This window comes from Anser brachyrhynchus, assembly GCF_964034855.1.
Source record: "Anser brachyrhynchus genome assembly, chromosome: 4".
Classification (NCBI taxonomy): Eukaryota; Metazoa; Chordata; class Aves; order Anseriformes; family Anatidae; genus Anser; species Anser brachyrhynchus.
In genome coordinates this window covers 32,652,330-32,779,307 of record NC_137698.1, presented here as the reverse complement: position 1 = coordinate 32,779,307, position 126,978 = coordinate 32,652,330, and the positions used below count along the sequence as shown (strand labels likewise).

At 39.6% G+C, this 126,978-nt stretch overlaps 1 protein-coding gene across 1 annotated transcript; it reads right to left on the bottom strand.

The window, feature by feature from the left end:
* Positions 1–17,547: 17,547 nt before the first annotated feature.
* DCHS2 (dachsous cadherin-related 2) lies at positions 17,548–125,321 on the bottom strand (the record flags this gene model as incomplete). Its single annotated transcript, XM_080590920.1, has 21 exons — positions 17,548–18,218; positions 18,867–21,018; positions 22,032–22,170; positions 24,804–25,090; positions 26,609–26,739; positions 29,545–29,696; positions 31,204–31,415; positions 33,840–33,950; positions 39,993–40,847; positions 42,076–42,285; positions 42,530–42,664; positions 46,740–46,979; positions 47,635–48,475; positions 49,488–49,645; positions 55,716–55,815; positions 56,613–56,800; positions 58,156–59,175; positions 60,146–60,382; positions 74,417–74,648; positions 84,663–84,854; positions 123,477–125,321. The coding sequence occupies 21 exons, from the start codon at positions 125,319–125,321 to the stop codon at positions 18,062–18,064; spliced, it is 9,594 nt and encodes a 3,197-aa protein (XP_080447046.1). The 3' UTR covers positions 17,548–18,061.
* Positions 125,322–126,978: the final 1,657 nt, after the last annotated feature.

Below are 126,978 nucleotides of genomic sequence, written 5' to 3'. Positions count from 1 at the left end.
CGTGTCACAGCAGATGCCAGACCCACAATGGATCATACCGTGCTGGTTTTGGTACTCTTATCCCAGGCATCTGCTGCTGGCCACAGCTGGGGCAGGACGTGGGATGGTTCCTATGATCTTCTCCACCATCCTAGGGAGCTGTGGGTATGCTGAGCCTTCCTGCAGCTGTCTCCAGAATGAGCTGTTACACTCTGGGAAGAGACTGCCAAGGCATTCGAGCTGTGCCCTTGGGAGCAGATGCCCTTTGCTCTTTCTTCTGGTGGTATACGTTCCTCTGCTCCAGTACTGTCACAGATCAAGTCTGTGCTAGATGTGCACGTGGGTGCAAAGAACAGGACAGCCTCTGGAAAGCTAGATACTACGACAATCCCTCCACTCTGGGACTATTGATGAATGTTTATGCTCATAGCACTGACTGTTCATTAGCAGAAGTTGTCATTTTTTCATCTGAGATCACTTAGCTGAAGTGTTTTGCCAGTAAATTTCTGGCACCCCTCCTTGTGAGGAATGCCAGACACAGCAAACAGCTCACTGCTTGCTGCATCTACATTTTTAAATAATTGACAGTTCCATTTTGTTAATTTTTACAGAGACATTGATGTATCTGGCAGTTCCTTGAGAGATACCTCTGTGCTCAAACTGCAGCCACATCTGAAAAAACAGCAGACTGGAGATGCAGTATTTTTATTTCTTTTTCCTCGTCAAGCTAAATACCATCAGTCTCAAATGCCAAATATTGGACTCTACCATCTCTTTTATCTCTATACATAATAAAAATGAAATATATTCCCAAAGATGATGTTTTAATTGTGAAATAACCTGTTGCATTTTAAAGTACCATTTTAATTTCCTCTCTCTTTTCCCAAACTCTTCATAGACCACCAATCTAACTTTGGGATTTCTAATGCTGTCCATCACCAAAAAAAATCTAAGCACCCTTTGTTTAAGTTACTAAATCCATTGGGACCTTTCTACAAGCTCTGTCTTGTTTCTTTTTGAGGAAAACCCGATTGAGAAGAGCTGGGGCAAGACAGCAACTGGAAAGGGAGTAGCAGCAATTGATGGGAAGTTCAGAGACAAGTTTTTTGAACAGCAGTTCTGAAGGCAAGAACAATGGAGGTTTTGCTTTTTCCCAAAGAGAGCCACTATTCCTGCTTGCCTTTTCTCTTCTGGGTTTTTGTGTCCTAGCCAGGCCCTTTCAACTGAGCTGTTACACAGTGCAGTTGTGCTTGAAAATCATCACTGTCACGGCTGCTGTGGTGGCTAAGAGACTGAAATTCAACCTCCTAATGTAGCTGGGACTTGATTCTTCAATGTCAGGGAAGACCTGGCATCCAAAGCTAGGAGCCAGCTGAAGGACTTGAACAGAGGCCCAACATGCTTGCTACATGGAGAAGGCACTTTTGGAAACTAGACCACTTGGATTAAACTGCCTAACTTCATTATTCTGGGGAAAAGGAGGGGAAACTTCAGCCTTATACTCTTTAGTTTATTATCATATCTAAGGCCTTTCTCAGATTTTTGATCAGATGGAATGGATATACTCAAGAGGGAATATCATTCTTTGGTGGGGTCTTTCCATAATTTTACATAACAGATTAATGATTTTACTTGGCTTGTTTATAATGTTCTGTTGACTAGAGAATGGTGACATTTTTTTGGAAGAAATGCTTTTCCTCTGAAAAATGCTTATTTAAGTCCACCAAAATTCTCTGTATTTTGGCTGATATTTTTTGGCCAAAAACCTTCAAGCATTTCAGAAGAGTTTAAATGTTTTGATTTTTCATTAAAATGAACTGCTTTGATTCCTGCTATACTCAGGACTTTTTAAAAATAATAACAATAATAAAAAAGCTCTTATTCAGCTCTCAAATTCATTTTTGGTGGTGTTGATATTTTTACAAATAGTCAATTCACTGAGCCTTCTCCACCCCTTCCTCTAATTTTGGGGGGTTGTCTATCAAAATCAAAAGCTTATTGTCTTAGCATCTCTACCATTCAGAGAGTCGGGAAGAATTATTTGTCCTGTTTACTGCAATTTAGAAATGCCTTTTTAGTGGGACGTGCAGCTACAAGGCACCAAAATATTCTAATCCAGTTGATTCACAAGAAGAGAGTTCAAAGACAAAGTGGTAATGCTCAAAACAGGGAGCTCATGATCACTGCATGGACACTGTGCTCCAAAGACGGGTGGACAAGTTCCTAGGTTTTCCTTGAGTTGGGTCTATTTTTACCTGCATGAGACTGTTTGCATGTCTAGAGCTTCTTTATCTCATTAGATGTCTCACACCTGAAGTTCTTCACAATGCCAGCTTGGCTATACTTCTCATGTCAGCAGAGGCAGCTTCTCACTTGTGAAATGGGGTCATGCTATTGCTTACTACTAGTGATTCCATATTTTAAATTCTGCAGTTCCCTTGGAGGTAAAGGCCCTGATCAGCAGTTTACAGAGTCAGGCTCATTCTCATAAAACTTTCTTTATCTGACCTTATCTCAGTGGCACAACTTCAGCAAAAGGAAATGACTGTAACATTGCAATGCTTAAATGAGCATCATTTAACAATGGTATTATCACTTTCATGGCTCACCTCTAAGCCCAACCCATATTCAACATGCTCTTGAACAATGAGGGACAGAAAAGGACAGAATTTTTGCCAAGTACAGACACAAAAATGTCCCCACACCATATCCTATCTCCTTGATTACAGGTGCAAGGCTGAAGGCTCAAGTCACCTTTCTAGCCAGAGCACTGTACAGGGAGCTTGAGTTCATCTGTTAGCTACCATGATCGGCTCTTTCTCTGCATCACTCAGTGCTGTGACAAATGTGGCCACCATTGTGCCAAGACAGAATGCCACACTGCAGCAGAAAGTATCTCACTGAACCCCTTTCTCCAAAACGTATCCCTTGACTACTTGTCTTTCCTTGGTCTTTGAGTTAACTGCAACTTAAGGTTTCAAAACATTAATAAAAGATAGGAAACTACTTTCATTCAAGATTGATCCTGTTCATTTCATTGACTAGGTCATGAAGATTTTGCATTCTTATGTCAAAACTAAAATATGGGGTGGTGGCAGGGGAGTATAATACCTTTCAGGGTCCAAGAACCTCACATAAGTACAGCAAACATTAGCAGGTAAATTCACAGCCTCAAAGTTCTATCAAATTAAATTGGTAAATTCTCTTTTCCCTCACCTTAACAAAATTCTGTGTCAGCCTTTGTGAACTGGCATTATGCAGCTTACTACTATTTAATTCCCTCTCGATTCACACCTCAGCCTTCCCAGTATTTTGTTCGGTCAGGCCAACAAGCCCACAGTGATGATGCCAGCTGTCTCCATTTCAACATTGACTTAATATTTACATTTATATGAGTCACCTAGGACACTTATTTGTCATTGAGGACATAAAAACCACCCACATTTAAAGGGCAGCCCTTTCTCAGTGCTTTCAAAACTCTTGAAATCTAATTACTGAGACCTGTGGCTTAACCTACTTAATTTGTTAGCAGCCAGCATTTTGCTATCAGCTAGGATAAAAGCATCACCTACTTGCCACTTCTATCTGTCAGCTCCAGTATTTTCCTGACATTAACTTCAGCGCTAAGTCTCTGCTTAGCTTCATCCACTGTGGCTGACCTGGCGGGATTAACGGCTCGGAGTAATTCAACACTGCAGCCAGACAGAAACCCAAAAAGCAGCCCCCAGCTCCTCGTCTTCACACAGCCACAGGAAGGCAAGACCCTTCTCCAACTGTCCTCTGCAGGAGCAACAAGCTCAGCACGTCTACCTCCAGAGCATGGTGCTAAAAGCACCTGGGATATTTGCAACGAACAGCAGGGAGGGCTAAGCCTGTGCTTCCTCCATGAAACTCAGGACAAAGAAGCCAAAATTCAATCTTCTCACAAGAATTTTCTCCTCACCCTGCTTTTGTTTTGTTCACCCAAGTTTGAAGGTACTGGATAAAAGGTTCGTCTAATCCGGCAACGCAAGTTTTTCCAGAACAGGCTTCCAAGCTCCAGCCATTTACGGCTAAAGGATTTCCTTAGCCAGAATCAGTGTCTTCCTATTAAGAGTCCTGGGTGGACTTCGTGCACAAATATGCACAGGAAGTTTTTAAACTTTTAAAACACAAAACACAGGCATACATAGGTATGCTTTTCTTATTTTTCCCTCCTGTAGACACACATTTAGTTAGAGGAAATTACCTATCATTGATAAGCAAAATGATCATTAGAGCAGCTTCTCAATAGGACCCAAATGGTTACATACACAAAATGAATACAATTAAAAGCCTATTTTTCTCACAGCCACAGTTTTTGGAAACATTCATTGTTCAGCTTGGAGTTTTCCATGCCTACAGAGATATTTTTTTTCTTATCCCCCTAAAGTTGAAGCAAAATCTCTGCAACCATTTTCAGGTTATGGGAGAGTGATTCTGACCAAACTTTTTCCAGAAGAGCTACAGTAAAAACAGATGAAGTTTAAAACTTGGCCATAACTGAGTAATCAATGAAAATTAGTGCTCTTGCATGCTTTGAAAGGAACTGGCTTTAGTTTAGCAAAGTTGTGGCTTTTCAAAAAACATTGTTCCATGTTCTCATGGCTAAGATGTTGTCTACAGGTAGATGTACTACAGGGGTCACTGAGTGCATGTACTGATTTCAAAAAAAGATAGTTATTTTACTGCAGAACTTGTTACTCAGTGAACTTAACAAATGGAGGAATAATTCCCTTTTTGGGGTATGATGTTTGAAATTTTACCTCTGCTTTTTGGAGTATTTCCTTCAAAGGTGGCCACATCTGATCATTTTCAAAACTCAGTTGTGCTTGAAACAATATAAGAAACTGTGTAAGAATGTCCAGCAAAGCAATAATCCAGACAAAAACCAGCCTCAGCTTCACCCTGTGACATTTCCTGAGAGTTCTCCTGAAATATTTCCTTATACCTAGGTACCACTCATTTGCACATCTTCATTTTCTTTACATGAATAAATGCTTCCTACAGTGTCTGAAAGGCTTCACTTCTGGCATTAATCTTAAGGAAGGTCTTACAAAGCATATTCCACCAAGTCAATAGATAGCTCTTTAAAATAAGATTCCTCTTCTGGGATTCATTTCCTTGGACAGCTAATTATACCAGCAACTTTTTTTTTTCCTTTTTCTTTTTGTCAGGTTTTTATAAAGGACTAAAGAAAGATAAAACCATTCTGACTCATCTGAAAATTGCTATGGTCATTTATTTCCTATTTTTAAAGTCTTTATAGCATTTAGGCAACACATGAAAGATTACTACCTTGAATTTCTGCACTGCATGGAAATTCTGTTATACAGCCAGCAACACTAAAATTCCAAAAGTTATTTATATGATTAACAATTATTGTACCAGCTTCCTCCCAGCCCCTCAAGCTCATCTGTTCTTCTAGTTTAATACACTTACCTATTTTGTCCTTCACCAAAGCTCACAATGCCATGTTTCGAGCCCTTTGAGAAAATAAAGTGTATAAAAAAGGTTTGCCAGGTAACATCACACAGAAGATTATGCAAGAACATAATGCTAGAATTGCTTTTAATACTAAAAAAGCTATCATGGATGGCCTCAGGCAGGGTTGAGTACGAAGAAAAGAATCTTTCTTAAATTCTGTGAAATCTTAGGTTTCAACTGTTTTACAGGCTAGAATCCTTTGGCAAAGATGCAGCTATAATTGAATAAAACCTGTTAATATAAATCCAGAAAGAGACAACCCATGACAATTCCTATTTCTCTCAGAATTCAGTACTAATTTCACTATTAATTTTAGCAGCATTCCAGACTCAAGTACAATAAGCATCTGGTACAAAATGAGCAACTTGTGTACTTTCCCAAACATCCCAAAGACATTTTGATGTTGGGTTCATCAACCTCTAATTACTAGTGTAGGAAGGACTGGAATACTCTGAAGCACCTCAGCATCGCCAAGCAAGAACCAAATCAGACCTGAGAGAAAAGCCAGCTTTGAAATCCTTTGGCAATGTAACATAGCTGTTTGTGTTGGAAACCCGAAGTTACCTTTGCTTTTATGGACAACGAATCCCACTCAATGAGTTATTAATTTATGTCACTTGCCACAGAAAGATTTTAATCCCCTGTTAAATGGTTTTACAGTAACCGGGTAGGACTGTGAGTAGCAAGATACAGAATAAGGAATTTATCCTCAGAGACTGTCTCATTTTAAAGGGTTGCCTTTGATCCCACAAAGACTGAGCTGCAGCTTTAAAGTCAGTCCTAGCAGTGGGTGGATCACTTCAGGAACTGACTGGAGAACAAAGCACATTCCAAACACAGAAGCTGTAGGAACTGGCTTCAAACTCCAAGCTACAATTCAGGGACTTCACCAAAAAAATAAACCTGACTCTTGTGCCAAGCCATATGACAACCACAGAATTTGGGCTAGCATTCAACTCACTTCCTTTTTTATCTGTTTGTCCAGCCTCCAGCTTTCCCCTTTAAGATCACCAGGTTTGTTCTTCGGCAGTCACTGTCAAACAAAGAGTTATTCCTTGAATCATATTCTGTTTTGCCTGTACCTTGTGAAAATGGCAGGAACTATTTAACATTTATGAGAATGCAACAGAGAAAAGATTCTGGCCTTCTGCTCCTTAGGGCAGCTTAAATACTGGTGATGCTTTTACAATGTTGAAATTCTTGAGGAATCGGAAGACAAAAAAGTGAGAAAAGCATTCAAAGTGCCTATAATAAAAGAAAGGGAAGGAAATAAAAGAAGTTAAAGATTTATTTTTCCTTTGGTGAAAGCCAGCAGGGAATTCTTGAAATTCTTTAATCTGTACTGAGCTACGTCTTCTAGATCTAAATGTGAAACTGTACAGGATTAAAATGTTTGCTTCCAGATGCATTTCAACCACTGGCAATTTCTGCTCCCATGGAAAGTCTTCCTCGTGTTCCTCAGCATCTTCTACAGTGTCTTTATTAAAAGTTGTTTCTGACCCATAAATTTAGCTTCTGATTAGTGGGGTTAGTGAAAATCATAAAGCTATAGATTTCTTGCAAAGGAAAGCATAAACTGAAGTAATTTTCACGTTGTGAGCAATCTTCTACGTATCTAAGAGAACAATCCTGAGAGAATTCTCACTGAAGCCCTGGGGATAAATAGATTCAACTGAATTATTCCCAGATGGCTAAATTGCAGTTTCGTATTTGCAGATATTGAAGAAAGGAAAACTGTACAGGTGCTGCCAAGAAGCTGAAAAGATGTTAGAGATAAGAAAAAGAGTGGGACTCCTCTTTCCTGTGCCCCATCACAGAAACAGGCACCTGGGTTGAAAGCCATTTGAGGAAGGGAACTGTTTGTGTTGTGTTTGTATTGCAGCACTGCCCAGGAGGAAAATCTGTAGGAAAAAACAGCTAATTAAATCACCAACAAACTATTCAAAACAACAAGTAAGCCACTAGGGAAAGTTCTCAGGGAGGAGATACTACTGTTATGTTTGGAGTGTTTCTGCCAAAATTTCCACAAATTTGCCATAGAAAACCATCCACATTTTAGATTAAAAATGGATACAGAATGTCCGAAGACCTGACTCAGCCTTTGAGCCACAGATCACACTTTGCAGACTTCCAGCAAGGAACTCGGGATCCAGATGGTACTTTCATTTGTGCAGGATTTACATGACTCAGATCCCAGTCAAGCAAGATGCCATTTTCCCCAGAATACCAAGTTTCCAGCTTAAATTCTCTGGACCAAAACATTAGGCTTTTTCTTTAACCTTGTTTTCCTTTCACTTGTGTCTGTCTTTCTCCTTGAAGACTACTTTCCCTGCCTTTTCCTTTCCATAAAGCCCAGCTCTAGCAGTTTTTCTCTGTCGGTATGTACTCAGCTGAGAGAAATAACGTCGCATGGAGGACTACCCATTCGCAGAAAGTCAAGCCTCATTGGAGATGGCACTGGTTTTCTATAGAGCCTGGGTTGGCAGCAAGATTTCTTTGCTGGGCTAGTGCACTGGCAGACAAAATGAAACGGTATTTTATCTTGTTCCTCTGGTTGCCTACCCTGCATTTTGCACTGTTAATCCTTTCTCACTGCATTAATTTAAAATTATCTTACCTCCTCAATGGTTTCTAACAGCCACCTTAAAAAATGTCCCAGACAAGGAAAGTGTGCTTTTCTCTCCACAAATAAACTATGAATCTCCCCTTTGGAATTACTCTGCCCCAAATAAAAGCTACCTGTAAGCTTAATGACCCTCCCAGGTTGCAAACAAGAGATTTAAATCTATTAAAAAGCCAGGAAACTCTTACTACTTAGGATATAGGATAAAACATCTCTCTGTGGCTCTAAGGATAAAACATCTCCCTGTGGCTATCATGAGACATTCCCCCTTTAAATACTGCGTCAAAAATTCTGCAGATCATTTTAGAGGCTTCTAAATACATTATTTATAAATTCCTTTGCTCTCCCAGAATTCTTTATAGTTGGAATTGTAGCATTAATGAAGTTTGGCTCTACAGACAGAGACAAAAATAGAAACAATAAAACTTTAAAACTTACTAAAATATTTTGTGAATAAGCTGCTGTAAAATATCAGGCATCTACAGAGAAAACTGTGGTGTGAAATACTCTAAAGGTCTTAGAGTATTGTTGCTTATTGATGACAACCTCCAAAACTCACTCATAGTATCTTCACTCAGAAATAGTGCATCTTTCCAAATACACTCTGCTAAACATTTTCAGACCACATTCTGAAGTGTTACTGTTTATACAAACCCCAAATACATACCTTATCTCTTTTGATATCTCTAAAATGGAGAAGATTTCAGTAATAAAATATTTAAGAGAAAAGTATGCTCTCAGTCCTCTGATTACCACTCCCCAATCTGTGTTCAGTTCCCAAAACAATTCTGGCAGGAAGAGATATGGGGTGGGGGAACAGAGGTGGTGGAAACAGAAGATGTAGAGTCATGCAATTGGAAGCTTAATAAAATGCCTTTGAATTATCATGAATTATTTGTTAAATGCGATAATCCCTATCACATTTCAAAATACTGGGATGAAAATTCAAGCAAAATATTTTAAAATATTTGATTCTCTGGGCAAATTTTGAAACTTCTCTATTGATCCAAAATTCACATCAAGAAATGGCAGTTCTACACAGCCTAATGTAAACAGAGGTCTGAGTTATGGTGCCTTTAAGAATACTTAAGTCTGTGCCAATACTCACCATCTAGGATGCTATTATCTCAGCACATTCCCTTTTATAACTGTATTCATGTTTTATATAACTTTTTTGAATGACAGTATTTTCTTTCTCCGTGCAAAGCAAGGTAAATGCTTTCTTCAAATACAATTATGTGAGACATTAGCTATTTAAATATTAAACATATCTTTCTGGTTTGTACAACTGAAGATACATGAAGAACCTCTGACATTGTTTAGGGATAATAAGCATTAGCCAGTTCATTAATAAGTGAGAAGAATGCTAATACTACTGAGGTCAGAGAACATATATGAAGATGAATACAGATGAATTAACAGCCAGGATATTTTATATTCAAGAAACAAATTGGAACTGCTTGCGAATACTTCAGGTCTATAAATTGTTGTTGTAATAATTTTTGGTATTATAAGAATGTTAGAATAACAACTACATTCACTTCAAGATGCTGAAAAAATAGGTTCAGATGATAGCCACAAAAATTACTAAGAGAGAAAATGACTCATGACGTGAGAGTAGAAAAAGTCAATATTTTTAGGAGGTTAAAAAAAATAGATTTGCTTCACAGTGAGCAATCATACCAGAAGTTCAGGTGTGCCTTAATCCAGAGCAGAAAAAAGTATTATAAGAAATAATAGCTGGAAGATGAAGTTTGACAAATTCAAATATGAAAATAATCCAAATTTCCTCCAATAAAATAATCAAGCTCTATTCCAGACGGTTTTTGTTTCCACCATTACTTCTAATGGGAAACATTGAACAACCCAGAAAATCTATCTGCTAGGATCTCCACTAGTCACCTCATTCCCGTGCTGTTCTTCTGTGGTATTCCACTTGAGCTAATATATTTCCAATAAGTTAGCTGGAGCAAAGCATGCAGTAGCACAAAGCATGCAAATGTATTTTTAGTTACAGACCAATTTCTTCCTTTTATCTGAATGGTTATTTTTAAATCTAAACAAAACTAACCTGTGATCATAGATGCAAGCTTGTTTTCTACAGTCAAGTCTTCCATAATTTTCTAATAACTTATCTGAATAAAAATTAATGTAGATAATCTTTTGTCAGTGATGCTGTTTATTAACTATGTGAAGAAACATGTTAACTATAAAACAAATGAACACCTCGGTCCTGGTATGATTTGTAATATCTGTTCAACAGCCACGTATATGTTATTACAGAGAAGCATACCACAATAATTATGGAAAATCCTGTATCGACAATATGCCTGTGCCTAAGCCAACTTCAGTATCTACAGCAGACTCCATAACCAACCAAATACAAGGGAAATAATTCAACTAATTTCTTCCAATGTAACAGTAATCCAAAGCAGCTTTATTTTTGTGTCCCTTCCCATTTCTTTACAGTCTACTACATTAGCAATCATTAGCGACGTACAGTACTATCTCATCACCTTTTGCCTTTAGTTCTGCTCTTCCTGATTAAAACATATTTTTTGATACCTGTGTTGCAATTGTAATTATTATATTTGATTTCACATCCTGCAGAAGTAATTGAAGTTTCGCTGTTCTGCAAGGCATCTCTAGAAAACATACAAGAACCTCAGCTGTAGCTGACTAACCTCATCCAATACCATACCTGATCTTTCATCGCTCATTGTATCATCTACCTGATCACTGTCGATGATGGCAATATTTCTTTCTTACTATAACAGAATTCACAAATAACTTAAGACCAGAAGGGACCTCTTGAGGTCTGTAGTTCAACCTCATGCTCAGAGCAGTGTCAGCTTTAAAGTTTGATCAATTTGATCAGGGGCCTCATTCAGTTTTGTTAAGCTCCAAATCTGTTCCTACTCCCTTTGCTTCTGTGACTCCTTTCTCCCTTATCTCTTCCCCACTCACTTTCTGTGTAATAGAACCAGACTTGAGAAATTGTGTGTCTCTTCCCTTACCTTCTCTGCACTGTCTTCCCCTATCCTTATCCTCCTTCTGGATGGGCTGGCAAAACTCTGCTGGAGATCACCAAAGATGCTACGTCTTCATGCCACAGCCTGCCATCACCATCCTTCATGAACTCCAGCAGACAGTTTCTTTTGTTATGAAATCATAGGTGGAGGAAGCAAGCTTTTTTTATTCCTCAGTGGGCATTTCTCCTGTTGGGTCTTCAACACGTAATTCTGTTCCTGGCAGGCAGCACACTACTCTGTCTTCTGGATCAGTTGAGCTGACTGGCACTCAGTTCTTAACAGAGAGTGCTCTTTAAGACAGATCTGCTCAGTGTCCATACTTATCTTTGCTTTTCCTTATCCCATCTTCTCTTCTCTGCTATAGACTTTCACATATTACACTTTTTGCTCATTGTTGAGACTCACAAAAACTCTGCTTAGGAGTTACACCACAGTAGTCAAGTGTAGACGCGTTCCAGAAACATGCAATTCAGCAGTCACTGGAAGGATTTTGCTCATATCATTTATAATGAATTTGTCTCTTAGGAAGAAGACCCTGAAATTTCTCCTTTCATTATGTATTTGAGGCAGCTTTTCAGTAACTTTGAAAGCTCAGCAGGTCATGGATTTGAAGGTATTCTACCAGTCCCTACTGTTGCCAAGAAGCATGACTGATTTTACTATGGGACACAATACCAGGCACTTTTGTTTATACATGTGAGCATTATCATTGCTACGAAATGAAAGAGCTGTAATGCAGGACTACTAGCCCTAACACTAGGCACCCAGAGCACTACACCTAGCAGTCTTGACTACCACAAGACCTGCTTAAGCTCTTAGTATCTCAAGCAGGTGGGCAAACTGGACATGCCTTTAATTCAGCCTAATGTTTTAAAATCCAGTTATCAATATGTCCTCCTTACATCACCATTTAAACTTTACACTACTTGCAGTAATTACATTTCCTTGTTTCTTTTTGTTTGTATGGTATAAATTAAGTAGTGATATTCGAGTCATAAAAACCTCATTAAACCCCATCCAAAAACTATTGGTAAGAGGAGGCTTTGTGTTACTAAAACCTCATATATATCTAATTATAATGATGGAACAGACCACATTGTTTTAATAGGAAACTTTCACATCTTGGTTTCACACCTTAACTGATTAGGGTCAAAATCCCCAATTTTCAGTTATTAAAACTGAGTTACAAGAAACATATGGGGGATGAAATTGTACACATTGGAACATTTTAGCTAGACATGGAAAAATTCTGGAGGAAAACTGGGCGAGTTCAAACATATCATTGATCAAGTACAGTACACAATATCCAGCAATGAAGATATATGTATTTTTCTACCATTCTGCTGCCAGAGCAGAGTAGGCTGCTGAAACCTTTCCTCGACTTCCATCCAGTGAATATGTGGTCAACCAATGGCACACCATGTTCCAGTAGTATGACAGAAGCCAAAACTCAGAGCACAAAACCATACAACCGTGCAGTTAAGCTTAAAAACAAAACAGAAAAAAACATGCACGTCTCAAAACAAACTAACAAAAACCAACCACCACACAACAACCCATTCAAGAAACACCAAGCCTTTTCCTGCTACCGTGATGTTAGCAGTTGTTAGTGTCATTTTGAAGCCTAATTCTACCCAGAACTTGACCTCAGGTAATGTGCTTACAGTATAAAGATGAGTAGCGAAATCACTATACAAAGGCATGGTTATTCTGTGCGTTCAATAAAAGCACTAACAAATGAGGCAGCAGACCATAGTTTACACAGAAGTAGAATGATGAAGCGGTGGGGTGACCTTTTCCTTACAGACCTTCTCAGGCTTCTCTAAAAGGCACTCCAAAATAAGCATATAAAGCAAGACTCGCATCAATCACCATGTAGCAAAGAGGAACCTCCCCTCCGAACCTCCCCCCACCCCATGCTGGTTCTACTCTCTTTTCCAGGCTCTTGATTTCCCTTCTTTTAATGCTTCTTCCTGCTGGTTTACAGCCCTGCACACTAGGGAGCCAGCTCTCTGCTGCCAGTGACTCTTGTTACAGTACCAGGAAGGCACACATGTTGTCCATTTCTTCCAGGTGCATATTTTATCTAAGCCCCACTGAAATCTGTGGAAGAAGTCTTGGGGTGTTGGATCACAACCCAGTATTTTCAAGTCTTTTGAAATTAAATGAACCCTACAGTTTGTTAAAAGGGAGATGCTGGAAATGTGTCCACACCCAGATACGCAGGACTTGAAGCAGGAATTTCTGAGGTCAACACAAGCAGGCTTGACTTGCTACTCACTTTGTTTGGATATGGAACCAATAATGCCATTTTAGAAACTCTCTTGAATTCCCCACCTGAAAGTTTTCAACCAAATGCAGTGGGCGTACATAGGGAACAGAAAGGTATTCCTCCAAGTTGGGCTGATGAGTGGGCATCATCTAGCTCCATCCATTCTCAAACATGTCAGCTCAATGCACTATGCACAATTCAACTTCCATTTTCTGAGACTGCTGACAGCTTTTCACAAGCAGTTTACATGCAGTTTTAGGGCAGGCAACTCAGAGTGTGTTAAATACTCTAAGCTTCAAAACAGTGTTTAATATAAGATTATTTTCCAGTGGATAAGGTGACATGGACAGGGCTGATATTCTTAAACATAGTTTGTAGTGCTGCAATCCATTGTTTTGAACTACATATTCAAGATATTTTTCTAGTTGTAGTGAGATTTTCAACTAAAGTTTTGAGTATCACAGTGGATAATTTCAGTCCTTTAACGTGACATCTGCATTTTCAGGCATTTGGTTTGGCATCTATTGCTTCATCAGGCACAGGACTCATTTGGGTCAGTCAAATGCACAGTAATGGGGCAGAAACTTTGATTCTTGTGACTCTGATTAGCAAGGATTTGGTACTTTCTACATTGCTGAGGTAGCACATCCGTATCAAGAAACAGAACCATTTCACAATTTCAGACTACCCTAATACCTCTCGGTATTCCTTATAGAAGGTCTTCTGTTTCATACTTTGTACAAGAAAAGCTTTTTTTTTTTTATAAGTAATAGTTCTAGCTGCAACGTAAAGTGCAAGCCTAAAAGAGAAGGTTTTATATGCTCAATTTTCCTTTCTGTAAGGCCCCTTCTTTTGCTTAGGCAACCACATTTTTTCCACTGTTTTAAAAATGTTGTGCGTATATACAGTGGAATTTTCAAAGCCACCACGAGGATTTGGATGCCAGACTGCAGTTCAGTTTAATGAGACCTGAACATCCAAATCCGTACTCAGATTGAATATATATTAGACTTTGCATACGTGATGGTGAACAGCTAGCAGAACGAGCAGCTATGCAAGACTCAAAAGTATACTCAATTTGATATTGCAACACCTTAGTTGTTCCAACCAGATCATCATCAGCAAACTAAGCCACACAATGCCATAGTCAGTTGGTTTTGTTGTGCCAGATACTAGGAGCAAGAAGCTGCAAAGCCATTTCATTTGCAAAGTAAGCCAAATTCTAAATATAAACCTACCATTACAGTATTTTCCATTACAGTCACAAGTGTGTCCCATTCTAATTAGCGTTTTTACAGGATTTGAGGGAACACCACCCTCTATGCACAGCAAACTTGTGCCAGTTCCCTCCCCGCAAGGATTCCCCATGTCCTTCCTCTACCCCAGGGGCTGGTTTTCAAGGAACAATGAAGTTAGGACATATTGGGAGCTCTGACCAAGGAGAATGTTTAATTACAACACCCCTGCACACTGCTGCCTATGATGGCCACCTAAATCACCAATTGGCCTTTGCCTCCATGGGCTGTAAATTTATAAAGCCATACAGACACAACTGTCTGTCTGGTGTTAGCTGATGTTCTAGCAATTTATTTTATTTTTTTTTTGTAAGGACAGCACATTTTTGTCTTACAGGTCTCCCAAGAAAGGTTTTGCATATATTCATACTAACTGTGAGGAAGAAAGGCTAGGGAAAATTCTTCAGGAAGCTACATGTTAAAGAAAAGTTAAAGAAAAGCAAAGAGAATCAATAGCAACCAATCATAAATAATAGTAGGAATGAGCAGTGCAATAGACTTGGCAAAAGACTTGGTTCATTTTTATCAGAACTTTTTTTTTTTTCTAAGTCTAGACCTGGTTTAGGACCAATTCCTGTCTTCAGTTGAAGATAAACTACAGACTAAATATGGACTTATGTAAGTAACCAGTGTTTTTCTCATATCATTTTAGAAAATAGGTATATATATTTTTATAATCTTTAAATGATGAATTCCCAAAAACTATGAAAGTTTTTCCTCTTTGCACAGGAATCTGCTTGAATGTCAATTTAATGATTACTACTGGTAGATGGAATTTTGATATCCATTTGGTAGTGATTTACACCAGTGTTTTCAAGGCTGCCAACAAGAAATCCAGAAGGCAGGCAGCCAAAATTCCAGAAGAGACAACTGTCTTTTATTTTATAGCTTATGCATTTTGAGCTTAATATGATTTTCCACTAACAAGTTCTGTACCTTCTCCAAAGTGTTAAAACTGGTGTGCAGAATTGCAAGTAACACAGCCTGTTCAATTCAAGCTAATATTAAACTCATGGTAAATTATAGATGTTACACTGTTTACTTAGGGGAAAAAACAGTAAGGTTAGAAGAACTATGCATGATTTATTGCAAACATTTGTTTCAATAGCCACTTCTTTAAGCTTGACAGTATACAAAACAACAATATGTTACCTAAGTGTTGTTTCCTGTTTGATGTAGAATGAGCTAATACACAAAAAGGAAAAAATTCTTGTAGCATTTAAGAGGAGCACAAAGTATGTCTTGGTTATTTCATGTGCTTGAGAAATAGGATGTGAGTCACAATCCTTTCAGAGAGGCATCAAAACCAAAATATATCTGAAGGAGCAAAAAGAACAGAAACAAGATTTGCTCTTTTTCAGGCAGAATTACAGCAGGCCCATGTTAGCAAGTGTGGTAAGGTCCAAATCTTTGTTAAAAGTATGACTGCATGCCTGAAAATCTATAGCACTAATATTATTCTATTTGCAACAGCAATATTTGTGAAGAAAAAGCTATTAAACCATTAATCTATGATCTATACTTGAAACAACACCCTAGATACCACTTCATATTCATCATTGTGAAACATAGTTTTGCTTTTTGAAGCATTTGATCTTCCACCGATCACCCACTGCAAAGACGATCCCTCTATGAGGATAGCATGTGCTTGTTGCTCCTACTAAGAGCAACAACAGCTGCCACTTGACCGTGGCTGCCTGAAACTAAAATGATAGCAGCTAGGATGCTGACTATACAGAAAAAGCAGTTCTCTGTGTCTTGTTTGCCTCCTGAAACTACAAACACACAGAGCTGAACATCACAAAGAATACCTCTCATTTAATCAGAAATGACTTTACAGTCAAGACATATGTCAAAACCAAACAAGCTGTAGATGGCGCAATTTTAACGGGTGGAAAACAAGTTTTGTGGATAACCTTTAGCCTTTATAATAGAAAAATCTGCTAAGTTTTAAAATAGTGTTTTATTATTTGAGCTATGAAATTATTATGTGTTGATGTCATGGCATCGCATTACAGTTGCTTTTTATGTACACAGATTTCTCACTGAAATGTCATTCAAAAATTAGTATTTTCCATTCAGTTGCAAAAATAACTACTGCATCAATAAGCAGCCAAAACAAGTTACTTTGAAAGCTCATGAATTAATCTTGAAACTTTGGTAACTGCACATGCAGTCTATATCGACATAAAAATGCAAAAACACATTTTGCCTTCTTCAGATATAGGTCCAAAGAAGTTTATCCCACAACCCTGGGGCAGCCAATCTAATGACCCAATTCATACTGAAACAATGGACTTGAACTGATGCTCTATATCCAGATATGAACTGGGAATGGCTCCTCCTCTTTTCTTCCCTCTTCCTGGTACAGGTTTTCATCCAATTATAAAACTTTTATTCCTCTTCTTTTTTAGTAAGATTTCTCGACCCTGATGAATCCCTAATGAACACATGTAATGAACACATGCCAGCTTTAAAAGAAACACTCTTGCATAGCAGCATGGATCTCATTGCAAGTTTGTACCATGCAGGTGCAGCCTTAGAAACAGGATCTTATTTGAAGGTAGGTTATGAACCCACAGGCTGTAAACCAGCAAGGATCATGACATGTATGACTGAGGCATTACACATGATACTAATCCCACATGATCATTCAATCTAACAGCACTGTATGCATTTCCTTTTAGCTGTTACAACCTATACAATATACACCCTCTGTACATATCCAACTTGGAATAGATTCCCAGGCACTAATTGCTCTTACCTATAGCTCAGTTTTAATATACATGATGCAAAAGAACCATCAACGACTTTTAAATATACACAGAAGAGAAACCAGAGTTACTCAAGATTTTCTGTGTTTTATTGATCTGATACAATATACAAGCATACACAGCAGTATAGGCATGTGTACATGTCTGAATATACGTACATAGATGAAATGCAATATGTATGATACATACAACAAACAAGGCCAGGTATCTGGTCTTGCAGAGATGTGCCCAGCACAGGACCAAAGAGCAGGGTGGAGGCATACGAGCCCTTCACAACCGTAACACTGTCCTATCCTACAGCTGCCTGGGGACCGGGATCCTTCTGTCCTATTGACAGAAAGACAATAGATATTTATTACTCTAGGAATAAAGAGGAAAGTTACTTTTATCTTACCATTGGTTATTATGTTTTCCAGTGGACCCTATGAGTGATCTGTTATTATGCAGATAAATCATGACTTTTTGGCCAAAACTGCCATACTTGCACATCCCTATAGTACCCTCTCCTGAAGCAACCACAGCGGCAGTCAGAATCTACCAGCATGCTAATACAGGTTTTCCACAGTAAACAGGTACTACCATTAATTTGTTATTGACACATTATGAGAAAAAAAAACAACAAAAAAACCTGTAAACTCGATCAAGTTGGATATCAGGCACCTGTCTGTCTGATTTACATGGAAAACCACACTTGCTGGGAGCTGCAAAAGGAGAAACTTCATGGACTCACAGCATACCCTACAAAGAATAAGGTTTGTTAGAAAGCTTGTGGCTATGTTAATATATTAACATTTTCAGCTCTTGAAAACAGAAAGAATACTGGTGATACAGTTCCAACAGGCGTATTTTGCTTGTTAAACAAAAACATTTCAAGCCATACATTTTTCCACAGACTACCGTCATTTAATAACCTAGACCTGAATTTCTTCCTCTGTTGCAAGTTCATGGCTTGGACAAATAAGACACGTTCCTATCATTCTCCCATTAGACATTACTGGAGAAGCAGTAGGTGTCTGCATGGTAAGTAAAGATAGAGAGGGAGAAAAACTGGGGGTCATAGCTGGTGAAGGGTATCCAGAATTTTGGATAAATGGAGAACGAGGGTATTTTTTAAATACTTGCACTGATATTGTATTTGGCATTCGAGGGGGCACTGTCCTTATGCCAGGTTGAGCTATTGACGTTATCAAGGGAGGAGGAAAATTAGAAGATTTCTTTTCCTTAGGGAAGCTATGAATGTGTACACTTTCATCCTTCAGTTTTGCAATATCATTAAACACTGAGGCAAGAGGTTGAAATCTGGGTTGCCAGATGAGCACATTATCCCAGTTGTAACCAACTCTAAGATCCTCATCAGAGGTGCCACGAGTTACAAGCGAATCATACCCAGAGTCCTGCCTATCCGATATCAAGGCATATTCTCTTGTGAGGTCTGCCATTATGTCCTTCTCTTTTATTCCAATTTTCTTTAGTGTCTGGGACAACATTGTGTTCTTTGTATAGGCAACATCACAGGCTTCTTCTCCACCTTCACCTTGAATGGCCTGCATGCTCTCCATACTTCGTGTGGTAGCCACATCATTTTCACCAGACTGCCAGGAGAACTGGTCAGACTCTCTTGGGATTCCCGAATCTGGTACCCGTGAGCCTTGCTCACTCAACACAGAGCCGGCCCTCTTTCTACAAGGATGTTCATTGATCCTTTTGATTTCCTCATCCTCCGCTGTTTCTCCTTCAGCAGAACTGCGGCCACTGGAGTCTGAATGCCTGCAGGGGACACCACCATCCTTCCTCTCTTCGATTCCTGCCAAGCTCAGCCATTCTGCTATGGCACCCATGGGAAGCATACTGCTCTCAGTACTTTGGATTTTCTGGCAGTCCTCATCTTCTCTGGCCAAATTGAAATCAGAAGCCGAGGAGGATACTGCTTCTTTTTCCACACCAGAGTTCATTGTATCTTTCTGCTTATGTCTCAGAATCAGTGCAATAAGGCTGATAGAAAGCAGCAGGAACACTATCAAGGAAACAGAAAGGCTAAAGGTCAGGCTGTATGCTGACACGATGGGATAACTCTCAGGAGAATTAGAAACATTCACAAAAACAGTGCATACAGTGAACTTTGATTCCATTTTTGGGCTCTGTGCTTTTATCAACAATTCCAGGCTGTCATCATTCCATTTGCTGCCATTTTTCTTTCTATGAACACTTTCAGTCAAATATATATTACCACTGGTTTGATTTACAGAAAAGAATGGAGAAGTTTTTAGCAGTGAGTAATGAACAACTCCATCTAGTCCACCATCATTATCTGACGCTGTCACTTGGCCAAGCAACTGGCCTGCTTCGTTTTTCTCAGGGAGATTGAAGAAATACCGATCTTGTGCAAACACTGGGTCAAATTCATCCTTTCCCTCAATATCTACCTGAACTGTAACTGTGGCCAGTGAGTCACCTTTGTCTTTTGCTTGGATTATGAGACAGTACCTATTCTGACGTTCAAAGTCAAACATTTGCTTTGTATGAATATCTCCTGTCAAAGCGTCAATGAAAAACATATCATGGTCTCTAGGAACTTCACGTTGAGCCAAACATGAAGACTGGATGGAGTAGGTAAGATGTCCGTAAGAGCCTTTATCAAAATCCAGTGCATTAATAGAGCACACAAAAGAAAAAGTAGGCAAGTTTTCACTGACAATACAGTTCATGCTGGGAAACAAAAACAGTGGGGCATAATCATTGTCATCTAGGACACTAATATGGACAACAGAAAAAGCCACATTTTTTACATCAGCTCCTCCATCTGTGGCTTGGACAAGTAAAGTGAATTTCATGGTATCCTCATAATCCAGAGTTTTTATCAAATCCACTGATCCAGTTTTCCCATCCAAGGAAAAATACTGTTTGTCATTTCCAGAGATTATAGCGTAAGTGATCTCTGCATTAGTGCCCACATCACGGTCATTTGCTGAAACTTCAGTGACATGACTATGTACAGAGGTGCTTTCTTTAACATGAATATGGTACTCTGGGCTGCTGAATACTGGAGGATTATCATTGACATCCAGTACAGTTATTAGCACGGTAGCAGTGGAATTCAAGGAGGGCATTCCATGATCAGAGGCAAGGAGGATCAAACGATGAGAAGCAGCAGTTTCCCTGTCAAGAATATTGCTCAAAACAAGATTGCCAACGAGTTTGTAGGATGTTTCTGACTCCATGACACTTGTTTCCACAGTGAATAGATTCTCAGCATCACCATCAATAATAGAGTATTCCATGTATGTATTTTCATGTGTCCAGTCATAGTCAACTGCTGAAAACACGAGGACACTTTCTCCAACTGAGGCATTCTCTCTCACACTGAGATTGTACAATGCCCTTGTGAACTGAGGGGCATGGTTATTTACATCTTCTATGTGTACCTCTACGGAGGTGACTGCACTCAGGGCAGGATTGCCACCATCCATGGCAGCTATCAGAAGCTGAATACTGGTATTGTTTTTCAGCTGTGACATTGGTTTGGTAGTGTACACTGAACCTGAAAATAAAATAGACATAATAAAAACCCACACTCATTAAGACATGTAAATGTTATTACAAAAGCTGAATCTTATCAGTCATGTCTAAAAATGACATGGTTGTAATGTAATGGTTGCACACCCCAAAGTAATTCTACGAAATCACAGCTAATGCTCTAAGCCAAGGCCTACCCACAATGATGCAGTATCAAATACACATACTGCATATAGACTACCAAAAATGTATCTTCCTTATAGCAGGCTGAACATGTAAACTGTAGAAAACAAGAGGCAAAATAAAACATTCAAAAAATTCATCTCACAAATGCCTGGGAACAGAAAGTGACATGCACTTGCTCACTGAACAACAGTTACACATCGTTTTCACAGTATCTGATGATCTCTGAAGCTGACATTATCAAAAGTAATACATACACATGCATACTGAGACACACACACACCCACAATTTGCTACCTCCCAGAGTGTTACAGACTTCGGTCAGAAAAATCAGTAAATCTCTTCACTATTAAAGAAAATTATGTACTTTGGAAAGTGTGTTCTCAATTTAGATAACTTTTAAAATCCATTTAGGATTATTGAATAACAAGTACTGTAAAGTAGAAATCTTAAAAACATACAGCCCAAAATGTAGAAAAACTCCATTATGATATGTTCATCTTATTCTGAAAAATAGTAGATATGAACTTAAATTTAATGCAGCCTAATATGTGATCTGAAATGTCATGAGACAAAACAAAACATATATCAACATTTTATTAAACTACATCAAGGAAATAGCACCTATGAAATGCTGTAAGTAGATATCTTGTGCATGGTTCAGGGACAAATAGAACCCTGGTCTTTGATAATATCAGTTCTACAGAGATAATGGCAGATTTAGCCAAAATATATGGTGGACTTCAGTCATCAATGATTTCCAGAATTGATCACTGGAAATAGGTGAGGAATGGAATAAGACTTTTCAGTTTACAGTGAATAAGCTGAAATAATAAACTATGCTTACAGACTCACCATTCTTATGATCAATAGAAAATCCCTCAGAGGAGGAGAGGATTTTGTAGGAAATCATTCCATTATGCTGTGAATCCCTATCCACAGCAGAGATAGTCAGAACAGTGGCACCCACTGAAATGAGTTCTGGAAAGCTCACCTGGCACGTAAAGTAAAATGACAGTTTTGATAAAACTTAATGAAATATTTTGAACTTAAAAAGATACATTTCCCTTCATTTGATCTGGTTAGGGGAAAAAAAAACCCACACAAATACAATTCCCAACTTTGTAAAGTTTCACCTACCCATTTCCTTCAGGGACAAAACGAAGAGCTGTGATATTGAAAATATTGCATACAATATAGCCAAAATTTATAGTAAGATTTAAATAGTAGTAAAATCCATCTAGTTCAGGTTTAGTTATGAAAAATTCAATGAATTGCTGAATTTCTCTTCAGTAATACACTAATGGAAGGAATACTTCACAGCACTCTCCCTGGCACTCTCCCTGGCTTTCTCACAGGCTTTTCTCCCTGCTTTCAGAAATATCTTGATTTCTACAGATACAATACAGTTTGCAGTGCCAGTCTGGGGAATCTAAAACAAACAAACAAAAAACCAAAAATAAACAAAACCCCCACAACTCCTAAACCCTGAAAATTCCAGCACTAGAGCCTGAATAATCACCAGATTACTCCTGTAATTTAATTTGAAAAAACATTTTTTTGTTTTCTTCACTTAATCTGGAAAGCCAAGCCAGTCCTTGCTCTTCTTAAGAGCTTCCATTATCTTTAAAGGACAGTAAAAGGGTAAAAATTACAGGACTGTGAATAGGGAATTATACATATCGTTGTCTAAAAAGAAGCAGTGTACCATACTGTCCAGGCAACATATCAAAACATCAGGACTGTGGAGAGAGTTCAGCTGTTTATGTTAGCATAGTCAATAGAACTGTACTGATTTACATCAGTTCATAACCCTGCCTGTAAGGTCTGCTTCTATCTACAAAAAATTCCTAGCACCTGCACAAGCAAGTACTTGCCTAAACTATTCGTCAAAATCAGACACACACGAGTGTTGAGAAAAACTTAAGGCCAGATCTAGAAATCATTTGAGCATTAAAAGTGTATTTTTTTCTGGGATCTTGACTTAAAAGTCTAAGTGGGTGATTTACACAAAGCCTGACAACTCAGATGCCTGAAAGTTTCACAGGTGCCTAGAGCCTGACCCACAGTTATCTGAGCAGCTAAACTGCTTCCCCCACACATGCTCAGAGGTTGAAATTTCTCTACTAAGCCAAATGTTTAAACTTATTTCTTAAAGCTGTCTGAGATTTACAAATGAAGCATTACTAAATCAAAGTCTTCTGTGGTGCCTCATATATTTGGCTCTGAGCACACCCTGCACACAAAAAGCACCAAGTCAAGCAAAGAGCTCAGTCCACGGGCCCGCAGAACAGCTGAGGCCTGCAGGCACCACAGGAAGCAGCCATCTTGTCCAAGCCCTGCTCAGAGCAGGGTCACCTAATGCACATAGCTCAGGAGCACATATGCTTGTGGTTTTGGATAACTCCAAGGATGGAGACTCCACAGCCTCTCTGGGCAACCTATGCCAGTGTTCAATCACTGTTAGAACAAAAAGTTATTCCTGAAGTTTAAAAGGAATTTCCTGTATTTCAGTTTGTGCCCATTGCCTCTTGCCCTGTCACTGGGCACCATGAAGAACTGTCTGGCTTTTCTTTACTCCCCCCACCAGGTTAGGATACATTGGTAAGATACCTCCTGAGCATCTTTCTTGCCAGACTGAACAATCCACGCTCTAGGCTCTCTTGGGCAAGCCCCACAGCCTAGCCACACATGAATGAGGCCTAAAGAGAGGACTGCTTTGGCAGCCTCATCTCCCCTGCAGCTCCAGACTGTCTCTCTCCTGTCTGTAACCCTCATCGAAGCCCCACAGCCTTCGTCTCCCATGAAGAAGTCAGGCCTATTATTTAATTAAAAACCTTTATGTGGATTCCGATTCTGTGTGCTTATTGGCATGGCGCACCGGGCACGAACCCACGGACAACATCTTGGTGGCCTGTGGCTCCTAAAACAGCTTTGGTTCAAAACATGTCAGACAACTTGTCTTCTACAATTGTCTAGTAGTTCAAAAGCTGAGCTGTGCCTTCAGTCTAGTAGGAGCTGTTCGGGAGGTCAAAACCGATACACCCCCACTGCCTAGAAGAGTGCCATGGCTATAAAGCAGGGCTACATGTTACAAACATACATGTTTAACCTACCACAGGGACATTTACTACACCTCTGAAGAGCTGCATAACTGGAAGAGCTGCATAACTGGAAATGAAGAAATGCATGCCATAGTAATTGGGCCAAAATAAACGTACCAACTTGTTTACCATTCTGTCAGAAGGAACAATCAGTCCTGAACAATGGACACTGCTCCCCAAACTGGTTTTGGATTATATCCAGTAAGTGTGTGATGAATGCATAGTGTAAGGAGTACAGCTAGCATTCACACCACTTTTCTTCTGAAGCCAGAATATACAAACACGAAAACAGAACAAGTCTTCCAGTCCTTTCAGCAGAATTCTTAGGAAAGGGCAGGGGTTTCCTAGAAGAGCATTTTGCACGATCTGCTGTTTCTGTTCTCAGTAATAGTTTGCAGAGACCTCCCTTCTTAGTGGTGATCAAATACATTTTTAACACACAAATGTGAACAAGCCCTCCCACTACTTATCCTCATATAGAGAAGGACATCACACATTTGTTGTTTGTTTCCCACTTCCCCACCTGATATGAATCCTGAGTAAACACTGGTGGGTTATCATTGATGTCCAAAACAAGGACTGTGAGTTCTGTTTCTGTTTGATGGACAGAATCTGAAACTATGATTTCCAGCTTATACACAGCAGTTTCTTCAAAATCTAATGGTTCCACCACTGTGACTACACCGGTGTGTTGATCGATAGCAAATTTCATTCCAGAACTATTGTCATCAGTAAAGCCAAACTGAAGTGCTGGGTTGGAGTCCGCATCAGTTGCTGACACTTGAGTCACTGTAAAACCAGGAAGGACATCTGAAACAATAATTTTTGGAGTAAGTAAGTCATAGCTAAAGATGATATTACAATTTCTGAGGATTTTGCCAATTTTCTAATACTACATCTTAGGCATATGTAATCTTTCTGCCTTAGATTTTTTTTTGTCTTATGGCTTCATGTTTTAGAATAAAAGCAAGATCCAGAAATAATACAGAAACAAGTAGCAGATTTCTTCACATGCTTCTGCTTCTTCCCAGTTTTAGTCTGGGTTTTCTTTAGGCTTTCACAGATGCAGTATACTGATAACTGCTTCTTCACCAGCAACAGGAACTTCCATGTTTTTCCACATGGCAACATGTGGAAATGTGATATATGTTTAGCTGACATGAATTTACTGAACGGTGTCACAAAATTCCACAGGAATATTTAACTGAGGCATTAACTGAGTCTCCTGGTCTTTCTAGAATCAACAACCGCAGTTATGATAGCTTTTCCACGGGAGGAAGAGGCCACTAGAGAAATATCCAGCCAGAGCCACATGGCACAAAACCTTAAGGGCTCAATATATATTTCTAGGAGATTTAGAAATTGTATACAGACAGCTTTTGTCATGTGTCAAATTGACAGTACCACAGATTCCAAATTGAATCCGACTATCAGTGATAATCTAATCAAGCCTGGAGCTAACAGAAACTAAACCATTTCCCATTTGCACACCTGGAGCATTAAGCCTCAAACATGTTGTGCCATGCCCTCAGGCAAATGTTCTTAAACTGAATAAAAAATAAATAAATAAATAGCCAGTACTTTACAGCTGCTGTGCATCCATGGCTCCTGTTCTTGTCATTACCAGTGGGAGCTAAATTTAGAAAAAGCTAAAAAAAAATCACTGGAAAGACAGCCTTGATACATTCTGTTAACAAGAGGATTGGACTAAGTCTTTATAAACATGCTGCTGCTTATCTTAATGCATCACATATATGATGTCTGTAATTGAAACTGCTGGGCTTAGGACTTAAGATATGCAAGTGCTGAGCTAATGTCACACAACATACCAGATGGGATGAGAACCCTGGAGGTCTGGGCCCTTTTCTTCGTGTTCATCAACTAGATCAAGCTACATAGCACTTTAAAGTTTCATTCAAATTTACAGAAAGAATTTCTTTCATCACAATGAACTTCAGAATGTCTAATTTCTAGCAATGCTGGTTTTAACACCAAGTATTGTTATTGCAGAAAAGAAGAAATTGAAGACATCTGAACAATATGACATTGGAGTCCAAAAGGAACAGATTACAGATGTATTTCTGTAGAGTTTGTTTTTCTTTCTGAATTGCCTATGATTTTATTCCAAACTGTTCTTAAATACAATGTCTACAGAGTAAGAACAATGCCTCTGAGAACAAAAGCAGATCACATTTTACTTTGATATTTCAGTATTAATATGATCCATTATCCTTTTGACTATAATCTTACGGTTAAACAACTCACTGAAAGTACTGTCGTGGTCTGACAAATCCTGATCTTATCACCTAGCTGTACCATGACACTTACTTTCTGGGACCTCCACTTCCCCCAGTGGTTGGACAATCGGAGCATTGTCATTAACATCTACCACTTGTATCCTCACAATACTTGTAGCAGAAAGTCTAGGGTTTCCTTTATCAGCAGCTTGTACAACCAACCTACAATTAAAGGAAGCAGCAATTGTCACCATCTGTCAAAATTCACAGAATTATTCACCAATGATATAAACAGGGAAAAAAACAGGTTAGCTCTTTCAGCTCCTTGTTGCTCAATGTAAACTCCATCTTTCTTTCCATAAGGGTGACTGTCTGCAGTTTTATGATTTGTCTCTTGTATGAACGATGTCCAAAAGACTCTAGGTGGCAAAAATATACTGAAAACAATGACAAAAGGATGCATTTATTTCACGCAATTTCATATGAAATGCAGGTAGTTAAAAAAGCTAGCAAGACTCTTGCAAATAAGACATTTCTCCAGAAAGCAACTCAGAGCAGGAATAAATTGTAAGTATTGAATTGTCCTTTGGAGGAACCTGACTGTCCTCATTGATTACGGAGAGACAACAGAAACAAGAAAATCAGGTGTTATGAAAACTTCCAAAGTAATACTCAGACAATGTCTGTGGAGATATAGAATAACCCCCCCATTATATTATTAAGCGATAAAATGAAACTACTGAATACAGACACCATTTCTCGAAGTTCCCACTGGTTTTAGTGGGACCAGAATCTCATAGTCAGATTAAGAGAGCTTGCCTTTAGGCATCCATGTTAGGCCTGCATAAGGATCAGTAGTGAACTGTCAACAACGTTTTGATTTCCACAAACAACATAGCAAAGAAAACAATAAGCAAGGATAAACACAGATAGAAGGATGTTTACTCTGTGGGAACCAGCTTCTAAACAATAGAGAGAAAACTGTTACTGTAAGCAAAAAATTCTTTCTTCACTCTTCCCCACAATTATGAATTATCCAGAATGAAATTTAAAATTAAATCTAACTCAGCAGGTGCTCTAAAAAAAGAGATGATTGAAAACAGATAACATCAAGCTACAAGAAAGAATTTACATGTCAGGACCCAGCATATCTATTAAATGTTTTGGGTACTAACAATTTTTATGTGTGTCATGCTTCCTGGGTCTCCTTACAGATCTCCTGAAAGTTTAATTTCTCCCTCTAAGTCAAAATTGCTGTTCAAAGTGTCATGGAGATACCAACTTCTAAAGGTTCACATGACAGTACAGAAAACCAAGGCTGTAACTCAAGCTGTGGATTGCACTTCCACTCCTGAACCACATAAACTCTGCTCTGGGTGCCCCTGTGGTTTCTGACACTGAGAGAACACAACTTGAATTGCCGACTAGTATTCAGTCAGTGACCATGTATAATTCCATACATAAAGTGTATTTTTTCTAGAATGAATATTGGGAAGGTACATATGGAAATATTTTACTAAAAATAATCACTTTCTAAGGTTTCAGGAAAAAACTCCCATAAAAATATCTCAGCCAAGGCATTAAAATTAAGGTTCTGTCAACACTTTCATTACAATCCCTCTTACAAGAGGCTTAGAACTTCTGGGGATGAAAATGTTCAATTTAGATAAAATAAACAACTCCTTGCAAATTGGAAAGAACCAATGGTGTCATTTTGAAATTAAACAGCATAACACTTTTAAAAGCTTCTTTTGCTATTCACTTTTCACCTAGCAACACGATTAAAAAAGTATTAATAAAGAGAAGGGATATGAAGCTTCAGACTCCTTGAACAAATTGTCTATTTAAATTGCTAGAATTCCAACATAAATACTGAAATAAGTCAGGCTTCCAATTAAAGATAGATATCAGAATTGTTAGACTTACATGTTCAATGCTTCACTAACAGCAAACATCCTTCCTTGAAGGATTTATTACAGGCATTCTTTAAAGTACTACTCGTAAATAAAATGTATTATGCTATTTAAGTGACTAAAAATCAGGACTGATGTTTCTGATTCAGTGAAAAACTGAAAAAGAAACTCCAAATGAAGTACTCTGCATATTAAGTTAACACAAAGCATTCCCTTTAGGAGACTATTATCTTACACTGATATTTAAAAAAAATCATATTCTGTTCATCTTTTTAATGTGGTTTTCTAAAAGTTATTCTGGTTCATAAGAACTGTGATTGGATGATTAAAAATTTGAGGCCCTGGAGGATCAGAAACTTGCAAATACTTTAACTGATGCCCCAGCCATATGGGAAAAAAAAGTAATTTCCACTAACACATATAAAGCAACCTAATTTTTGTAGAGATTGCAGTATATAAAAAGGGTATATTTATGAATCAGGATGCTCTTACTTTCTCTCAAGGCATGATTTGTTTTCTTTCTAAATTCAAGTATGGCACGACTGATAAAGAAAAATTGTCACATCCACTTGATTGTATTTACTCACACTTTCTTGGAAAACAGGAAAAAACTAATATTGAGCACAAGACAACTTATAGATGGAAACAAATTACAGAAGAATCTTTATCTGATTATACAGGAAGTTTGAAATATATTCTATTTTAAATCAAAAAACAGAACATGTCCCTGCTTTTTGGATTTGGTTTGAGTGCTTTCCCTCTGCCTTTATGTATAAAAAAAAATGGTTCCAGAAAAGGAATGGCTGTGTAGTTCTTAATGAACTGAAAACCAGGAACTGTCATCATTCCTCTAGTGAATCATCATGCTCACTTATATCAGTAAGTGTTGCAATTGATTGAATAAAACTATTTTCCTTCTTAACTTTGAGAAATACCCAAGAATCCATGGTACAAATGGCCAGTTTTAGGGCTGTTTTCAATGCTGCCTGGCTTGCACCCAGGCTCTGTGGCTAATGGATATCAACTGAAAACTGTAAAACACATACCATGAGCAATCTCATGCTGAAGTGAACAAAAAGAAGAATAAGGTTTTATAAGATCCCTGCATACAAACCTGTAAGATGAAGTGTTTTCACGATTTAGGATTGTGTTAGTTGCTAAAATCCCTCTTGCTGAATCAATTAGAAATGTTGCATTTTCGTTACCAGATAAAATTGAGTATTCGGTTTCTCCATTCAGCCCACTGTCAAGGTCAGTTGCAAATATCTGTTTAGGAGGAAACCTGAGGCTTAATTCAAAATGGCAGAACATTATTTCAGCAAGAAAAAAATATACTACAGTTATCTATTTCTGCTTACTTTCCTCATGACAGCACAGATTTAAGCAAATAATCATATTGGCCCTCAACACAAGTGTCATGTGAGGTCATGAAATCTGCTCATGAATTGAGATAGTATGCACATAAATTCTTTGCCCACACAATTTGAAATTCAACTACATAAAGCATTAGAGGTGAATGTAATCATTTTTACACTGTTTACATTACTATAATGTTTCTGTTAGAATCCTATCTCTGTTTAGTGCCTAAAAATGAACTTTCTCACTAGTCCAGGACTACCCTTTAAAGCATTACTGCTATACAGATAAAGGGTAAAAGGAATTATTAAAGTTTTCAAACCTTTCATTGGATGGTTCATTAATTACTTTTTAAAATAAAAACCAGCAGCGTAAATGTTGCTATAAAAGCAATATTGTTAATAACATTCAACAGCAGCGCACAGGTTCCTCAAAGATTTTTCTGACTCTCTTCAACGAGTTGTCTTTGTATTTTTCTGGTTGTTGAACAAGCATTATAATGAGTACAGGATCCAAACCATGGCAGAGGCAACCAGTCAGACGGAATAAAGGAAACATAGTAGAATGTATCATGTCATAAAATTTTGACTACACATCTGGGTTGACTGCCTTTTGATTCTTCTCCATTGCTGGACATATGTTTCTCTAAATACAACGTCCATCAGTTTCTAATCGCTTTGCCTGTGAGGCATTTGTAGCTTTCCATTTATTTATTCTCTAGAGGAGGAATATCTTTAGTACCTAACATGACCCTCACTGTGACCTGACTTGCAATGCAAGAACATGTACTGAGGAAATTATGTGTTCTTCTAGTCCATCTGATGTCTTCTTTTGCTCTAACGTGGCCAGCTGGAAACACTTTCAGAGAATGGATCCATTCAGGGGAAGAAGTGTTTGCACATTTAAATTGAGACAAGCTGCTCTTTAAGCATCAGATTTTAAATTGAACACTTGGATTTGACTCCACTCCTAGTCTGATGGGTTGAAAGTATTCTTTTTATTGCTACAGCCCTTTCACAGTAGATGCATTAATGCAGGACCCAGCCTACATTGCAACCAGAACCATAGCTTTGAATAATTCTTTTCAACTACTTGAAGAGATAAACAGAATATTAAAAAAAAGAAGAATTTTAAGTCCAGCTGCACAACTAGTACAAATATAAAGAAAGATTTTTAAATAATATAAATGAGATATTTCTCCTTCAACTTGATAAAACTGGAAGACCTGAAGCATGGTGTAGACTAAATCATTGAATATTTTAGATATGCAAGCAAAGTAGTAGCTACACCAAGAACCCCACTCTTGATTTTTGAAAGATGATAGTGGTCCAAAACAGACTAAGACTGCATTCGTGACCAAATTAACCAAACTTGTATCTTCGCAGGCTGAGTTCTGTAGTTACAAACATTTACTTACCTGTATGATGACTGTTTTAGCAGTTTGGCCTTCCCATACCGATGCTTTGTAACAGCTTTGCTCAAATTTCGGTAAGTTGTCATTCACATCCTGTATCAAAATAGTCACTCCACAGAGCGCTGAATCCAAACTATTTTCAGCCAAAACTGAAAGATGTATTTTATTCTTAACTTCATAATCAAGAAACTTTGGCTCTTTTACTGTGATTGTACCTGTTTATGAGAGAAAGAGATGACATGCATAGTTAGGAAAGAACACCAACAAAAGCAGTTACGAAACCTATAATGTATGTGGTCTCCTTTGCTGGACACACCACAGAAGTTCAGCAAGCTTCCCACTGTGTCCTCCCTATACCTGACATCATCTTCTAAGTGCAAGTTATTGGATAAATCTCAGCTAAGTTCTTACTGATCAACCACTGTGTTGGCAATTTCCTAAAGCAAAAGAAATCAACTTGTAGAGGGGTTAGAGAGGAAGAAAGTGGCTGTGTGATGTGGGTTCCTTGACATGTGACAATGGACCAGCTGTGTCTCAAGAGACTCCTGGCTCTCATCTGCAGCGTAGCTACATCTAATGCTCCATTTATATACAAACAGGGCAATAGCTGTATCTGACAAATAGGCAAAGCACTTAGATTCCTTCTGATGCAGTGAGTTTCCCCACCAACTGTTATTCTGTCAAAAATAATCAGTGACTGAGACAACAGACAGAACTAGACATCTCCACGTTACATCTGAAATTTCCTTGGAAATCTGTCGTCATCATTTCAACGTTCTAATATAGTGATATATTAAAATTCTTCATTAGCATCAAACATAGCCCATTTGTATGTCAGTTTCCTTAGATTTCAAATTGAGTTTTGCATTAATTTTTCAGTAATGATGCCATAAATATCTATATTCCAAAATTGTGATAGCGTAAGGCCCCAACTACCGTGTCTTTCTAAGCTAGTACTTCTTATTTTGTTTTCTAAGACAAGCGGCAATGATTAATTGTTGTTTATGGATCTCTCCAGTGATCAAGAGTTGTGTTTTGAACGTAAAGGTGGCAGGTAGTCTATATCCAGCACAATACTTAAAAATTATCACATTCTGTATACAGAAAAAAAAAAGTACAGTGGCAGAAGGAATACATTTCAAGAAGGCAGAGAGTAACTGAAAGATCCTTGGGTAGCAACATGGAGCAAAGAATCAAGTTTGAGAAACATCACCTATGAGGACAATGTGAAAGAACCAGAGCTTCATTCTAGAGAAGTGCACACAGAGAAGAAACAGGGTAACACTCTTCAAATACATTAAAGACAAAGGCAAAAACTCTTTATATCTATTGCTATTAGGTTAAGAAGTAATGAGTTGAAATTCTTTCAGCAGACATTTGGGTAAATTTGAATAAAAACTTTCCAGCTGCAAAGACTTGTAGAGACTACCAAGTTTGCAGAATTACTATCGCTGGAGGTTGTTAAGAACATGACAGACTAATGCCTGTTAGATTTAGGCACAGTTGGTTCCCTTTCTGTGGCAGGGGACAGATTAGTTTACATCCTTGGGTCACTTCTAACTATAGTTTATGTGATTCAACAATATAATAAATTCCCCTAATAAGGGGAAAGTTTCTAGATAGTATAGTGGATGTCTGGTAACAGCAAACAATTCTGGAGATTTTTTTATTTTTTTTTTTCCAAAGCAGGGTTAATTAACATCAGTGCTTGAAAACTGAAGAGGAGCAGACCTCTATCTGTTATGAACACCTAAGTTACAGAGGGCATCAATACAACTCCAAATACTTCTGCTTTATAAAGAATGGGTAGAGAGCCACTGGTGTCAAAATTAGTATTGAGGAAAGAACTGCTCTTAAAAGTATGGAAAGGCAGCACTTCAATATTTTCTAAGAAATGGGAAAAAGGTTTTATTACATTTACACCAACTATTTCAATACTCAACTACAATGGCTCAAAAGTCTCAAAGGAAGATTTGCGACATCCTGGGCTACACAAATCCCACTGGTGTTTGTGAAGAAAGTGCTTATGAGACTTAAAACATTGTGTAACCATTTTGCAACTTGGCTGATAAAAAAAAAAACAAAACAAAAAAATAGTAGCATCTCTTTTTTCTTTTTTTGGCATTCGATATTTTTGGGCAGTTGATATTGGAGAAGATTCACTTCCTCAGGGATAAACTTGCCTGTGACTATGACAGTCATTCAGCTTAACACTTCTAGCTTTATTTCAGTGAAATGAGAAGGACTTGGAAATCAAGCATATGCACTTCTAAGTGCCTCTCATCTGAACAAAACAAAATCGTTTTAAACTGTCCATCTGCAGCAAACATTAGCAGCTCTGCAGGAGTTCACTGCTTGGTGCCTGGTGACAGCAGAATAATCAGAGATGAAAGCCACCAGGAAGTCAGAGAGAATGGCATTTGTTAAGAGTACAACCTATCTACGCTACTTCTGAGGAAAACTGCTTATACTGTCTACGGCCAGCCCAAATAGACTACGGCTGTTCAAAAGGCAGCTCTCTTGCTGCTCATATTCAGAAGGAACTGAAGCAAACGGAGAAGTTACGCTCTCTTACACACCAGGGAAGAGACCACACTCTTTAACCTAGACAGACACTTGAGAAAAACAACCAAGTTTACCTGTAATTGGGTGTATGGAGAATACGCTTTCCTCATCACCAAGGATACTGTATTTTATGCTTTCTCCTGTAAATTTGTGTTCATAAGCTTCTACAGTTAGAAGTGATGTACCTATGGAAACAAGACATTTTCATAATGTCCACTTGATAAAGTTTTATTGCACTTTTATATTACTTTGAGTGATAGCAGATGCACAGCCAAACACACGTGAACTAGCCTAGCTGCTTATTATCGATTTGAAATAGTAGACAAGAAAAACAAATCCTCAACGACCTTTCACTGTAATGCAACTTCATAGGCAAGGCACTATCTATCCCTCCTTGCCCAGTAAATTACCTGTCTGATTGTGACTTCATCACCCGCCTAATGAAAGTATAAGTTTTTAACTTCTGTTGATTGCAAACTCCCAAGCACCACCAAAATTACCTCTTAACTGAAGTTACATTTGGAAAAGAAAAAATGATATTATTTTTTCTTTCTAGTGGTGATAACATTGATTGAGTTGAAGGCCAAAATAGACATTGAATATTAAACTCCCTTTCTGAGGTTGTCTGAGAAAGTGTCTTTTTATTTGTGTGGTCTTCTTATTCGGGTTATGCTACCTTTGGTCATTACAATCTAACCTTTTCATGAATTCTGTCAAGGAAAATAGTCCTTCTTGTAGCATGCATAAGAATGCGTGTTACTTCTAAATCACTACAAAGAGGTCCTCTATTTTTCCTTCATTTATCTAAGTTCAATTTGAATTTTTGAGAAATACTTGAAATATTCTTAAAAATTTTAAGTAGTCATTTTCTGACAGATGGAATGAAAAACTGAATGTGTCAAAGACAGATGAGTTGAGCATTATCTGAATTCAGTGAAAAAAAGTAATGATTTAATACAGAATATAAAAGATGTGAAATAAAAATCCTATTTGAAATAGGATTAGAGAAAAAAATTTGAAACTGAATACATTATCCTAATCAGTCATGTTAAACAGAATTGTAGCAAGTTTTATTTAAAAAAATTATCAATATTCTCAAATAACTGTTCTTTTCAAGAGTTATGAAATCTTTTAGCACATATGGTAATTGATTTTTAACCAATTTTAATTGTTTAAATTAATTTTAATTGATTCCATCCAGCTGTGATGGAATGAGGTTACCATACATCCTGAACTCTTCCAAACAGCATTACAGTCAGCTAGCTATTTTATTACATTACAAAGGGCATGCTGTTCACATTCAATTTTGGAAGGAAGGGCTTTATCTTTAGTGTAAATGTGAGAGGAAGTTTTGTTCTTGGTACTGTTACTTATTCATTTTATTTTATTTTAGTACAGTTAGCCACTAATTTTTAAAAACAGGAAATCTTGTTTTATATGCTTTGTAATTTTCTCCTAAAATCTGCCAATTAAAAACACAAACACTCTGATTGTGACAGATACAGTTTTCTGCACTAGTGAATATATTTATTATAAGGGTTCTGGAAATAAGATCTACCCATCCAACAGACGGATACGAAGATTGTGCAGTTGCTTTTAGGATCTAAAATGGGGAACTTCTGGATGATAGTAGGTTGAATGTTCATTGCTGGGCAACTTTGATTTACAATAGAAGACAGCAAAAGGGCAATCATTTATAGCATCCTCCTACCAGAGCTAAAGATAAGAAAAAAAACTCAAGGTCCAGACTGTTTATATTTATCTTCCAACACTGTCAGCAATCCTTCTGTACTTTTTGACTGCTGGCTTTAGAAGAAAACCTACCACAAATACAGCAAGCAGCAGTATTTCCATTTGAATCCGTTTTTCAGGGATTAAGTTAATAAAATGTTGCTCTGGGTCCTCAAATCCTAATACTTTAAGTTTTATATTTTCATGTGATGAAAATTGTTTAAACCTTATTTATTTATTTTTGGCAAAGAACATGTTTCCTTTGTTTCTGATAAATTTCACGGAAAATGACTCCTTTAAACAGCATTTTTTTTTACAGCTCATTGTGAAAAAAATACGACCAAGCTCTGATATCTCTACTGTGACACAAATAAATCCTATACAGATAAATATTAAAAGACAGCACCCATCCAGTAGCTTACAACATCAAGCATACGTGACTCAAACATTGCTCAAGCGGAGGTCACAGCATGTCGCACTGAAGCTTCAGCCCCTACAGCATTCCAAATCACAGTGACTTGTAGCTGCCGAGATGTTGCATGCCAAAATATTGCCTTCACCTGTGGTTCCTCACAGTCCTTTTCCCCCCCTGGAGCTGAAGTTCAGCAGACCCCTTCTTGAGCCATTTCACTGTGCCAAGCTGGTAGAAAATTAACACAGGAGAAAGGGAGCTTTCTGGCTGTAAAGCACAGTGAAATGTCACGGTGAGGATCAGGTCAGCACTGAAGCCAGTATAAGGAAGGATGGAGATGAGGATCACAGCTGACGATAGTCAGATGCTCTTGAAACACTACACAATCAACTTCTAAATTAGTTAAGAATATTAAAGGTGTAAGAAGAGCAGTTTAAAATGTTTATGCTTCGTTTTTCAGTTAAATCACAGACATACTGCTTTTGAAAGTATCTCAAACTGCTTTAAAATATCATGCGTACCAACTTTTGCTTTATGCCTGCAGACTTGAAACTGAAGTAGGGGAGCTTGGGCACTATTTGCCTACCTGGCAAAAAAAGCTCATAACAATGTTTGTTGTATTCTGTGTTCGGACATACAATGCACACCAGAACTGAGCTACCATATAATCTATACAATTCTTTTTCTTCTGTCTTCTGCAGTCAGCCTTGCAGTCGTTTTCTCCTCCTTTATCATCTAACTCTGATTCATCCTTGTCCTTATTTCTTGAGATCTCTTAATTGCTAATGAAAGAAAAAGCTAACTGAGCACAAAGAGATGACTCGCAGAATAAGAGGCTACATATTTTATATCTGTTAGAAAAAAATGATTCTGCAAATGCAGAGGAGTCAACAAGGTTTTTTGCTGAATCTGTCTTCAAGGAAGTGCTATGCATATAATCATTCAACTGAAAGCCTGGTGAATAATAAGGGTTTCTCTGGGTACCCTCTGAAGAATGCAGAGACCTAATTAAGTATTGACTGGCTTCTAAATGCAGTTTATAATATTTAAAGACATTAAATATTCATTATTAAAGAAAAATAGAAGAATAGGGTTTTCTGAAGATCATTAAACTTGGAGGTCATACACTTTAAGTAAAGAAAATCTGACCATAAGAGCCAGTTCCTGAGGTACTTATCTAAAAGACAATTTTAGACTAAATTCAAACTATGGACCCTTGGCTTTGACTTTCATTGTTTATATTGTTTTGAGTTTTGATTCTTTTAAAAATAAACTTAGAGCTTTCCCACTCTATTAGTTAAGGCAGAAATAAAATGAGGAGGAAAAGCCACATTTATTAATACCAGGTCTACAAATAATCAGTATGTAATGTAAATCTCCCTTGGACTGAATACACTGCTGCTATTCATACTTGAAGGGGTCCCAGATCACATATATCCTGTAAGCTAACTTCTATGGGAGTTTTAATTATAATCATGCCTTTTTTCCTGAGAAGTGAAGTATTTGATATGCACTTATACTTATATAAATAAGAAAATACTATAAGCAGAGCAAAACAAAGATTAATATTTGGTAAAATCTTTCATACTCTTAAAAGAATTTGATCTTCTTTATAAATAGCCTTTTATTAAAAATACAAACTAAAATTTTGGGATGAAACCCTCTAGCTTACCCTGAAGCTTTGTGAGATTTCTTTTAATCAAAACAACTTAAATCAAATCTGATTTATGTTTTCTATAGATTGAGTGGGAGAACATCTGACTATGGCATTCTGTTACCACAGTTCCTTGGGGTATTTCCATGATTTCAGGCTGGATTGTCTAGCCTGACCCATAAATGTATCCACACTTAGGAAAATTTAGGATCAGATTAGTTTATCAATTGCTGCAAAGTTCTCATTTTCATTTTCTTTCTTTTAACTTGTTTCCTAACAAAACCTATCTTTGCTCTTATTATCTTTTCCTGAACAGAAAGAAATTTAGATCTTTCCTGATACAATGCAGGATTAGTGCAAATTAATCCAATCTGTTATGAAAAGGCCGATGCCAGGATCTTCATCTTACTCTCCATGGAAGAGTGAGAATTAAGTTCCTGTGACACATTCTAAAAATATAAGCTTGCTGCATCAACAGATAGACAAACTTCAGAGTTCAGGGCTTCCCTCTCCTTTGCAGAGCAACACGCAATTAATTACTGTACAGTGCTGATTCTAATAAAACAGGGTGTATCTGTGACTCACAGTCAGAAAAAAACATGTTTAGGCCACCCAAAATTACTTGCAAAGCCTGGTCAAATTCATGGAATAAAAAACATATTTTAAATGTCAAGACAAATGTACTTAGGAATTTATACATTTTTTGTATTTGAAATAGAAGCCATAAATGAAGCACTGGTTTCACACACAAAAGAATAATAATAATAATAAACTTTTATCCTGTGGATTCAGTACTTAGAGTGCTCAGAATAGAGTAAGGGAAATGGAAATACTCCTCTACCCGAGGAGACCTGAATCTATACCTTTCTTATTTCCAGAGGGTGTTGTAACCACCATTCTACTGCATTCTCTTCTATTTCCTGTAGGAAGTCTTCCACTTTTTCCAAAATCATGCATGTTTTTTGACAGACAGTGAGAAAACAAGATGGATGCTCTAGTCTGGTGGCTTGGTCACAGTTCACAACTTTTTTGTGAAATGTTTTGCTTTCAGGCTATTTTATCTACGGTCAAAAAAAGTCACTTAATCTAAAGTGTTTTTTCACAATATTGCATATTTTTGGCCTGTTAACTGAAACATTATTAATACTCACAGCATTATCTTAATTTTAAAATACGCTGCTGAAAATTTGGCTTGTAGTCTCAGTGAGGTACATAGGAAGAAATGTCTAAGCAATCCTAGCAGTAGTTTCTGCCACAGCCATCTTCACCCTCAGTTCTCTATTCTGTTTGTAATTATCCATGTATATTGATTGGTTTTCCAAAATTAATAGCACATTTCGTCTTTACTGATTCCTAATCAAATATATAGGCTGTTATTCAAGATCTAAGAATTCACTAGTCTCACAATACCCTTGGGATATAGAGGAATATTGCTCTCATTTTACAGAGGGAAATTTGAACTATAAAGAGAATAAATGACTTGTTCAAGGTGAACCTTGTGAGGCAGCTTTTGAATCAAGAATGTAGTCCAGGTCAGACCTCTAAATACGTCTGGTCAATTGTACAGTGGTATTTGTGGGTGGAAAAAAAAGTGAAAGGCACTCCTTTCTGCCCCTCATTATGATGAACCCATCCCCTGAAGCCTGAAAAAGTACTTACCATATCTAATCAGCAGGATGCACAACTACAAATACCCTCTAAATGATAAAAAATTAAAGCAGTAATTCTCATCATTACAATGAACAAAAAATAAATCTGTAAGCACCTTGTGATTTAAGCTGTTTATCTATTGGTAGCAGGCTCTACCTAGAGATGTATTGTAGAAGTCTGAATGTTGATGTACTACAGTTTCCGAACTTCTTCCCCCTTCACCTCACCCTACCCCCTTATTCTCTTTCTGGAAAGTCCAAAACTTAAGTAAGGTTTTACAGTCTCTCTGAAAGCTATTACAGTTCATTAAGGGTTTTGCAAAAGTAACAAAAATAAAAATAAAAACTTGTGTTGCAACTGGTACATACCACTCATCTCATCTGAACCTTAGTGTGTTGACAAGTGAAACAAGGAGTAAGCACTGTCCACCCATCATTAAAGTCATTTTGCTAAAGGAGTTAACCCACTGATGTTCAGTGCTTCGCAGACTGAGGGGCTGGGAACACACCATCTCTGGTACGGGAGTTTTCTGCTTAATGTGAGCAACACCACTGTACACGAGCAGCAAACCCGTGTGCCAGACAATGCCTCCAACTAACAGATTATGATCCTTTAGCTGGTACGCTGGCAAAGGGCAGAGGGGTATTTGCTCCATCAAGCTTAACTTTTCCCCGTTGCTGCACAGGAAGGACATTTCCCTACACTGTTTGTTAAAATTACCATCCCAAATGGAAAGGATCCCAGCAGCTGCAAGAACACAGATGGGGATTTGATACCTACCTGCTGCACTGTTCTCAGGCACACTTGCTTCATACAAGTTACGACTGAACGAAATCTGCTCCTCTTGTCCCTCCGTAAAGATAATGACCATGGCCGTGGCTGTTCGAGGTGAGCTACCTTGATCCGAAGCCATCACAAGCAGCTGAGCACTGAAGTCTTCGGAAGCCAAGGGCTGCTGAAGAACGATGGCACCCGTCATTGCGTCAATCTGAAATACAGTTTCTGGCACCAAGCTAAAGACAACAGCTCCATTTGGCCCCAGATCCACGTCCTCTGCTCTCACAGTGGCTACCGTCTCGTTGACAGCAGTTTCAGCAGGCATGAAGACCCTGATAGGGTTCTGCAGAAACACCGGGTCATTGTCATTGACATCGTCAACATGCACCACAACGCTGACAGTGGCACTTCTCGGCCAGTGAGCGCTACAGTCACTTGCCACAGCCCTGAACGTGTACTGGGATTTGGTCTCCCGGTCCAGTGCCTTTGTGGTAACTATGGAACCTGTTACGCTGTCAATGGCAAATGCTCCAAAGGTGTCGTCGATAAGCCGGTACATAACTTCACCGTTCAGGCCATCATCTTCGTCAGAAGCAAAAAGGTCAAGGACGGCTGAGCCTTCCTCTAGGTCTTCTCTCACAGAGACGTGATACTGGTTCTTTGCAAACAGAGGGCTGTGGTCATTTTCATCCAGGACTGTTACATACAACAGTGCAGTGGAGCTTCTCGAGGGCCTGCCTAGGTCATGGCACTCAATTACAAGGGTGAAATTGCTGATATCCTCTCTGTCTAAGGTACGAGTGACCAACAGTTTTCCTGAAGTATTATTTAGTGTGAAGTATTCTCCATCGTTTCCACCTTTCAAACACACAAAATCAAATGATGACAAACAATTGCTTTTGAAAAAGAATCCCTTGTGAATACCACATTAATTGCAATAACACAATCCAATTGCCAGTGCAGCTGTTGTGCTCATGTGTCTTTCACATATTTTATTCCTCTTATAAGAATTAAAACCTGCATTTCATTTAAATCAGTGGGTGGCAATGACAGTAAATACAGAATATCATATCAATTTACAGAGTGGCTATTTTGCCAGATGCATGTCTTTTTTCCTAAAGCAGCACACCTTATAAAATCTCCTGCAACTATGCTGCTGCACAAAGTGACCTCTTCCCAACCTTAGTTACAAACTCCAGAAACCTATAAAGCATTGCTGACGATTGTAATTACATGTTCCTTGCTCTCTTCTACAAACCTGTCTCTTGGAAGTGAAGAATTGTGCAAGATCTTGATTTGCGGGGGAAGGTAAATATGAAGAAGTTGACAGAAGAAAAGTTAGCATTTTTAGTAACAGTGAATGGCATACATACTTTATAACACGTAGAAAGACCATTAAAGGTAATTAAAGATCATTAAAGATCATGAAATGAAAACCAAGAAAACACAAAGGAATTCTTAACTGCTTCTTCAAAGAAAAATTTGTTGGCTGTTACCACAGTAGCTATGTGCCTACTTTTTCAGCTATTGCTGAGAGCCACAAACCAAAGTAAGCGCAGTGTGCTTGTATTTCTGCACAAATTTTACCGGAGGCTTTGAACAGCTGTGGAGCTTACATTGGCATAGTGGACATGTGGAGAGTCTGGCAACATGAAAATTAAGTATAACTTTAATTGGTGAGTGAAAGAAGCTCTCAAGAAACAAAATTTATATAAATATATAAAATAAATAATAAAATAATAAAATTCAGTTAGTTCTTGTACTTACTTGCAAGGGTATATTTACATTCAATACTTCCACAACTATTACAACAGGGACAAAACTATGCTTTTGTGATAAATGCCTCCTTCCAGCATTTGATTGTTTTTGTTCTTCTGTTCTGTACTATTTCAAATCCAGAAAACAGACTGAAAGTGTGCTTGAAAAGGGCTTATTAATGCTGACAAAGGAGTGAAAGATTTTTTTTTTTCCTCTCTACATAAAAGAAGGATGTGGACAAGGCAGGAGGTAGTCTAAAACCTGGATACTGCTGTTTATATGCTTCCCGATTTATACTAACTAACAAAAATGATAGGGTATAACTTACCAATTATTTGGTATCTTAGAGCTCCGTTATTGCCTGCATCCATATCTACAGCCCCAGCAACGTAGACTACTGAAGGCTGTTGATTCTCCGGAATATGAATCTCAGAAACAGGGAAGAGAAACTTGGGAGAGCAGTCATTTTCATCCAGCACTTTGCAGATAACTGTCACTGTGCTTGATAGTGAGGGAGTTCCACCATCTCGAACCAAAACTAAGGTTAAAAAACAGAAAGCAAATTTTGTACAGAGGGTAGGTGCAACAAGGGATACTCTTTAGCAATATCAGAGCACTAGAGTTATTTGTGTTATGCAAAGTGCACATACTCTCCTGCTCCTCAAAATACTACCACTTCCATCTAATCCAGATGGCAAGAAGTGAAGGTAATGATGACGGCAACACCAATTCCATTCTCACCTCCCATTTTACAAGCAGTCCCAGGTATTTCACACTGTTACCTTTAATGCTGAAAAACTCCTGGGTTTCCCTGTTCAGTGATACAGCTGTTGTGAGTTCTCCATTCTCTGAGTTCATCCTAAATTTTTCAGATCCAGTTCCTGGCAAGATTTCATACTGAAGCAAGGAATTTCGTCCTTAAAAGCAGAATAGAAGTGTTAGTAAAACTCAGCCACTCTCCTTACATGCTCTCTTTATTTTCCCCCCACGTTCTGGGAAATGGATTATGGATGAAATTATTATTTTTAATGCAATGATTAACTGCTTCTTCATTAGCATAAGAGATTAAAATTTAAAATTGGATCTTCAAAATGCTTGTCCAGCTGCTGCATTGTACCTAATGTGTTGCCTGCCACTCAAAGTGACCCCAGCAGCATTTCTCAGCATCCAGGGCAAGTCTCCAAGCAAGCTCACATATTGTTGTGGTGTAATACAGCACTAGCTTAGATCGTGGAATCTGTGCATCTGTCTTGTGCTCTCCCTGAGGTAATTAATTATTTCTCAACAGGACGTCAGGCAGTGCACCAGGCTTGTCTGGCAGCTCTGTTTCTCCAGTTTCCTCACTCAGAGCCAATACAAGCATCTCTATAAAGTATGATACAGAATAGCATAAACATCCAGAGAAAGCATCTGCTTCTTGGCGTGCCCACAAGTTGTAAACATTTGTAATATTGAGCAGGCAGGTGCCTAAGTCCAATCAGGATTCATAGGGTAGGCATTTCCTAGTTGTCTTCAACACAAAAGCCAACTTGGTGGACATTCCCACAGCACGTCTCAGGCCTTTTAGACTGTTCATGCTCGTAGCCAACCTCTGAAATCATACTGCTTGCCTTTGTGAAGTCTTGTAGAATTTCCAAAAGGGAAGATTAAAGATTTTCCCTCCCTCAATGTTTTTCTGAATGCCATCTCCAATCTGTTCCTAATTGCACCTACCATTTGTATACAGTACACAAATATTATTCTTCCTGTCCTTCTCTAGGAAATACTAGGCTAAAACTGTACAGGCTTTTACAACTCCTTCTTCCAAAGCTGCCTGAGTTGAACAAGAAATGGGATTCCATATTGCTATGAGTTATGGTTATTTTATAATTTATTTCATATTTCATGTAGTTTCAACACCCATCAGAGGAAAATACAATGTAATCTCAATTACAAGATCGCTAATGAGTTTAATCCTACATTACAATTAAAAGGCAGCAACCACACATCTTGTACAACTGTGCTCATTCATTTACACATTTTTCTGTTTCATGCAAATACTTTTTTTTGTTTTTGTTTGTTTGTTTTTTCCACACAATAAACAATCTTTTGGTCACACAGAGACAGTTAGTGCACCCGGAAAACTAAAGTACTCCTGGTAATACTATAACTGCTATTCCGAGTTAACACTGCATCCTTGATGTCAGCTACAGCAGCAGAAAATAGGATGGTCTGCAGTGGAGTTGATGGAGAAACACCAAAGTGAGACAAGAAACAGATTCTACAGTTTTGATGCCCATGACTGCCTTTGTTTGCCTTTGAATAGCTTTGCTAAGTAGTTGACAATGCTACTGAAATTTGATTGAAGGAATTATTACGTAAGCAACGTATTCATGAAAATACAAAAAAAATGAGTTACAGAAATCCTTCCAGCTCTCTGGAAGAAAGGAGGAAAATCATGGCTGTAGGGACAACGAAGAAGAGTATCTTGAAAACTTGATATTACCAACAGTCTATCAACTCTCAACTACCTTTAAAAAGATATTTGCAACTTTCTCTGCATTTATCCATCCTTAATTACCAACATGCTACAGACAGAAAAAAATGCATGCCTGTATACTGCCAAGAGAGGAGGGTGATGACTCTATGCGTTCACGCGCCATGGGCTTGACATAGCAGCTGACACATCTGCACTTAATCCAACCTCCCGGTTAACTGGTTACTAGTCACATTTTGGGGGGCTGACATTATAAACTGGAATGACCAATTGAAGACGTGTGTTTACTCTCATCACACAGCTAGATGTTGGCCTTGGGGCAAGTAGAGAGCTCCCACACTGTGTAGAAGACTTATATAAGATGAGGAAGGGCAGGGTTGCAGTAAGTACAGCTAGAGATAGGAGTCAGTGGAACAAGAATTTTCATGGATATCTATGTGGGGAAAAAAAAAATCTGTACAGGCAAAAATTTTAGCAGTGATTTCCACAAAAGACCTTTTGAAGTGGCAGTGACCTTAAAGCTTGGGTCAAACACAAAGTAGATGACAGCTGCTTGCTCTTTCCTTCACAGATAATACATAAAGTAGAGAAACAAATGAAACCAAACGGTTGATGATGGCTGCAATTGTCAGTAAAAATCATTCCATCATTCCTCCCCGTGGTCAGTCAGGGAACATATGAGGTGAAAGAAACAATACAGGAAGGAAAGTCCTCTTCTGAGACTGGAAATATTACTGAGATTTGAATTGCAATTTAAAGAGCAAATAAAAATGATGTTTAAAATGTGATAAAAAAAGAAAAAAAGAACACCATGAGAGCAGTTGTCTTACTCAAAAATTATGTCCCAAAAGGATAAGAAAAGTTAGTTATGTTATATTTGTATGGCGCCTATATAAATCTTTTCTTACATTACAAGCACCATTTTCAGTATTTGGAACAATACTGCAACATACATATGAGATTGGGCCAAATCATGAAAATGTGAGAAAAAGACAACATAACGACTCTGATTACTGGAAAAATTATAAACTAAAATATAATTAATAACAACAAAAATAAACACACACACACACACACCTCCAACAACAACAACAAAAAACAAACAAAACAGGAAGGATCCATTAGCTCCAACACTGCTCCAGCCTCAAGTATCTGTTCCATCATGTGCACACTGGCCGGCCACATGCCACCTGGTAGACCTGGAGCGCCCTTCCTCTCCACCCTGCCAAGCCAGTCGCGCTCCCTCCTACTAATGGCTCCCAAAATTTCCCTTCTGTTGTATTTCCCACAAAAGGTGGGATAAAATAATATAAGGGATGGAGAAAGGAGACAGAGGAATTCAAGCAAATTCCCATTCTTTTTCTATATTATCTAGCAATTTTTAACATCAAATTCAGCCTTTGTTTTTATAGAGTGATGCGCAAAGGAAAGAAAGTACATGGAAGAGTGAGGGAGACAGAGGCAGACGGTAATGCTGCTCAACTGGCATGAAGATGTTCATATACAGGGCTACCCACTCCTTCCGAATTTCCAAATACTTTACATAGTTGTGGAGAAATAGCTCTCCCATACAGCATCTCTGCTGAGCTGTGCATCTCACATCAGCCTTTCATAATCAGTATGTGCTCTACTTTAAAATGGTAAATCTTACTGGGAGACGAAAGATGATTTTGCTCAAGAGTTTTATTTTTTGGATAGCACAATCTTAAACCATTCTCAAGATGTGCAGAAAGCAAACTCATGGTAAAGAGAAAGTCATTCACAAAGCTGAGACAAGTTTTAGGACAATTGCAGCAATATCCACAAGTTTAATTCTTTTCTCATATTTTATTTTACTACAAATCAAACTCTGGGCAACTGCTTCAGGTTACACCAACTGCATATGCTGTGCTTGGTATTCCTGAAGGTATGATTATCTCCAGCACACAGACCACCTGTAGCATCACATGCATTTCAGATATTCCGAAAGAACAGGTAGTTGAAGAACTGGATGGAGTTTTTTATTTGCCCAGCAAAGACTCTCTCACATTTCACCATTTTCTGTGAGCTTATGAACCACCCTTTTTACTCATCCATTTCGTGTATGTTTGAAAAGCAGTGCATTAATATTTTTAGGTATGTAAAATCGTATTTGAAATCCAGAGTGGTTTCCAAAATTCCTTCACAGCTCAGCTACCTGGAAAATCTTGGATGACAGTGCCCCTCTCTGGTCAGAAGAGATTAGTGCATATTTACTGGTTCTCTTACAAAACCAGGACCCTATCTCATAACTTTTAAAACTATGCAAAACTGATGGAGAGAAACAAAATGTTCAAATATTAACTCTAATGGAGATGAACATTGTTTTCTGACTTATAAACAGAATACTCCGACTGTTTTCACATGAAATCTAGAGCATGCCGAGCTATCCACATCACCCAAGCACTCAGTTTATATTTAATATACTAATCAGGCAGCAAGATTTGATCAGTCCACAGTGTTCACAATGAAATGTATAGCAAAGGGACTGAAATTACCTGCGTCTCTATCCATAGCTTCTACCTTTACGACCAGCTCCCCTGGATCCTGGTTTTCACGAACTGCAGTCTCATAAAGTTGCTGCAGAAATATTGGTCTCTCGTCATTCACATCAAGAACAACGATGGTCAGAACTTGAGTTGCAGAGAGAGCTGGGCTGCCATCATCAATAGCCATGACCATCAGACTGTAGCGCTCCTGAACCTCACGGTCCAGAAGCTGGGCTGTACTTAGGAATCCTGTTATAAAGAAAGGAATCATTAAAGAAGTGCTCTGCTCCAGGTTAGGATGCTAGTTGTTCCAGCACTCACGGCTTCAGTGTAGCAGCGCAGGGCACTCTGTGCCACTGTTGCAAGGCTTCCAGACTTTGGAGAAGATCATTCCTTTTGGAGTCACCCAGAAATACTCATTTTGACATCAGGGAAAATTGGGATTCATGGAAATTGAAGTGAAGTTGAAGCTAAGAGATTTATTTTTATTTAACTTTTGGCTTAAAGTTTTTACTTAGCTTTATTTTCTTTTTGCACATTAGCTCTACAATTAGCAGCTCTACATATAGCATCTACATATATTAATGTAGCTGCGTATACATGCTTTAAGTATGCATTGTGTAAAAATCTGAGTGAAGTATTTCATTGCACACACTTTTTTCCCTGCTTCCCTCAGTGCCCTACTGGAAGGCATTTCAGTACATCTGCACAACACAGTCACAGTGCCATGCATAAATTTCTGAGCTGAGTCTCACTGAGTATGCATACTGAAAGTAGCACCACCATGCTCATCACCTGGGGTAGAGTACCACAGTAATGTGGTATTTCAGTATTGCACTGTATATACTCCCAAATATGACCCTGAGAAGCACATCGTACAGACTGTAGACAGAAGTTACAGTACCTGTGATTTTATCCAATATAAACGATTTGTTTTCATTGCCTGAAACGATGTGATATGTAACTTGTCCATTTCTTCCCTCGTCAGGATCCTTTGCATTTATGCGGTGCACAAGAAAACCCACCTCCGCATCCTCCACGACATAGGAAAGAGATGAAGACATGAAACTGGGAGTGTTGTCATTGATATCTAGAATAACAATTTTTGCAGTCAGGGAATCAAGCCTGCGATCAGCCACGTTTATTGTCTGGTCTGTGGCAGACACTGTAAGGATCACAGACTGAGTGATCTCCCTGTCCAGTGGAAATGCTGTGACCAAGGTGCCATACGAAGGGTGAATAAGAAATGGATTTTCAGCCACGCTACTCATTTCCACAGAATACTGTATTTTGCTGTTCAGAAAACTGCCATCTCCATCTTTTGCATTGAATGTGTAAACCAGAGTCCCAACAGGTACATTTTCCTCTATGCCAATCACTATGAAGTCATCTTGGAAACATGGGGAATGGTCATTCCGATCTTCTACATCAATATTGAGGAACACGGTGTTATTCTGTGGAGGATTATTATTGTAATCCTTTACAAGAACTTGTAAAAGGAAGTGTGAAGCTGTTTCATAGTCAAGTTCCTTGGAAAGAAAAAGGTCTCCCGTCAAACTATCTAATTCGAAATGAACATCATCAACATCTTCAGCGATACTAAAATACAATTTCCTGTTAGTTGCCAGATGATTACCAGGCAGCTTTACAGAAGTCAATATTTGTGCAGGTTTAAAGTTCTCAGGTATGACCAAGTGCTTGAAATCTTGAGAGAAGACAGGCCTCCCTGGGGGAAGTGGGATTACCTATAACAAAAGCACAAAGACTGCCATATTTTCCCATTGTTATTAGAAGTAGTGTAATGAAAATTATTTTCTTGACAGTTTAATCATTTATCGTTTGTGACTATGTAATTATACTAACTATGCCTGAAAGCCAGAAAACAAACTTGACATGCTCTAGCAGAGTTCAAACGGCCCTTGGCCAGTCACTCCATAATTCTCTCTTTCATTCCCATATGAAAAAAAATAAGGGACAAGATAGTCTGTCGTCATCTGATTTGCAGGCATCCAAAGACAGGAGCCTCCAACACTGGTACCTCTGCCCCTGCTCCAGAGCACTTCAGCTGCCTTTCTCCCTGGGACAGCAGCTCAGCACTCACACAGATGGATTGGACAAGGAAGCACGGGGTACTATGCTATACATTTTGCCAAACACGCACAGAGCAGGTGACACTCAACCTGTGACAGAGGAGCGTGCAGAGGGCCGTGGCCAGGCAGACCTCCTGCATGCAGGAAGAGCACAGGCTGCATTTCACACTCCTGTGCAGAGCAGCCCACTGTGAATCAGCACAAGCGAATGAGCTGTCCTTGCACAGAGAGAGAATTCAGAAAAGATATTAATATAGCTGAGAAACAACATCTACTCCAACAGGTGTTTTAGCTTCTATCTGTCCCACTTCCAATCCCTCCTGAAATCTGCTTTTCATTCTGCCTACCCGGATATTTACCTTCTCTTTTCCAGTGTTCATAAAGACCCCCTACTAAAGCACAATCATGATCTATTTGCAGGACAACCCATAATATTGTGTCTTCAAAACAAATCAAAATGAATTTGGCCTCTGATTTCCTCACTTAACAGAAAAGCAGTTAGACTAAGGAAAATTGAGACAATACACTTATTTCCAGATTTTTCCTTTCTTCAATTTAGTTCCCTAAAGTCTTCCCAGACTGCTTTTTTTATTTTTTATTTTGTTATTATTTTAAAGGAACGAAGTATGCAGCATAGTTTTTCTACTGGCACAATACAAACAAGTACCTGTATGGAAACAGCAGTGTGTCCTTGAAGGGAAGGCATTCCCTGATCCCTGGCAGTGACTGTCATCCTGTAGTTTGATCTCGCAGTATATGACAGAAACTGGGTCGTTCTCAGCTCCCCAGTGACAGCATCAATCTGGAAGTATCCTGCACCCTCTTCTATAGGGGAAAAAATGGGTATCAGTTATTACAGATCTCTTCAGCTTGCCAAGTGCCTCCATGGCACTGAACATGATAATTTAATTAACGAGTAAGAAGGAGCAGGGCACAAAGGAAAGGGAACTGCTGCAGCCATTTGAATTTGAATTTAATTTGAATAATAATTATTATAACCTGCTTACTCTAAATTTAAAAATTCAGAGAGAGAAACACCGTGGAATACAAAAGCAACTGCTCACTTTTGTACTGATGTTGCTCACATTAATGGTGTGTGCATCAGGAGTGCAGCAGACAGCCCAGGACTGCCACTCCTGTTTCCAACCTAAGTTGGCAATCAGGGCCAGAGAAAGTCTTTTTCTCTGAAGTGGCATGAAGAGTCAGTTAGGTGGTGCTGAATACACAGCTGGCTCACATCCCTGGTGGACTACGAGTCAGCAAAGAGACCCCTCTACCCCTAAAACAAAGCAATCACGGTGATGCAGCCTGCCCTGCCTCTGCTCTGAACAGGGAGACATCTGGGGGTGACTAGCATCTTACACTGATTTCTTCCAAAGCAATGTGAATATTGGAAATTGCATTTTCATCCATCACCAAGAACTGGCTTCACGCTAATAACTGGCAAGTTCTAATTAAAATTACTACCAGTAGCATCATATAACATTTATTTCAGTTTCAAAGAAAAAATCTACCACAGAAGAGTAAATAGGTCTTTGCAATTTCTCCTCCACTTTCAGGGAGCACAATAGAAATCACTCTCCAGTTTTTAGTAAAATTGGAAAATATCTAGTATTTGATGTACATTACCAGAAACCGAGAAAATCAAAATTTGTCCTAACCACTTCTCTCTTAAAATAGTACACAAACAATTTTGCTACATCAATTTTTAATAAGGTGTGCTGGTGGGTTAAACAAAGTCATGTAGCGTAACAGCTGCTATTCTAATAAGCAACTGTGGTAAAAATAAATTCAATGCAGATGTAGTACAGAAGACATCCATAAAAAACCTGTATTTCCATAGGCACCTAAGCGAGCATGAAGCTGTTTATATTCTCCAAATCTGCACATGAAAATTAGTTAGCTGCCCATATAAGTGTTCATTCATATACCCAATAACATTGTCTCTAACTGCAAAATACTTGCACCTGTAGAATTTGAACAAACACTGAGCTTGCTAGTTAGAAAACAGAGTTTTGACAATCTACAAATAATTTTTTCTAACATTGTTCTGTTATTTTTGACTGACTATAGGTTTTTAATGCTCCACGAGTCCCTTCTGGGTTGACTCTCACAGTCTGGAACAAAATGAGGAAATTGCCAACAAAAGGAAGCAATATGTAGTGACAATTACATTGAATGATACAGTCTCACATTCTGCATTGCAATAGTTTCAAAATATTAATGCTGCCACATTACTGTTTTCATAAATTGCTTTTGGTTACTTTTCAGTTTTAGGTCCCAACAGTACATCTACATACACAGATATGCTATTTTGTCCAATATAGTATTTCATGACACAAAACCCCAGCTAAGAAAAACAGCAAAAGAGATATGAAAAAAAGAACACGATGTGAATTGCATGCAAATATTTTCAACATTTTGCTAAAATTGACATTTAAAATAATTGATAGTGAGAGCTAACACGAAAAACAAAACAGTAAACAAAAGTGCATGAAAACCATTCCCTTCTTTTTTCTATCAAAACAGATCTGTAGTTACAAAATTGAGCCAAAAAAGAATACCAGTAAACAAGAAATACTGCATATAACTGCAGTCTGAGACAGAAGCTACAAGGATTCACCATTGCTCCAGCAGTAACTGAGGATCGTCAGTATCTCTACCATAAACACCAATACCCATTTTTTTATTTGAAGTAACAGAGCATATAGTTAAGGTCAACTGAAACAGGCATCATTCAGAGCTTCAGGAGGGCTGACGCTTATCTCACAGGAGAAAGGAATTTACATTTCTGAATAACATAAAAGAACTGGTCAGAAAAGAAACTACCGTAGTGTTACTCATTAGAGACTATCATTCTCCTAAAATCCAAAAATTGCTTGAAACCATCAATTTAGCACATTTTGCTGGAGACTTCAGTAACAAGACAGTCTGCTCACGTTGGAAAGTGACTGTATAACCAGAGCCCTTCAGAACCTCTATTATGGAATTGTTTCTTATTTTCATATTTTTACTTGGTACTGCACTATTAAGACATTCAAAGCTGAAATGTCTCGGTTTTATTTTGCTAATATTTTTATCAGTCTATTTTTTATTTTCCTCATGGACGATTTCAAAGTAGAGCTATTTGATTCTAAATAAAATTATCAAGAAAAAAAATCTTGCCATGCAACGGATTTCCCTTCATCTACAAACAGCTTAAACAGCCTTTTATGCTATATTCTGATGCTAAACCATTTTATTCAATTTCTGAATTTCAAAAGCCTACTTAAACAGCCAATCTTGTTTTGCCACTGATTTAACAGATGACACATGCTAAGAGAACAGACAGATCACTTTTAAATACTTTTGCCCAAGATAACAGAGAGCAAGTGGATGTAAGTCCTTGCTTGCTCACTTTCTAAATACATTCCAAATACTCCACATTATTTTTTGGGGAGCTCAAAGCAATGAAAAAGATGGTTTTAAGTTTTATGCTCAAAGAGTTGTTTCTCTAAAAGCTCATGCTCCCTGCGCTTCCAGAAACATTTGCCCAACTTTCATCTCTGTAAGTCACCTGAATTAGGCAACTGCTCCTTTTATCATACATCCTAAGGGCTTCCCTTTATGCATAAAGAAAAAAAGAAGTATGAGACAAATGGATCAGAAAAGAGATAGAAAAGAGCAGACAAACCATGGAACAGAAAAATATGTCAGCGACTAGACTCCAATGCCACCACAATTTCTTCTTGTGCTTTTAACTCTACTCTAACCTGCCAATAAACCAATACGCTGTTTCACTCAGGTTTTCTAACTCTTCATTGCCTGACCTGTCCACCAGGCTTTCATTCACTTGAGTTCTCCAAAGACCAGGCACTTATTCAACTCTGTGCTCTCAAACACAACCACAGAATCCGCAAATTTGGACAAAAATATTGCAATGCAATGTGTGGCTGCGAACTTCGGGAGAACATTCAAGCCTTCCAGGAGGACTGGCACTCAGGCAAAATGGCCCAAAAAGCAGACAGAAAGCAGCATGAGATTTTTCCCCCAAAATAGCAACCTCAGTATGCAGTCACATACATTTTTGCCTGATTTCCCAAAGAAACGTATTTTACATATTCTTTAAAATACTTGGTGCCTTGGCCATCTCATTGTCCTTTGAGATAAAATTAAAATTGTTTTTCTTAATAGAAAAGAGGTAAGCAGTGCCATGGCTCTGAAATAGTTTGAACACTGTGTGGCTGCTGCAGAAATGTAGCCCTCCACCAGGCTAGGAATGCTCCCTACATGGTGCTTACACAACACCCTGGAGTGAATCTCAAATATTGGCTTTTCACTTGTCTACAGACGTACATTCAACACTTGCCAGTTTGTGTCTTAGCAGTGCAAACTAGTCTTCTCACAGCACTCTAGTGGTCAAGTTTTAACGTATTTGCAGAATAGGTCCAAAGGCAATCGTAAGAGCCTCTACTTTGCCTGTGCTACTCTTAGCACACAAGCAATCATTTATGATGCACTATAAATACAGGCTCGTTTCTGGTATAAAGGCTATAATATAATCTATTGACAGTCATAAAGGCGACCATAAGGGATAACAAACATAGCTGGGATTTACTTCCTTCTGAATTAGGTAATTAGTGATACTACAAAAGTGAGGGGTATGACCATATGATCATGTATTTCCAGACATGTGAACGTGTAGGGATGATTTGTTTTCATTATCTTGGAAAAGGGAAGTGCATTTTGAAGGAAACACACTCTGAAAGCTGATTCCTCCCAACATTTTTATTTCTTTATTTTTTACTTTACAGATTTTTGCTTGTATAATTTGCTGACATTTGTTACTAGCCCGCCTGCATAGCTTAATCTATTGTTTCTATTTTTATCTGTTGTTACATTTCTTTAGGGTATTTCTTTTTCTCCAGTCCTCCAATTAACCCGATAACTGTGTTTAGTAAATATGGCTTTAAATCAAATCATATTTCTTCCTCAAATTTTAGCACTGAACAGTGTCTCCAAACTAGAAAATACTATTTTAAATATAAACCAGGCAAGAACTTCACCATGAAACAAAAGAGCAGATGTTCAAGGCTGTAAGCCAACCAAAAACAATGACAAAAATTAGTATCAGAGAAGCTCAGCTGTTTCTGGATCTGTTTATCAGAAAGATATCTAGTTCCAAGACTTAGAGAGCTATTTTAGTATTGTTTTTTGTTGTTGTTTATTTTTGCTGCTGTTTTTATCCTTTTGTCCTTGCTAGAGACAGCATTTACAAGACCAGTCGTATTTTGTGTTGCTAGTCATTTTTATATTTTGAATTCTTTCTCACAGAGGGGACTTGCTGGCTCTACAGAGAAGCCATAAGAAAATCCAGTGTGCTGTTTGAAGGAAGGGATACAGTGAGATTTGCAGAGAGGCAGTGACCCCTTAAGAACACTTCCCATGGCTGCTGGACCATCACCCACCAAACAAAGGGTTGGATACTACCCATTCTGCAGTTTCCTTTTTTCTTCCAAATCCCTTTGGAAGAGGTGGTCAATTGTATCCAAATTAATGCAATAAAAATATGGCAAAAAAACTGAAGACTGATTACCTAAATACATTTCAACTGCAAAATTTTCAATAGAGTTGTTAAACATCTCATTTCTTTAAGCATCTCTTGGTGGATGAGAGCAAAGTTAGCTCTCTGGCCCCTGTGAATTTTGGATCTTAAAATCCTTCCATTACCCCACAGAAGTCCAAAGGGTACATAAAGACACAGTATAACATAATCCATAGGAATCTTTCAGTAATTTCACCCTTGGCAAGAGGCTTCAGACTCCCTTTCCCTTAAAGACCGAGGAGTAAAGTAGCTTTATGGTATTTTGTTCTTTACTCGGCAGCGACAAGTAATCATAATGAGTTTAAACCAACTGAGCACCCATTTGCATTCTCCCTAAGGAGGAAAGAACACCTGAGAAAACCTGCTGAGCAGACAGAAATATTGGAAATGCTTTCTTTCTCTGATGAAACAGTGTGTTGAATGTGAAAATTATCACAATGATACACCAAGGTTAAAAGACATTGATTGCAGTAAGCTGGTAAAATAGAGCAAGTACAAAATAAAAGAAAGTTCAGTTCTTGGCATCTTTTGCTGTTTTGAACCAATAACAAATTAAAACAGGAGGAAGAGACATTTTCCTCACTGTTTGCAGATGGAAGTCTCCCTTGTGTAAAAATGCAGTAAGTGATACCTGACAAAAATAGATGACATCTATGTCTCTTACCAATATCCATGCCTCAGTCCTGCTCACATTCTCATTTAGGACTACTCTGCTACTGATTCCACTGCCAATAAAGTTGGGTGCTACACATCTGAGTTAGGGAAAAACTAAAAAAGAGAAGTGTTTTTAAGCAGCTATGCTATGTCAGGCTAACACAAGACTAATAAAAGGGTGCAATATGAACTAAAAACCACAAGCCTCATTGTTTGCCCAGATTATCTGCTGATCCTTCTGATCCCTGTCTCAGACTGTCAAGAACCATTCTTCTAGCAGGAAATTTTCAGTTGGTCATGGGAAAAGGGAGATCATCTTTCCTTTCTGTTGTTAAACAACTGACTGAAACACTAAACTGTACTGTACAAGATCATGATCCTAATCCTTTGTGAGTGCCAGGTGAATGCTCTCTGGCTGGCCACAAAAGCAACCAAGCCCTTGGGAAAACAGGGCAGTGGGGAAGGAAGGGAAAGAAGGAAGCTCCTCATGCCTCCAGAGATGCTTAATTAGACACATAATGGTCCTCTTTCCTATTTACACAAGCACCATTACTCTAACAGAGACAAGAGAGACATGAAATCCTGCGTGTATATATGCCACTTTGAAAACTCTATTTCATTGCATTTTTGCTTATGAATTCCACTTTAAATTCTTACCTGATTCTATTGAATATAGTACAACACCGTTGTTCCCAGAATCAAAGTCCTTTGCAAAGATAGTGGTGATAAGTGTTCCTGATGGCTGCCCTTCCAAAACCTGTCATCAAGCAATTTATAAATAACTTACAAACACAAATGTAACAGTGAGCCTTAAAACAAATTCATTCCCTTAGCACAAAAGTTTAGTGCTGCTATGTTTTACATTTTAGTGATGTTTACGGTCAGCACAAATAACATTTCAGAAAAAGGTTAATGCAGTTCTAGCAAGCCCCTTTTACTGTCTGCATATATATATATATAGCATATATTGCTAATTCAAAAATATGCATTAATATAACAGACTTGGAGGTCAGAAATTAAAAAAAATCTACTACATGCATAAACAAAATTATATACACATCCTTTGTATCTAGCAGTCTACAAGGCTGGAAAATCATTTTGCAAATTTTGAAAGTCCCAAATATACCAGGGTCTAAATTAAGAATCTGCTATGTCTCTGTTTCGGTGTTATACTGTTTCTGTTTAATGATTTTTCAGTTCTACAGCAAAATGGCAATTTAAATACTTTAGGGTGATAAATTATTCATTTCACATTGATCAAAAAACTTCTGGCTGGTAGACGAGTCTCAATTAATTAACCTTAACTGAATCTCAGTTAGATCAGGCGTTGCAGGCAACGTGCTGGCCAGGCAGACTGGATAACGTCTCGTTGTGACCGACTGCTTCACTCTGCAGCGCACCCAGGTAGCAGCCTGACCGCATGCACTGCACCAAGCACAGACTGTCCAGAATGCAGACTGAAACCCCATTTACAGTTTGAGCTATTGCCACAGGGTGGTGCTCAGAACAAGCCCTGAACTACGCAGCACAGGCTGGCCAAGGGCTGCTACAGACCTTGGCGCTTAGCTCTTTTCCAGGTGCAACCTGAGGGAAGATAGGCTTGTTATCGTTGACATCCGTCACCGAAATGTAGACAGTTGCTGTGGCATTAAGGCGTGGTGACCCATGATCAGTCACTAGCACAGTTAACTGGTGGTGAGCTTGTTTTTCATGATCTAATGCAACCCAGTTTATAATTTCACCTGAGGGACAAAGAAAATGAGGGAGAAAGGGAGTTACATATTATTATGTGTTAGCACCATTCTTATGACATGCAGTAATGATATGTCTTTTGATACACCTTGCTGCTGATACCAAACCACAGTTTTCCAAGCTCCAACCCATAGAAGTGTTTTGTCAATGAAAGTGTGTGCTTGTACTTTAGTACTACATTACATTCTTTGCCATACTCTAGGTAGCCCCAAGCAAAGGTGGAAAACATTTCAAACTGACATACTGACCTTCCAAACAAATCCACCTGTCCCTTTCTTCATCACATTTCAGGACACATAATCTATGAGCACGGGGTTTTAACTACCGATAAACAGCGTTTACTACGCCCTTGGGTTAGGAAATTCTCAGTACAACATCTGTGAGTTAATCAGGAAGCCTTGTGTCTCCTACATGTTTTGGTAAGCCCAGTAAATAAATCTGACCAAATCTTGTCCCCATCTGCTCAGCCATACTCTATATACCCGAAGATTTGCGGATGACCAAAGTCCTTCACACAGATAATCACATATTAAGATGATCTTCGTTAATTCCTTTGTTTGCCTTTAAATTTCCATAAATGCACTCAATGAACATGCTCTGAAATGAAAATTTTGAGTTTTATAGAAAGAAATCCTACAAGAGCCTCTTCACTGCCCATGAGAACAGAATCTCATGGGAAATGGTCAGATTTTTGCTCATTACATGTTTTGCCTAATTGCATTATTTATAGCACCCACATTCCTTACTGGATTCCCCTCCTCTGGGCTTTCAGTGTTGTGTTCTGCATCGTTACACTGTGTGAATATAGTATCTATCACACAAGGCATTTGGGATCCACTGCAGAGTACACAGTGTGGTGAAGAATTTCTCTCAGCCAAACTGTTTTTGTGGTAGCCTGTACAACATGAACTCCATTTGGATGTAGCTTGCAGAAGCTTTCACAAATGTTTTAAAGCATTAACCGTCAAATATTATAGTCACCCTTATAGTTACTTATGGCTGATCTGTATTTTTCAACTTTACTTGAACACAGGCAATTAAGTTCCTCATAATCTATTGAAGCTATAATTTAAAACTCCCTCTTTTAATTTGGAACAGTCAGAACTTATAACCAAGTGGTCAGAATGAAGCCATGAAAAATCAGATACTAAGGGTTAGTTTATCCTTCATCAACATGTATTAGATTTATTTCACTCCCCAAATTTTGAAGCTTTTAGTTAGAATATTCATGTACCAACCCGAGATTCACAGCACTTCCTGAAAGCTTTACACGATTTCCATTCCCTTAGGGAGGGCTGCTTTCCAAAAGCAATATTAGGCAGATTACAAATCATAAAAACGCTACCTGTGTTGGAATTCATCTTGAAATACTTTCCATCAGACAGGAGGAAATAGGAAAGTTGTCCATTTCTTCCCGAGTCTTTGTCAACAGCTGTGACAGTGCCAACCACACCCCTGGGGACCGGATTTTCTTCCATTTTGAAGAAGTAGCTCTCATGCATAAACACAGGGGAATTATCATTTTCATCCAGGACATTAACTATTACTGATGTACTTGCATTTTGCATGGAGTTTTCATCCTCTGAGGTGCTGACCAGGGCTCTAAAACTTAGTAACTGTGCATATTCATAGTTCAAACGTTTCCGAAGATAAATCCAGCCAGTATCAGCTCTGATTCCAAATGCAACAGAATCTGTGCTAGACTCTAAAGAATACATCAGCTTGTAGGTAACACCGTGTGGATCAAGTGAGTGGGCTTGAATCTGAAGGATTTGGGCACCCGGAGGAGTAGCTTCACTGACTTCTACTTGATACACCAAGTTCTGAAAAACCAAAGTCGGGCCCATCTTCTGCTCTTCAACAACCACTGTCAATAACAGCAAAGAACTCAGAGGAGGACTTCCATGGTCTTCAGCTGCTATGCGTAGAGTATATTCCTGCTGTTTATCCTCAAACACTGTCCTGGTGAGGTTTACCACTCCAAGGCTTGGATCAATGCTAAATGCATTTGACTGATTGCTTGCAAGACTGTATTTGATTGCCCCATTTAGGCCACTGTCTTTATCTTCTGCATGAGCAATGTAGACAGCAGTGCCAGGAGGCTGGGTGTGTGAAATGATTACTTTATCAGATTTAGTAAGAAATACCGGAGGGTTGTCATTAACATCTATCACAGATACGTTGACCTGGGTACTGCTGTAGACAGGAGAGTTGCCCAACTGTGACTGAACCATGAGCATCACAACAGACTGGGTTTCGTGGTCAAGCTTTTTCTTGGTGCGGATGATACCAAACTGGGGGTCAATACAGAACCTTCCTTGTGGGTCACCAGAGGAAATTCTATAAGAAACCACTTCTACAGAATCTAGAAATGGAAATAATAAACAAAAGTAACAACAACAACAAAGTGAGAGCATAAAAGTTGGTAAGAACAGCTGTGAAGAAGGCATGCTGTTAAAATCAGCAGCATAGATGTAAGCTACACAGATGTTTGACTTTCTTAAGCTTTATATACTTCTTTGTTCCCGTCCCTGGAGCCCTTCAGTAAAATAAATACTGCACAGGTTTGATCTGAGTGTATATACTTTGCCCATTTGTGCACTGTTTGCTTTTCCTCTCACTGGTATGATAAAACTCTATAGAGAAAATAGTATAATAGCCTCTTGTTTTTCTCTGATCTAAAGCACAGAAAAAAGCCCCTATAAATTAGTCTTAAGGGAATAATTTCACTATACCCAGGCATTCACTACAGCAATGAATGAAACAGGTAGCAGTTCCCTGAAAGAATGGTATTTTACTGAACTTACTGTTCATGGATGGCCATTGCTATAACTGGCGTACATCAGATGCTATCTAAAGCAAAAGCTATCTAAAGTCTTTCTGACAAGGCTGCCCTGCAGCTGCTACCTCTCTGGGGACAGTGGTCAACATCCTGTCCCTTCCAAGGAGAAGAACTGACTAATTATATGAAACCTCTGCCTCTACCAACTTGCATGTATAGATCCATCACCAAGCTGGTACATGGACTCATGGCTCCTACTGCTCTGCATAAAAAACAATTATATATGGCTCTCAGGACAGGGTATTTTATGACGGGAGCTTGGCAGGGGTTAACCCATTTCCCTCTAAAAGCATTAAAAAAAACAAAACAAATACCTATATATCTTTAAGGCCCCATAAACACTCGTCTGGACTTCACCATTGGGGGGGGGGGGAGTAGGGGGCAACACATCCTGTAGATTCTTTGAAATTTCTGAATACTCACTATTCATGAGCACTGCTCTTTTTTTTTTTTTTTTTTTTTTTTTTCCATGACTAATGATTTAACAGCTTACCTGGGGGCTCTTTGGCCTTTACAGTTCCAACCAGACTGTCTTCAGGAGCATCTTCGGGGACAGAAAAAGCATACCGGGATTTCTCAAATATGGCAGGGGCCAAAGTGGTCTGAAGGATGTGTACTGTGACAGCTGCATTGATGGCAGAGGAAAGACCGCCTCCATCACGTGCAGAAACAGTCAGGAAGAGTGCAGAGTGTGCCAGGTGACTAAGGGCTGAGAGCAGGTAAATAATTCCTGAAACCGTACAGAAATAAAAGAGTAATAAAGTAAGTTAAGGATGCACTCTGCCAAATCTAGCAGGATGTCAAAATGCCTTCAACAGGTACCTGTGCTCTAAGAGAGGACCAGACAATGTTGACAGAAAGCTTTTCAAGAGTTTGAGAAATGAGTAACTTTATTTCAAACAGGATTTGCAGAAACATCTTAAGTCCCCATATAAAACATCCACACAGGAGGCAGTTGAGTACCCAGAATATCAATCTTAGGAACAGTGGGCTCTGTGGGAATTATCTGGGAAGCAATCACCTGCTGTCTGGTCACAAGTTTCTGGTAAAAAACCCTTTTTCTGAGGTAAATTCTAAGGTCTGTTGAATTTGCAAGCTGCCACCAATTATGTTTTGTCTAAACTATGTGAAATAAATAATTCTTTGAAAAGAAAATGCAATGCTTTGTCCAGAAATACAGTACTTTGGAAGTGCTTTCCTCAAAATAAATACATTTTCATCCTTTAGCTCTGATGAATGAGACTAGCTGTCTCCAAATACATTCTCCTCTGACTGCTAAAATAAGTCTTTAGTAATATCAGATAATTATGCACGATTTTCAGCTACTCTGTATATTACTACAGAAGCCCACATCTACATTAGCATCTATTATTACCTAAGATGGTAGTATGGATAGAAAGCATGCACAAGGCAGCAATCCTGGCCCATCTTCTGCAGTAAAAGCTTGTCTAAACTTCACAGAAAGCTTTGTCTGAGCAAAGACATCAGTCTCAGTAGTGACAATTACATCTGAAATGTAGGTCTCTATGGGATGTTCATAATGGTTCACCACTTGCTATTGTTCCATGTTAATGATTGTCCTTTGCAAACAAATTAAGGATTTATAAATGAAGATACAAAAACACTGAGTAAGACATTAAACCTTAGAGCACTTTGAAACGTCTGGTCTAGATGAAGCGAGCAAAATACTTAAAAACGTAGGGCAGCACACTAAATTATAGGGCAATATAGCAGATCACAGTATGTTTATTACTTCAATAAATTGTATTACTTCAATGAATTGTATAATTAAATAATAAACTGTGGCACACAGTTAAAGACCAGGTGCTTTCAGCCAGGTAAAAGATGGAATGAAAAAAAATATAATTAGGCCCTAGTGAGCATTAGCATTATTTTGTTTGTCTGCTGTCCAGCATTTTCTCTATCACTGAGCAGAAGGAGAACATTTCCACCTGTTCTGAAGGGAGGACAAAAATCCCTCAGTATTCAAAGACTCTTGGGGGGGGGGGGGGGGGGTAGGGGGGGGTGTCACAGAATTCGCAACACAAACAGACATTTGCAAAGTAAGGTTTTAGATATGAAAATGAAGATGAGAGGTGACCAAATGCAAGGAAATTCTTCTTAGCAATAAATGAGTTATTATTAAGTGTACGCTAAATGTAAAAATAGCAGTGAGCTTCTAAGTACGGAGGTTGTAGGAAATTCAACCAATTCAGCTAATAGGGACCACTTTCTATATATCAATGGATATTTTTAAGAAGGTGCCACTGCTTTTTGTAGAAACTGATGAGATCACAAAGCCTCTAACAGCTCAGTAAAACCAAACTTCAAAGCTTTGAGCTACCTTTGTAACTTCCTGGCTCTCAGTACAGGTTTAGTAGGGATGATGTTTGGCATTCATGCTAGTTATTGAGTGGTCCTATTTGTCAAATGGGGTAAATTAGATGCAACTCAAACTGCCTTAGGAGAATCAGTGAACGATTCAACTACAATATATATTCTGAAAATTGAGTGTGAAGCCACAACCTTAATTTGCTACAATGCACTTTTAAGCAGAATAATGGAAAATGCATTAAATCCTTACAAATATTCAAATTGGAATGCAGAATATATTCCAATTATGCTGCCAGGACATTATAATAACAAACTGTGTCTTGACATGCAAGGGTCTTCATGATCAAGGAAGAATGCTTTCCACTAACAACAAAGGACACTTATACCAGTGTGACAAACTACAGTAAAAACTCAAAAGATACAGATAGATTAGATAGATTCAGAATTCATTGCTAATCCAGTTCCTAGGCCAGTAACTGATGCAATTCCACGAATAAACCTTATTTTGGCCTTTTTTTTTTTTTTTTGGTCTTCTGATGATTGGGTTTTACGATTAGTTAGCTTAACAAAGTAGTATTCCAGGGACATAAACTTCTGGCATTTCCTGAGGTAATCTGAGTAACTGTGGCTTGAACGAAAAAGGTTTTTAACCTTCTTTTCCCAGAGGTTAAATGTATAGGCATGGATTTTAAACATTGTTGATAGTTTCATTTAATTTGACAGCAAATGGACTGTAGTTTACAAACTTGACCAATTCACTATTAGATATTTTTCTATTGAAAAGGCCAAAAATATCATGTTGGAATATTCAAGATATATGTGAAGAGTGGGAAAACTGCTACAGAAATGCATCATGTTGAAATTCTTACTCTAAAAGCAATAAATAGTGAATCAGAACATATAGAACATCAGAACAAAAACTGCTTCAGTCCTGGAATTATGATGACTTTGTGGAACAGAAATATTTCAGAATCAAAATTACTTCTCTGCTGACCTAGACAAAACACAGATTAAAGCACAGTCCATGACAGTTCAGACTACTACAGAAAACAGTCAAGAAAGAAAATGTTTTTTTGCTCCTGTTCTTCATGCTTTCGCTGTGCCCTAGAGAGGGAAGAGGCAAGTATATCTCAGCAACTCAGTCCTCTCTTTCAGGACCAAGGATGAACTAAGACAAGCGGCAGACTCCAGGCAAAAAGTATGTGTTCCTGATGGTTTCTTCCAGCCTCAAAACTATAATATGTTGGAAATTGTATAACCTGTTTTGAGTTTTAATTATATACATTCTGTTTCAGTATTTGTATGACTAGAGATTAGCTTTGAGTCTGGTGATATGGATTATAACCTATACAGACGTTTCAGACAGCTCTGTCATATGCTAGGGAACATGACACATTAAGCTCTATGATGACTGTTTAATGGGAAAGAAGCTGTAGAAATAAACAGCACCTGGGACTCTACTTTCTATTTAGTTAGGTAAAAATCCCAGACTGGCTCAAATGGGCAGCCATGACTGCTTGGGTCAAAAAGAGCTACCAACATAGGTGCATTTGATCTCCTGAAGCATGGTGGGGGAGAACTCCTGGTACTACATTGCACAGACTTCTGTCTTTGCCCACAGGACTAAACCATAAGATACACAAGGCGGGAGCCAGCTGCATAAGTCACACATCGGTGTACAAAACTCAGCAGGTATGCCTCCACTAAATAACAGACTGCAGATGAGTCATAATTTTCCTCTCTCTCTCGTTCTGTGATTAAGAAAAGACAGTGGGTTATTATTGTTATTATTACCATAGTCATGTGCAGCCTGGAATTTGTGGCTTCAGAGAACTTAAAAGATAATTGAGTTGCTATGGTACAAGTATATTCTTCCATTATGAAGAACAGCTTCCAGGAAGGCTAATGATGGAAAGGGAACAACGCAGTGGTTAGACAGCTCCTCTGTGAGGAATGCCTTGTTAAGACCAAAGCACCCTGTGTGGGACCACACAGACAGAAGTGTGGTTCTACTTTGAGAAGTGGCACCTTCCTTATGGCTTGGCTTCCCATATATATGGACAGGCTTATCTGCTGTCTTTAATAACATTTAATTCCCACTTCTAAAATTTGTTGTTTATATTATTGCACTGCCTTGAAGATTTTACCTTTGGTAATTCCTCATTCTGCAGGAGAGTGTGCTGGAATCAATTCTGACTCACAGGTGAGCAATTATATAATTAAATTCCAGATGAAATGTCATCATCCAGCCTGTGTTCTTGAATAGATCTTCATGGGTGTGACTGACTGTGGATTTGAACTTTTATAAATCATAAACATGTCCCAGAGAATGCCTATAGTGATCTGCATACACATTTTAGATAGAGCTGCAATGCTGGTTGCATGTTGGCAATTGCCACTACAAGGTGTGGTTTCAGAAAAGCTCTGCACCAGGGCAGGTTAGCTCAGCACAGCCACACTGGGAGTTAAAGACATTTTGCTGCAGGACAATCTATGCTTACTAGCTAGTGTAAATTGTTACGACAATCCAGGGATTCAATATACTGCTGTGAGAGCTAGCACTAATGAGGGGTGAAATCATGAGTGCCAACTATTTGACCTGCTTCACCCTTCCTCCCTCATGACATGTGCTAGGGCACTTCCAAAAAGTTGTTCTCCACGTTGTGCCTATACACAAACAAAGGTGAAACAAAGCTAATGTTTGCCCAAAACATGCAAACACAGTAGTGAAAGACAGGACTCTGTGGCACCAGCCATTCTCTGGCAATGTCAAAGTTCCTCTTGGGTTTGATTTTGCTGCACTTATTTTTGTTGAGGTGCATTCTACTTCCCCAGGTGGGTTTGCTGCTGTGTGCTATTTCTCAAGGGTTAAAGGTAGGAGATAGGGGCCACATATAATGATTCTGTTAAAATACATTCCTGATCTTCTCCGTGACCCTATGTTCAGTCTTAACATCACAGCAGCATAGATCAGCAAAGTAGGCTCACTCACCAAAGTCATATTTCGTATAGAGGAAACAGTGATGGTTATTCCAATAGGATTTCCATGTAAGCCTCTAGCTGACCACTTTGAAAATGTAGTTGTTTTTCCACAGGGTCTTCAAGTAATCAACACAAAAAACAGCTCTACATTTATAGCCATTAGTAGGAAAAAAAAAATTTTCACTAGTCAAACACTGAAAAGGCAAAGATATAAATCAGGACAGACTAACTTCAGTAACGTAGTCTTGATCACATAGAAATGTGTATTCATTTAATTAGCTTCTATTTTTTCTTATTGTTCATGGAGTAAAAAAAAAAAAAAAAAAAGGCAACTTCAGCACGCAGGAAGAAGAATAAAGTTCAACAACAACCAATAATGTTAAGACCACAAAGCTGAATGCCCTAACAACTGCAGATGATGGCCATATTTCTTCAGCACATATCCTAGGATGCAGACAGCAAGCAGATGGCAAAAAGGGATGTATAGCTCACCACCTCAATTCACGTCCAAAGCTGGCTGTTGAACCTGCTGTTCAGTACCACATATAGGGTGGAGCCGACCCACTGACCTGTTGGGAGTATGTCTTGCCCAACCCGTCACGCTAACTTCTTGGTACAGACATGCACGTACAGCTTTGTTCTTCACATGTGGCAAAGAACTGCACTAGAAAATTCGCCTTGGACAGGCAGATACAGTTAGGGGACACAGACTTCACACTAACATTAAAAACAGCATTGTTCTAGGGAGAAAAAGAGTGTTTGACATTTCTATTTGTCTGGCTCACTGCCTATCCTCTAATCTTAGCATCACACTTAGATTCAATCTTTAGCCATTCACCTGTATTTAAAACATGCTATTTATTTATTCATTTCAAATGAAGCTGCATTCTTGATGGTAACCATAACAACACCCTGCAGAACACATTATTTGAAGAGCCAGTTTAATAACTGTCAGGGGAAAGGGAAGAATTAATGAGGAATTACAGTGTTATTTACAGTCTATTCGCATCAATACACACAGCTTCAGCTTATAGGAAGTTATTTTTAAAAGCTTAATCTTTGTGACACAAACACTGTTTGGAATTTCAGTGAATAAGAGGGCTATTTCAAGTTTGAAAGTATTCAGTATTTTAATGCTTCTGTAGTAAATAACTGACTCAAGTTTTATCAGTCACATATCTATATTTGTTCTTTACAGAAGCCTCATCCCCCTGCACCAGGAATGCTTTAGACAGTGTCCCTTCTCTAGCAGATTCTTATGAAGCATCCCTTGTAAAACGTTCTCAGGTGTGGGACAACCCTAAAACGGTGCTCACTGATCACACAAAAAAAATAAAATTCATAATGCTCTTAAAAAGAGACCACCTCTAATGATTTCAAGAAGTTGAGTTTAACAAAGGCAAGTTTTTGAGACCACTGGTTATATCTTTTTTTTTTTTAATTATTTATTAGAAAAATTGCCTATTGATTTCAAGAGAGATGGTAGAATCCCGAAGGTAGGCAAGACTAAGAGTGTATCTGAAAGGTTTCAGATACGAGCTGGATCAGACCTATTCAGAGCTTTTAAGTTGGTTCTAAACGGAGTGTTTCATTTAACAGGCTCCCAACAAAGAGCAGGCAAAGCAAGCTGACTGTGCTCCCACCAGCTGCAAGCCAGACAGCAGCACTCTGAACAAGTTAAAAGGCAACAGGCTGCCCCCCCGCTAGCAAGAAATGCCAGGGCATTTGCACTGAAGCCACCAGTACCTGCAGCTAATGTGAACAGGGAAGATGCTCCACTCTGCCTGAAACACTTACAGAAATACTAAGGGAAATAAAGCCCTATGGCTCTAGCTTTATTCAGGTGACTGCAAACCTGCCTGAAGGCTAACGGATCCAATGGTGCTCAAAGCAATTGAAGAGCTGCAGTAGGTCTTACTGGTGACCCAATCAATCGCTAAACTATGAGGGATTACAATTCCTCACCTACTTTGTGAAGCTATTGCTTCATTTCATTTCTTTTTGTCATTTAAGTCAAATAAAACATTTTGCTTGATTTTCTTCCTCCCATGTTAAATTTCAACATTAAAAAAAAACAACTCAAATTTCCCACAAGCATATTTGCTGTATATTCTTCAGAAAACTGTCAAATCAAACATTCAGCTCCTCAAAATGCATTTCCTACAGTGCATATTAAATAAAAAAAAAACAACAAACACCTAGAGATGCTGAACTGACTGCTTGTCATATTTATTCATTACTCTCACAATTTCAACTTGCTATAAACCTCACAGGACAGGACTAGGTCCATCCCCCTCCCCCCCCCCATTTTTTTTTTTGCTTAGTACAGTGATAATGTTAGTACAACAAAGGCTCCTATGACTCACCATAGGACACCAAAACTAAATTGAACAAAGAAAAAGAAAGTATTACATTGACATCGCCTTTTCTACTTTTTTATACTACCACATGTTTAAGTGATTCCTCCCTACCAGAAAAAAAAAAAATCCAATTTCTCAATAAAGCCCCACATAACTGAAAAGACCCAATTTGCTATTGCATGGAGATTTCATTCTGCATTGTTTTGTTTTCTTTAAACTGACATAACTCACAGTACACTTGTTCTCTTTGTATGCAAACAGGTAACACTTCCACATGACAACTGAGTTTAAAAACAAACAAAAAAATCAAAGCATATAACAATGAAGTGGGCTGGACTCTTGCCCAACGAACAGCTGCATTTTCAAAGACAAAGGCAGAGCCTTCCCCAAGCAACACACGCAGCTCCAGCACTGCCTCACCACCCCCACCACGTCACTTTTGGTTGCTCAGCTTACTGCAGTTTTCCAAAAACTTCTTAGTCGAGGACCTTCTCAACCAAGCTGCCAGCTTGCAGATTCAAAACCAGCTCAATGCACAACCTGATAACAAATCTCCACTGCCATGGTAACCAGAGATATTTCTTTGAAGGCACCGTGCAAAAAGATGCACGTTTCCAGCACCGATACTGACTGAAGCATAACACAAGCCCAATAAGATAGGTCTGCTGATCTTGTATTAAATTAAGAGCATTACAAAACATTCCAGATACTCATCTTAATCCTCACAAACTGATTTTGTACTATATGGACTCCCTACCGTGTTCAGTTTAACAGTCTAGCAGCATGAAGGCATTTTTCCAAGCCTATTTGTTCTTTGTGTGACTTGGCACTTTCTTCTTCAAGTTAACTGAGAACATGAAGGAGAGCCTTCATTTTTCCAGAGGGACTAACTGCAAGGCTCCAGGACTGCCACCTCCCTGAAAACTAAATACTGGGCAGCCTCAGGAAAGAGGCAGTGAAGTGCAAACCCCTTCTATCTATAGCTTCTGATTAGAAAGACAATACCACCAGTACCTTGTTCTACTGAAATGGAAGAGAAAATAAGAACATGATGTGCTCACTGCCAGCAATAACTGGTTTCTTAATGTTCTGTACCTGAGACCTATACAATCACTATTAAAGAAACACGCTGATCGCCTGAACTTAACTGTATAAACCTTGCATTATTTCTCTCCTCCAAAATGTGAGGTTTGAGTATAATCTTTTCCTCTTCTCCATTTTTTCTGTTACCGGCCCACATCACCTGCCTCTTGCAGACCAAGAGCTGTGGCAGTGCATCACCACAGCAGCTCGCTCTTTGTCTCATCTGGTGGATTCTTGTTTCTGAGATCTGACAGTGACTGAAGTACAAGAAAGGGGGGTGGGCTAGAGTATCTGATTTTGGTAAATACTTTGCATTCTGTTGTGCACAATGAATCTCAAGTACACATGTCCCTACTATTGCATTGTTGAGTTTTTGGCACACAGCTTGCAGGTATTTTTCTCTTTGTACATGATTGATTCTACTGAATTTTATTCATAAAAGAACAAAAAAAGAGCTACGTACATGAAGAGCTGGCATTATGTATTTTTTTCATGCTGTTCTGCCACAGAGCTTTCTTTCAGGGCCAAAATCTGCACTCTCATACTTATTATAGCAAAGTTTGTATGCTTCAAGGATAATATACTATTTCTGGTGTCCTTTATGTCATATTACTCAATAGATGAGATCTCTGTGATAACGGTAAAAGTCCACAAATTATTCAGCTGAGACTTCTACTTTTTCCTTTGTGTCTTAACATGAATAAAATTCTTCAAAGTCGAAAGCCTACTGAGCTAATCCAATGTCTGAGATATACTCCTCTAATTTACAGCATTGGTATCAATTTCATATGAAAGATCAGAAAAACAGTAATTGAAAAACTGCAGTTAAAAAATGTGGTCTCAAAATGTTCCAAAATAAAAACATTCCTAATTTTAAATGTTATTTTTGAGAACCTCTTCATATGTTTAGCAAATGTACAATATGCTGTATGAAAATGCCAGAAGTACTTTAAAAATAAAAAAAAATTCCTACAATACTATATGAAAACATCATTAATCATCATAAAAACAGCCTTGCTTTCTTTAAAAAGGATGTATTCTTTTTCTTTTTTTTTTAATGCATATTACAATCTGCTATATATTAAATATTGTGTAATACACGGAGTTGAGCAAAATTTGATATTTTTTCCCTCCAAAAGAAATTTTAGTATTTTAACTTTTATTTTCAACCTGTAGTGTAATAAAAATCAAACAAGGCATTTTAATGCAATGAAAATCTCCCAAAATGCAATTGTCAGAAAATAGCATTTCCATTTTCTTCAGTAAAACAAAACTTGTAAACATTCTTAACTGGAATTAATCTATTCTGGTGCTCTGAACCAAATCAAGAAGTTTGTTTTAACTCAGTTTGACATTAAATTGCATTTACATATGGTACCATAGTACAGTAATGGAAGTAGTACAGCACTAAATTGCATGCTGCCAAAGCAAGGAAAATGTACCAGTGGAAGAAACATTCTGCACTGGTTCTATTCTTAACCCCTCCTTTTGCTTCCATTACCAGACACCATTAAGGAGACAAGATACTGGACTTAAATCTGCCTTTTAGCTAAGTTAGCAATTTTTACATTCTTAAACCTGTATGTTTTTCATGTGCCTTCTTCCTTTATTCGTCTCCAATGGACTAAGACCCTAGATTGCCCTACATCTCTTCCAAGACATTTTAGTCGCGTGATGCCCTATGCTATTCAGTTAAAAAGAAATCAGAATGCATCTTAAAGGAAATTAATTATGTTTTTTTTAGCAAGTTAAAATTTCCTCAAAAGAATAGTTCTTTTGTAGAAACTGTACTTTAAGATGAGAATTTTTAACACTAAACTACTGACCAGCTTGTAAAAAGGCTGGTCTGTTGTACTCAGTACAGATTTATTAGCATAAGTAAGTAACAGAAGGTATCATGACAAAGGCCTGAACCAAGTATCTTCAAGTCAGTGGAGAGATCTCTAAATTCCTCGTGGAAACAATCTTGGTAATATACAAGAAGGATAGTCATAGCCTCTGTTTTAAGCATCTAATATAGGCAGGATTCACAGAAACAAGAGCCTAAATGCCTTATATTGTCAAAAGAAAGAAACAGAGAAGCTAAGATAAATGCTTATATTGCTGTAATGTCGACTGTGAATGCTACCTTCTCTAAATCCTTTTCTTACTAGGTTTAAATCATTAATACCTTCAAAGGAACATAAATTGATGGCTGTTGCCTTTTACTTCACCTTCACGTCAAAGTTTTCTCCATATACAACAACCAGCTATGGGATTTGTTCTTCAAATACGAACAGGCTGCTTATCTGAAGACTGCCATGCTGAATTCACACTGGCCCAAAATAATTTTCAAAGACTATTATTAATTTTGTTGATCTGAAACAGCTTCCCTGAACCAGGATTGCAATGAGATGATAACCATCTTTTATCCAGCTCTGAAGAAGGATATCACTAAGATCCACGGAAAAATTAACTTTAAGCCCCTGGGTGAAAGAAAATAATAATGCTTGTAACATAATGGGAGTTGTAAATACAACTGTTAATCCCAAAGTCTTAAAGTTAAGCACTGCATAGGTTTTCTGCCACACTTCTGATTGTACCCTGTGACTTACGTTTTTAATTACCTGCTCAGCCATAACTATAAATACACTTTCAGATAGGTTGTTAGGTAACAATAGGGAAAATAAACAAGCATAGTCCAGACAGTTTCTTAGCCAGAAGAGCTCTTCAGCTTGCTCTTTTCTAATCAGTTCACGAGAGCTGTTCATAGATCATGCATAGATCAGATATCTACAAAAGGAAACATAATAAAGCCAAGATGTTGTTTACACCAACACTAGAATCAAATGATAATAACAGTCATGAACTAGCAAAAGAACCAGTTTACAGTTCCCTATCCATACATTTTTCTAGTTAAACAATTCTTAGAGTGTTTTTTTTTCCTGTGGACAGTCTATCATCAATCAAGTGAAAAATACTTCATTTCAATTTTTATTGCATTTTCCTTTGAGAAAAAGTGTTATTTACAAGAGTGTAAGAGTGTATCCCAAACAATAAATAGAGAAAATAAAAGCTAAAATAGCAAACAAGTGCCACTAATAAAGACTTGTTTAGAATTCAAAGAACCTTTTAAATGAGTATCTCTTGGCCAGTGGAAGGCTCTTCTTTCCCGTTCCCATTGAATTTATCAATACACGAAACCCACACGTCACAGTGCTTGAAACCAAGGATGGAACCCCTTCAAGCAGCTTGGATGTAGCTCGACCTCGTGAACTGTATGTATCAAAAGCACCATTGATATATTACGTCCAGTCAGTGTTTTACCAGCTGGTATGATACCTGTATTGTGACCACAGTGCACTATGCAAAGCTAATGGCTTTCTTGTTACACCCATATAATTGCTTCAACAAAGCAACCACCAGAAGCAAGCCATAAAAGTGAAGAATTCCAGCTACGGTTTTTATTACTTTGCCCATTTCTCCTAAAAATGAAAAGGGAGTTGGGAAAAAAGTGCATCTTTAGTGAGTATTCTAAGTGCAGCACACCAAAAACATCCCTGAAGAACACTAAAACGAGATGAGTTTTTCAAATGCACAACCTAGATGCCATTACCTATGCTGTGGAGAACAGCACCATCCTGCAATTATTTTCACGTACCATGGTGTACTTTGACAAACTGTTAAGCTAATAATTAATTTACATCTTATATTACTGAATATATCTCTGCCCTCTTATACCTGTAACACTACACATCTCCTTTTGGGTCCTCTAATAGTGAAAAACACACACACAAAAAAAACAATTTGCATCATTGCAAACTGAAAAAAATGCAAAACAGATCAGTGACAGATTTCAAGTCCACAAGAAAGATCAGAAACCCTAATACCAAAACGGCAGTAATATCACGTTTGTCCTATGGGTTTGGTGATTAATCTCCTGAGAACTTCTGTTCTAACCATATTTGTCTATCACCCTCTGTTCACAAAATGCAGTCTGTGTAACTAGATGAAGTTCCACACGTAACCTTCAGAGAGACATATCTAAACTAGGACCTATGAGTGCACGCAGACAGCCTTAGCAAGATGAAAACAGGGAAAAATAACTGTCCTAACAAGAGGTGAGGAGGAATGAAGAGCTCAAATCTCTGCGCAGTAACAGTAAGCCACTTTTTCACTTTCCTCTGAATACTGAACAGATTTCAAAGGTATTTAATCCATAAAGATTGCACAACTTCTGAGTAGCAACTTGGCAATTTTTATCCTTATTTTGTTTAAACATTGCCAGTCTAAAAATAATTCTACTTGCTAGCGATTAATCCTAAGCACGGTTGTGAGTGCACAAGGAATATAAATACAGAAAACATATTCTTCAGGAAAAAAAAAAAATAACAAAACACCCCCCACACCATTAATATTAATAAGTGAAAACAAAACACAGCCTGACCTCTTGAATTACTCAGGAGATCTGATTAAGTGCAATCAGATTCCAAGCACTACAATGTTGGGAATAGCGTCTCTAACCTAAATGCTTTTCTCATCACGAGATGTCAGTAATAACAACCTTAAGCTACTTCATCATGAATTTGGTCTGCCTTTAATAAAACACTACGATAGATCTGCGAGATAACGTTATCTTATATGTTCTCCATGATTAAGGATGACATTTTTCCTATGTAAAGTGCCAAAACTAGGAAAAAAAGGGCCAAAAGGTCACAATCTGAGGAAGAACCCTTTCAGAAGAAAGGGCTGCTGCACAGCCAATTCTTCCAGCACAATCCACAAGGTCTCTCCGACCAGCCTACCTGTGCAGTTTTAAAACGACCAGTTAAATGCCTGTGGAGATCCAGCTCCCTAATTATTGATTGACCTATATACTTTTGGCAACAGTTATGCCCTAGAGGATCTGATTTGAAAGGCAGTTGAAGTCCACAGTTAAAGTAAATTATGAAATAGCCAAGACAACCAGGCCAACTTCCTAAGAAGATTAGGCTCTTCTGTTCAACAGAATATTTGGGGAACTGTACAAGAAAGTGAAAACAGGCATAATTTTGAAAGAATAGAGACTCATAGCGGTTCACATGCCAAACAGCTTATATATGCATACAATACACACAGCCCCAAAAATTCTTTTAGGAATGTAAAATAATCCACTGTGCCAAGACCATCAGGAGGCAAAACTTTTGATGAGAACACAGTCATTGCAGTATGCAAGGGCTAGCTCTCAAGTTAAGTGGCAGCTGAAGCTTAGCTTTCACTCTCTGAAAGGTACCACGGACATTTGTGGATACATGGTTCACGTTCCTTCTAGCTGACATTGATAATTATTTTAAGATTAGAAAGCAGACTATACAGGCTGCTTTGTGGACACGGGAAGAGCAATTCAATCTGCCAGATTCAAGCTCCCTTAGAAAAAAAAAATCATCCAGATTTGCTTTTGCCAAAATTGTTTTCTTGCCTTCTTCATCACACCTTCATTGAACCTCCCGCCAGAAATCAGAAGGGGGAAGGTTCACTGCCAGAAATAAAAAGCGGAAGACACACTCCTGAAGCTAATCACTGAATCAAACAGGGAGGCAGCTGGGTATGGCAGACTGTGAGCAGAACAGGAGATGCACTCTAGCACAACGTAGGGAAAGATTAGGAAACAGATGAAATGAAAGAAGCATGCTCTTCAAGAGTAAACTTTTAAAAAAAGAGGAATTCAGATATTATTGTATAAAGTAACTATTTTATTTATTCCTTGGAGCAATGAATGTATTTGTCTGAAACACTGGTGAAGTGACACAATTGCTTGCCCTGTATTGTACTGACGTGTACTGTTTCCCTTTTTCCTGTTTATTCCAGTGAATACAAAGGCTTCATGTTAAACCTAAATCCTCCGTCCTCCTCTAAATTACTTTTCAGCAGAATTTAAGTTTCAGCTTTATGACATGACTCCAGGTGGGGGGGTAGGAAATCACATAACACATCCTCAAGGAAGAGACACATGTATAATTATAGCCTTTCTGAAACACACATAGTACCTGTAGTGGCATCTACTGTGACAAGAGAAGAAGATTCTCCTGGGACCAGTTCATACGTGACTACTCCATATATTCCCGAATCTCTGTCCGTGGCAACAACACTGACGATCTCTGTTCCTGGCTGTGCGTGACTGCTGATGCTTGTCACATAGGTGGCTTGTTCAAAAACTGGTTGATTATCGTTAATATCTTCTATCTCTATACGAACAAAAGCTTGGGCACTCAGCCCACCCTGTTGGATAAATCAGAAAAAAAATAATTATAAATGCATACAATAGAATGACATGAATCTAGCTTCAGCACATCATTAAAGAACACACTGCAACACAACTGAGCAATGAAACTGTCTATCAAGAAGAATTTAAGGTATGTACAGTAAGTATCCCAAAATACTGAGTTCAGGCCAGCTACACACTGAGAACAGCTCCAGTGTGCTCGCTAACAGAATACACAAAGTTCAAATTCTTGTGACTGCGAAGCCTGAACACAAAACTACTTTTGTTAATGCCAACAAGCACTACACACATCAATTCCTGCTAGTCTGACTTCGCACATGTTTACGTTAATCACCTACATGCCGCTTACTCTTTCACAGATAAAAGTCAGGGCTTAGTAACTTTTTTCTGTCTATGCATTTTTCAGATTTAAAAGCGTGACCATTTTAACAGTGAATACAATAGTTTTTCAACACTGATTAGGAACACAGGCTGAGAGCAGACCACTGCAGGACAGCTAGAAGCCTACCTGCCAGGCTGCTGCACGTAAGATCCATTCTCAATTTACCACCCTGGCAGGTTTAAGCAGCTCTGCAGCATCCTTACGTGTACTTATATACACCCACACTGTATATAAATATGTAAGTATATATGCAGGTAAATTGCATCCATATACAAATCATATAGTACATGCACGTGTGTATATATATATATGTCTACATATCCCCACTTCACGTACACAGACAGAACAAAACCAAATTCCACTGAAGCACATAGCTGAAAAGATTTTTTCATGTCAAATTCATAACTGCTTACATAGTTTTATTTCAAGCACACTTGTGATTTTGAGGGGGAAGAGGTCTGACCATGCTTTCCAGGGGCTTGGCTCAACTTCTCAGATCATGTTTCTTTCCCCTATGCTAATAGCTGGGAAAAGAGCCAGGCAGCGTGCATGGCTTCAGTAAATGTCCCCCTTTGCCATCCCAGGCCTGGCTGCTAGGCTGTTCTCACCTGGGTTGAAGTCTCTGCTACAGGCACCCACTAAGACCTTCCCCTAAATACCACCTGAGCAGCCAGAAAGCCACCTTTAGCTCTACAGCGAAATCAGAGAAGCAACGAGCAACTGCAAGCTGGCTTATCACATTACACTGCAGTGAAATCATAATTTGCCATGGCAAAACAGTTTTGTGGCAATCTGGAAGAGATAATTCTGTGGGTGCTGAAGCATTGACCCCACAGGGCCCTGGAGTGAAACAAATGGCAATTTGTCTCTCATAGCCACATAGCCCCTGCAGATCAGTTGTGAGGAGGGGTTATATTTAGGTAGTGTTTTCTTAAAAAAAATATAAAAAAAAAACTCACAGCAAATTCTGTGGCAGTGATGTGTATAACGTAGGCACAAACCATCACATGCATGCGTACCTTGCACACACCATACACACTACATCAAGGCACAGCTGGAGGAAGGACCCTGGGAGCACAGTGTTGGGAACAATTAGTCACTTACAGAAACTGCTGAGACAGATGGGATGCTGGCACATACAAATGACAAGCTATGCTGAGCATGTCTAAACTTCATTTTGCAATTGCAGTACTGGTGATATGCAACATAGCTTGTAGAGATACAAAACACATCTAATCCTATGTCTCGCTTACTTTCATGAAGGTTGGGTTTAACAGTATCAAATGATTTAGACTCGATATTATTTTTTCTTGCAGTGTAAGAATGTCTCTGAAATTATTTTCGAGTTTATTACTCACACAAGATGAGAATTAATTTTGTGGAGAAAATATTATCAGTGTTCTCCCCAGCTTTCCATCAGAATTTTTGTTTTGCTTTGTGTAGCAGTAGTATCCCTGTTGGGTAGAAGTGACAGTGCCATAAAAGCTCAAGTATGCAGAAAATTAAGACTGTTGTTTAAGAGTGCATTGTGGATCACAGTGCCTCTATTTCACCTGGAAACTAGGAGATCTGGCCCCCATCCTCCTTGCAGCGTGCTTGGGTTTTCTTCTGAGGAAAGCAAGGCCACAATGAGCCATAGAGCAGTCAACCAGCACCTGGGGACGAGGGCAGGGCAGGGCACTGTACTTCAGACTGCCAAAACAGATGCGAATCACGGCACTGATATGGGGAAGAGTAGATGTGCGTACCTATTGGGCTCACTGCCCGCACCCCAACCCTGCTGCAGTGTGAGCATTTCCCCAAGGTCTTGATTTCCCTGAGAAGGAAATCACCGCACAGGAACTAAAACCTATGTACTCTGTTGAAGCCCACTCTCAGAAGATGCCCTGGGGCTGCAGCTCCACAGCTTTCAGGTAGTGGTTTCAGATATTTTAGGACAGGAATTAGAAACAATGTTTTTAAGGAAAATGAGTGTGCCAAGGAAGAAATTAGGTCAAGAATATAAAACATCTAAAAAGAGGCAAGGTTAGAGCAGCATGAAACCAAACTGCAAGAAAGCTCATGATAATGTGTTTAGCTGCTTCTTGCAAGTCTCATTATTGCTAAACAGACATGAAAAACCAAAACCCTCTCCAGAGGATTTATATTTATCCTATGGTGTTATGTAAAGACTAAAATCTTTGGAAATAGAGTCAGTCTGGCGATATGGGAGAAGCAAGTTGGAGATCTACTAACTACTTAATCTCTCAGAAGACAGACCGAATCTTATGATGGAGGCAGACCCTACTTTTCCTGAAGCAGTGTATTCCCTCACATGAGTCAAGAGCAATATTAACTTGGTTATGGCCCAGTTCTTGCTCTGGCTATGAAAATCTTTAAGTAACATCCCAAGTGAGAAGGATCCCAAGTGAGAAGGAACAAACTGCTTCTATTTCTAACCACATGGATGTACTTCATCTACTCAGAAGCAAGCACAAAGCTGATCTTCCAAAACATGAAGGTTGATTTAAACGAGTCTGTTGTTGACAGAAAACTACATTTGTCAAAACATATTACAAGCAACAAAAAGCCACAGTTGTTCATTTTGAAATCCTGTTTCTCAAACGTTCAGATATTTTAACTACTGTTTTGATGTGACAAAAACTAACAATTATGTAGGCTTGTGTAAGAATCCTGTGATTTTTGTGGCCCATACAGTAAGAATAGGACATGCAAAGCTACCAAGTCAAAATAACCATGAGATATATTTTCTTTTCTTTGACAGGACCAAACTTGTAAGAAAATATAAAGCTTTTAGTACCCCTCTTAATTGTCTTTAAAAAAAATCATTGCCTGTGGCAGGAGAGATACTCTAGATTAACAAGTAGTAAAAGCAGTGCTGTTTTGAATAACTATTTTGTCTTGACATTATAAAATTTTTTAAGAATCTGTCAAGACTTCCACTACAGTCTCCAACCTTTTTGATCAATGAAGGGTGCTGTCAAATTCATGATCCCAACTGAACTGTGATATCTGACAGGATCTGACATGAAAACGTTTTCTTTTCTTTATTAAACCTAGAAGATAGTATGTAATCTTCAAGTCACCATCCTGTCAAAATGGAGATGCACTACCAATTATCTCAAAAGCTTTAACTTCTTTAGAAGCTTTGCCTGTGAGTGTTGAGTGCTTATCTCTACATTAATTGCTTCAGTGTAAAATACAAAGAAAATTGGACAAGTAGTGTATTTACCAAAAAAAGGATGAAGAGCAAAATATTTCTTTATACTCAAAGACAGCAGAAGAGCCATCGAGGCTTCAGTATCATTGGAAGTTCTTCAGAACCTAAATAAATACCAGCCTACGTAACTGGCCTAGTTGAAGTGTTTAATGAACTGTTGTTCATGTACCTCTATAAAAGTGAGCTGTAACATAAAAGTTAGTAATGGCATACTCTGTGTTGGTAGGCAATTTCATGATCTGCTGTAAATGAATTTGAAAGACAAGATACACTTCTTCGGGGGGGGGGGAGGGGAAGGGGGCAGGCTGGAATTTAAAGTACTGCTGTACTTCAGCCCTGAAACCTAAACCTGATCTCTTCTTTCCATGAAGAATCTTTCACTTAGAATCTCATGACAAATTGAAAGTTATGCCAGCTTTATTTTTTTTAGTAGGTTTTTTATTTTTATTAAAGGAAAACATCTTAAATACTCTTACTGTTCAGGTGAGCTGTTTACCTACTTGTCTCTCAGTATGTCAAAGCTCCTGTGGTGAACAACAGAACTCAAAGACTTCATATACAATTACTTACAAAATGCGTGGTTCGGCAGGAACCCAGGCACAATACTGTAGTACTGTGTAGTACTGCAAGGCAGCTTTAACCTTGTATTCTGTGACAGCAAGGTCAGTTAATGCACAATACATAAAGCTCAATTTTTTCCTGTTCTTAGTTTTTCAAGTACGTGCACTTTGCCTATGCAAGCATTCTTAAGTGTATTTCAGCTGAGTTTTGAAAAACTGCTTCATAACAAGGAGCAAGTGACAACACCCAGTGTAAGGCCACACAATCCTGAGTAAATTCAGTAACCATCTTGAGTATGCAGCACACAGATGTGATCATAATGCTCTATGAAACCATACCTTCACATTTAGCAGATGCACTTGTATATGCAAATAGATGTGACTAATGATCTACTTTAAAAAACTGTACTTAAAAGTCTTAGTTACTACAAGGACATCTGATTTTGAAGTAGTTTTCAGCATCCAAAAGACATCTGATCTATTCAAAAGCAGTTTTTCAGAAAAGAATAAAAAGACTAATGACTCAAAGATAAAAACCTAGAAAAGCTACCAATTAAGTCTTAACTTAATACTAAATAACCACAGATGAAAAGAAGTATTCTTGTTTCTTCTATATAGCATTCTAGGTCTTCAGTTTTTCAGCTGCTACTTTATCTCTGCAAAAGGTTCAACATGCCATATGCAGGCTGCTTTGCTCCCTCTGACCCCCAGTAGTGGACATGCCCTGTAACCCACGTACTAAAGGAGCTCTTTGTTACTGTGTCATTGTCTGCCAGCAGCCTGCAGCAGGAGGACAGGGAAGAAGGAGCCCAGACTAGATGATGAGAACATGGGATAGCATCCTTCCCCACTGAATCCCAGATTAAGTAGTCAAGGCTTCCCGAGGGCTGCAGGGCACTCACCCACACTCCAGAGCCAAGGCAGAACCAGTGATCTTTGGCTCACTTCCACCATTGCCTGGCAGAAATTATTTCCATGAGTTTATCCTACGACATGGTATCCCTTCCCCTTGGAGGAAAATATGGCCTAAAGTCAACAGATCTTAGTCCGGGCAAAGGCTGAACAGGTGGGCAGGGGAAGAGATGCATGGACACACTAAGCATGTACATGCCAAAGGGTGACTTTAGCAGGCAGAGAGCTTTCTTGGGCCAACAAGTTAGGATAAAAGATTTATCCTGTAGTCCAGGATAAAAAGAAAACTCCAACCAAAAAAGGCCTAACAAATACAAAAACCATCCATCACACCTTTCTCTTCTCATCCAAAAAGCCCCAGGAAAAGGCTTAAAAAAAAAAACCACAGCTATAGGGTATGAAAGAAAGTAGGGCTTCATATGGTACCCACAGCACTACATGCCAGTCAGTCCTGGAGTATGCTGAAAACAGAACCTAATAGATCCAGACCTGAGGAAAACAAGCAAGATGAGAAGTCACCGTGGCACAGACTTTCAAACAAGCCCACCACCACCATTCAGCGACAGCTGTCAAATCCTAATGAAGGGCTGTCTTATCAAAGCTCTCAAGAACCTCACCTGGAAAGGGCAAAAATAAAAGTAGCCCACCCTTTAAAAAGAAAAAAAATGGGTTTGGGGGTATTTCCATCATCTGAACTCTCAGCGTGGCATACAGATTTCTCCTGGACTCCACTGTAGCCAAGCATGTGCTTCTAACACAAACTTACAGTATTATGGAGAGGCTTCACAGAAGCCACATGGATCCAGCTGGGATTAGACACACTCAAGCCCATAATGATGCATACAATCCCACCACTGCGAGGATGTGGTGTGGCATCCCTTACGGTGTGAGGGCCAGAGAAGCACAACATCCTGCCTGTCCTCTGCAGTTTTTGAAACCTCTTGCCATGCTGATGAAGAGAAGTGGTAGACTGGTATGTGCACTGTGTTATCTAGAGAGGTGTTTGTTGCTGGAGCTGGACAATCCCTGAGAGCAGCCTGTGCAAGCACAGGTCATCAGGCCTTCCCCATTTTTTGGGGAAAACTGCATGGACCAGGTCTTCAGAGAGTTGAAGCTGGATGCACTCCTGAAGGCCTCTCATTGTGCACCAACCCCAAAATTGTGCAACTTGAAGATTTTGGCTTTGAAAACCAGACAACTACTGTCTCTAAACAGATGGTATAGGTGCCAGTAGATAGAATTTAAACTAGCATTATTCCAATTAAATTTCCATGGACCATAACAGGTTTTGTTTTTGTTTTGCTTTTTATTTCTAAACAGGTGCAAGCATTACTATTGTTGAAAGAAAAAGAAAGATGACAGGCATAAAAATGCAAATAAACAATAGGATTGAAATATGCATGATACATAGCAATAAAGTTTGCCACCATACAGCAGCAAAAGTGTGTGCTGTAAAAAAATAAGCTTTCCTGTATGAAAATGAATTCATTTTAGGACTAAGAATCACTTAAAAGGAGTAATGGAAGCATAAACTTGCATATGTAACTGTTTGGACACCCTTGGGCAATCAGGAAAACACACTGTAGTACCCATTTCAGTCATGTTTCAAAAACAAACAAAAAACATAAGCAGTAAAACTTTATCGGATCTAACTTCCACACATTCAGATGGGAAAGAGTAGTAACTTTGTTCCCTATACATTTGAAAACACTTGCTAGAAATCTTGGTTTTCCATATTTTCCTTTTGTAAGGCTTGATTTCACAGTAAGTTTGATCTAAATCTCTCAATTGTTTGTGAAGTTTCCCAAAACAAAATGCCTTCATCTGATTTTATTTTAAACGTTGCAATTTTAGTATCAATACAGGAAATTATCTGACTAGAAGTTCAAAGACTCCTAAAATGTCTACTGAAACCCTGATCTGTCACAATTGCAAAACACAGCTGTTTACAGCCAGGACTAACTGGGGTAATTCCAGGCAGAGCTGGTGTGCAAGTGACAAGAGTGTGACCCTTGCTATGGGAGCAAGATGTTGATCTGCCACAATCCATGTACAAAGACCCAAAAGTAGGGCTAAATGCAGATGCCATGGGATACAGCGCAAACTTTTCTATAAGCTAGCTACATGATTTCTTCCCATATAAAAATCATTTCAAGGAGGAGGACCAGATACACATGTGAAGTGGAACCCAAATCAGTGCTGTTAGCTGATAAAGCTAACACTATGACCCCATTTAAGTCAGCACGATGGCTCCCACATGCTCTCACAGGATGTTTATTTAACACCAGTTTAACAGAATCTGCTCTGTGCCTTCCTGTCCATGGGCTCTTGTGTGCCATTTCAGTTCTCCCATTACTGCTTCTAAATAGGGCATAAAAGACAAGACCAACAAGATCCAAAACCATGTAATGGAGCAGGCCTGAACAGGTGGAAGAAACTGATAGCCCTACTGTAAGATTAGCTGAGCACCACCTGGAAAACACTTTTTCTCCTCATTTCTAATTAACTTTGTTATTTTCTCTCCTCTTCATCTCTCTTCCCTCCCCTTCGTCAATAGTGACCCTTCACTCTTCCCTCAACTTCTCTGTATACGTTTCTCCCCTGATCACAGCCTCCACCTTGAACTGCACACCTAACACATTTAATCCATCACAAACAGCAGCAGAGTGCCGGGAGATAAAATAACCCACTATAGTTCTGCTGTAGAGGCAGCTGGTGGCTCAGCATTTTTTCAGGCATACTGGAAATTTTGAAAGGCAAATATTGATTTTTGGTGCTTTAGTATTGAGGTGTCAGATGACCTAATTTTTTGAAGTGCAATCAATGGAAGCTGTAAAGTGCTGGGTTCCAGTAAAAAGATCAAGTCTTGTCTGTCACAGACAAGGCAATCAAAAATTGAGTCCTCTCCATTACTGAACACACAAGGTCCCTAAATGGAAATAAATCACAGACCTATCTTAAAAATGAAACAAACTATAGTTTCAATGCATTGCCCATTTTCCTATAACTTTTGACGTGAAGTGTATCATCAGAGCAACAATTTAACAAAAAAATGGATCTACCTTTTTCACGTAAACCTATTTTATTTTACATTTTCAAGCTAACCTTCTGGACCAGGCCAAAAAGCGTATGTGAGAAATGTGTCAGAATTTCAGTGCTGTTGTTCAGCTCTCACATAGCCTTGGTGAATAGGAATAATTCTGTTATTCCAAGTATTTGTACACGTTCTTTATACAGATCCAAAACATGTGAGGCCCTGCACAAAATCAGCACTGGATGTAGGAGAAAAATGAAGCTATGAACTATTGCAAAGTAGCTTTCTCGTGTTATATATTGTATTATTGACTGCTTTATTCTTCGTCTTTTTGACACCTGCACTTAGGTGTACACTATGAAATTTTGCCTAGAAAGAAATTTTGAAGACAGAAATTACATCCCAGAGAATCTCCGAAATGGCCAGACTTCTGCTGGGGAAGTTTCAAACATCGCCCCAAAAAAAAGACTTAATTTAAGAAATAACCTATAAGATAGAGTTGTATGTCAGGAAACAAACAAAAGATGATATTATGCTATTTCTCCTCATAAAGAAAACTATAGAAAAAACATTGCAAAAGGCAATGTTAATGTAAAAGAATGCTTCTGTAGCCTCTGAAATAAACACTGATTAGTCACAGTTAAAGAAAAATACAGGTGCATTAGTTATACACATATATCCAAATTGGACAGCATACAAATATAATATACCCTTGACCACTACGTCATCCAAATGCAACAAATAGCATCAAGCATCAACTGCAGCTAGTTAAGTCCATCTACTCATGAATACAGAAATTACAGTACACTGAAGAAATTTGGAGAATTATAATGAAAAGCACATGTTTTATGGAAAACTTCTAGAAAAAACAGCTTTTTCAAAAAGCGTATACTAGATAGCTTAGGACTACTTTAAATGCAAGCATAATATCTAAAGTACAAAATAAAAACTTTATAGACAAATAATTTATTTTTGATGTTTTTCAGCTCAACTTGTACTGTAAAACGTGACCTGAATAACATGAATCCCTCAGTTTAAAACAGTGCCTTTATGTTAAATGTAAAATTTGCAAACAGCCAGTAACCTCTCTCTTCAGTCTTCTCACAGTTCACTGCTAAAGAAAGTAAGAAAAGTAGTGAATGGTCTCCCTTCTGGCCACCTTGTTGCAAACAGCCTTCAGATGGTTTTGTGATCATCACTAAATGAAACTATGAGTTATTTTTCCCTTCTTTTTGAGAAGCCACTTTACCAAAATCTTCTGTTACATCACCCTATAGAACAAGTGTCCACCCCTGAACAGCATGATGTGTGATGTGAACAAACATCTCCACAGTATATTTCAAAGGAAGACAATCTAAAAAAAACAACTCTTTACAGCTTTAGGCAGTTTTACCCCAATGTACATCTGGGTTTGACAAGCAAAACTCTTCTGTATTTTCAGTCCATTGGCCTGTCCGAAGAAATGGACTGTTCTTCATAACATTCTTTGTTGTTTTCACTACTCTGACTCCTCCTTTACCCTGCTTCAGTTTGCACTGGCCTCAAAGCATACAAGCTAAGCTAAAACTAAATGAAGGATATACTCCATGATAGCACTTAATGCTGCTAATGCACTCCAGTTGGAGTCCACCATTCCTGAAAGGAGAAAGAAAATCAACAGGGACTAATGTGTCCTAGAAACGTTTTTAGGAGTGACTCTGGATTTTACAGTGAACCTTTATCAGTTCAGGTCAAAATTTAAGTTTTGTGGAAGTATCATTCTGTCCTCTGCAGGGGCAAGAAAATTTATTCAGAAGTCATGCAATTTTCACATACTCCATTTCCCTTTAAGGGTACACACGCAGCACATCCAAATTTGCTAATATAGTCACAAACCTTGCATTACAGCAGGGCAAAACTTACCCCATCCGTAGCTTTTACTAAGAGATCGTAAGTAGTTGGATCTCCTTCTCTGTCAATATCTTGAGACACACAGATTTGACCAGTACGGGGATCAATCTGGAAGGCTTTGGATTTCTCATAATAATGGAATCCATCATAAAGAAAATATTCAATTTCACCAAACTGGTCAGCATCAGCATCTGTTGCCTTGACCTGCAGGGAAACAGGAAAAATGAAGGCAGTGAAACTATTACTCAAAAATCAGATACTTTGTTTTAAAAATGCCTGTGTTTTGAAAGCAACCATGCATACACATGATGCCCTATGAATACAAACATGCCCTAAGCTATCTGTTTGCATTGTGTAAAATGATGAAAACTCAGATGCTGACAGCGTAATTATTGAAACAAGCATGGAAGATCGATTAGACCTTGTCTGTAACATACTTGTTTATTTGTCAATAATCATCTCAATCAAATTAACATCCTATAACTAGAAAAGACATGCACACTAAGCCATGTCACTAGGCCACGCGTTAAAAAAAAAGGAAGGGAGAGGATCTTAATCAGCAGAGGTAATTCATACAGTTCCTGTATGAATTATCATGAATATTACATGTGCATCAGAGAAGTGATGCAGGACATTCTTACTGAATGTGTTGTCTGAAAGATTTCCCAGAGCTTAATTAAAATCCTTAATTTAATTGAGGGCTTGGCGACACAGTGATCCATGAAAGGCAAGGGCTGGAGGGTGCTTTAATCTGCAGTTCTCTACAGAGCCAGAGCTCTGCCAGCACTACTGAACACAGCCATCACCTGCATGCACAGCACAAAGCAAAGGATGTATAGACTGCAGTAAGTTCCTGGGAGAGACCAGATTCCCTTGGTCCCTAGCACAGCCTTGGATGGAGTTACAGATGCTGAACAAGACCAACTTTTTTTCAGCTATATTAAGTACGTTTAAAAAACAGCATGAAATCTGCTGCAAATCCCAAACACTGTAAATGAGTATTTTAAAGCAAGACTTCAGAGAGATGTTCATCTGCACCAACCTAGCAAAATCAACAGTCTTTAAAAAATATTTTAAAGAAGCTCTTATAATATCAGAAGGCTTTGTCCATAAAACATACACATGCCCTATGAGAGGCTGAGGGAAATGGGCTTGCTTAGCACGGAGAAGAGGTGGTTTGCAGGAAGATTTACTAGCAGCCCTCCATTATCCAAGAGGATGTTACTGAAAATACATCAGGGTCCCTCTTCAGGTGCAGGGCAGGAGGAGAAACAGCGGTCACAAGCTGCAACAGTACTGTCTGGATGAAAAGACATACTGTTGCTATGAAGATGATGGAGCCCCCTGCCCAGAGAGGCTGAGGTCTCCATTCTTGAAGTTCCAAGACCCAAGGGGACACAACCACGAGCAGCCAGAGCTGTCTGGCCCCAAGACCACCAGAGACCTCCCACCAACTCTCCATCCACAGCCCAAGGAATAAGCTCTGCCAGGCAACGTTAGCACTGCAACAAGGCTGTGCTGCCCCACCAGCCACTAAAAAACAAATACAATAGGATGCTGAAGTGTAAAGCTGTTGCTCTTTTGCTGAGGGGTGGATAGCTTAAACATTTGGTAAACAGAGAAGTATTGTACATTATAGCAATAAAATTGAAGGCACAAAGTCCCTGATTAAAAAAAACTGTGCTGAGTTTGGCTTTTTTGTGGTATATCCCATCATGAAAATTTTCACTTTTTAAATAAGATTTCTTTAAGATATCTGTAAACATAAGTACACATTAAAATAGACTGCATTTTTAGTTTGTGACTACTGGAGATACTTGAAGGATTTCTCTTCCTCATCTGGCTTCATTTTCCACTTCTTTGAAGAGAAGTCCTGTGCTTTTTTCTTGCCTGTCTGTGTGAGTACAATACCTTACCAAAACTTCGGAAATCTTATGACCACCAAGTATGGGAGTTTAAACCCAGTCAAGTTCCCCAAGAAGACCTGTGAGACTGACCACCTGCCCTGACCCAGGTTTGTAGGCTACGCCCACGGTCATGAACCAGGGAGGGCAGAGGTCTGTGTGCTACTGCACAGCTGTCTGTACTGTTAGACATCTGGCACGGTTTTAGGCATGGTTTCAACAGCAGCCAAGCAGGACATACCAGGGACTGTTCCTAGCAAAGAGTCTGGATGAGCTCATCCTGTTTCTTTGGAAGGGGGACAAATGAATTCATGTGCATGGACACAAGCTGTTGCAAGTCAGTGGCCACAAGGCCAGAGAACAGGCCCCAGCTGCCTTCCTCACTGCTATAAACATGTGGTCAAGGCCACTCAGTGCCTTAGTCATGCACTCACCTCTTGGCCCTCAGAGGAATCATTTTGGCATTAGGGTACTGAACTGGGACTGAAGGAAACTCACCTGAACAAAAACATGGCTTGTGAAGGCACAAAAATGTAGAAGTGGGGGAAAAGAAACTGTGTACAAAGGGCTGAAGCAAATTATAAGGCTAAAACTTACCCTAGACCAGTTACTTATATCAGAACTTCAAGGTGACGGCCCAAAAGATGCACATTAGTTCAGACACTTTTTTCTCCTTTCTATCTTAAAGCACTGTATGGATTTGCCTGCTTCTGCATGAGATGATCCACATTTGCTATATGTCAAGAGGTATCTCTGACTGGGATTGTGCAGCACACTCCAGCATATCCCTTTTTCAAGTTTCTTACAGCACTGCAGGCCATTATACCAGGATTTCTGGCACTGCAAATGGTAAGGAGCCCTGCAGTTTCAGAGCCTTTCATGCTCCCTTGCAGTCTGCAGCCCCCAGCTATAGCACCAGGTGCATGCAATTCATGGCCAGTCCTGACTCCAGTCCCATGACTCCTCCTGGTTAAGTTATAGGCAAAACTCAGCTTCAGCATAACCAAGATCTGGCCCTAAGCGTGCTTTACAGCTGTAAAATGAATTCTACCACACGTATTTTACCACTCTTGCACCTTGTTATTACTATTATAAAAGATAATAGAACAGAAGTCTAGCATGCCCTCCGTATTCAATCACCCTGATGTTATGGAACAGTAATTCATTTGGTCCTTCGGAGAAAAATATTTTTTGCACCTGAAATCTAATGCAGGTGACAATAATGAAAGGTTCTGTCTCATTATACCTATATGTAGTTACATGTGTAAATGCTGACATTTGTCTGCAATTGAACATGGGTGAGTAATTATAAGTGTGAAGGTAGAGAGCATTGTTAGAAGCTTAGCAACTTGTTTTCCTTCTTTTAGATTATGCAGTCCTTAGGCTTTTAACAGTACATGCAATGGAATGATGACTGATGAATTTAAAGGAAAATGCTTCAGTTCAAAGCAGTATGGCTTTGAAGGTCTAACTGTTACCAATAAATGATGCCAGAATTAAATGGCAATGTCTGCATGTATAAAAATATGATCTCTGTCCAAGTCCTTAGCACCCACTCAATTTTCACCCAATTAACAGGTTTTTTTAATCTGCAGTTTTACCCATGGAGTCTTGGCTCTGAAGAGGAAAAAATCTGAAATCACAAACGAAAGAATAATTTACTGTAGCAAACAGAAGTTGAATAGCACCTGAGGTCTGGGGAGCAATTATCAATACAAGCTGATTTAGAAGGTTTGTGTGTTTTCACTGGATTCAAGTTCAAGCTTTCAGATACAAGTGAAGAGAACAAGTTACCACACATTTTAGGAACTGAAGCATATTGTAGTCATGAGCCGAAGCATGGCAGGGTATAACAGTTGCACTAGGGCATTACAAGCTGCACTAGTACCATTCCTACAGGGTATTACAGTAATTAAGTGTTCAGTAGCTTTGAGTTACAGCAGTCCTAGCAAAAGGAAATGAAGGCAGCAGCCAGAGTTTTCACAGGGCATTGATCAAGAGCATTGTGTGCTGGCAATAGCACAGAGGTGATAGAGCTGAAAGGATTTATGGGCCTTGGAGGTGGGGAAGGCAAGAGAGCACAAAGCTGTAACTTCAACTGTTCTGACAGTCAGGCTGAATGTGATATGATATCGGGAGCTGGGAGAAGGGGGGGGGGGGGAGAATTAAGCTCTCAGGGCCTTACTTATTCTTTCACTAAATACATTTTCAATGTGCCAAATTGAAGACGTGTAATTAAGGAGTGTAAACTTGGGAATAAGTAGCTACAGGACAAAGCATTCCCAAGAAACATTTCTAAAAGCCAACAAAAGCCATGGCTTAGCAGCCTGATAGCTGCTGACTGGACTTCTCCAGTCAGTCATGTTTTCTGTAACCTACATGCTTATTTCTGCACTTTCTAGACCACAAGCTTGTCAAAAGAAAAAGAAAGGTTTTTTTTTGCCCTGCTGACACTACCAGTAAGGTAATAAATGGTTAGAACAGAGATGTCCTCTCAAGAGGATGAAGGTAGAACCTAGAGAAGTGTTATGAAGAACAATTAAGAAGCTGATCAATCAGTGTGATGCTCAGATTAGTGCATGAGGCAACAAATGGTGGGAACTGTTAGAAAAGAAAGGGTATAAAATATAGTGATAAAAATAATTCATGTCTTTAAATGACCAAGTAACAGACAACATTAGAAGTGCAGAAACAACTTTCTATTTGCATGTGGAAAGAAGGCCTCATCTCAGAGAAAAAAATAATGGGAACCACTGTGTACTTGAAGATCATTAACTTCATCTATATGTACACTTTAATCCTACAACACATGTGGAAGTCCAAACAGAGAAAAAATGCTGGCACCATGCTCAGATAGATGGGAACAGAAAAATCTTTTTCAGTGTTATACTAAGGAAGAAGAGACTTTACAACTAATAGAAAGCAAACATTTGGTAGATTGTCAGCTGGTTCCACTCACTCCAGTGGGACTATAACAACTCACAGCAATGTGCAATCTTTCCCCATATTCTAAGTGCATGAAACAGTAATATGATTATATAGAAAAACTTATAATTCTCTAAAGTCCAGATTATTTCAAACACTAATCCATTTTGACAGAAAAGTTCCCACTTTGATTTGTTTCCACTGCTTCAAAATCTTCAAGCATGTGTTTAACTGTCACCCTACTGTTTTGACAGATGAAAATAAAGTCCCTGTCTATAGATTTAGGTATTTTCGATTTTTCCTAAGACATTATTTCCTGTTTATTAACAACTGAATGTATTTTGAAAAGCAGAACAAATATTTTAAACTATATACAAAATAGAAGTGACCTATGCACACAAAACCACACCAGAGAATACAGTCTGATTAACTCAACATGCAGACCAAAAATTCAGGGCATGCATTTTGCATTCTATGTAAAGACCATTTCTAGGGCTTCGGTAGTGTGCAGCCTTGAAGCTGACTGCTCTGCAATACTGAATTGCACATGTGGGTGACCAGATTTCATTTTATGGCTTTCAGATCGACAGAATAAAAATAGGCTACAATGGGAAAGAGCAGGCAGTCTGGCCAAAACATTCGTGACATTGGTCATCTCTGATAGCAATTAAACACGACTAAAAAGTACTAAATTAATTTTTCACAGCTTAAGAATTACTCCCATACAACACATTTTGTCAAGTTTCCTCAATTTGATTCCAGCAAGACAAGATGCAGCTTCTATAGTTCATGAAGCCTGTTTGGGGGACTCTCAACATCAAAACTTAAGACTTTATTTTGTGTATAAAAGGTGCATTCAATTCTTTCAATTGAAGTGACATTGTGAAAAGCAAATTAACTGCTGGTAGTCAAAGAAAATCAGAATGTAAATAAACCCATTCTCTACTACTCCAAAATCCTCCTCATCAAAATATAAGGCAGGACACTACAGATGGATACAGACACAGTGAAACTACCAGGACACTGAAAGGAAGCAATTCAGCAACACAATTATGGGGCTGATTAGTGGTATGAAAATAGTCCTGTCCTACAGACATCCAGGGGTCACCAAACCAAACTCCAGCACCCTTCATATTATGGGACACCAGAAGTGTTCATGGCAATACAGCAATGCCCAATGACAAACCCTTACCAGACAAGTCCTGCAGTACAATCCAAATGCCACCACAATGACTGACCACCAGTATTTCAGAAGCAGCCACCACTCCTCACCAAGGAGAAAAGCAGCCTACATTGTTGGCATTTTTTTTTTGTACTTGTGAGCCAACCCATGAGGAGCATGGCATGTACAAATAAAACCCAAGGTTTTTAAATCAGATAAGCCTAACCCCATTTCACACATGAATCTCTCATAGATCACACCAATTTTTATCTTTTTAATAACACATTGATTTTTGTTTTGTAACATTTGCTACCTTCACTTCATCTTTCAAGTAAACGAAAGGAAACATTTAACTTGATGTATGATGGTGAGATTTTAGATTTTTGTCTTCTTTTCTAACCGATGACAATGAACAAACCTGCCAATATTGACATATCTGCAATTTACTGCTTTCAGTTAATCCATAGAAAGAAGAAAAAGAAAGTCATTGGTAGAGAAAAACCATGAGTACATTATAGCATCACACTTTTATTCTGAAAACCAGACATCATCCAGTAAACCAAGGGGGATCCAGGAAGAACTGTGCATGTCAGTCCAAACAGTAATCTGCAGTTCCTGCTCTGATGTTACCCAGAGCCTGAATTCACTGCTATTTAAACCAGAAGTTCCTGACATGCCTTCAGTTTTGTTTCTACACCTCCCCCAAAGTGGCGTGAGCAGCTAAATCCCTTTGATGCAAGCCAGGATCCAGAAATCTGGGAATCAGGCCCAATCTGCAAGGCAGGCCCTTATCACACTTAATACATCAATAGGATCAGGACCATCACAAAATACAGTTGTCAATATCTGACTTCATAGCAAACAGCAGTGCTGCTAATACCTACTTGCTACATGGTAGAGTAGTGATTAGAAAGTGTGTTTTGGGAGCAGGAAGCTTAGGGTCCAGTGCCAAGATCATCTGCTAAGAGATCCAGCATCTATTTGGTCAGTCCATTTGGTCTACATTTCCATCCTTCCTTCCTTACTGTGCAAATACAATCTGGATTTATATCATTTATTTTTATTGCCTATGTAAAATGGAAGAACAGAAATGATGAACAGGAGAACATAGTTCTGAGGAAGGTAAACTGTCATAGCAAATAGAAAATATTTCCAGGACTAAAGTGTTATTTAATCAAAGGTGACCCCTACTTTTCAGTAAAAGCAAATCAGCATGTTCATTAATGCTGCTCATATACTCTGTTATAATTTCAGATTTTATAGCACACTAAAGACCTGCTATACACAGTTAAGAATTTAAGTACAAATCCGTTTTTATTCATTAACTTCAGCAAGCTGCAGAGCTCCAAGTCTAAGAACCTCTGCCAAGTAATAGCAGAGAACAAAAGTTTTCCTATTTTGTGCTAATTGCATAAAGCAAGGAGTTATGAATAATGGCTTTAATAAACTAGAATATGTCACAAAAATATTTCATATAGACCATGTTATTTTGATGATCTTACACTGGACTATGTTTTAACTTTTGGGGGTGGTACTCATTTTAATATCGCATTTAACAAAATGATTTATAAAAATTTGTAAAGAACTCAGGGTACCAGCTATCTTGTTGCTTAAGATGTTTTTCCTATTACAGTTCCTTCCTATGAATGATAAGTTGATTATATGACTTTTCTTGGCACTATGTAATATTAATTTTAATTAGAAGAAATAATCTTCTTGGTTCAGATCAATCGATATAATTACTATATAAATATCTATAATGTGATATACTAGCTAATTGAGCCTAAATGATCAAAGTAGATATCTTGAATGAAGAGTAGATGTGTGACCTTAAAACAGAACACTAAGGATAAAATAATCTTTCAATTATACCAGTGTCTGTAACAGAGAAATTGAAGGAGGATGGTTACAAAGGAGAGAAAGAACTGCAGATGTGGATAAGCAGCCTTATCCATTCCTTGGGGGCACCCAGGCTTGTGCAACTGGCCAGCTCTAGGAGGTGACCCAGTAGAAGCCAGTCATTAAAACTTCCTGTTATTGTTGCATTATTAGATTCCAGCCAGCTCTGATCCTGATGCAGCTGAGCCCAGGGCAAGTAGTGGAAGGGCAGCAGGAAAACACCTAAAAACTCTTGCAATAACAGCACATACTTAAGACAGGCTGAAACAGCACACTTACATGTGTTTATGCAAGCATTTTCCAAACCCTCAAACCAGTCTGAGCTGCTAATTGCTGCCCACAAACCACAGTGCTCAACCAATATTCCTGGCTTGACTGATACAACTATTTATGGAGCCACGCTGTGAACAAGATCACTAAGAACAGAGCTTAAATTCCTCCCAAGACATACCAATCAGAATAAGTGTTCTTGGATTTTATTTGTATTTAGTCAGATTACGTTAAGAATTCTTTTCCTACTTCACTTCAATAACACTAGGAAGGATCAATGAGCAACCAGGATGGAAATCAGATTGATTTTTCTGTGAGAGAAACAGGTTTTGTTACTGCACCTTCATAATAAATAAATACCACGTGTGTGCTGCCTAAATTGCCACTTTCAGATTTCTGTATTTGTTAGGTAAATGTGGTGGTTTAACATAGCTGAAGGGCTCATGTGGCAGATTAACAGGAAGGCTTGCTGCCTCTGGAAAACCAGCCTTCAAAATACCATTACTGGTCAGAAAACCCTTGCAGAAGGTTATCTCAGGAAACACACTGTTTTGATCAAGCCCAGAGGATCTCAGAGAGGGTCCATCCAATGTCAACTCCCTCCCAGGCTTGCCTTATAACTGAAGCTGTGCTATGGATTGGGTTTGGATGTTTTCCGAGGCACCAAGTTTTTCCATAAGTCAGGAAGAGTCCTTCTTTAAAAAAGAAGTCAATCAATGCTACACAGGTTCTTTTACATTCCCCACAGTACCATCCTTTGACTTGCAGATCTAGTTTATTTACTTCTTGAAATAGTGGTGGGCTCCCTTCTATCCCATACTTGTGCAACAGATATCAAAAGCCTTTCAAGTGTTTGGGCCACTTCTTGTTTACATGCTAGAGCCTGCCTACCCTCCCATATTCTTCCATAGAAATCAGAGCTTTGAAAACCCCCATGGAGAGGCCTGCAGCTTGTGGCACCTATATCCCTTCAGAAAACTGGTCCCTAGTGCCCTCTCCCCTTGTGAATACCTGTTAATGCGCTTACCTGCAAAATAACACTACTAATAACATCTTCAAATCATCAGTGAGCGCCTTAGCTTGGCTCTCAGAAACACGGCCTGCACTGCTTTCAGTCATTCCCTGTAAGAGCTGTGTGTTAAAGAGAACAATTTCTCTCCTAACAAAAGCATACATTTTGTGTAACTAGCCTTATAAATCATAGTCATTTTATATTTGGAAGTAAGAAGATGAGGGCTCTTAGTTCATTCTGCTTTTATGGAAAATTTAAAACATGGCCAAACTCACAGCTTGAATAATGTATTCATAGCACATTAAAAAATATTTTTATATTCTGTTCATTGCAGACATAAAAATTAGCAAGGGATCTATATATCTCCTAATGATTGGTGCAGAAATGAAGCCTGACACAAACTATAGAGACATTTCTCCCCTTTCTTCTGAAAGAATTTTTCATATACACACCAGTTTTGTTTCCCATCTCTCCAACACTCCAAATCTGTCCCTAGCTATTTTTGCTCTATAGCAGTCTCACACATACACACACACAGTCTAGAGGCTTGAAGACTACAAAACATAACAATAAGCAACCAGAAAGATCAAAAGGCATGACACATGCTATCCAGGTTAGGGTTTTGCATGACACTAAACAATATTTGGGAAACTGTCTAACAAAAAGACTATTTAGTCCAAAATAAAAAAACTGTGTGCAGTAGATGTATACAACTAATCCATCAATTTCTTTGATTTGAATTAGGTATACGTTTTAAAAGTGATTCAGATGGCCCATCTTTGAATATGTGGAGGTGGCAGAGCCATTCCCAAGAAGTTAAAGGACATATCTGCATATTGTTGCTTATACATCATGGGGTCACTGAAGCACCACAAAGCCACTGCCCTACTTTGTGCAAGATGTTCTAAAGGTAGAGCTTTTAAACACTTTCAATATCTAAAAAGAACTTACCATAAATAACTTCTTGCTCCCAAACTACAAATCTTAATTGGTATTATGGGAATTATGCTTAAGTGCATACAAGGAAAACTGTTCAATGAAGTAAATGAACAATGAAGTAAATTCTTCAATGAAGTAAATTCTTCAATGAAGTAAAGTTTACTTGATATCTATCACGCCAAACAAGCCTTACTTACCAAGAATGAAAATAATTCTGCATAGCACCCTTTCATACGCTACAGATCTTTAAACAAACACCGTAACATTTAGGTCATTAACTGCCCCAGCACACGACTACAGGCCCAGAAGTACCCCTATCCCCAGGTGCACGCTGGCCACAGGCTGAGTGTCTAAATGAAACTGCAGGGTGCACCAGCCTTTCCTCTCCTATGATCCCTCTCTGTTCATACACAACCCCAATTACGCAACAGCCACAAGACCAGCATGTTACCAGTATGCAAGTCAGGATACAAGCCCGAGCCAACTAACAGGATCAAATTAAAGAAAATGAGGAGAAAATAACCATTCTAGCCATGAACCTGCTGCAGAAGTGGATCCTGTCCTGCTACAACTGATTCGTCTCAGACTCTGCTTACTTTAATCATCAATAAGTCCCCCCCCCCCCAATAAATGCAGAGTTTTTAAATAGTGACACCTACTGAATCCCAAGCCTTTTCAAAATACACCAGATAACAAAAGGAGCATTGCATATGGGAGCATCTCAAGCATGGAATGCAGCTACTTTTTATAGCATAACATCTAAGGAAAGCACACTGTGTACCAACAGCGTATTTTAATTAGTAAAAGCAACAGATGGGTTAAGTTCCGGGAAGGAAATGAGAGATGCTGACAGGGTATAAATTGGCCACATCACTTACACAGATAGAGGCATCCAACGCCCCCCCCACAATAAGGAATTCTCCCACAAACAGTACACTGCAGCCCTATGCTGTTCTTATATTTCCTGCACAGCAGCAGAATTCAGAATTGTTTTGAAGTGGGATATTATGAAAGCCAGATGGCCAGGTCCATTTGCTCAGCTCCAGAATTCTCTGAAGTCTCTTGCTCTCTCTTAGGAAAAGGAAATATTCTGTTCTGAAGACTGGTTCTGAACATTTTGGATGTGGCCCTTTCAGTGATCAAAACAGCTAACTGGAATGAATTTCAACTTCAGCAACCAGAAGAGCAAGATGAGTCTGGCAACTAGAAGCATTCTTCAGTATCTGCTTCACAGAAACAACAATTAAAAACACAGTAACTCCAAAAAGAAGCTTATGTCCAATTTGTGCATGCAGAATTTGCACATCCATATGGTTAGGAAGGACTGAAGCCTCCCTGAATATTCAGACAGTATGTTGCTAATACTAAATCACTTTATCACATGTGCTACTTTTAGATGATCCATTCTTTACTGACTCACTACATTTTTCCTCAAACTAACAGATGAGACCATTTGTAGCATGGTATTTAAACTATAAGCAGACCAGATATTCCTATTAAGCCAAAATGATGCCTGTAGTTTTGTCCCATCTACACGGTAAATTTGTAGCATAGCATTCCTCTGTTTTCTGGAGAAACTAAAAAGGTATGTTAGAACTCAGAATAGGGAACTGCTGAATAATGAGATCCTGCTCTCAGTTGCTTCCCTCTCTCATGCATAGTATTGGTACCTGTCCACAACATTCATTAATCTCAGCTGCTTGCATTGGAGCTTTTCACCAGCTGGCCCCAAAATAGCTTGTTTTTCCCAACCTTTGCCATGTCATTTTATCCCCAGCACAGGTTCTGTCCTTTCCGTAGCTCCAGAGGGTGGCAGTTTCCCCTGGCCAGCAGCTACACAGCAGACACGTAGCAACAGCCTTTTCGTTAACCTTGTAAAACAAACAGTTTCTTACAGAGACCTGGCTCCTGTTAAACAACACAAACGGGAATCACAGCAGCTACACTTTCACAACAGGACTATTATATTTCAGCCACACAAGAGACACTGGAGAATGTACAGTACAGAGATGGGGATATCTGGGCTGCAGTGTGTGCTCTTTCCACTTTGCACCACAGGTTTCCAGTTGGCTTGTAAATACCCTGTTGTATTTTATTCTCAAGATCTTGTTCCAGTGCATTTTTCTCATTTGTCCTGCCTCATTATAACCTCACTCCCCCACCCTTTCTCAAGTGAAACTGTAGCTGTTGAAGGGGCATTATAAAGATGCAAAGCTTCCAGACCACAATGGAACAATTGGCTCTCTAGTTCAGTACCTTGGTCCTGGAGGATGGCTAGTGCCACATCCCTATGAGTAAAATGCAAAAAACCCATAGCTGATATACTACTCCCTTCGCCTCATCTTTCTCCTGCTCCATGAAGGATTCAACATAAATTTAATAGTTAAATAGGTAAGTAAACAGAGGTCAGGCTTATATTCTTCCCCAAACTTTTCTGAATGAAATACCTTTTCTTGCATTACAAGCATAAACGTCCAAGCTTTCTCCAAACATGTTAAACTACTTCTGAAGACGTGCCGTGGCTACAAGGTTCCTGCTCAGGAAGAATTTTATTTCATCATTTTGGAATTTATGCCTTTCAGTGTAATGGAGTATATTTTGTTACATGAGGAATTAAAAGCTAGATACCTTTCCACTCCAAAGAAAAAAATGGGTACTTGGAAATTGATACTGAGACAACAAAAAGACAGGAGATTTCAGCCATCTCTCTGCCAGCACCAGTATCAGGGAGGCTCCTGGTCCTCAGAAGTTACAACGGTGACCAAGTCCTTGCACTAGAGCTACAGTCTATGGAGTGAAGTAACCAAGACAACCCAGAAACAGGGATTGTGCCTGAATCGGTATTTTAAAATCCCTTTGATTATGAAGGTGGCATTGGCCAGCACTGTAGAAAGGAGTAACTCCAGTCCCTATGGGTGTCCTAGAAATGGTAGAGCAGTGCCAGTAGAGATCTTCCTCTGCCAATGATGACCTATTTATCCTTGATGTTCCTCCATGCTTCTGCCCACAGGGAACACAGCAAGGTCTTGAGCCTCCAAGAATACTAGCAATGACTAATAACTAATAATTGTTAATGGTCACTTGCTCATGAAAGCTAAAAAGACATGATCTCTTAAAGGACAAACTGCTATCAATGTGTCAGTCCTCAACCAAGAAGGAAGATGGAGCTGGTTGGTCCAGCTTCTTCAGATCTTTATCATCGTGGGAGCTGGCATCAGACACTGCTATAGCCTATTTCCACAACTTCTGCTGTTCAGATTCACTTCACCGTGAGGTATGGAGGTTGGTTAACTGACAGATGTTTCAAATTTGGAAATACCACATTTTCTGAAACACTAGAAGCATCCAGCATGCAGATCTACAGATAGGATGCAGTAATGGAGGACAGAGCAGGACTGAACTCAACTGATAGAAAAGCTAAAGAGTATGCATTGACATTGGGGAATAATGGAAGAACACGTGGCCTAAAGGAAGCATGGCACCTGCATAGCTCTAATTAACTCCAGCAGAGAAGTGACTTGGGGAGGGCAGGAGGCATGCAGCTGGAGGAAACAGTGCCCTAGCTGCAAAAGGTGTTACCAAAGTACCAGACTTTGCATAAAAATGAAAACTAAGAATGAAAAGAGAGCAATCAAATGCTTTTTCTTGTTATCAGATCTTAAAATATCATTCTTCATATAAGGTGTTAAAAACAGTTAAATTTATTAAAGAAAAATTATGCTTAGACTGAAGGGTTTTGGTGGGAGAACACCTGCTCTAGCACAAAGTAAATGTAGTCCATCTTACCCACCAGCTTCAGAAGTAGAGAAGCCTGCACACTTAGTTTTGCAGACAAGTTTGTGTGTCAGGAAATGATCTCCATATAGCCACCATACTCTGTGCACCACTAAGATTCAGAACACTGTCATTTGAGCTGTTTTCACATCTGTAACGCAATGCTCCAGCAGCACAGCCTGAATGTTTATCTGGTAATGTCATGCACATCACATGCACCAGGAGTGCAGGTGGGTCAATAAAAAAGTGGGCATGTTTTGAAGTAAATGCAGAACGGACTGGAAGAAGTACATCTAGCAGTACTGAACAGTGATCTTTCAGTAGCAGCCAAAACTCATGAACAGTGAGCTGTCTCTGATCACACCCTTGGTAGAGCTACTTTATCATTAACACCCATCCATAAACAGCATACATGGGGATAAAAACTGCTGTTTCTTGACAGCAGCTGAGCTAAACAGGATTACCACACAGCAGGAGATGCTGCCAAGTAGTTGATTATAGTAATTATCTGCAAGGCTGTGCAATACACTCAAAAAGATCTGCAAGCAAGGTAGAGATTTACAGACAAAAACAAAATATTTCTCCACAGTTAGTCACACCAATTAAAGAGAAAAGGTCCACGACACTGACTGTGACTCAACTCCCAATGACAGCACCAGTGCTCTGTATGTATACAGACACTAAAGAACCAGCTCAGAAGACTGGGTGCTGTATGTTGTCAGAATGGCTGGCAATAGAGCCAAGTGCTGAGAGACAGTTCTGCTGCCCTAGCTGGAACTGAATTTACCTTTCTTCTCACTAGAAATAACACTGAAAAAAAAAGAAAAAAGGACTCAATGGGAAATTCAGCACAAAACTCTGGGAAAAGTGAGACAACCAGAGAAATCCAGGTCTTCATCCTTCAGAGGAAGCAAGAGATGTACATTGGTTACCAACTGGTACAGCCCTTCGTAGTAAAGCCACCCGCAATGCTAATACCACATTGGCAACAGCATCAGGCTTTTCACAGCCCACAATGCAAAGGTCTTTCTTTTCTGATCCTGTGAAGATGCATTTCCACAGGATTAATGAGAATAATTCATCTAATCATAGTAAATAACATCAATTTCTAAGATAATTTGAGTCAAAAAAAAAAGTCTTTCTAAAGTCATCATGTCCTTCCACCTCAGCCTACTACCATGAAATAAATAGAGTCCTCCACACTTCAAGGAAAAGGAAGTTTAGCAACCTCGGTTAATGACAAAAAAAATTTAAAGCAAAATAACGGAGTAAACTGAGCTAGGCAAAAGGGCAAATTCCATTTGTATTTTGCTGGTGCATGAAGAACTGAAACAAGTGAAGGGAAGACAAACGAGCTTTCACATAAAGCCACTGATGTCAGCACTGTGTGCTGTTCTTGCATGCCACAGCTTTTAAAAGGAAGATGTGCAGCTTCGCACATGTAGCAAACAAAGTCCCAGGAGCAAATTCAACTCAGTATGTTTTGTAAATAGATGTCCACACACCAACACCTTTCAAAGTATATAACATACAGAAAAGCAAAGAAGGGATATGCTGAGACCAAGGAAAGTACAGAAAGAAAACTATAGAAGTTACCTGAAGGGAAAAAAAATGACTTCCTAAAGCCACAAGAGAGGATAGGAAAGATACATTTAATATTTTTTTCCACACAATCCTAAGAAGAGCAAGACAGAAGTTAAGAAACTCCAGTATTAATTTGATATAAAGCTACCCTACAGAGAAAAAGACAAAACATGGTAGCCTATGTGCCAAAGATAAGAAATATGACAACATTGCTGTGAATTTCTACAGCATGAGGAATTCAGTATTTTACCACCACCACCGTAGCAAGTAAAGGCATTTGCAAAATGTGAATCAAAATCCATTTCCCAGCATAGCCAGTATTCTCTATTATGGCACAGAATCCTGGGGGACTGATTTGAACTGACCATGACTGCACTTGAACACATTTTGAAACTAATCCCACTGTCACTAGTGGTGGGTTGAAGACAAAAGAAAAGCCCTGTATGCAGGCCAACACACAGAAAAGGGTCTTATTCTCAACATTATTCTCCTCCCTGCAAGTGCCTCCTCTCTGTGGTGCCATCCAACCTGTAACATTATTTCATGATGAGAAATAACTACTAGTTTGCTCTAACTTCTCTTCAGCTTCAATGCCTCCTTTAATTACAAAATAATTGCAGCTTCAGCATTTCAAAATTCTTAAGCTACAGTTTTCACAGATAAAGTCTTATAAAATTTCATATTATGAAATTAATAAAATATTTAATACAAAATTTAAAGGAAATCCTGCAGTGGTATGTTTATCCTCCTTTACTAATCTTTCCCCTTGCATTGAATTCCACGATTTTCAACACGCTAGCAATGGCCTGGGAAATTTTGGAAGAGTGATCATTAACTTTAAATACCTAAGGTAATAACATTATAAAGTAAAAAGAATGAGCACACACTGCCTTTAACAGGGCTCATTTCACACAGTATAGAAAATAATATCACTCCAAAGCAATGATATCAGTGATAAAATGTCAAAGTCATGCTGGCATGCATTCATCTGATACCTGTGCCAAAATCAATCATGTCAAGATATTTTTTTCCCCCAAAGGTTAAGAAAATAAACTAGTACTAGATAACAGCAATGTTTTGCAAAATAAAAGGCTAGAGACAAATTACAGGAAGCCTGCAATGGCCAGGTGCTTTGGACTGCAACTCCATGAGAGCCCTGTGCTTCTGGGCAACTGGGGCAGGCACATGGGACTGCTGCAATAGACAATGGTGCTACAGTGAAAGAACCTTGTCCACCAACCCCCAAATATTGGATCCAACAGGGAAAAAAAGGCATTTCAGGAACTACACATGCTGTAGGATTCAGGCATTGTGTAAAATTTCCCTTTTAAAAGCAGCATGGGAGTGTTGGTATTGAACAGGACATGATAATTTCATGATTGAAGTGAGGAATCTCTTGCATCAAAATACAGGGGTTCAAAGTGCTCTTCAATCACATCAAGTTACCACAAAACTCAACGGGATTAAGTCCTTAATGAATACCCACCGGTCTTATAAGCACATCTATGTCTGAGTGAATTCACCTTGAAAACTCAACTCAAAAAGCAAGTGTTACATGACAGCAAATAACTCAGAAGATAAGTGTAGAAAAGCAGAGCCTTCAGTGTGAGGCATATTTACAATATGTCTGTGTCTGCCTTACTCTACATGCAGTCCCAACAGGCTCCAAACAATACCAGGAACTGTTTATTATCCGCTTCGCAACATCCCACACCCCTAAAATACACCAGTCACCTTCACCTCTGAAGAACTAGCACTGGAATTATTACCTCAAAAAATAGTCTGACCTCCTCCACAGGCATATTGGTCATTGATAGGCACCTTAGCAGTATTCAAAAGCTTCTCCTTGACACCTGTGTGTCACCAATAGCAGCTAGATAGGAAAAGTAAGCCCTTTCTGCTGCTTTGTTTGATAAGAAGCAGTTTTCAGCAGAACCAGTAGAAATCAGAAAAACCTGCAGTCAGCTGTATCTCGCTAGTCGCTTGGTAGCAAGACAGTTCTGTAGTGAAAGACCATTTTGCTGCAACACTTCAAAGCACAAGTAACACTGAATCGTCTCTATTGCACGGAAAAAGAGGCTCATGTGGACTTCATCTCTGTGTGAAGCTCCAGCAGCTGTCTCACATTAACATGCTTAAACACAAACAGTTACAATATAGATGTAAAATTACAAATGTTGAATTAATTTTAAGCTAGCATATACTTGATATAAGCCCTTTTTTCAGTGAGCATCAGCATCCCATAAATCTCAGCTACTGTTGAGGTCTTGGTCCTTATTTTCTTTGGCTGGGTAGTATCTAAGCAGATCTATTTTCTCTCTTTTTCAGGCTTTAATCACTCAGTAAAGTAACTATTATTATTTTGTCTATTGGGGTAACCTGTCCACAATTACATGCTACTTTTATCAAACTTGAAAGGTCACACAGAAGTCATTTTGTGTGCAACCAGATAATGTCATGTGAACAACTGTATTTGGATCTTTTAATGTAAACAAGTGTAATGAGACTTTATGAATTTTGTGGGAAACTTGCAGATATTTCCTTACCATACATTTGGTTCCCATAAAAGCCCCAAACTAACCCCACTGACAAAATGAAAACCTCTCTCTCTCCTCTGACAGAAGTTTTCTTTGATGTGTATCAGCACCAAACATGAGCGAACACACTTTCAGTACTGAGACAATTTTGATATCTGAACGCTTTAAACCTTTTTGCTTGGCTACCAAGAAGAGTGACTTCCTTCACGGTGGCTTCTGTGACAAAGACAAATGAAGGGGCAGTAGCCAGCCTGAGATGGTCAGTCCCAGTCCTAAAAACTAAGAAGGAGTAACAAGTAAAAATGTTCATTAGTAACATGCTACAAAACTATAACTAACAACCTAGGCTTTTAGAATAACAACAACCTAAAGCTCTTCCTTGTTCTTCAGTTATATCATCTTACCTTTTAAAACTCTTTTGAGAAGAATCTCCTTTGGAGCACACCGTATTAAGCTCTCCATTTATTCAACTCCTCTATCTACTTCCCATCTGTAATACCACCTCTCAATTCCTGAGGAAGCCAAATAAGAGACTTGACAAGAATTGCCTCCAAGTCAACACAGGGATTGCCAAAAAGCAGAATTCCTCCCGTCTGGGAACACCACTGCCATAAACACCTCACAGGGGTTGCTGGGCTTGCGCTGAGATGGTTTCAGAGCTCTTTTCAGAAAATCATAAAACATCTCTGCTCTTCCTCTCCACAAAGCCCTTGGGTAAAGTTAAATGTAAATGCTTATGTACTGCTAACATCCCTCTCTGCTATCAAATGTAAGAGTGCTATTTCCTAGTTATCCACAACATGAATAAGATTCGCATACCAGACAGCTGGATGAACCCTAGCAATGCTAAGATAGTGTTGGCTGAAAAATAAGAGTTGTTAAAATAAAAATACCACCTTTCTAGTATCATCCACACCAAAAGTAATCTCTCCACACAACATTACGCTACCAATTTTGGTATTTACCTGAATTTATAATTCTTCCCAAACACTCAAAAGGCCAGACCTACTAAGAGGGTCCCATTCCTGTCACACTTGCACTCAATCACAAAATTTATCACCTTTAGGCCTCACCACTTCAACTGCAACTGAACAGGTAACTCCACACACTACTTCAAGTCCTGGGCAAGCTCTAACCAGATCCAACTACAGAAAAGCCGTTGCTCAGTAGCCGCAGTCACTCAAACCTCTTCTCCATTTGTTCATTTGATTAACTCTCCATTAAAGAACAGGTCAAGTTGAAGGCTCTCATCCTTATCTTCAGACCTCTTCATTGGAATTAAAGTTCAGCTACCAGAAAGATTGCTTTTAGAAAATGACAGAACTATCAGTCGCACTTTACACATCTAAATGCTCCACCCCCACCCCAAATGGGGCAAAAATAAGCAGAACCTTTCCAGAAGGGATGAGGACAACAAAAAACCTTAGCTTTACCAAAACAGAAAGCAAAGACTATTTTCTTAAACTACCCTGCTAACACCAATAGCTGAAATGAAATCCCCACCCCTGCCTCAATTATAAAAATCTGGTCAGTGATAGCAAAAGAAAATTTTTCCCTTGAAAAATGTTAAATTTCTTTCAGATGATTTTTCTAATTTCTCTTTTCAATAACACAAACACCAAAGTAGCTGTTCAATAGGAAGAATACACAGTTGCGGGTCAGTTACATCCCATGTCACAAGGATGAGGTCCCCAGATTCTGGAGTGTCTGGAGGACACGCAGTGATAGCACAGGTACATCAACAAGGAGATGGGAAAGAAAGAAAGAGAATCGCTGAAAGGCTGAAAGAACGTTGTGGCCAAAGGAAGAATACTGCTATTTGAGGCCTAAAGAAAAGGTGTTGCCAACATCCAGAACAGGAAGATGGATATTGGATATTTGATGAAATGTTGAGGAGGAAGAGGAGAATTCTCACATTTTAGCATCATTTATCGTATACTATCATAGAATCAGAGAATGGTTTGGGTTGGAAAGGACCTGAAGATCATTGTATTCCAACCACTTTATCTGCCTATGAAGTTCACATAGTCTTAGAGACAAACTTTTAAAGCCAGACTGAACGTAGTTCATAAGGAAAGTTTAAAGCTTTTTTCTTACTTCACTACACCAAAGGTCAGAAGTGCATCTTTTCAACAGTGATTTCTACAAGAAGAGTATACATGTAACCACTAAATGAAAATCTCACAAGAGTGTGTTATAATAGTATTTTTATAGTATTGTTATTAGTACTTAGGAAAAAGTGTTTTTCTTATAACAACAAATAAAAATAGTACATTGACAAGTTTTATAAATTAGAGTTAATATGCTCCTTCTCCACTCATTAACATTACACAGCAGTGTCTCATTTTACATATTAATAGCTCCTTTGTCTATGCCATCTGGTAGTACCAGGCTGACAGTCCAAGGGACTGAATAAGGAGGTGGCACCACAGCTCTGCCGTGCTCCACAAATATTTTTTACTCCTGAGAAGAAGCAGGTCAGCTGTACTGGCCCTGGAGTTTGACAACTCTGGTTGGTTTTGTCCCAGAAGATAACGCACACCCAACTCCTTCCTTACTCTAGGCTTCTAATGCCAGCATGGAAAAAGTAATCTTCATGGTTTGTTTCCAAGTTATGCCCTGTGTAATGTTTTCCCCTCCATAACATCCACATTTGCTTTCGTCACTTAGCCTCAATAACAAAGTTGCACATGAAAACATCTACACATCTATTCAATCTCTATGTAGCTAAAGATGAGTATAAACAACCATGTAAACAGCCATCAGCTAGCTCTAGAGAATAATGTCCAGGAAAGTGGAGACAATGAGGTTTTTGGGGGGAGCATCAAGTGTCCACCCCCCTTCCTTTCTCCTCCAAGCAGCCAGGTTTCTTGCTAAGGACAATGAATGCAAGCCTCATGGAAGCATGTGATCCTTCTCAAGAGAAACTAAGCAGCAGCTGTTAAATTTCACATTCTCCTTTGAGCCCTGATTTCACAGTGAGGAGTCAGTATCCTGTTTTCCAAAGAAAGCAGGTGGCTGGTTTCCTTTTCACAATAGGACCTGACCTGTTGGTTCTGGAGCTCCTCAGATGAAGGCATTTGGACACACTACAGCTGCTACACTCTGGAAGAAAGCAAATTTCATTCTGTAATAAAATACTGCCCATGGTCATCATAAAAATATAAAATGCGTGGCTTTAAATTTGTTTTAGGATGGTTGTTGAGGAATTGTAAGATATATGGGCAATCTACACAGCTGGGGCAGAATCTCCCAGCAATGAAGACACTTGGAAATTTGACAGTTACTGTGAACTATAATAATCTCTTAAGGTTTTTCTATACTTGTTGAAATACTGCTTTCACAGACTTTGGGCTTTGATTCTTGTGTTAAACGTCCTTGAACACAGATACTGAAATCAAGCTGCACTTCCTGTATATACGTATCTAAAGACAGGCTGTAACATCTGAAAATTCATTTAACGTAACTCTTTACAATGTCACAGAAATGGAGAGAAGAATTCGCAATAGGGAAATTGATAAAGCAGAAGACCTTACAAAGGTTACTCAAAATTATAAAGATTTTATGCTATAATGCCAATGCAAATAGTGCTGGCAAATTCCAGAAATAAAAGGAAACCTAAATGCCAAACCCAAGCATGCTGAATTTTTATGTTCTCCATGGCTGATATCACTGTAGTCAAGGGGATAGATTAAACTGCTATATGACTACACCCTCCAAATTTAGACTTAAATAAACAGGAATAGTAGTATTATGACAGAGAACCAGTCACGATAAAGTTAAAACTGGTCTTCATCTTCCTACCTAAGGCCTAGGTTACTATGTAATTACACTTAATGTAATTGTCCTTAAATATCTCAGTAGAGCCCTCAATACAAGGCATTTTCAAGTGAATTAAAACAGGAAAAGAAGTTTGTCTTTCACTCTGACACCTTGGACAGTGTTGTCTGATAAGGGTTATCAACAGCTTTGACAGAAGATGCTTGTTCTGTTCTCAAAAAAAAGTCAGATGACACTAACAAGGAAAATGAAGAATAATGGTAGTAAGAGGAACAAATGGCTGACAAATCATCCCAGAGTATCTATTTTCACTTTTTTTTTTTTACCAGTTTAAGCTTCCAACTTGAGTGGACAAGGAATCCAGAATTAGGACTATTAGGACTAAGCTTCACAATTACTAAACTCAAAGTAGGGAAACATCATGGCCAGGAATACAAGAGAACTTAAACTCTGACATAATATGGCAACACTAACAGAACCAGAGAAGTATGACGGTTAATGTGATAAGCTCTGACATTTTACAAAGTTTGCCAACACGTGTCAGCAATTCTCTGCAGGAACAAAACAGATTGACCGCTATCCTGGGTAATGCTGTTTGGAATTTACCAACCACGTTGTAGAAAGACAAGAAAGAAAAACGAATAGTCTTTGGTTGACTTAATTAGAAAAAGAAAAACCCTGCCACACACCAAAAATGCATCATGACAGGACTAACTGTTCCGCATTTGTCACGTTGATGTTACAAAGTGTTCCTGACTGCTAAAGCATGAAATGCAAATGTTGCTGACAAACATAAAAGCTTTTTCAAGAATCTACTGCCATCTGTATCATTAAAAGCATGTTTTTCATATGAGCAAGTTCTTTAGCAGCACAGAAAAGAAGTCACCATTCTGGCTTATGATATGAAGATTTATAATGTAATTCTATTGAGCTGATGAATGTTAGAACACAAAAGTTTAGCACGAACAATTAAAAAGAAACCCCACGTAAGTAAAAATCTCTATATAATTGGAAATGCTATTCTATCAAAATCAGACTTCACAGTTCATATATCTTCCAGTTCACTACGGTGTCACAACATGAAGGGTTTCATGGGATAAAGCAAACAGTGTAGCACTACGTGCCTTTTCTTAGTGACTTTGGGAGAAAGTATTCTTTCCAGACAGAATGCATAAGAAAAATGTAATAATTTGAAACAGCTTCAGTTGCAAATCAAAGAAGAAAAATAAACTAGTCACATGGTCAAAGCACAGAAATATAACGTCTTGATAAAATTTTAAAAATACAGAAGAAGAAACAAAACAAGTGTTTCTAGTTTGTGCAGAGAACTGGCAGCAATGAAATCCCATCCTGATTTAAGCACAGGCACAATCCCTCTGACTGCTCAGTACTGGCTTACCTGAAAGCACATCTGCCTCAGTAACACGGGTGTGCTTCACGTTCCATCTTTTGCTGAGCTTGGAGGCAGAAAACTTTACACTAGGCTGGATGCAAGTCAGAACTAAACCACAGAACTGGTAGGTGAGGTGGAAAAGATAACTAAATATTATTTTTAATTCCCTTTATTACAAAAATTATGGCCAATGGGTGGGGTGGATGGGTGTCTTTTCACGCAGCTCCCAAGGAAAACAGAGATATCTAAAATTTACCAAATGTACCATTTCAAATATCTGCTAGACTTCTAGAAGTTCTCTAGGTACTACCTCTACTAATAGGCAGAAGTAGAACAACTTTCTCCATGCAGGTTCACCACAACCTAGCATTTACATGTAAAGAGGACTTTCTAATCAAACAATAAAGCTTGTGAATGGCAGAAAATTTGTCCTGTTCCATTTAGTATCATGCTAATTCTAACACATTACTGTGATGATCTCTATAGCATAATCTGATCATTTTAAGGCAAGTAGGTATTTACTACGTCTCAGTACCTGAAGAATACTTTCCAGATGCTATCAAAATGGTTAAATAAAGACAAAAGGATTATACAAACATCTACTGCTACCACCTTAAACCTATCCATTTCCAAGACTAGAGTGCACTGAAATATAATCCTTGCTAAAGGAAAGAAGTCTGTTAGACTTTTAAATACTTTAAGCTACCAAATATTTTTCCCACATTCAGTTAACAAACTACACAGTTTTACAATTATCATACATGTAACATGCCACCTACACTTACTACAGTCTTAATTACAAGATAACAGCTTTACATTTCTGGTAATCTATTTTTCCTATCTACAGTGTACGACAACCAAAGAAAGACTAACACAGAGCATGGAGGTCAGTAATATAATACTCCACTAAGTGACTAGTGAAGGCAGAAGGCAAATAACATGCTGAGCAGGTAAAATTTCTAGGGTGTGTGAATGAAGCCATTAATAATCTCTCCTGCAGAAATGAAATTAAGTAATTACCTTCCCCAAGTGTTACATCCCACTGCAGTGAATGCAGCTGAGGCTGTACCCTCTAAGACTGCTAACACCTGGAAAAAGCAATTAGGTCCCAGAGTAACTCATTATCACTCCCAGCAAATGCCAGGGAGCTTCACCTCAGTGCTCCTGCAGGGAGAAGTGTTCCTAAAGACCTTCACAAATCTATTCCACTTCTACAACCTCATGGCAGGTCCCTCCTTGTCAACCACAGATGTTCAGTCTCCTCCACTTTGTATTGTACTAATTAAAACAAGACAATTAAGTCAGGCTTTCAGTATTAAAGAGGGCACTGGGGGAAATACACCAGCAGAAGTCACAGGGCAAGAGTGGAAATAAAGGAAACTGAAATTTCACAGTAACCTCTTCTTTATGAAACAGAACCTCGCATTGCTGTCCAGGACTTTTCTTCCTCTTTCAACTTTCCTTTCTTATGTTCTATTTCTGCATGGCAAATGCTATGTTCATCCTTCTTTTCCAAAAAAGTGAATCATGAAAATAATGTCACAACGATTAAGAACATCTTCAGTACTAAAAGTATTTTCCAAGCACAAGTCTAAACCTGTGATTGTGGAAAACATATTCTGAATTGTACCTGTCTCAAAGGATCAAGAAAAATCTTTACTTACACATATCACTGTGCACAACCCCCTCCAGAAAATAGAAGATGGGTGCTTGTTTTCTGCCTCAGTCCCTGTGTGAGTGAATTAATCACTGAGCTATTAGATAAGAAGAGAGAACATTTACACTTTTACTTAAATTTCTTTGCTTTCTTTGAAGGATCAAAAAAAAAAAAAAGTGCTTTATTTCCAAACAAAGCCAATGTTTCATCCAGCCTGGAGCACCTTATTAATTTCATATTTAATCTGAAAGGGGAAAAAAGCAATAAAATACTTTTCAGGTTTTTTTTCAGACTGAAAGCCTGCATTAATTTTTCAGCTTAGACAAGGCGGGATAAGATGTAAAACATTGAACCAGAAAAAGTGTGATAAAAAAGCTAACAGAAGGCATGACTTTAGGGATGTGAACCAGAGAAGATAACAACCTAATACTGCTACTACTTATTCCGTGCTGCTGGTCTAAATGTCAAAACCATACTGATGACCCAGAAATTTCACCTAAAGGAACTTCTGATTGGTGATGCTGGAGTTACTAAAAACTGATAAATTACCCCAAATCACATAGATTAAAAGAACAAATTAAAAATGGCTCTACCAAATTAATTTTTGTATTTTACATTTTTGAATAATTTATCATATTAAGATCATCCACAATATCAATGCTCCAGCTACAGATGAATATGCTGACAGCCTGCTAACCATGTAGAGATACAAAATCCTCCTGGAGTTGTTAGAAATATGCACGACGCTCCCGAGACTTTAAATCTGTGTTCTGTATTCCAGTTTGCAAGGAGGTCTCTAATGACTGCCCATATGAGGAGGACGTAGTTCTCATGGAAGCTGAATAATTCTAGGCTAGTTATAGTTTAAAAAGTGTTCTTCACTTCACATATTAAACAAGAGTATCCAAATAACTGGACATACAGTTATGTTTCTCTACCTGATAGAATCCCACTTTTATTATCTTTTAAAGAAGCAGCAATACTACCACTTCATTTTTAGAAAATAATTTGACAACAAACGTGAATGGACAGATTACACTATGTTTGATAAATAGCATGTAGATATCTAAAAGGAAGAAGGTGTTTTGGATGTATATGGAATGAGATGGGGTTATCAGCTTGAATTCTAACTCAAGGAAGGGATTTTTCAGCAGCAACAAACAAAAATAACCCCAAATGCCTATCATTTTATCAGGATGTCCTCTGTATTTTTTTGTAACTCATATGTTTACTACTTTAGAGGAAATCTCTTCTTTGAAATGTGTTACTCTTTTTTTTCCATGCATTAATTGCAAATATTTTTTGACCACAGTTTGTTATCCAATACAAATATGTATCAAACAGAAGTCTCACATACCTATGCTCTGACATTACCTTGCCTTAAATGACCAGAACATGTCAAGCACATGAAATGGATATGATTGTGATGGTCTTCAAAAGATGCTGCTGCAACTTATGGTCAGCTTCTGTCTCACAGCTAGAATTTCCCTGCAGATGAGTAGTAGACCAGTACATTTAGTGGTAATCACATGTAGCTTCAAAGCCATATGTGCAAATCCTTACTTCGTAACACAGCTTTTCTAGGTGAGCATCCTTCACTTTGACAGCTATATACAAAAGGAAAACATCCTTTTGCTCTGAAAGCTCATCTGAATCTCGGGCAGTGTGCAGATATTCATAATGTGAAACTCTTACAACAGCATTCATCCCAGAGCTAAAATTCTTTTTTCAAGTGTTTTTCAAGGGTCTTCTTTTCTCCAATTTGGTACATGCAACAGTGAAGTTATAAACAAAAGTAGGCTGAATTATAGCCACCGAAGACCTCATACTCATTGCTACACTGTACTTGGCAACCTTTAAGAACTTCACTGATGCAAGAGGAATAGAAGAACTAAGATGTTTATTCTCCCCAGTCACAATTTCTCATTTCTTGCTTTTTAGGGATGCATCTTATTTAATTGAGTAAATATTAATTCTGAAAGGGATTACAGCTATTCTAAATATTCAGAAGTCCTGAATTATCTAGAGCATTTTTAAAAGTAGGATGGGGAATATGAAAGATGACTGTATGTCTGTTGAGGCTTTCTGAAGGCTTCATTAACAATTCCACACAAGAAAAACGTTTTTAGTAACTGCACAGTGACAATATCCACACTCCTTGTGACAGTTCAGGAATCTTCCCTGTAAACCACTCATGAACTTTGTCTGACATTCTGAATTTGTTTTATAAATAGTGTTTTTTTTTATCGAGTAAATCTCATACACACCATTTCCAGTAAAAGTTTCCAACCACACCTCCCCAACCAGATAAAGTAACTGGCCATTGAAAATAACAATTGCTTCTTTGGCTGAGTGATTAAAGCCAGAAGTGAATTTTCTCCTGCTTGTCCACCAGGAGGAAGCGGAGAGAGCAGAGAATACCCAAGCTAGAAATATTCACTAAGAGAGTGGCTACAACACAAGCTTAGAAAAAGACTTGAAAGATGAGCATAGGGGGCAATCTCAATAATTTTTGGACAAGAGAAAGAAGATGGGGTCTTATTTAACTGGAGACATATAAGATTCATGTGAGAAAAAAGTGGGAGAAAAGCATAGTTACTGAAGAAATGCCGGAAGCTGCAGAAGCCAAGAGGAGCTGGGCAGGATCCCAGCAGTCGCTTGAAAGATTTATGGTATCTCCAGAAGGTGCTTAGAGACCCCCCGGAGGTCCAGATTCCAGGGGCTTAAAGAATGCATGGCCTAATGAAATAAATCCCTAACATATCACCCAGTGAAGTGTCCCAGCAGAGAGGAAACTCTACGAGCAACCCCAGCTAACCCCTATTTTATTATTAAAAAAAAAAAAAGGAAAAAGAAAAAAACACACACACAAAGCTAGAATGAATTCACATGTGAGTTTGTGAGCCAAGAGAAACATAGATGGTTAGTCCTTAGAGCAAGAAGATGAGATTTTAACAGCTGTAAAGTGTTGAGTTAATGCTCACAGGGTATGTTGCTTGGTGGATTTTTTCCCCATCATCATATGGAACAAAGCTCAGTATCTGCTATAGGCCTCCTCAGCCCTGGGGTTAGATTAGAAGATATCCAGAAAGAATTACAATGATCTTGGAGAAAGAACATCACCAGGAATCAGTTCTTTATGAGGAGCTTTAGCTTCTCAGAGACTCACAAATCAATTAAAGTAATAAAGATATTAGACATGAATACTTCAGACCATGTAATTATAACTTGAGTGTAAAATAAAGAGGGAAATAAACAGTCTGTATCTCAGTTTTAAAGTGATAAGCAAGTAACATTAAAAATGAAAGGGACAGTTAAAGGCAAACAGACAAATACGGGGGTTTGGATATGAGAGAAGACTAGGACTTAAGTCAGTCAGGATAAATATATGTAGATACTCAGAAAAGAATGAGCAAAACTGGGTGTGCTAAGATGAGAAGCCAGCATACTGTTAAAATTGGCCACTGCGTGAGAGGTGAAGGAGTACCTTCCTCACTCTGGTATCAACAATTATCATAACTAATGGGAATGAAAATGCGAGAAAGGAAGTTATACATGTTGAAGTTAACATTAAATCAGTGTTCAGAATGGGAGGATCCGACCTAGAATTGTTAAAGAACTTACAAATAAAACTACAAGGTTGCAGCCAAAACTATTCTAGGTCTTAACAAATCCACCTCTCTTGAAAATACCGAAAGGAGAGGCAACAGTGTAGAAAAGAAGAGCAAATGAACGTGGGCACTGCAGTCCCATCATGCTGACCAAAACAGATACAAACTTTAGAACAAGTTCTGAAGAATAGGCAGAAGATAGAATAAGTGGATAAAAGACAACATTTTGCCAAGTATTTTGGTATCCTTTTGACAATGGATTTTCTAGACACACAAAGCTTAATAGATTTAGTCGATCTGCATTTTGTGAAGCAACATTTCTTTCCATTTTTATTTAGTACAGACTCAGCTATTAGTCAAAAGATCATATGGTTAGAAACCAGGTAAGAAGAAAAGAAAACAAGATGGGAAGGGAAAAGGGAAGTAACGAAGTACATTTTAAGTGGCCTCCAATTAGATACAATAGACATCAGAAATCTCCCAGGAAACAGAAATGTTCTCCAAAATGGTGTTTCAACAACAGAGTTTCAGAAACTTTAGGATAACGTGTATCCCATAACTGCAGTGTTCTGGAAATGCAACACATGTTCTGGTCTAAGTCCCGAATGTTGGCCTTGGTCCTCAACACAAACAGCTTCAGACAAACCTTTCAGAAAATGAAAAGCAGTTAGACTTTCAAAATGAGTGTTCCCACTGCCAACTCTTTTTCCCCTCCAAAGACACAGGCACAAATGGAGAATTAAAAAAAAAAAAGAAAAAAAAAAGAAAAAAAAAAGTAGTAATTAGTGATTAGTTCCAAGAAAATTCAAACCTTACTTCTTTAATTGCAAATCACAAATCTAAGAGATTTGGCGGTTCATTTTTTCAATGAAAAGAGAATGCAAAAGCAGCCTGCTATCAGAACAAAATCATTATAAGACTGCAACACTGCCAAAATTATTGCTAAAGACATCAACTTCAAAGACAGCTAAAGAAAGAAAAGAAACAAATTCCGGGATATGGAATTTTACTTTAACAGTAACAAAAATGAGAGAACAAACAACAATAGAAGCCAAATATACATTTTTGTCTTTCTTCTTTCTTTTTAGAACCAGAATGAAATGTCCCCTCTTAGCTCCTTTAAAAATTATATGAACGCGAAACTAAAAGCAAAAGAAATTTTGAAGCTGTGAGTCTGTCTTCAACTGCAACCTTTGGGTAAAATCATTATTCTAGTGTCACTGGTGATGGAAGCACAGACTGCGTTAAAATATGTGACATTAAGAAAAAGTTCTGTGCTCTGGGAAAGTAGGTCATGTTTGTACTGCAGTTTATTTCATCCCCTTGCTCCTACAGCACCATGAATACAGCGCTCCCTCTCTCCGCCTTGGAGACACAGGCACACATTAAATGAGCTGGGATTTTCAAAATTCAGAGAACCTGAAAAACCCCCAAAGAACAAGTCCTGGCTGATTTCATCGAGGCTTATGTTCCTAAGCTGCCTGCACACTTGCGCAACAAAGGCTCTTTTGAAAACAGCCTTCCAGCTCCCCACTGCCCCACAACTTCTGCAGCCATCAAGGGGCGCGAGGTTGTCGTACAGCATTACCATATGGTAGCATTTTACACTTACTTTGCACGGGCTTAGCGGTCTATGTAAAGCAGAAGGCAGGCAGGAATTACCAAGTTTGTTCGTTTTTAAAAACACACATTACTGACTTGTGCTGTGAGGTAAACAGCCAGTTTTCCCCGAGCAATGTTGCCCCATCCTATTACCCCAGCACAAGCTGGCAACGGGATTCTGCTGAGGCTTTGAGCATCAACTGCCCCTTGGCACTAATGGCGCTAAAAAGCTACTCCAAAGCTACGCTAGAGTAACTACAATTGTAAGCAAGAAGTCTGAAATGCCTTTAGTGATTTCACCTCTCAAAATGCTATAAAATTATACTCTATTCAATGTCTTTTTGAGCATGAGTAATAGTGCGGCACACAAAATGCGCAAACAGGGACAAAACTGTTGGAAACAGAGCAAGCACTGAGCTGGCATAAATCAGGTTACTAATCCCCTTCCCCCAAACATATCTGTGAATTTTAACGTTTAAATTCTGTGTTGATACATTCTTGAGATTAATACATTTTCTAATACCACACCAAAAAAAACTATCTATCCAGCAGGCACTTACAGTACAACGTACAGCACAAGCATTAACAAGGTGATAATCCTTGTCTCAAAGAGCTTATTCTCCTCCATCTGACAGCATCTAAAGACAACTGAAAATCTTTTCGGAACAGAAATTTATGTTACAGAACATGCTTTATCTTGTCCATTCCCACATAAGGGCACAACATCACTCCTACAGTAATATCATCAAGTATTACAGTGGTAAAAGTACCAAACTGAAACGTATTCAAGAAATTAGCTAATTAATAAAAGTGTGTGGAGTTTCTTACAGAATCAAACTGGATAAATGTCCAAAGAAATAGCCTATCACAAGATTAACAGTACATCGCTATGTAAAAATAATTAGGTGTCTATATGAGAATGCTTAATATGTAGCCCTACTTTTGTATGGAAGCAGAGATGAAGATATCAATAAAGCCTTGACTTTGATAACAATCTTTGAGAAAACCTCTTTTCTACAAATGGTCAGTCTACTATCAAGGCAGTCATGGTGCAGAAGGCCAACTGGGAGAACAGGCTCCAATAAACTATTACTTTGGTATGACTGGCCATGAGTTCAGAATTTAAAGAAACTACAAAACATAGTACGAAAAAATGAATGTGTACTATAAAATTATACTTTCTGGGGTTTTACACATTAGGAAACAAAAGATGGTGTAGCATGTAACCTACCAGAGGCTGAGTGCAGGAGTGCAGTTTCTCTGATTGGTGACATACATCCAGTTCCTTGGACGCTGCATTAAACCATATGTGTTTATTTATAATTGTAAAGAAAAAAACCACCAAGGCATACACAAGTTGTTTGTCTCACATATGTTCAGTCAGACGTTAGTTAAAAAAACTGCCCTTCCTGTTACCCCTTTCCCAGTACCAGATGTAGGTAGAAGCCAGTGGAAGTGGAGCAGACATAAGCATGACAAGCTAATTCCCTGCATGAGGGACATAGCTGGGGAAGGGGGAAGGGGAGATGAAAACACTACACAGGAGTCCCACAAGGTCAGTGCGGGAGATTGAGACATCTGTCAAGGCTGGAAATCAGTACGTTTGCTTGTATAATAGCAGATATTGTTGTTACCGCAACAGTTTTACTCTTAAAACAGTGCAGCCTGTGAGAGCAAGTAAATAGGCATGACAGCATCCGGATTTTTAAGTCGCATCCAACAGGAATCAGACGCATTAAAGTCTGGCAGAAATGTAATGCTTGTTTTCATTTAAGGAAAGGGAAGAGAGAAGACAGAACCTAGAGCAGCATCTCTAATGCTATGCTGTCAGTTACAAAAGGCAAGTCCACTTCTCAGCAAAGCAGTGTCTCAAAGTCCATAGATGTGACCCTCTCTGGAGTAACCTCCGTATCAATGTGGAGCAGAGGAAAAGGGGTTGCAACAAAAGCATCTTCCCTTAAAACATGTTCTGCTTACTCTCATGTCTCACCCATGAAGGGTGAGGCTTTGGGGTGTACAGTAAACTTCACCCACATAAAGAAAAACCTAGTTAACATTTTCTTTATGCTGCCTGATTTAAAGGAGACTGAGCAAGGAATGAGAATGATACAGATTTGGCACACAGAACAATTTCCTCGGTGATCCACATGCTTTGGTACATAGCTCCTGCACCTACCCTGAAAACCCTAACCTAGTAATTACCAAGAGAACGAGGCAGAGATTTTACACCCACACACCGCTGGCCAGCATACAGGTCCTTAGGGACACTCCTGCTGCATTACTGTGTGCTGGTGGTCACTGTGAATGCTGACAGTTACTACGTGTGGTCCTGTACGTGTTAAATAGGATGCAACTGTTTAAACTCCTGCACATTTATATATACATATATATGTATATAGGTACACACACACATTTATTAGGAAAGCAGTTCACTACCAGAAGGTGAGAAGTGTTTGCACATCTTCTGTTGCCGAATCAAATACACCATTACTGGATATGTTCTCCAGGTATGATGCAAATCCTTTGCAGTCCTACATTCACCAGAGAAGAATGATTTCACTCAAGTGCCAATGAAATTAAAAAGCTCCTGAACTGACTGAATGAACTGTGACTTATAAGTAATATATTAAAAATCTATTACTCTTCCTGAAAGAAGCCTCTTTTGCACAGATTACGTACATCTGTGCCAAGTGAGCTCTGTAGTATTTTCCACCAAGTGTATTGTGTCAGCTGATATCTGTGCCTCTGTGCTGTTGACACCTATTGTGGGATTTTCATAAGCAATCTGGCAGAGCCCCCCACTCTTTGCTACAGCGGTGTTCTTACTCCTTACCACTTAAGAGGGAACAGGGAGTAAGGGTTGCTTAAACAAACCCTATCATTAACGCATCACAGAACAAGTTTCTCCTACATGCACAGTGCACCAAATCCCATAAAACTCCTGAGTAGGTTCTAAATCAAACTCTTGAATTTTAAAAGACAAATGCAGACTCTATAAATCATTCATGTTTTTTAAGCGTGCAATTAGAAGTTTGTTTTCAAGAATGAATAAAGCAGTGAAATAAAAACAAGGGCTTGCTCTGTGATGTGTCAATCTCTTTGCATTGCAAGCTAGACCTTAAGAGGTTGTGAACTCATATATTTCCCAATGCTTTAAAACCTTCCAGGAAAGACTAAGCCTTCTGCTTACCCAGCAATTTATGAAAATCTATACGGATGATAAACTGACGTTAATGTTTGATAAATGAATAGACAGGCCATAGCCAGCCATTTACAGCTTATTTATAATTTGCTCGAGTGTGGCATAAAACAACTGCTGAAGTCAGCTCTTTGATTAAAGGTGAACACCAGCAAAACCATTGCTTTTCTGAAGGGGACTGGCTCCCATCTGAAACAGTAGCACACCAACCACTAACCCAAAAAGTCAGTGACTATGGAGGAACTTACTTCTACCTCCCACTTCTCATATCCGTGCATTGTTAGGATCAGTGCTTCCTGCACCTACAAAGCATGCAGCCTGTGCTTAAGACCAGCACTGAAAGGATAGCATCAAGAATCGGACTCTCATTACTATAAACTTTTCAGTTATTGAACGAAACTCTTTTCCTATTATTAAAAAGCTAAAGGGCACCAAAATTAGAATTCTGAAGCAAAAGAATATTTAAAAATCCTACTCATTTAAAGAGACTTTAAAGCAATCATTAAAATCATGTATTTTGCTTTCTGAATTTTTTCCTTTCCTCCATCTCCATACAGGAATCATCAGAATATTGCACAGTCAAAGAGCCACTTATTATTCTCTGGGCCCAGACCATCCATACTTGTGAAGCTACATATTTTATAGATCAAATAAAGTTCAGGGCAGCCATGAAAACTGATTTTATTCTGCAAAGCTGTTATAATCTACCGAGAATCTACTGAATGGCTTCCGGAGTGCAAAAGGATATCTGTTGTGAATTTATAGAAAAATAATTGCTTCAAAATCATATACCAAACAGATAAATCATGATATGGTGACTGCTGTCAGACTTAATAATATAGTATTAATTGGATGGATGAATGAATAAATACTGTTGCATTGTAATTAGAGGTGAGATGATTGATTTCTTTGCTGTAACTGTAGTTCAGCCTGGCTTTTGGTCTCCCTGTTGTCAATTACAGTAGCTTTAAAATGTATCATTCTAAGTCAACAAACAAAACCTAACTCTTCCCTGCAGCTGAATTCTTGAAATAGGATACAGCGAAGCTAGACCTGGAAAGCTCAAGAAACTTAAGAGTTGCCCACATGGCCTGATCTCCTCCAGCCTCTTTTTCTCTTACGTCTAGTGAGGATGAGCCAGATTTTACAGCTCCTTATAGTCTAGTTTGTTGGTTTCATTTCTGTTTCTAGTAACCGCAGCGTGGATGAAATGATCTAAAACCAAAACCTTCAGAGAAAGGACAGTCCTTTCAGCTCCCTGCTTCAACATTCAGGGAAAGAAAAGAAAGGAAAATGCAGTCTGCAGGCTGTGCTGCTACCTGGTCAGGGGCCCAGCAAAAGATTACAGCCTCCAAGCCTCCATCACTTCTAGCAGGGATGTATCCCTCATCCCTTTTCATACTCTTACTTTTCTTTCTTTTTATTTTGCAGAAAGCAGAGAAAAAATGAGGAACAGCTGCATGTTAAAATGTCCTTTTTAGAACCCTCTCCTTCTGGTAGTGCCTCTTGGAAATGTGTATTTCAAGTAAAAACAGTTTATCTGAAATATACTAAGCACTTAAACAAAAATCAAAAACAAAGCAACCTTCTTATTATACCTTTAAATATTATTTTATAGAAACCTGCAGGCCTTTCCCTAATCATGGACTAATTGCAAGTGTACTTAGGCTAGCTTCTAGGGCTCTAAACAAAATCTTTCTTTGCTGTCATTGCATTTACAAACCCCTCACAATCTCAGCACCAGAAGGACCGTCATTTTTAAATAAAAGGAACGGAGGAGCTCTAACCAGTGAGTTAAAACAGCCTCCTTAATGGACCAGAAAAGTGCAAGTTGTCATAACAGCGGAATGTACATAGGTCTTTATCATTTGACAGTTAACATATGTTTTTTCTCCTCTTCTGTGCTGTCAGAGATCACTCAAAAGCCAATAAACATATTTTCTGATAAACCATGAAAGAAAATGAACTTAGGAAAACAAGAAAACTCTACTGACATGACTGTCACTAATTCATGACGATTTATGTTCTCTTCAAGATGCAATTACAGGCTTTTAACACATTATTATACTTTTCCTAAGAACTCATGTGCAGAATTAAGTGAGCTACGTTCCTGCCACAGAGCACCTCACAAGCTCCAGCACACTCCGGCTGGGGAAGCAAGTTTAACCTACCAGTCCCAAACATATACAGAATGTGCCGTGCTGTGTAACACAAAATAAACACCTCCATTAAGCTTGAAATAAGAGTTCAGCTGAGATCTGCAATAGCCACCAAATCTCTTTCTAACTCTAAGCCCTGCATAGCCCAATAAGGGACAAATAGTCATTTACGCAGGAGTCCCTGGAGGACACAAAGCAGAACTGGCACATTTTTGCTTCACCAAGGTAAAAGGTACAACCTAAGGAAAAGAGGCGCCAACCTGATGTACTGAATTATTTTCCTTTAAATCAAGTTTTAGCCTGCTGCATGAGAGACAAAGAAAATATATTGCTGCTTCAGGTAGGAGACTGAAAATCCTGACAGACCTGGCAACTCAGTACTCTAATTTTGAGATAGATGTATTGTACTAGAGAGAGCCATTTCAATGAGTATTACAAAGCACTGCAATCACCTAAAAAGCTCGAAAATGAAATTAGTAATGAGAATTTAACCTGTGTTATCAAGTCAGGTCAACGGGAAAACTTTATTCCTCAATTCATTACATTAGGAGTAAGAGAATGGCTCACAAGAGAGACACTCGGTCACACTCATCACCCTTAGGCCACAGAGGTGCAATCATCACAGAGGCATAAATCATCGTCTGTTAAACCCAACTGAACTTGCCAAGCTGACACCAAGGAGCAAGGAAACAGGACATCATCATCATCATCACTCAGCTGTCCACAGGCTTTGCAATCACATTGCTCCATTAGACTGGGATGAAAAGTATAGAAAGAAAAAAAAAAAAAAGAAGAAAGCCAGAGCTGCTCTCGCTTTTTGTCCATCTTATCTCCTTTCTAGGTCATACTGAAGATCCACAGAAAACAGACTCGTATTACGTTGAAAGTTCCCTTACCCAACCTGTCCTGACTTGCATTTTACTTATGAAAGCGCCCCAAAGGCTACAAGTTCAGAAGTGCTGCCGCCTCAGAGACCATTGCCCTTCAACGGGAACCATGAAACATGCCCCTTGTTCACCCTGCAGCCACTGTCCTTCGCAATGTGCCATAATGGTGACCACACCGCACAAACTCAGCCTACACCATCTCCTGCATAAGACTTGATTCAATTACCCATGGTAATCCTTATATTTTAACAAAGGTGCGTCTACCACAACCTTTTACAAGACAGAAGTTCAGTAGCCAAAAAGAGACAAAAATGTGATAAACTCTAATAACATCTTCAGAAATCTAGTTATACGTGTTTCACTGTATACCTGTGCAGTACTTTCCAATGTCCAATCACTTCCACATTGATCTTCCCTTTTCTTCATTTAGACTTTTTCCCATTTGTCTGCTCAGATTTCTGATCTCACCTGTGTTATTTTCTTCAGTGATGCAATCATTACATTGCCGCGCTTCTTTCTATCTTAGCCAATGTAAACAAACACCACTTATTTTTCAGGATGCAGATTCTCCTTTCCTGGGAAATCTTCACCAGAAGGGAGAGCTTTTTGCCAACACGGAAAATCCTGTCCCTATGCCTGGAAATGAGCAGTGGTTGCAGCAGCTGCTGAAAACTCCATGTCCCCTAAGTGCAGTGCAGTTAATTCCTTCAACCAGTGACTTTCTACAAAACAGCAGAAACCACTGACAGACAGGCTTAAATGCAAGTTGACACACTTCATTTATCTACCCCATGAGATATTATCCCAAAGGCAAGGAGGCAGAAGGGAACGAAAACCTAACTGAGAGTCACAGCCAGAGTAAAAGGCCTCACAGAAGGAAAGAAATCTCCCATCAACAGCGTGCAGCGAAGAACACAAGGGAACAAATTGCCCAGCATTTTGTGGTGTTTGTTTTCAGGAGGAGCAATAACACATTCTGGGGTCACCCCCTCTTCATGCTAGCTCTGAAGTTCAAGAGCCAAGTGAGAGCCAGGACTCCTACCATGGATCCTGAAAGATGGCTTGGCCAAAGCAAAAACTATTTTCTTCATTCACAGCACCCACTGAAGCTACAACAGCAATGAAAATGAAGCCACCTGCTTTATGAGAGCTTTTCCTGCTTATGACAGGTGAATAGGATGAAAGCAGGGAAAATGGATTGGAAATGGATATTTTAAAAGGGAGCACGTTTAAGGATTAAACCTATTAAGCCTAGTAAGAAATGTGGGCATCACTCCAATGGTACAGGATTAATCTGCACGCAGAAACAGCAGCTTCCTTCCCCGGCAGTCCAAGGGATGCTCATTTCCTATTCCTCACACACTCTGGATCACCTTTGGCTTTAATCTCGCAGGTCTGATCATCCACCCATGTAACCTGCCTACTTTTTCCTACTCTCTAAGAAGGATCACGGCAGCCTGGTGATGTTTGCAAAATTCAGCACACCCCGGATGATACCCTCGCATGTGGTGCTTTGACCTGCTAGAAAACCTGTATCGAGCAAGTACCAAACCCCAGCATTTCTATTTTTTTCCCCAGGTCCTTCAAGCAGCGCCTGTCCGGCCAAACCACACGCACGAGTCGCTGTGTTTCAGCACCACGGACCGCAGGGGCCCCGCGCACCAGCCCTGCAGCCAGGTTTTCTCGTTGTTTTGGGATACGAGATACAAAGCTGAAGGCTTTCCAGTGTAGAAATTCTGAAATCTTCCAAGCTAAAGGCAAAAGGGGTATCTGGCAAATCCTGGCCTTGAAAAACCTCCATTCAACCTCACTTACGCAGGATTTTTTGATGTACAAAAGCGGACATTTTTTTCTATCAGCGTTAATCACTTTCTGTAAAGGCAGGGTGAATTGATTCTCTTCGTTATCCGAGAGAGCTCTGACAACATTACAAAGCCCCAGAAATGCTTTTTAATGTCAGGTCCCTCTGTGTCACACTTGCTCTCTGCCATAAAGTTCCCCTGTGCGCCACACTTACCCTCCGAGATGTGTGATCTTACTGATTCTACACTGAGGACTCTCCCAAATCCTCCAAAGCGGGCAGCTTAAACAGGCTGTTTAACTGTGTGGGGCTTGGAGAGAGCCGGCACCTGAATCTCTGCAGATCCAAGCTTTTGTGCTCATTACCTGGGCTGCTTCACGTTGCAGAAGGTGTAAGCGATATTTTTATTCTAGGGCAGAAAACCTAAAGCCCTAAAACCAAGAAAATAAGCACCCGTAGGCTGTGTAGGCTATGACTTAGCCACCACAGTGCACGGCGCTGCTGCTCCCATCCCGCCCGGAGGGCCGGGGCGGCCGTCGGGGGGGACGGGGCCGTCGGGGCGGGCTGGCCCTCGGGGGGACACGGCAGCCGAGGTGACACTGCCGTCGGGGGGTCACAGCCATCGGGGCGGGCCGGCTGTCGGGGTCACGAGGCCGTCGGGGGCACGGGGCCGTCGTGGGGCCGGTGCCGTCGGGGGTGCCGGCGCCGTCGTGTCCCGCCCCGGGGCTCACCTGCAGCAGGCAGCGGCCGGGCGCGGCGTGCTCGGGGAGGCGCCCGCGGTAGACGCGCCGCTCGAAGCGGGGCTCGTTGTCGTTGGCGTCCTCCAGGCGGACGCTGAGCCGGGCGGAGGCGGAGCGGGGCGGGCGGCCGCCGTCGCGGGCCACCACCCGCAGCTCCAGCGCCGCCTGCCGCTCCCGGTCGAGGCGGGCGCGGGTGCTGACGGCGCCGCTCCGCGCGTCGATGCGCAGCAGCGCCAGGGCGGCGGGCGCGCCCTCCAGCGCGTAGCGCACCTCGGCGTTGGGCGAGCCCGGCTCGTCGGCGTCCGAGGCGCTGAGGCGCAGCACGGCCGTGCCGGGGGAGGCGGCCTCCGAGACGGCGGCGCGGTAGTGGGGCTGCGCGAAGGCGGGCGCCTCGTCGTTGAGGTCGGCGACGCGCAGCAGCAGCGGCTGCTCGGCGGAGAGCGGCGGCGCGCCGCCGTCGCGGGCCACCAGGCGCAGCTCGTAGAGGTCGCGGCGCTCCCGGTCGAGCGGGGCCGCCACGCAGAGGAAGAAGACGCCGGCGCCCGCCGGGCGCAGCGAGAAGGCGCCGTCGGCGCCGCGCAGGGCCAGCGCCACGCCGGGCTCGCCGCCCGCCTCGTCGGCGTCCGAGACGGAGACGCGGGCCACGTAGTCGCCCGGCCGCGCCCCCTCGGAGACCCGCGGGCCGCCGCTCTCGGTGAGGAAGAGCAGGCGGATGGCCGGCCGGTTGTCGTTCACGTCCAGCACGGCCACGGAGACGAGCGCGCTGGACACCTCGGGCTGCGCGCCGCCGTCCCGCGCCTCCACCACCAGGCGGTGCAGCGCCCGCGCCTCGCGGTCCAGCGGGCGGCGGAGCCGCAGCACGCCGCTGCGCTCCTCCACGGCGAAGTAGCCGTCGGGGTCGCTCTGCCGGCGGTTGATGGCGTAGCGCACCTCGCCGTTGGCGCCCAGGTCCGGGTCGGTGGCCAGCAGGCGGCACACGGCCGTGCCCGGCGCCGCGTCCTCCCGCAGGCGCGCCCGGTACTCGGCGCGGCTGAAGGCGGGCGCGTTGTCGTTCTCGTCCAGCACCCGCACGGCCACCCGCAGCCGGCCGCGGCGCCGCGGGCTGCCGCCGTCCCACGCCTCCACCACCAGCCGGTGCTCGGCCGCCCGCTCCCGGTCCAGCCGCCGCAGCAGCACCAGGTCCAGCGGCTCCGGCGGCGAGCCCGGCGCCGGGCGCCCGTAGCGCAGCGCGAACAGCGGCGGCTCGCCGGCCGCCAGCAGCGCGTAGCCCTGCGTGCCGAAGCGGCCGGCGTCGGGGTCGCGGGCGGCGGGCAGGCGGAAGGCGGTGCCGGGGGGGCTCAGCTCCGACACGTCGAGCCGCAGGCGGTCCCTCGGGAAGCGCGGCGGGTGGTCGTTCACGTCGGCCACCGCGATCTCCACCTGCACCACGTCGCCGCGCAGCGTGGCCGCCGCGAAGCTGTAGCGCGCCCGGCGCTCCCGGTCCAGCCGCCGCGCCGTGCGGATGATGCCCGTGTCGGGCTGCACGTGGAAGTCGGCCAGCACCGCCGACTCGCCGCTGCCCTCCGACAGCAGGAAGCCCCCCGGCGGCGCGGAGCCCTCCGGCAGCCCGGCGCGGATGTCGCCCACCAGCGTGTCGGCCGGCAGCCCCTCGTCCACCGCCAGGCTCAGCTTGTAGGCCGGCGCCGCGCCGCCGCCGCCCGCCGCGCACAGCCACAGCCACAGCGGCACCAGCGCCCGCCCCGACGGGGCGGCCGGCGCCGGGGCTCCGCCGCCGCCTCGCCCCCCTCGGCCGCTCCGGCACCTGTCGCCGCCGCCGCCCCGCCGCCGCCCCGCCATGCTCCTCCGCTGCGCCGGCAGGAGGAGAGCCTGCGAGCCTGCAAGGCGCTGCGAGGACGAGCGAGTGCGAGGGGGCGGGCAGGGCGGCTCCCCGCCGCCGCCACCGCCCCGCGCAGCCCCCGCCCCGCCGCCCCCCGCCGCCCCCCGGCGCTCGGAGGGTTGGGGGGGCTCGGGCGGGAGCGGAGCGCCCCGGGGAGCCGGGGCACGCGGGGGCACGGGGAGGGATTTAAATCGGACGGAAACCTGCGAGGGTTTGCCGTGTTCGGCCAGGATTTTTCTCGCCTTAATGTTCGCGTCTTCGCTTTCTAGGCTCGCTCTTTATCCCAGCGTTAGGTCAGTAAACAGCGCTCGGCACGGCAGGGGAGCACTTACCAGGAGTAAGCTCTAAGGAGGAAGTTGGGTCGGCTTGAGTGGGACCAGGATTTCCTTCCTTTTTCGCTATTCCTGACTCCCGTATCTGACTGGGAAGAATTAGTGATTCTTCGGTGCCACCGAGAATATACGGCGTCATATAAATGCTAAGTACCAGACATCCATCTTCCCGTGAAAGCTACGTGCGATGCTTCAACAGTTACCTGCAGCCTCCTGCTGCTCCCGCTGCTCCCTTCCCAAACTCCATTTCCCCTTTCTCCTGCCGGCCAGTCGGAGAAAAGCACATTCATCCTAGGGCAGACAAGTGAAATCAGGGCAAAGAAAATAAAGTGGCAGGAGGAGATGCTGCGGGTTAGGTCCCCTGCTATGAAGGAGCATGGGGCACTTGGGAGAGCAGCTCTTTTGCTAGTTGCCTCCCTAGGAACTGCTACCCACATCCCACTGCCAGAGCACCAGTTCCCTGAGGAAGGGGCAAAGCCGCTGCAACAGCCCTGAAAGTATCCACGTAGGGCAGGAGAAGGGAAGAGAAGGGTGGCTTTTTCCCACGTTGCTATAACCTAAAAAGTCAACATACCGAGGTAAGAGGGAAAAGCAGTTTTCAAAGTAAGTCTGGAAGTCTGCGAGTGTGTGTGCCTGCATGTGCGGGAGGGGAGAGGCACAGATCGTATCGCTACATCTGACTGGCCTCCCTATGTAGAGAGACAGGGCTGAGCAAAATCTAGATTTTGTCAGATCTTCTTAGGCACAGTGCAAATTCTGAGAAAGTCTCTGTATATTTATATACTGCGATAATTACAAGCATAGAAGCAAGAAGGAAACGCTGAGGCCCTTGCCAGTTCCATTCATATTCATTGAGAAAACACATGGATCCTCCCCAAGTCACAGATGTTCAATATGAAAATGCCTAAATTCCATTGAATCACAGCAAGTTTGGAAAAACTGCCATGTCCCATGCAGCCCATGCAGTCACTAAGAAAACATGTGAATCATGTTCAGTCAGGCGCGTTTACTGAGGAAATAAACAAAACCTGCTGTTGCCAAGCTCAGGCAGTGCCTAAGGAGCAAGGTTCTGTATTCAGACACAGCAAGCATGGAGGCAGCTGGAAAAAAAAAAAAAATAAGACGGACTTAGCTGTCTGAGGTTCTGGCAGTATAGAAATAGATAACCCAGCATCCCTGTGTTTTGTGAGGCCAGGGCACATCATCAGTTTTACATCATGTAAAGTCATGTAAAACCCTGCCCAACTGCAGCATGTTTCCAGAAATGCCGCATCTGTGGGACAGC